This window comes from Jaculus jaculus, chromosome 15 (genome assembly GCF_020740685.1).
Source record: "Jaculus jaculus isolate mJacJac1 chromosome 15, mJacJac1.mat.Y.cur, whole genome shotgun sequence".
Lineage (NCBI taxonomy): Eukaryota > Metazoa > Chordata > Mammalia > Rodentia > Dipodidae > Jaculus > Jaculus jaculus.
Genome location: NC_059116.1, coordinates 64006431 through 64150609, shown reverse-complemented (window position 1 = coordinate 64150609; position 144179 = coordinate 64006431). Strand labels below are relative to the sequence as shown.

Here is a 144179-nt window from a genome sequence, read left to right as displayed (position 1 = left end):
TCCCATGCTGTGGAAGGTAGAGACGTTCTATAGGGAAGGGCAGTACTGTTACTCACTCTGGGTGCGTTTGCAGCCAGGGTATGATGCATGTTTTCAAGAAACTTCTGGGTCTTAGTCTTAGGACATCACAGTTTATTGAAGGAAAATGGGGTTTTAAATATACAAAACTCAGGTATTATCAGCCCATAATAAACTATCAATATTTAGTTATTATTTCTTATATCTTGGGGACCAGGATATCATTAATGGAAAGCTAGAGTGTAAGTTTAAGATGAGAAGCTCTATCTTTGAATTCTCCTTCAGATTCAATATTTTGCTCTTTGACTTTTTCATTATATTTTATTGCACATTCAGGTAAATAAAGTACTCACTATTGGTGAGTTGTTATCTTTTTTATAATATTTTATTTTTATTTTATTTGAGAGAGAAACAGACACAGACACAGAGAGAGAGAGAGAGAGAGAGAGAGAGAGAGAGAGAAAGGGTGCACTATGGCCTCCAACCACTGGAAATGAACTCCAGACACATGTGTCACCTTGTGAGTCTGGCTTACATGGGTCGTGGGAATCAAACCAAGATCCTTTGGCTTTGCAGGCAAGTACCTTAACTGCTAAGCCATCTCTTCAGCCCCCATTGTTATCTTTTCATTTCTATTGTCTTTGTACGTGTGTGTGTGTGTGTGTGTGTGTGTGTGTGTGTGTGCGCGCACATGTATGGAGACCAGAAGACAACCTTGGGTATCATTCCTTAGGAGCCATCCACCTCTTTTGAGACAGAATCTGTATATTAGTGAAGTAGACAAGATTGGCTGGCAGGCAAGATCCACTTCCTCAGCACTGAGATTACAAGCACAAGCCAGCATGCTTGGAATTTTGCTTTATATGAGTTCTGGTTCTGAACTCCAGCCTTCCTCCCCACAAGACAAGCAGTTAATATACTGAGCTATCTCCCTGGCATTTATTTTTTGAGATAGACTCTTGCTATTTAGTGCAGGCTGGCCTTGAACTCAAAATCCTCCTGTCTCAGCCTCCTCAGTGCTAGTATTACAGGTGCATTACCATGCCCAGCTTTATGTATTCTCATATTATTTCTGCCTATTCACTATTCGGAGATACTCATTTTTCCTTTCATCATTACCTTTGGCATTGCTATAATTTCTCCCTGAATTCTCTTTAGTACTGCACCATAATCCTCGCCTCTTCTGGTTGTCAAAGGCTTCCTTAATTCCACCCCTGACTCCCTACCTGGCAAGAAAGAATGGAGAACATGGGCACTGTGAGCACCTTGGGGACATGGTCTGTTGATGTCACAGTGTGCTTGGTGCTAAGGACAAAATACACAGCCTTTGCTCTCAAAGAGTTACAATCTAGGGAGTCTAAGTAGCCTAAGAAGACCTCTCAAGACCTTCCTTCACTCTGCTAGGAAGCAAAGAGGCTGCTGTAAATAATTTCCACATTTACCTGTCATATAGTGTTCTTGGTCATTATATGGGTGCTAAGTAAACGTGCTATGCCTACTCTCCAGTTCCATTCGATAGAGGGATAAGCAGGCATATAGAGATTGTGGCTCTTTTTATTTTATTTAGATTCACTGCAAATATTAATCCAACAGGTTTATTTTCCCACATCTCCCCCACCAACAACCACTACGAGATGAACACATATTTTGAGTAAGATCGCTATGAGCTGTGTTTAACCCAGCAGTTAGTATTCACTGACCACAGGGTGATAAGTGCTGAGTGCTGGAGACCCAACAGAAGCCAGATAAAGACCTTGACCTCAGGAACTTGCAGCTGTGGTACAGGAACAAGCAAGGGCCTGTTATTCTGTCCCCTGTCAGTTTCTCTTAGGTCTGTTCTAATGTTCTTCAAGTCTTGTAAGTCCTCTCAAGAGCTGGTTTATTCTGCTCAGTGGAACCAAATTTGGAACTACTGGCTTGTCAGCCTCCAGGGCATGATGGAGGCCCTTAGTGGGGCTCACTCAGTAGCAGCAACAATGACATGCTTGCTACCAATCCAGCTTCGTTGCCTGTGTGGAATTCATTTCCTACAGAGAAATAACTGAAATCGTAACAATACTGAATTTGGTCACAATTCTATCCTTTTGCCAAAATCTACCACATAACAAAAAACTGTCTCCCATTTTTTTGTCTACATCTGTGAAAGCCATAAGGTTGACGTGATCCATATTATTCTTAAGAGTTTTTCCAGAGACATTGCAACCTGGTTTTTAGAAAAACAAGTGGTAAGCTTTCTCCCTCAAAAGCCTGTGACATGGGCTGGAGAGATGGCTTGGCGGTTAAGCACTTACCTGTGAAGCCTAAGGACCCCGGTTCAAGGATCGGTTCCCCAGGTCCCACGTTAGCCAGATGCACAAGGGGGCGCATGTGTCTGGAGTTCGTTTGCAGTGGCTGGAAGCCCTGGCACATCCATTCTCTCTCTCCCCCTCTATCTGTCTTTCTCTCTGTGTCTGTCACTCTCAAATAAAAAAAATTAAAAAATGGACAAGAAAGCCTGTGACATAATCTTATATCACTTCCAAGTGACTATCCCATCAGACTGGGGTTTTAACTGTCTGACTGCACTCTTCCTGCCACCATGACGAAGCTTAACACTGCTTCAGTGCCCTAACCCTTGACCTATGTATCATCACGCATGGTCTGTGCGAACATACTCGGGAAACAAAGACTTTCTGCACACTGACCTTTCTAGTTTTCCAATACTATAATTCTCAGAATGTACTCATACCATTTTGTCTAGATTGGTGTATGTCTCCGACCATTTTGTGCTATTATAACAGAATAGTGGAGGCTGGCTAATTTATAAAGAACATAGAGTTCCCATCATTATATGGGAATGGGAAGACTCAGTTCAGGACAAGCATGTGGTGAGAGTCTCTGTGCTGCACCCTCCCCCGGGGTAGAAAGTAGAAAGGCAAGAGAGCAAACAGGCTAGAGTAGAGGGAAGGGAACCAATTCATTCTTTTACCAGGAACTCAGTCCTGAGATAATTAGTTCTCATGATAACTGTATAAATCTATTCCAATCACCTCTAAAGGTCCTGTCATTAAATATTTTTTTTCAGTGGCATAAAGCTTCCAACATATGAATTTCAAAAAACACATTGACTCATAGAATGCTTTGGGTCCATTTACATCTAGTTCTTTTAGCCATTCTACTACAACCTAGTTGAGGGAAACACCCCTGTTGCCACTTGAGTTTACTCATTACTCTCTAATGTCTGATGTAGCCCTATAGATTGGCTAGGGTGATTACTCAGCACTGTGACTAATCACTTGGTAAACAGATGTCTGAACTACCAAGAACTTTTTGGGATTCTTTTAGCTCTCAAACATTGTAGCATTGCTCTAGCAAACAGAGGGATAGTTTATGTATAATGACACATTTATTATTATTATTATTATTATTATTATTATTATTATTTTGGATATTTGAGGTTGAGTTTCACTCTAGGCTAGGCTAACCTGAAATTTGTTATGTTGTCTCAGGGTGGCCTTGAACTCATGGCAATCTTCCTAACTCTGACTCCCAAGTGCTGGGATTAAAGGTATGTGCCACCATGTCCAGATTAAAATGACACATTTTTGAAATGAGGCAGCAGTTTTGAAAGGTGGAGAGTGCATATGAGAGGATATGACATGAGGAGATGGTAGCCATGCAGTCTACTAACCCACCAATCGCTGAGCCCCTCCAAAATATTAAATGTGATCTGAAGAGATTTTTGTGGTCTTATCTTCCAGTTATAAGACTATCTAATCAACATACCTGTAGGGTGGTTGACGAGCTATAGGAATTTGGACCATTGGAAACCATTCTTGGCTTGCTGAAACTGAAACATTTAGTGTCAAGGTCTTTAAAATCAAATGTTACCTACTAATTAGAAAGTGTGGTCACAGAAAGAAGGGGTGGCAGCAGTGGTTGATCTACTGTCCATGCTTCTCCCAAGCTCCTAAGGAGGGTATTTTCATGAGCGAGGTGCACATGACTGCCTAAGGACAAAGTTAACAACCCCCTTACCCTGGATTACTTGCTTCTGGTATACCACTTTCCCCTTGCTTTCCATAGGGGATCATGGAGAAGTTGAATCTCTTCCCCTCGGGTTTCCTGCAGAATGGGTTATGCTTTCTCATGGTGAACACCTTCCACTCCCATCACTGTCAGAGTAGAGCTGTGTGCCCTCTGGTTGATCTTGCTCCACAAGTAAATGTTTGACTATTGTTCTATTTATGAAAATCCAATCAAAAGAATAGTGACTTAAATCCCAGTCTTAATTAACTCAGTAAGTAAAGTACAGATGCTCCCAACCTTCTGTTGCAGTTATCTTCTCATTTCTGAAACAAAAATACCCAACCATAAGCAGCTGATGATAGGAAAAAAAATTTGGACTTATAGCCTATGAAAGGAAAAGGATGGTAAAGTAGAGGGTAGACATGACTTCTTGCCACAATAGGTAGAAGAAAGCAGAAAGAGTGAGCTGAGAAACACTGCCAAACAGGGGTTAATAAACCTCAAAATCTGACCCCACCCTGTGTGACACACCTTCTCGAGGAAGGGTCTGCCTCCTGAATTGCTACCAGCTGGGGACCAAGTATTCAAAATACATGAATCTATGGTGAACATCTGACTCAAACCACCACACTTTATAGTGAGGTTAGGTCCCCAATAAACCCTAATAAGTTGAATATAAATTGAAAATGTATTTAATACCCCAAATATACTGCACATCATAGTTTATCTCACCATACCTTACTTAAATGATGTGCTCAGAACATATACATTAATCTATAGTTGGTGAGATTTGTCCTAAACATTGCTTATTTTTATAATGAAGTATTGAATACTTCATCAACACACATAGGGATTTGGTAGACATGATGAGATATGAAAACTGAAAATATAATATCCAAAAAATGTTAACAATACAGCCCACTGGGAGCATGGGTAGCATACCCACCAGGAGATGACTGTGAGCTGAATCTGCCCAGTGCCACAAAGAAGATCCACTACGAAACTAGATAGTTTCTATTGAACATTATCACTTTCACATCATCATAAAATTGAAGAATGGTAGGAAAGCAGTGGTTTTCCCCATAGAAGCAGACAGGAAGCTGAGGAGACAGGAAAAACCCAGAGGTGTAACCTTCTAAAGCCTGCTCCCGGTGACCCACTTCCACAAGCCTTCTAAGTAGCTGCCTCAGCTAGTTGGCAATTGATCATCAAAATATGAGCTTCAGGGGACAATGGACATTGTAGATTCCAACCGTGAGAGCTGTACTTGCATAGCTGTACCTGATCAAACTAGTTCATGTCTTATTAGTTATATATTTTAAAGTGTTTAAAACATTATAAAAATGCAACATACTCACTCTGACTCTCACTTTTCTTCCAAAAGAGATAATTCTTTAGAAAATACTTGAACACAGATTAAGATATGACTTTCTTTTCCTTTGAGCCTCAAAGTGAAATAACCTCAAACACAATTTGAAGTCATTACTTAGTAGCTTCATGATGGAGGTATGTTTATCTCTCACCAGTACCTGTATCAGTAACTGCCTCTTTGTCTCTGGAGACGGCCTTCTGCCTCCACAGTTTTCCTAAATTTAAACAAGACCTACTCTCCAGATGTGTTGTCCCTACAGCATTACTTGCATTACCTGACTCCATAACATGTCTACAGTATACCTAGCCACACAGTGTAGTGTTAGAAACTAGCTTTCATTTTGCATCTCAGAGTTGGAAAGCATTGTTCTAAAGTAGAGGTTCACATCTGTGGCTGTGCCTCTGAATCACTTTCAGAGGTTTACAAATGTCTTTGTGCCAACATTCCAGTCCTGAATATTCAGTAGACCTAGGAGGAGGACTGTTTGGCAGTTTTAACTATGCAGATGTATCTCTTGTCAAACCAAATAGGCTGTTCTCGACCATCCACATCTGGTTCATATGTTCATTGTCCTCTGGATACACACAAGTAGCCATGTGGATTATATCCATTCATACTAAGATGATAACTCCAGAGTGACACCTCATCCTTGAAAAAGGCAAATGCTCTATGTATTCAACAGAATTCACTTGTAGTGACTCACCATCATTCCCAGGCCAGAACACTCCTTTCAGTATTAGCCAATGTTCCAGTCCTGCTGATCCTCTGCCATCCCTGGCATTATGGTTACCCTAACAGCTGGTCAAGATTAAGGAAGTTGTCACCATATACATATAAGGAGTGCAGTGACCAGCGCTGGTCACTAAGAGAGGTGGAGACATGGTGAGGGTAGGATTTGTGAGTCTGGATGTGCCTCCAGACACAGTACACATTTTGCCCACAGCAGCTGCTGGAAGACCACAACTCCTAACTTTCCAAGGTAAAAAAGTAATTCTATCTGTAAGGCCTTCACAGCCCAGCATTCCTTTAATGCTCATTCTAAGGTACAAGACTCCCTTCTTCACCCTGATCCCCAAGTGTGTACTAGAAAAGGTTCCAAGAACCCCACAGCATCAATATCAGCCACAACAAAGTATGGGGGTCAGAAAATGTAAGGGTCTAGCCTGGCTGAACCTGAGAATTGCCAACTGCTCTGTTTCTGGCAGAAAATCATCTGACTTGGTGGAAGGCAGGAGTGTAAGCCCACTGAGCCCCTTTAATAGCTCATCCCACTAAAACTCAAGTGTATTTTTCTATAAAATCTGCTATGACTATTTCTGTGTCTATGTGTGTATGCATGTGTGCAGATATATGTGTCTCATGTGCACACATATGCATGTGGAGGCCAAAGAAGGAGACCAGCTGTTCTCCTCTATTGTTCATCTGCTTTATTTCCTTGAGAACGAGCCTCTGGCTGCAACTTGAACTCTTTTTTTGCACAGACCGGCTGAGTAGTGAGCCTCACTGATCTTCCTGTCTCTAGCTCTCTCCACATGAGTGACCACGTGCAGAGTTTTTTTCCCCATAAGGACTGGCGATCTAACTCATGCTTGTGCAGCAGGAGCTCTTACCACTGAGCCATCTTCACAACCCCCTGCTTCGACAACTATTTTATTTGAGTTGTAAAATGGTCCAAGGTTCTGTCTGACCCCTGTTCAATCTGTTCACTTAGCCCAGCTTCCTCGACTTCTGAAGGTGGGTAAGTTTTTCTTGCATCTATATTCCCTGCCCAGTGTTTACCTTTCTTTCTCCATTCCTAGCCAAGGTTATTGAATGGTTCCTAACTGTTTTGCATAATCTAACTTAAATTCCTCCCAAGGGTGATGCTTCTTGGGTCTTGAGTGGCCATGTGACCTTGTTTTTCACCAGTCTCCTCAGTTTCCTTGGATGAAACATCATAACTCAGATTCAACACCCAAATTCCCATATTTTGTGTAGGTGGATGAGCTAGACCCAAAACATTCATGAAGATTCTGTTAGAAAGATCATTCCATTCTTCATGTATGAGAAAAGAAAGTCAATTCTTTTCTGCATGTATGACAAAAGAAAGATAATTCCATTCTGCATGTATAAGAAAAGAAAGTCAATTTCTCTCTACATGTATGAAACAAAGAAAGATAATTCCATTCTGCATGTATGAGAAAAGAAAGTCAATTTCTGTCTGCATGTATGACGTAAGCTGGAGTTCTCCCTTTAGTTCTCTAAGCTATTGCCATTGGCCCTGATCTACTTCTCAGTTTAATTCATGACTTACTTGGTTTACCTTAGTGCATTGCTAGATCTTGGAGGATGATGCTGTGGTGTATACATTTTGTTTCCCTATAATATATATGTATGTATGTATGTATGTGTGTGTGTGTGTGTATATATATATATACATATATATATACATACATATATATATACATACATATATATACACATATATATAATGTACATAATATATATACATATATATAATGTACATAATATATATATATATGCATATAGTTATTTTTTAGCCTAAAATAAGGAATGAAATAAATACCAGTACATGCGAGCAATAAGAAGCATACAAATATACATCACTAATGTTCTCTCTATATGTAAAAAAATACATGTGGATTGCCATGGTTTGGTATAAAATGCCTTGGCTGAATAGTCAGACTTCTCTAGGGAGAGGAGTGAGAACTCAGCAAAAGGACTTATGGAGAATGGCTGTGTTCATACTCTGAAATGTGAACTCTATGCAGTTTCTTGTAGATTTTTCCGAATTCATCCCTTAGAGCTATGCAGAGTTTATGGTGGGTCATGATCACAATCTTCAGTCTTGCTCATTCATAAACTTTGATAGTTTTAATCAGAGTCGGCAGGAGACTCTTGTCCACAATCTTCGTTTTCCAGGCTCTGGACTTTGTTCTGCTCCAGCTGTGCTGTGACATGTCTTTGAATGTTTTTCCATCTTCTAAGGCTGGATAACTAAGCATAGAAGGTAACCAGTCTTTACTTATGTGACTACCCCCGGTTCACTCTTTAAGTTATGAATGCCTATCAGCTGATTTTAAAAGAAAGGTTGTTTTTCATTCTACCTGTGTCAGTCGGGATTCCCCAGAGGAACAGAACAAATAAAATGCTTGTTAAAGAGGGACTTAATTAGACTAGCATGTAGAATATTGGCTGGACAGTCCAACAATAGCTGTGTGTAGGCTGGAGTGTTAGATAACCCAGTAGTTGCCCAATCCATGAGTCAGCAACAGGGTAGATGCTCCAATGAGTAGCAAGGGCACCCAGGCAAAAGGCCCTGTGTTCTCCTGGAGCTTCTTCCACCGTCAGAAGAGACCCCTCTTCTGGAGGAAGGTATTCCTCATCCCATCAGTCATTCCTGGAAACACCCTGGCAGACTTGCCCACAAAATGTCTCTTCCTTGATTGCATCTGATCAAGTTGACAATAGAACTTAACTATCACATCATGTGTTCTTAAAAAAGCTGATAAGAGAGGTTGGGGGGGTTGCTCAGTGGTTCACTTGCTTGCAAATCCTGCTGGTTCAAGTTCAGTTCCCTAGCACCCAAGTAAAACCAGGCATATAAACTACTACATGCCTCCTGGTACTTGTTAGCAGCAGCACACACACACACACACTCATAAATAAATGTTTATAAAAAGTGATGGCTGCATGCTGTTGATCCATGCTGCCCTCTGGGTGTGCTTCCTGCCTGGGTCAACGGTGCTTCGGCGTGCTGTGTAGGCTCCAGTCCCCATGTGGAGTGAGGCTGTCTGTCCAATTCCATAATTCTCAGCACTTGTTCTAAGTGGCTTTGGTGGAAGCACCCACTTGTTTGTAGTATGAGCAGAATCCAGACCTCCCTCTGTGTGGCTCAGAATGAACCCGTTCAAGGGCACTGCCACCATCTGTCGCTTCTGGTGCAGGGAGAGGCACGAGGGAAGCTCACGGCAGAACAAGCAGAAGACGAGCGCCTATTGGAGCTGAGCTGCATGTGAGGGTTGCTTGATGCTGGGAGAAAAAATGCACAGGAAACACCCCTGTCACTGGAGCTGGGGATGTAGCTCAGGCGGTGGTATACTACCCAGCTAGCATGCATGAGACCGGGGACTTGATCCCAGCACTCGGCAAGTGAAGACAGAGGATCGGGAATTCAAGGTTCTCTTTGGCTGACTGTGAGATCTGGCCAGATTTGGGTGACTGGGACTCATGAAAGCCGATCTCAAAAGATAAAAATAAAAAAAATCCAAATAATGAATAATCAGTTTAATTTGAATGAAACCATAAATGTAGTCCCATCATTGTAGAGTCAGCGATAGATTAAAGGCAGGGTGGAAGGTGTGAGATGACTCAGGAGGGACAGAGGCAGCAAAATGAGAAGAATGCATGATGGGAGGTGGGTAGGTCCCACGGCCACACAACCTAGGGAAAAGGAAATGTCCAGGAATAGCTAACAGACTGGAAGGAGTGAGGGGAGAAAGATGAGGTAGTTGGAAGCCTAAAATAATATTGGTGACATTGTGAACACTGAGGCAATCTGGGCATGTGGAAGTCGGGTGTGAGTTAGCAAGATGTATTGATGGAAAAAAACAAGCAAACAAACAAACAAAATAAAAGGTCAACTGCCCTCATCCTCTGGTGACCCAGTCTTGGGGTTCCTGAGTTCACAAGAGTCCTAACACTTCATTGTGGATGCAGGCTTACAGTCTCGTTTTTCCACTTTGCCTGGCAATTTCCGGTTCAGACTTTTGTCACTAGTTTAGTGACCTCTGCCTCTGCCCGCATTCAGTGAGTGATTCAGTGGCTGATGTGCTGCTACCATGAGGTTGTGAATCATTTGTGATGATTTCCATATGCAACTCATTTAGAGTCTAGAAAAATCCCAATATTCGATATAAAGTAAGTTTATCATGAATTCTTTACAAAACTTCTAAACCTGCTGGCATTCTCTTTCCCTCTGCAGATGGAGAGGAAGGGTTGAGGAATTGGATACAGGAGAAAAAAAAGTAGGGCAACCTGGGACATGCATTTATGACAATAGAAGAGGACTATTCTTGGGAGTGTTCTCAGCTTATGTTTTGTTTTTGAAAGCAATAAAGCCCAAAGCTCAGTTTGTTTTTGATTAGCTGCAATTGCTAAAAAGAGACCTTTTGTCTCTAGCGAAGCCAGAGAGGAGTTTATATGGCAGGAATGCAATCCCTGATATGTGGTTTGGGCTGGCTAATGATGGCCAAAAGCGATAAACACAGCCATCTCTCCTGGGGCAGGTAGGGTGGTAACGTGTAAAAGGCAGAGTGGGGGCTTCGTTGAAAAGACAGTGTTTAAATGCTTCTGGAACTGTGGCGAAATTTGCTCTTGTAGTATAGGTGAGGTGTTTAAATCAGAAAGTCCAATTTCTAGTGATGCTAAACATCTGAGTTCTTTCTCTTTTCTTCACCTCCCCTATCCTGCTCTCCTCGCCCTCTCTCTTCTTTCCCTCTCCCTCTCTCTTTCCCCTGATCTCTCTATCTCTCTTTTTTGTTTTTTTGAGGTAGGGTCACACTCTAGCCCAGGCTGACCTGGAATCCACTCTGTCATCTCAGGGTGGCCTTGAACTCACCACGATCCTCTTACCTCTGCCTCTGGAGTGCTGGGATTAAAGGTGTGCGCCACCAGGCCTGGCTTGATCTCTCTCTTTTGAGCTTAGCTCTAAGAAGCAAGTTAGGACATGGGAAACTGTATTCTTTTGGTGTTCAGATATATGTATATGTCTGAATATATATATATATTGCAACTGAGACATTATGAATTTCATGTGGAAACATTCAAAACCTCAGCACCTGGGAAGGCATCAGTGAGGCCATGGGCAGCTTCCCAGCAGAGGGTCAGGGCATTCATGTGGATCCGGCTGGCACTGAAGAGGCTTTGTGTGCACAGCAGAGCTTCTCCAGTCAGAGGAAAAGGTTGCCTGCAGCCGTTTGTCCTCCTCTACCACATCTGTGCTCCAGGCAACTTGCAGTCCCCATGAGACTCGAGTACTGAAGGAACCACGAAGCATCCTTTTTGTTCTCACCAAAGTTCTTAATCCCCCGACACACACACACACACACACACACACACACACAAACACACACACACATGCACACACAAGCACACCTAGCTTAATGTAGAAGTTTAAAATGGGACCATTTCAAATGTTAAGTGAATTGTATTTTAAAAACATTGCTTTAAGTATAAATTTACCAAATGTATCATCTTGTCAACAGCCTCAGCACACAATCTTGACAGTCAATGAACAGTTTGAACACTGACTGAAATCAAGACTTCACACATGCCATTATTAAGTGAAGCAAATACACAGAATCTTCAGTCTTTCCTGACAGCACTAAAAATACTGCATGCCAGTGCAGCTGTACTACAGCCTTGTATGAAACCACTTGCTTTGTGTTTCCCATTCTAATTGTCAAGTCAAAAAAGAGGCCCAGGCAGCCTTTCTATAGTTACAGCAAATTTATGCCACCAAGTCTGGGATGTCACTATATTTTCAGCTGATATGTAAATTACTAATATTTTTCTCAACCTATATTTTGGAAAGATCTCCACAAATATTAATATCCTACAATTATGTACATATTTAAAGATATAAAACTGAACAAATATACATTTTTTATAAAGCTAATACATTTATATATGGGAAAAGTTAAAATATAGAAATATGTACAAAAAAATGAAGCAACTTATAAAACTCTTCTTTCCATGACTTATATACTATGAAGGACTTATGGCCCAGTTTTCAAGTCCCTCACTACATATGTGTGGGTCAGTGACAAAATATCCCATCTTGCTCAGGTCAGTGGCGCTTCCTAGGACACCAAGCTTTCTGTTGCAGACTGGGTAATGCTGGGTTGGCTGAAAAGTTGCATAGATGCATTCATGTGTACACTCAGCATTACTACTGAGGTTTTCAAATGAAGGAGGAAACCTGTTATAATGCACTGTTCATGTGTGTATATGTGTGTAATATGCATGCTGTGTGTATGGTATATGTGTGTGTGTGTGTGTGTGTGTGTGTGTGTGTGTGTGTGTGCATGTACAGATGTACCACCCATCCATTTGTATGTGGAGGCCAGAGGAGAGCACTGGTGTCCCATAAAGCTCGTCTGCCTGGCTTCCTTGAGATGAAGTCTCTCACTGAGCCCCGGGAGCTGCCATTTCCTTTTGGTCACACTGGCATCCCGTGAAGCTTCTCTGCATGACTTCTTGAGACAGAGGCTCTCACTGAGCCCAGGGAGCTGCCATTTCCTTTGCTTCCACTAGTGGACCAGCAAGCCTCAGTGAGTCTCCAATCTTTGCTTCCCACAGCACTGGGATTATAGGCACCTATGACCATGGCAAGCTTGCATGGGCAAGCGCTAGGCAATCTAACTTGGGGTGACTCAGGCCCTTTCAGGCCCTCATGATTGTACAGCAAGTGCTCGTGACCTCTGAGCCATCTTCCCAGCCTCTGAATGCACTATCTTTGTTCACTTTTTTTTGAAAGGGAGGCCAAGGTTTTATTTTATTAAATGAGCATCTTGTTACATATGAGCCAATTTTTCTGCCCAGATAGTGATATAAAATTTTTGTCAGTCACATATGTGTGTTTTTGTCCCTAGTTTGATATTTGCTTTTAAATTTTATTTATTTATTTATTTATTTTTGTTTTTCAAAGTAGGATTTTACTCTAGTCCAGGCTGACCTGGAAATCACTATGTAGTCTCAACTTGACCTCGAACTCACAATGATCCTCCTTCCTCTGCCTTCTCAGTGCTGGGATTGAAGATGTGCTCCACCACATCCAGTTTATTTATGTTCCTTATTTTTTTGTGTGTTTGACACATGTATAGATATAAGTATGTGTCTGCCTGCATGAGTGCAGGTACGTGTGTGCTCAGTGCACGTGTGGAGATCAGAAGCCAATTTTAGGTGTGGGTCCTCAACTTCCGCATTGTTTGAGTCAGGGTTTCTGTGTCATTCACTGCTGTGCATAGTAGACTAGCCGGCCTGGGAGCTTCCAGGATTCTCTTGTCTCCGCCTCTATCTCACTACAGGAGGGCTAAGATTTTAGACTTGCCCTACTGTTTCTAGCTTTACATGAGTTCTGAAGATATCAACCCAGGTCGTCACACTTGCATAGTAAAGGCTTTTATCAGCTAAGCCATCTTCATAGCCCTCTGATTATTTTATATAATAATTATAAGAATGATAAGATTTTATATGTCAGTCCTATTAATTTCCCCTTTATGTAATGTTTAGAAATTCATTTTCCCTCCTAAAGTAATATAAAACGTAATTTGGAACGTGTGTGTGTGTGGTGTGGTGTGTGTGTGTGGTGTGTGTGTGTGGTGTGGTGTGGTGTAGGCATGTGTACATGCTGATGTGTTGCCTGTGTGCTCAGCTGCAACGGCCAGAGGAGAATATCAGGTGTCCCCTTCTATTACTCACCTGCCTTGTGGTGGACTCGGATTCTACAGCTTGCTGCTCGCTAGCCCTAGAGGATGCACTGGCTTCTGCTCCCTAAGTACTGGGGTTGCAGGCATGCATGGCCATGTCCAACTGTTTACATGGGTTCTAGACAGTCAAACTAGAGCGGTCTGAGGCTCTCCCAGGCATATTTTAGTAAAAGGTGTGAGGTAGGGATGCAACTATTTTTCTATGGATACAATGGAACACAAATCATACTTCTGCCTGTGATTAGAAATTCACACATTAAACACACATGTAAACACAATGCTTAATCATATATTCATGGTCTCATTTCTAGAGCTAGTCTGCTCTCTTGGTCTGTTTCTAGAACTGCATCACAGTAAGCAATCATAGATCTAGGAAGAAGACTGCTAGTTAAACCTTACTTGAGAAAATATGAGAGCAAAGGATGGTCCTATAGATAAAAATACCAAGAATGACTTCCTCCACATGGTTGGTTACATTCAGTGTGTGGGGGATGCAGGTGCAGTGTCTTGGTGTTTTGTAGTTCCCAGAGAAACAAACCAAGAGATTCAACCTAGCAAAGACCTTGATAGCAGCAGCAGAAAGCTTTGAACCTGAACTTTTAAGTGCTGCTTCATGCCAAAGGTTCTGAGCATATCATTACTGTTTTAGGGAAGAAGCTTCTTTCTACTGTTTGGACAAATGCTAAAATATCACAGAATCTGTATTTCTGGTCACATCCTCAAGTGGTTCAAGATTTCCCATAATTCCCTATGATGCTAGCTATAGCTACAGGTAAGAATGAAGGTAGTGGGGTTGCTTATTTGAAGAAATAAGTGTGTTTTTCCTTGTTGTGTGGCACTAGTAAAAGCCTTACATAATTTAGTCTGTTTGCTCAATGTACTTTAAGCTATTTCACATTTTTATTGAAACACTGGGATAAAAGCAAGTGATTTCTCAATTTGCTCATAATGTCTTAGTGTGAGCAAGTTGATGTCTTTTGAAAACATGGGCAGCTTATTAGCAGTTCACTCTGGTGGGATGAAGAGTCTGTCAAGCTGTGATAACCATGGCAACCGTGCTGTAGCCGAGCCTTTGAGGGGGTAGAGACTTGTATGTCTTTCCTTTCAGTCATCATGTTACAGTGAGCAATGAAAGACCTCCTGAAATAACCAACTGAAAGACAAAGAACTTCGACAATCCAGACTGTGCTAGGGTTTATAATTAACTCCATGCCTGCGGAACACTTAATTTAGTTCATAAAGTTTTCATGAAGCAAGTGAACTTAAAAGTCAAATACAAATCAAAGATATAAAACATACATCAGGTTGGTCAAGCAGTGCACAGTAATCAAAAGAGGCAGGAGCTTCCTTATCAATGAGATGAGGATGGAATGTGCCGCTGGTTCTCAAGGTTTGTGGTAGAACTGTGTGAGGAGGCTTGCCAGCTGGCCGGTCTCCGTGCTTACCTCTGTAAGTGTGCCCATCTGTCCTCTCCAGCAGGCAAGCCTCATGAGACAAGAAAGTAACAAATCAGTGTGCTCACAAAATGCTCTTGAGTAAAGAGTGCTATGGAGAGTAACATAAGGGAAAGGACATAGCAAACACTATCCTGGCCATTGTTGGTGTCAGTCAGACATCTGTCACTGTGACACATTCATGGGAAATACAGCTTCAACTATAAAAAGGAGGAGAATTTATTTTGCTCACACTTCCAGAGGTTTAGCATGTGTGGCTGGATCCATTGCTTTTGGCTTGAGGCGAGGCACAACATCACTGCAGTGGCAACTTGTGGCTGAGACTGCTCACCTGCCGGCTGTCAGGAAGACAGTGAGCATGTGTGCCAGTGGACATCCTTCTCCTAGCCCTGTCGTTACACTGGGCCCCAGCCTAGTGGATGGTGCTGCCCACATTCCTCACTGAGCTGTCTCTTGGGAGCTGTGGTGGTTTGATTCAGGTGCCTCCCATAAACTTAGGTGCTCTGGAGGGTAGGTTCCCCAGCTGATGGCAATTGGAAATTGAAGCCTCCTGGAGAAGTGTATTGTTGGGGGCGGGCTTATGGGTGTTGTAGCCAGTTTCCCCATGCCAGTGTTTGGCACACTCTCCTGTTGCTATTGTCCACCTTTTGTTGGCCAGGGGGTGATGTCTACCCTCTGCTCATGTTGCTGTTTTCTCTGCCATCTTGGAGCTTTCCCCTTGAGTCTATAAGCCAAAATAAGACTCTTTTTCCTACAAGCTGCTCTAGGTCAGGTGATTTCTACCAGCAATGTGAATGTGACTGCAACAAGAGCCCTCTCACAGATATGTCCAGAAGTGTGTTATAATAATTGCTCTGGCGTTTTTCAGTTCAATAAAATGGGCAATCAAGATGAACCATCCCATTATTTGTTGGAAAGAGTTTGGGAAAGACTTACAAATACAGCATTTTTGGGTAAAGATCTGGGGAGGGGGAATGAAGGAATGGGTGATATGGGTATATTAGAGAAGAGTGTTCCACACATAAAGAGCTAGAAGCCCAAAGGCCTTCCTCATGAAATTCAGGTGTAAGAGGAGGTGGCAGGGCTAGGATATGAAGCAACACTGACAAAGAGGGACAGGGTGTGTGTGTGTTGTCTTTGGGGTCATGTAAGGATGCTATTTTGCTCTGGATGAGACACGGAACCTTTGTGGGGGATTGAGTGCAGATATGATTTTTAGCAAGACATGACTCAGGTATTAAAGGACTTGCTCAGCTCCTATATTGAGAATAGACCTGTGGGATAAAGGATTCTCCAGAAGCTACTTTTATTATCTGAGACTATGAGGAGGCTGAACCATGATGATGGAGACTGGTAATTAGCTTCTGATACAATAGTACTCATTAATGCATTGGATGAGGGTATGAGAGTGGAGGATTTAGGGTAGCCCTGTGTGGTTTTGGTCTTGGCATCCAGAAGGAGAATAACTAACAGATAGTGACCACCATTTTTCTTTTGTTGACTGCTCCACCTTTGGTCCTACATTTCTTTCCTTTGACCTCAGCCTCATCACTCAACTCTTCCTGTTTTTTTCTTAATTTTAATTTTTTATATTTTAATTTTAATTATTTCATATTTTAATTAAAATAATTTTATTTAATTTTTAATTTCAATTTATCTTTTACAATAGTTTTAGGCTAGTTAAAAATGAAGCCAAGGGCTGGAGAGATGGCTAAGTGGCTAAGGTATTTGCCTATAAAGCCTGACAACCTGGGTTTGATTCTCTAGTACCCATGGAAAGCCAGATGCCCAAAGTGACACAAACATCTGGGGTTTAAATTAGGATGGATGGTATGAATATTGGTGAGTTATTAACTGGAGAATGAGCAACTTATTAGTGGCCATAACACTGAAGAACATGCCCTCCTGCCCAAGCGGCCATTACTGCCAATAGCTCTTCTGGGAGGTGTCAGGCCTCATGGGGTCCTCCCTCATCCATGACGGAATGTTGACTGGCTCAATCCTGTGTGGCAAACCACAGCTGCTGTGAATTCATGAGTGGAACAGTCACGTTGTGTCCAGGAGATAGCATTCTACAGCAGTTCCTCCCCATTTTTCCACTTCTTATATTCTTTCTAATTCCTCTTCCAGGATATCCCCTGAGTCTTGGGGAGGGTGATATAGAAATCTTCTTTACGGCTGAGCAAAAAAGAGAAAAGTCACTTATTCTCAGTACTTTGACTAGATATGTGTCTGTATTAACTGTTGTCCAAGGCAGAAAGAAGCTTCTGTCACCAAGGTTGAAAACAGCACTAATCTAGGGTTACAGACATAAATATTTCAAAGGCAGTTTGACATGGTGTCCATTGTAAGCTAGCTCATTCTTATTGCACATGTCTCAGAGGTTCATTCTCAGATTCTCCAAGCTCATGTGCTGACCTCTGCCATGTTGCTTCTATTTATTTTGCATTCCATGTCTAGTTTCTATCTTCTTATGACATTTATGCTATTGTTAGAAGTTATGTTAGTTGTTGATGTGGGTGCACTTTTCAGAGCATGACATCCTTAAAGGCAGAAAACTGGGTCTCATCACCACTGTTCCTAGAGCTTAGTGCAGTGTTTGACACACAGTGGGAACTTTAAAAACAAATCTTTTGAACAGCTTGTCCTTCCAATAAGTCATTCCTCCAATTTGTTGCCAAATTATTTTCTTTCCTAAGTTACATTTTCTCAACTCCTGCCCCCCACAAATAAGACTTATGCCCCTTAGGGTCCACTTCTAAAATCTGGAGACATATGATGAATCATTACTCCCTACAACTGATGCTAAGAAGCAAAGTGCCTGCAATGACTGGCTGGGGCAATCAATCAACTAGGAGGTGTTCTGTGTACATTGTGTTGCTGGAACCAGCATTCTTGAATTTCGTCCAGCAACTACCAATTTAAATTTAAACTAGCGGAAGATGTGTCCTTGGTAGCTCGGTGGTATTTAATTCTGAAATAATAATTGTATAGGTCTGCATAATTTTTGTATAACCTGTTATATAACTTGCTTGTTATATAACCTTGGCTGCTCTGGTAATGATCATGCAGTCCAGGGTGGCCTTGAAATCTCACTCAGAGATGTGCCTGGCTCCGCCTCTTGAGTGCTGGGATTATAGGTTTGTAGGACCACATCCAGTTCATGTAATCTTTAAGGAGAGATTTAAAGTTCACACTTCGGCTTCTGTGAGACCTGTTCCAGGGTTGTTACACTGACTGAAATGGCCAGTCTGCTGTCCATTTAGTCCTGTGCTAGGCTTGCCACATTGGTGTGAATGGCCAATTGCAGTGAATGTGATGGATACATTTTCTGTCCTGCAGGATCATAGCACCAGAAACCATTGGCTTGCTGTCCTTGTCCTTGTGACAATGCAGACTTTCCCTGCTTCCTGTTTCTTTGCTATTCATTCAACCTACAATTTGTTCCACCCTTGATGACCTGTTACCTTTACATATATGGTACTGAGTTCAGATAAAGGCACAATTCCCAAGCAAAATTAAGAATATGTCATTTTCATTTCAATGAGGTTTTTGTGAAGTTTGTTGGTATGGATGGTCTGAATTAGTTCATACTTGGATAAAGGGCTACATTTCACAATGGAGATGCTGAGTCTAATCTTGGTACAGATGCTTCTTGAGATGGCTGTGGTGACCTGTGACCTCAGCTGTCCCAATGATCTGTTCATCCTGGTGCTCACGTTCTGGTGTAACCACTTTCCTTGGTGACTTTCAGCTTGGCCAACATGTCATACAGTGCACAAAGGTGCTCAGCCAACATGATACAAGTGAAGGCTGCCTGGCTCTTACATTCTAAGACTTGTCTTATTGAGACACTCCTCTCTAGAAAGCGGTTTCTGTGCTGTGGAAAAGCCCAAACACCTTTGGAGAGATCCACAGAGAAAGTAGCTGATGGGACAACCTCAGCTCAACTCCCAACCAGCAGCCTGGTGCCACTGTCAGCTCGCAGGCGAGGTCACCTGGAACTTCCCACCATCCCAGAGACACGACACCAACACAGAGGACTGCATTCTCAAAACACCCTCACTGCTTGTTCCATAATTTCCATTACATGTTCTTTTTGAAATGTACATGTTGTGTCCATACAAGTGCATAATTTATGTTGAGTACATTCCTTCATACCCTCTGCCTTTCCTTTTCTCACTTCTTCCATTCCTGGTTAGGTTCCTTTGTTCTCCTAGAGGTGGACAGTGTCACTTCTACTATCAGGTCATGCAGATATACATGATTTTAAGTATCTGAAAAATGTAGGAACCACAGGTGAGAGCAAACATACAATTTTGTCTGAGACTGGCTTAATTTATTCAGTATAATTATCTCCAGCTGCATTCGTTTTCCTGTAAATGACTTATCTTTCTCTTTTATGGTGAAAAAATTATACATACCGCACCTTCCTTGTCCACCTACTGTTGGACCCCTGGGCTGGTTCCATGGCTTGGCCACTGTGATGAGTACCACGGTGAACATTAATGTGCAAGTATCTGTGCTATGTGGACCTGAAGTCCTGTGGGTAAATGTTCTCTATCATAGAAACAACCATGAACAACATGATAGCCAACTTTTATCCAGTATTTTCTAGGCACCAGGCCCATAATGGATAATTGTTTGACTGGTCAAACTCTGTGGTGTTATATGAAAAGAACTTTTATTGTGTTTATTTTTTGCATGTATATGTGTGTGTTGTTTCTGTGCACGTGTGTATACATATTCATAGGTGGGTGCTGCTGCATGTGCACGAGTGTGCATGTGCCAGAGGTCATGTTGAGTATCTTTCTCCATTGCATTTCACCCTGTTTTTGAGACAGGGTCTTTCTCTGAGACCAGAACATACCTGTTTGGCTACACAGTCACCCTCTCTCAGGGATCTACCTGCTTCCATCTCCTCGAGTTCTGTGACTACAGGTACATTGCCACGCTCAGCATTTACGTGAGTTTTGGAGACCAAAATTAGATACTCATCTCCCCAGCCTCCTTCTCTCCCTGTGTGTAGGTACGTGTGAATATATATGTATGGAAGCCAAAGAACACTCTTGGGTGTTGTCCTCAGGTACATTATCCATCTCTGTGAGGCAGGGTCTTGCATTGTCCTAGAACTCAATAATTAGGCTGGACTACTTGGCTACCAAACCCCAGACATTCACTTGTCTCCCAGCACTGGGACTGCAAGTATATGTCACTACATACAGCACTTTTTGCATGGTACTGGGGCCTGAACGCAGGTCCTATACCTGTGAAGCAAGAACTTGACTGAGCTAAATAGAAAAATGAAGAATAACATGGGGAGAATGAGTGTGAAGGACCTGCAGGGCTGACTAAAATGTGAATAGTATGGTTGGGGTGGACTTACTTGGATGGTAAAGTTTAACAAAAATACAGGCGCCTTCAAAACATGAACCGTAAGAGGATAGACCATATCCGAATTGAATCAGGGGTTGATCCACAGAATATCTCAGGTAAAGGTCAAGAATGGGAGAACTAATGGGGCTTGTTGTGCAAGAATGAGGGCCTGAAAAGGCCCACTAAGCATGAGTTCAATCCCCAGGACTCATGTTAAAAGCTGGTATAAGCATGCATGTTGTAACCCCAGTCTTGTGAGGGGAAGGAGAGGCAGAAGTGCTGGGGCTTGCTGGTCAGCTAGTTTGATGGAAAAACAACAACAATAAAAAAAAACATCGGCTCCAGCTTCACTAAATGATTCCATCTCAAAGAAATAATGCAGAATGATAGAGGAGGTCATTGACTCTTTTCTTGCCTCCACACATGTGCACATGGGGTGTGTGCATTTGCACCCATGCTTATATATATATATACACACACACACTACACACACACATGCATACACCAACTTGCATATGCCGTGTGCAAAAAGTAATAAAAGCATAGCAAAAGCAAGTGCAAAGGTCCTTAGGCATAAGCATACAGGATCTGAAGAACAACAGGGAGACCAGTTGAGCTGAGAAATATGAGTATCTTCAACAAGAAGTGAAGCCTGTGTACAAGACAACCTTGGGAGGATAACAGTGCATTAGTTACTTTTGTCATCACTGGAACAAAATGCCTGATTAAAGCAATTTAAAGGGGAAAGGATTTTCTTTGGCTAACAGTTTGAGGGTACAGTCCATTATGGCAGGGGCATCATGGCAACAGAAACATGGGTATCCTCCTGTATCACACTGTGTCCACAGGCAAAACAAATCAAAACTAAACCCAGAAAGATAAGCTGTGGTGCTCAGCTTTCTTTCTCCTTTTTATTCAGTCCAGGATGCCAGCCCATGAAATGGTGCCATCTGCATTCAGAATGAGTCCTCTTTCCACCTTAGTTAACCTTCTTATGGAAAATCCTCAAAGACAGACACACCCAGATGTGTGTTTCCGAGGTGACTCTAAAGCCAGGCAAGTTGTAATGAAGATTAACCATCACACATGGTCTGACTTGCATTTCAATGGCATCATCTACTTTCTGAGCTACAAATAGATTGGAGTAGGGCAAAGTTGGAAACAGGGAGACAAAGGACAAAGGTGTTGCAATGACCTTAGGGAACTGATGGTGGAAGCTTATACCAAAACAGAAGCAGTGTGGTGGTGAGAAGTGTGGTTGCATTTTGAAGGTAGAACTGACAGATTTTTGTGATACTTTGGTTGTGGGATGGGAGGGGTATTACGGAAAATTTAATATTCCTTAACTTTTAGCTCACTTCTATGAAGGACCACATTAATATCAATCCTATTGAAAGCATCAGTTTGTTTCTTGCTCTCTCTAAGTTGACTTCCATGGAGCTGGGTTTGTGTGTGATGGAACCTCCCACCCCCAGCCTCTCATACTCCACTGCTCAGGAAAGAGGAAGAAGGAGAAGAGAGAGGACTTGTTCATTTTGTGACGAGAAAGTCTCACAGTGCTGTCACGGCTACTCATCACTTATGTCCTAGTAGCACCTCATCTCCACTGATATTTTCTTTGCAATGAATCCCAAATATGTCTTTTTCCAGGGCATACCAGAAGTGACCTCTTTGAAATGGTCTTGCGAGTCTGCCTTCCACGCCATCTCCTTTATGTGAACTCGTGGTGGGCTGCCTACCTAGCTGGGTATAGCAATTACCCTTCATCACTGCAGCAAAACTCCAACCAGAAGGAGCTTATCAGAGTAAAGAGTTGTTTCTGGCTTAACAAATCCACGGCACTCCTTGAGTCCTTCCCCATTAAGTATTATTTGAGCTTTAGGTGCTTTATATGCAGCTTTTATTGTATTGAGATATAAACTATCCTTGTCTATTGTCTCCAGTGCTTTGATCATGAAGTGATGTTGTATTTTGTCAGAGGCCTTCTCTGCATCTATTGAGATGATCATGTGGTTCTTGTGATTAATTTTATTTATGTGGTGCATTATGTTGACCAATGCCTGTATGTCAGACCATTCCTGTATCCCTGGCATGAATCCTACTTGATCAAGATGAATAATACTTTTGATGTATTATTGAATTTGGTTTGAGGGGATTTTGTTTAGGATCTTTGCATGTAAGTTCATTTGGGATATAGGCTTACAGTTTTCTTTTATTGTTGTATCTCTGTCTGGTTTTGATATTAGGGTGATGCTAACTTCATAAAAGGAGTTTTGGAGGATTCCCTGTTCTCTGATTATGTGAAACAGTTTGAGAAAAATTGGTTTCAGTTCTTCAATGAAGGTTGGATAGAATTCAGCTGAGAAGCCCTTCAATTTTGGACTTTTCTTTTGGGGAATGTTTTTTATTACCTTTTCAAGCTCAATGAATATGGTAGGTTTGTTTAGGGGATTAATTTGCCCTGAGTTTCATTTTGGTAGGTGGTATGTATCTTAGAATTCATCCACTTCTTCCAGATTATCCAATTTTGTGAAGTAGAGGCTTTGGAATTGTGTCATGATGATTCTTCCAATTTCATTGATGTCTGTTGTGACCTCTCCCTTTTCATTTCTGATTTTGCTAATTTGAGACTTCTCTATTTTTTTGTTTGATCAAACTGGCCAAGCATTTAAAATTTTTGTTTATTTTTTCAAAGAATCAGCTCTCTTTGTGTTATTATTTTTCTTCATTGTGTTCTTAGTTTTCAGTTCATTAATTTATGTTCTAATCTTGGTTACTTCTTTCCATCTGGAGCTCTTAGAGTTGGATTCTTCTTCTTTTTTTTTTTTTTTTTTTTGCGATGCCTTTAGGTGGATGGATAGGTTATTGATTTCATATCCCTCCATCTTTGTTATGAAGACATTTAGTGCTATGACTTTCCTCTTATGACTGCCTTCATTGTGTCCCATAAGTTATGATAAGTTATGTTTTCATTATCACTCAATTGTACAAATTTTACAATTTCTTCCATGACCCATTCATTGTTTAACATGTGTTGTTCAGACTCCAGGAGCCAGCAGAGTTCCTGATGTGTCTCTTGTTGTTAATTTTCAGCTTTAAGGCACTGTGATCTGATATGATACAAGAAGTTATGTCAATTTTCCTGAGTTTATGAAGGCATGCTTTATGGCCTAATATATGATCTATTTTGGAGAATGTTCCATGAGCTGCTGAGAAGAATGTGTATTCTGTAGAATTGAGGTGGGATGGTCTATAGATGTCTATTAGGTCGAGTTGATATATGATGTGATTGCCCTCTATTATTTCCCTGTTGATTTTCTGCTTGGATGATCTGCATATTGATGACAGTGGAGTATTAAAGACTCAAGAGGTTATCACTGAGACTGGGAACATGAAAGGGGTGCTACCTCTCAATAGTACTCACCAACATAGTACTAGAAGTTCCAGCCAAAGCGATAATAGGAGAAAGAAATAAAAGGGATACAAATTGGAAAGGAAGAAGTCAGATTAACCCTATTTGCAAATGACATATTATAGATAAGTGACTTGAAAATCTCCATATCAGAACTTCTAACAGTGACTAATTCCTTCATCAAAGTGGCAGGATACAAAATTAGCACACAAAACCCACTAGCCTTTCTATATGTAAAGGAAAAATATACAAAAAAAGATATTAGTGAGGCTTTCCCATTTTCAATAGACACACACACAAAACCTAAATATCTTGGAATAACACTAACCAAGGATGTGAAAGGCCTATATAATGAAAACATTAAAACACTCAAAAAATAAATTGAGAAGGTCTTGAGAAGATGGAAAGAACTTCCATGATCCTGGATATTGTGAAAATGGCAATTCTACCAAAAGCAATATAGAGATTTAATGTAATACCAATAAAAGTCCAGAATCGTTCTTCACAGAGATGGGAACAAATGATCTCAAATTCACATGGAATGGAGACAAAACTTGGATATCCAAACATATCCTCAGCAAAACACCTCTAGAAGTATCACACCATATCCAATCTAAAGCTATATTACAAAGCCATAGTAACAAAAACAGCATGGCACTGGCATAAAAACAGAAATATTGATCAATGGAACAGAACTGAAGACCCAGACCTTAGGCCAAGTAGCTACACTACATGATCTTTGACAAAGGTGCCAATAACATGGACTGGAGAAAAGACAGCATCTTCAACAAATAGTGATAAACAAATTGGATAACCACATATAGGAAAATGAAAGTAGACCTACTCATCTCATCATATACAAAAATCAATTCCAGCCAGGCGTGGTGGCGCACGCCTTTAATCCCAGCACTTGGGAGGCAGAGGTAGGAGGATCACCATGAGTTCGAGGCCACCCTGAGACTACAGAGTTAATTCCAGGTCAGCCTGGACCAGAGTGAGACCCTACCTTGAAAAACCAAAAAAAAAAAAAAAAAAAAAAAAATCAATTCCAAATGGATTAAAGACCTCAATATAAGACCTGAAACTCTTCAGTAACTAAAATTAAAAATAAGAGCAGGCTAGAAAAGATGCATTAGTGGTCAAGGCACTTGCCTGAAAAGCCAAAGGACCCTGGTTTGATTCCCTAGGACCCACAGAAGCCAGATTTACAAGGTGGCACATGCATCTGGAGTTTGTAGTGGCAGGAGGCTGGGGCATGCCCATTCTGTCCTTCTCCCTCCCCCTTCCTCCTTCTCTCTCTCTCTCTCTCTCTCTCTCCCTCCCTCCCTCTTTCTCTCTATAATAAATAAATAAATAAATAAATAAATAATTTTTTTTTAAATAGGAGAAATTTACCACAATATAGGAGTGGGAAAGATATCCTGAAAAATACCATGGTAGTCTAGGAAAATAAACAAACTCTCAACCAATGATATCTCATGAAGCTACAAAGGTTTTGCACAAACATACCATAAGCAGATCCAATAGATTGCCCACATAATAGGAGAAATTTTTCACTACCTATACCACTCACAGAGACCTAATATCTAGTATCTACAAAGAACTCAAAAACTATGCAATAGCCTGGCATGGTAGCACACATCTTTAATCCAAGCATTTGGGAGGCAGAGGTAGGATGATCACTGTGAATTCAAGGCCATCCTGTGACTATAAAGTGAATTCCAGATCAGCCTGGGCTATAGTAAGACCCAACCTTGAAAAAACAAAAAAGAAAAAAAAAAAAAAAACCTAAACAATAAAAAAAAAAAATCAAACAATCAAAAATAGGGCAGAGCACTGAATAGGGAGTTCTGAGAGAAAGAAATACAAAGGGCTCTCACACACTTCACAACCCCATAGGGCATACCTGCAACCCCACTGAGGTGGGTCCCCAATGGAATGGGGACAGGGATGAGGGAAAAGAGAGTACCAACACATGATGTATCCATACAAAATATGTTGTTAAAAGTAATAATAATAAAACAAAAGATTTAAAGAAGAAATAGTCAACATCCCTAACCATCAGGGAAATGCAAATTAAAAGAACTATGAGATTCCATCTTATTCCAGTAACAACAGCAATCATTAAAAAATCAAACAGCAACAAATGTTGGTGAGGATGTGGGGAAGAGGAACTCTCGTTCACTGTTGGTGAGAATGCAAACTTGTATAACCACTATGCAAGTCAGTATGGAAATTCCTGAAAAAGATGAATATGGAAGTACCAACAGACCCAGTTACCCCTTTCTGGGCATTTATCCTAAACATTTAGCTCCTTGCTTTACTACAGAGATATTTGCTCAACCATGTTTATAGCTGCTCAATTCATAATAGCTAAAAACTGGAATCATTGTAGTTGTCCATCATTAGATGAATGGACATACATAATGGAATTCTACTCAGCAGTAAGAAAAAAATGAGACAATGAAATTTTTAGGAAAATGGATGGATTTAGAACAGCTCATAGTCAGCTAACACACGCAATCCCAGAGAAAAAAACACCACATATTCTCAGTCATCTCAGTTCCTAACCTGAATCAGCTTGAGTTGCTGGCATACTGGACAGGCGAGGTGAGCCCCAGAAAACAGGGATGGAAGGGTTTTGGGGGAGATGACGGGAAAAGTGGGTGGAAATAATCACAAAACTAAGTCCCAAATAAACTGGTACCAGAGAACCCCTTGTCCTTGAAGGTAGACTAGTAGATATAACCTTCAGCAGGAGTATAAGGGGAAAACCCAAAAAGAAGAGCCCTGGAGAGGGTGGGATAAAGTCTAGCCCTAAAAATCTTTGGCTCTGACCTGTAACTTGCAGTACCAGAAATAGTTTCTACCCACACTGAGCTGTTGATAAAAGAGATCTACAAGGTCCCCAATACACGATAGGCTTCTGTCAAAGCACATGAGGCAACAGGTAAGACCTTATTGCTAAAGACACTGTTATGTTGCTGACACAGACCATGGAGAGACATAGCTGGATTCTGGAGGAGAGCTAGTCCACAGACAGCCTGCTAGTGCTGAAAAGCACTACATGACCTACTGGGGAAAAGTGACCAATAATAGTTGTCTAAGCTACTCAGAAGTAACCTGCCTGACAAGAAGTACGCACCAGTACAATGGTGGCACACAGCCTTGGTGGGTAACCCATGGCTTCATGAGTGGATAAGAGATCTTCTCAGTGAAAAGGAACCCATGTATGGAACTGGGAACCATGTCCAAAACCTATGGAGACAAAGATTATGCTATGTCAAGCTCCCACTAGTCTTTGGCTAAACGAGGGGCCACGTCCATTAAACCCTCCCTAAATTTATAGCACTTATTCAGTTAACCTATGCTGACTTCACTCTCCTTTGCAGAGTCTATTTTTCTTTTTCAGAAAGTAATGAGCCCCAAGGAGATAAACCACCCCTCACGTCTCAGTCAAGGCCCAGTCAAAACCACAGAGGAAGTAGGGATATGAACTAGAGTGCTGCTTCCATCATGATCCTGACAATCAGCACCATGGTGAAAGAGAGAGACCCTCTGAATATTCAAAACATAGCAAAGCAGAAATACAGAGGCTCCTAAAAGCTCATCATTAAAGTAGATTTAAAAAACACCCACCAAGGCTCAGGGAATTTTGTGGAAGAGGGTATGTAAACAGTGTAAAAACCACAGGTTGCCATGTCATGCCCAGAGGCAATGCCTGCCCCCAGTAACGGACTGCTGTTCCCACAGTGTATAACTCAAAACTCCATGGGCAATACCAGCAACCCCACTCAGGAGGGCCCCCTGTAGGATGGGGGCACAGAGGAGGGAAAAGATAGTACCAACACATGATGTATCTGTACAAAGTGTGTTCTTAATAAACATAAAATAATCCTGGGGAAACATAGATGGCAGAAGAAGCTGGTTTGCTTCTATAAATCATAGCAGAGAGATACCACCAACAGCCCACTGACACAAACACCCCGAGCTCAGGACAGACCTCTTAGGTCTGGACTGAAGATCTGTCCCCAGTGACATACCTTCCCAGCCAGGCTCCGCCTGCTGCCTGCTAGAGACTAAGTAGTAACCTTAATCAAAATTTACCTAAGTCTCTGGGGACATACATTTGCATTTAAATCACCACATTCTGCCCCTAACCCCCATAGAGTCATGATCACCTCACAATGCAAACTGCATTTAGCCCAACTTCAAAAGTCATTCAAAGTCCCAAGTCTCATTTGATATTTAAGACTCCCTCTTAACTCTAAGCCCTGTGTAAATCAAAACAAGTTATATATTTCCAACACATAATATTATAATAATTTCAATTACAAAAAGACATCACAAGGTGAGATTGAAACAAGGAAAAACCAATAACCAGAAGGTAAGTATCAAACATCTGGAGTTCAAGTCCAACATTCATAACCACTGAAGAAAGTCTCTGGATTTTCAATTTGCCCCTCCAGCTGGGCTGAGCAATGCAAGGAAAACTCCAGCTCAGAACAAAAGCTTTCCATGGCAGCTTTTTCACAGTCCTGGATTATCCAAATTATCTTCAGGTCTACACTGCAAGCCACAATTCACCTTCATATCTTCATGCAGTGGCCCTACTTGGTCTCCATATAGGGATTTTTGACTCTGTCTACCATTACTGCATTTCAGCAGTGGCTGGAACCAGTTCACCTTCATACAATACCCTTTCTGGACCTCCACATAGGGATTTCCAGAACCCTGGTTCACATGCTACATCACAGAAGATCATGTCACTGGTTCATGTTCATATAATGGCCCCACTGACCTTCTGGATGGGGATTTCTACCCTGCTTCATGTGCTGCACCTCACTGACCTTCTGGATGGGGATTTCTACCCTGCTTCATGCGCTGCACCTCACTGACCTTCTGGATGGGGATTTCTACCCTGCTTCATGTGCTGCACCTCACTGACCTTCTGGATGGGGATTTCTACCCTGCTTCACGTGCTGCACCTCACTGACCTTCTGGATGGGGATTTCTACCCTGCTTCATGTGCTGCACCTCACTGACCTTCTGGATGGGGAGTTCTACCCTGCTTCACGCGCTGCACCTCACTGACCTTCTGGATGGGGATTTCTACCCTGCTTCATGTGCTGCACCTCACTGACCTTCTGGATGGGGATTTCTACCCTGCTTCATGTGCTGCACCTCACTGACCTTCTGGATGGGGATTTCTACCCTGCTTCATGTGCTGCACCTCACTGACCTTCTGGATGGGAGTTCTACCTGCTTCATGCGCTGCACCTCACTGACCTTCTGAACAGGGATTTCTACCCTGCTTCATGCGCTGCATCTCACTGACCTTCTGGATGGGGATTTCTACCCTGCTTCATGCGCTGCATCTCACTGACCTTCTGGATGGGGAGTTCTACCCTGCTTCATGCGCTGCACCTCACTGACCTTCTGGATGGGGATTTCTACCCTGCTTCATGTGCTGCACCTCACTGACCTTCTGGATGGGGAGTTCTACCTGCTTCATGTGCTGCATCTCACTGACCTTCTGGATGGGGATTTCTACCCTGCTTCATGTGCTGCACCTCACTGACCTTCTGGATGGGGATTTCTACCCTGCTTCATGTGCTGCACCTCACTGACCTTCTGGATGGGAGTTCTACCTGCTTCATGCGCTGCACCTCACTGACCTTCTGAACAGGGATTTCTACCCTGCTTCATGCGCTGCATCTCACTGACCTTCTGGATGGGGAGTTCTACCCTGCTTCATGTGCTGCATCTCACTGACCTTCTGGATGGGGAGTTCTACCCTGCTTCATGCGCTGCACCTCACTGACCTTCTGGATGGGGATTTCTACCCTGCTTCATGTGCTGCACCTCACTGACCTTCTGGATGGGGAGTTCTACCTGCTTCATGTGCTGCATCTCACTGACCTTCTGGATGGGGATTTCTACCCTGCTTCATGTGCTGCACCTCACTGACCTTCTGGATGGGAGTTCTACCCTGCTTCATGTGCTGCACCTCACTGACCTTCTGGATGGGGATTTCTACCCTGCTTCATGTGCTGCACCTCACTGACCTTCTGGATGGGAGTTCTACCTGCTTCATGCGCTGCACCTCACTGACCTTCTGGATGGGAGTTCTACCTGCTTCATGCGCTGCACCTCACTGACCTTCTGGATGGGGAGTTCTACCCTGCTTCACGTGCTGCACCTCACTGACCTTCTGGATGGGGATTTCTACCCTGCTTCATGTGCTGCACCTCACTGACCTTCTGGATGGGGAGTTCTACCCTGCTTCACGTGCTGCACCTCACTGACCTTCTGAATAGGGACTTCTACCCTGCTTCATGTGCTGCACCTCACTGACCTTCTGGATGGGAGTTCTACCTGCTTCATGCGCTGCACCTCACTGACCTTCTGGATGGGAGTTCTACCTGCTTCATGCGCTGCACCTCACTGACCTTCTGGATGGGAGTTCTACCTGCTTCATGTGCTGCACCTCACTGACCTTCTGGATGGGGATTTCTACCCTGCTTCATGCGCTGCACCTCACTGACCTTCTGGATGGGGATTTCTACCCTGCTTCATGCGCTGCACCTCACTGACCTTCTGGATGGGGAGTTCTACCTGCTTCATGCGCTGCACCTCACTGACCTTCTGGATGGGGATTTCTACCCTGCTTCATGTGCTGCACCTCACTGACCTTCTGGATGGGGAGTTCTACCTGCTTCATGCGCTGCACCTCACTGACCTTCTGGATGGGAGTTCTACCTGCTTCATGCGCTGCACCTCACTGACCTTCTGGATGGGGATTTCTACCCTGCTTCATGCGCTGCACCTCACTGACCTTCTGGATGGGGATTTCTACCCTGCTTCATGCGCTGCACCTCACTGACCTTCTGGATGGGAGTTCTACCTGCTTCATGCGCTGCACCTCACTGACCTTCTGGATGGGGAGTTCTACCCTGCTTCATGTGCTGCACCTCACTGACCTTCTGGATGGGAGTTCTACCTGCTTCATGTGCTGCACCTCCCTGACCTTCTGGATGGGGATTTCTACCCTGCTTCATGCACTGCACCTCACTGACCTTCTGGATGGGGATTTCTACCCTGCTTCATGTGCTGCACCTCACTGACCTTCTGGATGGGGATTTCTACCCTGCTTCATGCGCTGCACCTCACTGACCTTCTGGATGGGGATTTCTACCCTGCTTCATGTGCTGCACCTCACTGACCTTCTGGATGGGAGTTCTACCTGCTTCACGTGCTGCACCTCACTGACCTTCTGGATGGGGATTTCTACCCTGCTTCACGTGCTGCACCTCACTGACCTTCTGGATGGGAGTTCTACCTGCTTCATGTGCTGCACCTCACTGACCTTCTGGATGGGGATTTCTACCCTGCTTCATGCACTGCACCTCACTGACCTTCTGGATGGGGATTTCTACCCTGCTTCATGTGCTGCACCTCACTGACCTTCTGGATGGGGATTTCTACCCTGCTTCATGTGCTGCACCTCACTGACCTTCTGGATGGGGATTTCTACCCTGCTTCATGCGCTGCACCTCACTGAACTTCTGGATGGGAGTTCTACCTGCTTCATGCGCTGCACCTCACTGACCTTCTGGATGGGGATTTCTACCCTGCTTCATGCGCTGCACCTCACTGACCTTCTGGATGGGGATTTCTACCCTGCTTCACGCGCTGCACCTCACTGACCTTCTGGATGGGGATTTCTACCCTGCTTCATGCGCTGCACCTCACTGACCTTCTGGATGGGGAGTTCTACCTGCTTCATGCGCTGCACCTCACTGACCTTCTGGATGGGAGTTCTACCTGCTTCATGTGCTGCACCTCACTGACCTTCTGGATGGGAGTTCTACCTGCTTCATGCGCTGCACCTCACTGACCTTCTGGATGGGGAGTTCTACCCTGCTTCATGCGCTGCACCTCACTGAACTTCTGGATGGGGAGTTCTACCCTGCTTCATGCGCTGCACCTCACTGAACTTCTGGATGGGGAGTTCTACCCTGCTTCATGCGCTGCACCTCACTGAACTTCTGGATGGGGAGTTCTACCCTGCTTCATGTGCTGCACCTCACTGAACTTCTGCAACTGCACATACTTCAAGACCCACTTCTTTACCAATTTCACACTTCTAAAACCAGTACTGCATAGTCAAGTTTGTGAATCCAAAGGTGAATAAACCTTGTCCTTGAAGAGAAGCATACTCCTTCACCAGTTTTTCTTCAAACCATCTCCTTTTAATGGCTCACCGTAGGGCATCATTTCCATTGTTTCGATGCAAAGCAGTTGGCCCACCCTTAATGGTAGTAATCAAATTAACATTTGCCACTTCAGTAACTTAAAACCAATCTCTATGCCAGTAACTTCAAAGTTGTTTAATTCTTTTCTTTGATAAACTATACATTTTTCATATCTTGCTGTTTTATATCTTCTACCAAGCTTATCAGTCCATTACCTTTAAATTCAACCTTGATAAAACTCTTTGGGACTGAGTAGAAGAATGGAGCTAGCCTTTTTGCCAGTAGCCCAGTTCCAACAAAGTTGTCTTTCCCCTTTAAAAGTTCATAAGCCCAGCCTTCATAGTCCAGAATTCTCTCTGGTTTAACATTTTCAAACTCTCACCAGAATAGTCCCTCAAGCACTGCTTACAGCACTGCTAAGTTTCTCCAGTCCAAAGTGTCAAATCCTTCAACAATCCTCTCACAAACATATTCCAAAAGACCAGAACTCACATGGTCAGATTCACTGCAACAACAACCCCACTTCTTGGTACCAATTTTTCTGTTGCAGTTACTATCATCTCTGAAATAAACATCTGAACAGAAGCAGCTTATAGGAGGAAAGGGTTTATTTGGCTTACAGACTGGGTCACCTGGAGATAGTGCCCTCTGAGAACAGAAATGCAGGCTGCTCCATGGCATGCCACTCACACTCTAACTGTCTTCTTCCAGTTTAGGAGGGCAGGCAGATATATCCCTATCCCTGCTATCTGAGCAGGTCTCTTGTTCTTGCAACTACCATCTCAAAAAATTTGTGTGTGTGTGTGTGTGTGTGTGTGTGTGTGTGTATGTCCCTTTCTCACCTGGGTCATGAAAGGGAAGCTGTGAATCTGCTCCCAAGCCCAGGATACACAGGGTGTGAGTATGAGTATTTCACTTCACAAAGCTTGTATCTCTGGAGACCTGCTCTGCTCTTTCATATTTCACCTCTTACTTCCTGTGTGTGTAGGGTATTAATTTATTTTTTCAGTCTCAGTATATAGCTCAGGCTGGCTTTAAACTTGCAGTGATCCTATTGACTCAGCTCCTGCTTTCTCATTTTTGGATAATCTCTTTCCTTTCTATTTCACTTTTCAGTGCTCACTTACTCCCTCACCCTCCTTCATTTTCTATTTCTTTTTTACTTTTGTTTCCTTCGTGTTTAAAGTCTGTCATCTTGAAGAGGGATTTCAGGGCCGTCTGCCTCTAAAGACAAGTGTTCTACCTATTCTGATCATGCTCCTCTCATTTTCTTACAATGACAAACATAGGGAGCAAATCAGAGCTGAAACAGAAGACACCACTGGACTATTGGAGGTACAGGCAACAGGATCTGTGTGGGTAGGAAGGGTAATAACCTTGTCCCTTGACCCTGAAGATCATGGACTCTCACATCTCAAGGCTCAGGGACAAACAGGTCCAATTAATAGGCTTATACTGAGACCCTGCTGTGTTGTGTATGTGTGAGTGGTGTGTGTGTGTGTGTGTGTGTGTGTGTGTGTGTGTGTGTGTGTGTGACTGCCTGGATTTGTATATATAGTGTGGGTACAGCATGAGCTCTACCAAACTACCCGCCATCCCTCCTGGCCTTCCTGCCTACTGATTTCAAGTCACTCATCTTATTATTTCTCATTGGACCATTGTTTGGCATCCTACTTGCCCCCCACCTTCCACTGTGTTTCTTTCTGCTGAAAATATCCCATGGGGCTGTTGGTATTTGTTCTTCCACCACCCTTCTTGCCAGCACTCACTTACTTCTCTTCCAAAGTAGGCAGGACAAAGGTAGGCATATACTGGTCTCAACTCCATTGTGTGGGGGTCCTTGTGCACTACACACTCCTGCTACAGAACCTATAAAATTCCTGTGCAGCCAGACCAAAGTTGTTACCCCCCTCAGGGTTGGATTCAGGGTTAGGAGTGAGACAGTACCCTTTCAACTAAAGCTCTTTCCCACTTTATTGCCAGGGGACTTTCACCTCATCCTGAAGCCAACTTCCCTCTCTCCCACCTCCTAGCCAAGGTTTTACTCACCCTGTATCCAACTTTCCAATTCCAATTCTTCTGCTCACTCAACACCATCATTTGGAGAGTCTGAGACGACAGTCAGCTTGGTCTTAAGAGGGCACCTCTTTCCAAATTCAGCTCTTCTCCACCTTATACTAGATAGTGTATTTCCTGAAGACAACTAGAGAAACACTCTTATAACCCCAGAATTTAAGAGAAACAACTCAAGTAACACAATTTATCTTGCTTACTGGGGTGAAGCTTAAATGACTGTATGTTGAATAATAATTCAACACAAGTATTGATGGCAAATTTTGTTCTGTCAACTGCTACCAGAGTTATAGATGTGAAGAAGGTTTGGTTGCTGCCTCTGAAAAACTCAAAACTCATCACAGTGATGATTAACATCATCAGTAAGATCACAAACATATTTCTAGGAATTTGCTGCAAACTGTTGTCCTATGGGCTAAAAAAAGCAATGTAGATTATTTCTATTTCTGTATTTGGCTTCAATTCTTTGTATATGATTTCCTATAGAGACTTTTTTGTTTGTTTTTTTTTTACTCCCCACATGTCACAGTTGGGATGAGAGGGGATACTTTTTTTTACTGGCTGATATGAATTATGTGTTGCTATGTGAACTGATAACTGATGATAATGATTAAAATACCACTTACTGAATATTTTGAGCAGGAAAATTCATGCACAGTAAACCACATTTTGTATGTGGGAAACAGAATAGGAGCCAAGTGACTCTTCTAAGGACAGGTAGCTGGTGAGTGGTGAGGCTTCCAAGGGTCTTAATCCCCAAGAGAGACACTATACTAACCTCTTTCTCTAAACCATCACAAGAAATTCTATGCAGTTGTTAGGGATTGGGGACTCTGCCCTATGGGAAGACAGTGCTGGCTTTTTCAGAACCACAAAAAATGAGTAGATAAAAGTGTTATAGTCATTAAATGAGACCATAGGAAATAGAATAAATAAGTAAATAAATAGAAACACTTTTTTCACCCTCAGGGCACTTGGGTTTTGACATGTCATATTTTCCCTATTAAAATTATATGTATTTATAGGCAAAATGTTTTAATTTAATTCTATGAGACAGCTGGAAATTACTCACATCTGCTTTTTCACTCAAAATATTTATTTAGAATTAGTCAATTGATTTAATATGAAACATAAGTTAGTGCAAACAAGAAAAAATGGGCATTTGACAGGGAAGTGATATTATTGCAAATGGAACCACATTGATGAATAAGTCAGGGTTCAGAGGAAATAATTAGTACCAGCTCTGATTTCTGAGCATGGTGATGATGTTTATACTGCCTTATACTCAGAGGTACCTTCTTGACAGAATCCCATTTTCATGGTAAGAAAACTGTTATAAGTTACATAACATGGTATGATAACATACTATGGGGTAGTGGGCCACGCATGTATATACTTTAATTAACTGACACTGTAAATTATACATTGTAGTTGTATCTTATGTAGATATAGTCCAAGACATACCTAAGGGCTAGCAAATCCTTTTCAAATCAAATTCTACATTAAAAATTTTACATGTGGATAAAACGGTAAGAAAAAAATCACTATGGATAAAAATGACAAAAATGTATTACTATTACTAGATAGCTATTACTAGGCTCTGGGCTGGTGTAAACTTGGCATTGGGTGTGTACAAATAGCAACCCTATGTCTCTCCATGAAATCATTTACTTGAGGGAAAGGCAGGCATAGGGAACAGATGTTTGCTTATCATCTAGTGTCTGCAAGAATACATTTTATGTTTGAGCTTTTAGTACATACGGCAATGTTGAATTTTTGTGATTGAAGAGAAATAGTATTTGCAACCATTTTACATAGAAGAGGGAGTTGTATTTAAGTAAATTCCGTGTTGGGAACATGCTGGGAGCACCCTGGGAGCACCTTGGGAGCACCTTGGGAACACCATGGGCCACACTGGGAGGACACTGGGAACACAGCAGCACCGCACTGGGAGCATGCTGGGACCACACTGGGAACACAGCGGACCACAGGGGAAGCACACTGGGAACACAGCGGACCACAGCGGAAGCACACTGGGAACACAGCGGACCACAGGGGAAGCACACTGGGAACACAGTGGGACCACGCTGGGAGCATGCTGGGACCACACTGGGAACACAGCGGACCACAGGGGAAGCACACTGGGAACACAGCGGACCACAGGGGAAGCACACTGGGAACACAGCGGACCACAGGGGAAGCACACTGGGAACACAGTGGGACCACGCTGGGAGCATGCTGGGACCACACTGGGAGCATACAAGCAGTCCGAGGGGAGAGCAATACTTGTCTACGTAGTATGCACTCGCCACATTAGTTTGTCTCTAGTAATACTAATACTAATACCATGGTTATTGTAGCTTTGTAGCAATTCCGAACCTGACACTTTTGTAAGATTTTAACAGAAGCATTCGGGTGCAGGTTTGATTGAGAACTACACAGATTTCTTTTGGGGAAACACAAAGAGGGAGGTGGGTGAGTACACCACAGAAGAGCATGGGGCTTCCAAAGCCAGAGAAAGGTTTGGGTTCCAAAGAACAAAGGGAGTGACTTTTGTAAGTGTTCTGTGGAGGTGGGAAAGTTCCATGCCACGTGACAGCTTATGTGCTAGAAGCTCCAGGTGACTGGCGAGGATCTAGGGAGTCAGGAAATCAATCGTCAGATCTTACACAGGACAGACATACTTGAATTTGTCTTGGGGTTGTCTGGCCTGGGCAGCGGGGCTTGGGGCGCTGCTTTACCGTGCTTCGGGGAGCAGTGGCAGGGGCGATTTTCAGACCCTCTGCTGCGGGTGGGTGTGGCCATCCTTAGAGTGGCCCACCCACATCTGGTTTCTTAAAGCAGTAGCCTCTATGTTCAAACAACATTGAATCCTTCGAATTTACTTTTCTACTTCAGGATTATTTTGACTTTTACCAGTCTGTTTCATTTTTCATAAAAAGTAAGGGATCAGTTCAGAAAAAAATCACAAATTTATAAACAAGTGAGAGAGTTTTAATTAAGATTTAAGGTGATGTCAATTTGGGAAGAAGTGACTTCAGAGCAGTCGTGCAGGCTGTTTTGGTGTATCCTGCTTACTGTTTTGTTTAAATGCCATAAGGTTTCAGTGACGAAGCCACACCCCATTCACTGGAGTTATTCTGAAGTAGTTACCTTTTATTTGTTTTTCTTTTTGGATGTTAATAGAAATGACTTTTCCCCCCTAATTGCATACTTTTTGTCTCAGTATTTTTGTGTTGACTGTTTCTAGCCGTGGATTCACATAAGAACTCTAACTATGTCCTCATTTGCTTTACTCCAGTCGTAGCATTGTGTGGTTTTTCCCCTGTAGTCTTTCCTTTTTTCTTCTGTTTTCCCTTTTCTTTAATCTGATGCATTCTTCAGAGCTTCCCCTGCAGAGCTACTTGAGTGGTCATAAATTCCTGTAGCCTGCTTTTACCATGCAAAGGTTTCCTTTCCATGATGATGGATAGTTTCTCTGGGTAAGGTAGTCTAGGTTGGCAGCTATGGTTTTTCAGTACTTGAAAGACATCATTCCAAGCCTTTCTGGCTGTTAGGTGCAATTCAAAAACAGAATGTTATTCTTTTTTTTTTTTTGGTTTTTCGAGGTAGGGTCTCACTCTGGCTCAGGCTGACCTGGAATTCACTATGTAGTCTCAGGGTGGCCTTGAACTCACAGCAATCCTCCTACCTCTGCCTCCTGAGTGCTGGGATTAAAGGCGTGCGCCACCATGCCCAGCTCAGAATGTTATTCTAACAGTCTGCTCTCATGTGATTGGAACCTTCTCTCTTAAGACTGTCAATATGTATTTTTTTTGTTTTGCATATCTAATCTTTTGACTAAAATATGATGTAGGGAGTTTCTGTTCTGGTCAAACTTGTACCTCTTTATCTGGATGAGCATCTCCCTAGATTTGGAAATTCTCCTCTGTGATTCTGTTATTGTTTGTTCATAGCAGGGTCTCAGTCTCTCCAAACCTGACCTGGAACTCACTCTGCAACCCCAGGATCTCAAACTCATGGCAATCCTCCTATCTCATCCTCAGGTGTATCTAATAACATGCACCATCCACCACATTATTGAAAATATGGACAATGCTGGACTTCTGGGTAAGGTGGTGGCATACGAGCCTCATCAAAGCAGCCTAGGGAGGTAAATAAACAGAAACACACCAAAATAGACCCTCCTACTAGTGAACGTGTATAAGTTATTATCAACCACAACACAGAAGCAGGAGAAACAAGATTTTTGAGAAAGGAGGAAACCGGCCAGGATCCCAGTGGCCCTGATCTGCAAGCCTGCCCGGCCAGTGGTGCAGAGTGGCAGGAGCAGAAACACGGTGAGGGTATTGTCAACTATTATGGGTCTCCTTGCAAAGTCAAGAAGCCTGAAAGGGAAGATACCAGAGACCATCTGAGCAGCTGCTGAAGGAAAATACAAACAGGACCAGCTGAGCAGCTTTGATATAACACCAGGCACACTGAAAAGTCTCCCATCTGATATAGTCCAACAGAGAGAAAGACAAACTAATAGAAAGGCATGGACAGGCTTTTCCAGACATTTGGGACACTACAAAGAGATCAAACATAAGAATTCAGGGCATAGTAGAAAGAGAAGAATTTTACTCGAAAGGCATAACCTATTTTCAGCAAAATCATAGAAGAAAACTTCCCTCAAGTTCAGAAAGTGATGCCAAAACAGATACAGGAAGCCTATAGAACACAAAACTGACAAAATCAGAAAAGAATCTCTCACTGACCTATTATAATTAGACTACAAAACACACAAACCAAAGAAAATATATTGAAAGCAGTTAGAGAGAAAAATTAGTCACATACAAAGGCAAGCCCATCAGGATAACAGCAGATTGCTCAACACAAACATTAAAAGCCAGAAGGGCTTGGAATGATGTATTCCAAGTTCTGAAAGATAATAACTGTCAACTAAGATTACTTTATCCCCAAAGCTATCCATTCAAATGGAGAAATAAGGACATTCCACAACAAAAGCAGGCTAATGGAATATATGGAAACCAATACTTGAAAGGATCCCCCATGCTAAAGAGAAAGAAAAGCACACATATAAGGAACCTACAAAAAATAAGCCATACTCAAATACTAGTTAATACAAGAGAGCAAAGGTAAAACTGGAAGAACCACAAAACAAGAAAAGTGGCAAGAATAAATACATACCCTTCAATAATAACTCAATATTGATAGCCTCAATGCCCTAAGCAAAAGACACAGGTTTGGAGACTAGGTTAAAAAGCAGGATCCTTCAATTTGTTGCCTCCAGAAAACTTAATCTCTCAATAAAAGATAGACACTGCTTCAGGGTGAAAGGATGGAAAACAATATTTCAAGCAAATGGGCCTAGGAAACAAGCAGGGGTTGCTACCCTAATATCTGACAGGATAGACTCCAAACCAACATTAGTGAGGAGAGATAAAGACAGTCACTTATATTGATTAAAGGAACACTCCAACAGGAGGACATTACAACTCTAAACATATATGTACCTAACATGGGGGCTCTCAATTTCATCAAACACTATTAGAACTAAGGTCAAATAACACCAAATACAGTTGTAGTGGGTGACTTCAACACCACACTCTCATCAATTGACAGGTCATTCTGGCAAAAACAAAACAAAACAAACAAACAAAAAACAGGGAAGCATCTGTAATAAATTAGGTCACAGAACAAATGGACCTAATAGGTATCTACAGAATATTTCATTCAAATGTTGCAGAATACACATTCTTCTCAGCAGCACATGGACCATTCTCTAAAATAGACCATATATTAGGACACAAAGCAAACTTAACAAACACAGGAAAATTGAAATAATTCCTTTCACTCTGTCTGATCACAATGGGATTAAACTACAAATCAATAGCAAGAAAAGCTATATAGCATATACACAATCATAGAAACTAAACAATACAGTACTAAATGATGAATGGGTCAATGAAGAAATCAAGAAGGAAATTAAAAAAATCATAGAATCAGGGCTGGAGAGATGGCTTAGCGGTTAAGCGCTTGCCTGTGAAGCCTAAGGACCCTGGTTCGAGGCTCGGTTCCCCAGGTCCCACGTTAGCCAGATGCACAAGGGGGCGCACGTGTCTGGAGTTCGTTTGCAGAGGCTGGAAGCCCTGGCGCGCCCATTCTCTCTCCCTCTATCTGTCTTTCTCTCTCTGTCGCTGTCAAATAAATAAATTAATAAATAAATAAATTTTAAAAAAATCATAGAATCAAATGATAATGAGACCATAAAATACCAAAACCATTGGGACACAATGAAGGTAATTTTAAGAGGAAAATTTATAGCTTTAAGTGCCTATATTAAGAAATTAGAAAGGTCACAAGTAATCAGCTTAATGCCTCACCTTAGGGCCTTGGAAAAAGAACAAGGCAAACCAAAAATCAGTAGATGGAAAGAAATAATAAAGATTAGGGAAGAAAATAATGAAAATAGAAACTAAAAAAAAATACAAAAAAATCAATAAAACAAAGAGGTGGCTCTTTGAATGGAGAAACAAGATTGATAAGCCCCTAGCAAATCTGACCAGAAGAAAGAGAGAAGAGACACAAATTAATAAAATTAGAGAAGAAAAAGGCACCATCACAACTGACACCAGAGAAATTCAAAAAATCATAGGGACATATTATAAGAACACATATTACACTAAGTTTGAAAATCTGAAAGAAATGGATAATTTTTCTTGATTAATATGACCTACGAAGTTAAATCCAAATGAAATTAACCACTTGAATAGACACATAACAAGCATATATATATTTATATTTATATATATTTATATATATATATTTTAAAGTACAAGCTCAGATGGATTCACTGGTGAATTTTACCAGACGTTCATGGAAGAACTACCACCAACACATCTCAAACTTTACCATAAAGTAGAAAAGAAAGGAATTCTACCAAACTCCTTCTATGAAGCCAGCATCACCCTGATACCAAAACCATACAAAGACAGAAGAAAGAAAGCACACTACAGACCAATCTCCCTAATGAACAGATGACTGGCTGGAGGTGCCATTTGGGGCGAGGTGGATCCTGGGCTCCAGCCCTAAGGTGGTGGATCTGAATTCCAGCCTCAGGCATGCAGTGAGTTCTGGGGTCCTTGCTCTTGGGCTGCCAGCTTTTGCTCATGCTCTTGGTGGTGCTGGTGTTGGTTTCTCTCTCTGGATGTGTGAAAGGGGGCCCACTTCTTCCACCATTATGGAATTCCCAGTGGATCTGTAAGCCTGAATGTTCCTCCCATAAACTGTGGCAGGTTTGGAGATTCATCCCAGCAGCGTGGAGCTGATTATGACAAGTGAGTATCTTGGCGTGTTCTCCCTACACTTTTTTTTTTCCTAGCAATTTCCATGTCAGGTCTTATAGTGGATGTTTTTGATTAATTTGGGGTCCGTTTTCCCCCACAGAGGTAGGGTCTCACTGTAGTCCAGACTGACTTGGAATTCACTATGTAGTCTCAAGGGTGGCCTCGAACTCACAGAGATCCTCCTACCTCTGCCTTTTTCTTTTTCTTTCTTTCTTTCTTTCTTTCTTTCTTTCTTTCTTTCTTTCTTTCTTTCTTTCTTTCTTTTTTGCAAGGTGAGAGAAGTGGGTTTAGATTCATTCTACATGTGGCTATAAAGTTTTCCAGTACCATTTGTTGAAAATGTTATCATTCTCTAGTGTGAGTTTTTGGCCTCTTTGTCAAAGGTCAAGTAACTGTACTTCCTATAACTTAAACTTGGATTTGCTATCCTGTTGCTCTATGCATCTGTTTTTGTGCCAGTACCATGTTGTTTTTATTACTGTTGATTTGTAGTACATCTTGAGATCAGATATAGTGATACCATTAGCAGTATTCTTTTTGCTGATAATTTTGAGATTTTTTTTTCTGTTAAGAATAGTGCTGATTTTGACTGGCATTGCATTGAATCTGTATATTGCTTTTGGTAGTTGGCCATTTTCATGATATTAATTCTGATCCATAAGCATGGGAGGTAGTTCCATCTTCCTTGTCTTCCACAGCGTTGTTTCAGTGCTTTAATGTTTTCACTAGAGACCTTTCTTTTCCTTCGTTAGAGATATTTAATTTTTTTGTGGCTATTATAAATGGGACTCTTTATCTGATGTTTTTATCTCAGTATGTCCCTTGTAGGACTGCCCTCCTTGTGTTCCACAGGCTTTGATATGTTATTTTCATTTTCATTCAGTTCTAGGAAATTTTATTTCCTTCTTGATGTCTTCAATGACAGATTCATTGTTCAGTAGTGTATTGTTCAATCACCAGTTGTATTTTCTGTTGTTTCTCTTGTTGATATCTATCTGGTTATATATATAATACAGGAGTTATGTCAATTTATCTAAATATTTGGAGACTTACTTTGTGTCCCAATATATGATATATTTTCGATAAGGTTCCATGAGCTGCTGAGAAAACATATTTTGTAGTTTGGATGAATGTTTGGTAAACATCTACTAACTCTACATGACCTATGGTTCTGTTTATCTCCATTGTCTCTCTTTTCTGTTTAGATGATTTACTGATGATAGTGGGCATTAAAGTCACCTACTATTATTGTGTTGGAATTTATGTTGGATTTAATGTCTGGAATATTGTGTTTATAAAATTTAGTGCACCTGTTTAGTGCATATATGTTTATGATTCCTCTTGTTGACTTGCTTCATTAGTGGGTATAAAGTGGCCTTATTTATCTCTTTTGATTACCTTGGTTTAAGGACTTTTTTTTTTTTTTTTGGATTTTTGATTTTTCGAGGTAGGGTTTCACTCTAGTCTAGTCTAGGCTGACCTGGAATTCATTCTGTATTCCCAGGGTGTCTTCGAACTCATAGTGATCCTCCTACTTCTGCCTCCCGAGTGCTGGGATTACAGGCATGCAGCACCACACCTGGTTTAAGGATTATTAAATCAGATATTAGTATAGCCACATCTGCTTGTTTATTATTTCCATTTGCTTGTAATATCTTTTTATGTCCTTTCACCCTAAGGTAGTGCCTGTTCTTAGTGTTAAGTTGAATTTCTTGAAGACAGCAAATAGATGGATTTAGTTTTCTAATCCAGCATGCTAACCTTTTAAATTGGAGGTTGAGTCCACTGATATCCAGTTATTATCCCTGTTGATGAGTCTGTGGAGTTTAGTTTTCTTTTTTTTTTTTTATTAATTAATTAATTTATTTATTTGAGAGCGACAGACACAGAGAGGACAGATAGAGGGAGAGAGAGAGAATGGGCGCGCCAGGGCTTCCAGCCTCTGCAAACGAACTCCAGACGCGTGCGCCCCCTTGTGCATCTGGCTAACGTGGGACCTGGGGAACCGAGCCTCAAACCGGGGTCCTTAGGCTTCACAGGCAAGCGTTTAACCGCTAAGCCATCTCTCCAGCCCGAGTTTAGTTTTCTTGATCTTTATTTGGTTTAATAATTTCTGATTTTTTTCCACTCTTGCAGCCTCTTGAGCATGTTTATTCTTGTATTCAGTATGAAGTAATACATCTAGTATTCTCTGTAGGGCTGGCTTAGTACTCATATTCATATAACTGGCTTTATCTATTCTGTTAGTAGGGATACTTTTTCTGGGTGTAGTAGATTTTGTTGGTAGGCATGGTCTTTCAATTTTTGAAATACCCATTTCAAGTCTTTCTGGCTTTTAGGTTTCCACTGAAAAAAATGGATGTTATCTGATGGGCTAACCTTTTAAAGTGACAAGTTGTTTCTCTCTTGCAGAGTTTAGTACTCTTTAGTTTTGTGTTTAGTGTTTGAACTATAGCAGGAAAAGGGAATTTATTTTCTAGTATTATTTGGTATTGTATATGCCTCTTGTAGTTGGATGGCCCTCTTGAAAAGTTTGGAAATTGTAATAATTTTTTTTTACAAAGGTCTCTAATTTTTAATAAATGTCACTTAATGCATATATATCTATATATTCAGTTCCAAATACATAATAAAGGGTTCAGAAGCTTATGAATATCATTCATCCATACAGAAAAAGGTAAAATAAGTGTAGATGATTTGTTTCCATATTTTTTTTCACTGTGCTATTTTCTTTTATTTTTTTCTTTCTTTTCACAATTTTTATTAACATTTTCCATGATTATGAAAAGTATCCCATGATAATACCCTCCCTCCCCCCGCACTTTCCGCTTTGAAATTCCATTCTCCATCATATTAACTCCCCATCTCAATCATTGTACTTACATATATACAATACCAACCTATTAAGTACCCTCCTCCCTTTCTTTCTCCTCCAAATATATCTCCGTTTTAACTTACTGGCCTCTGCTACTAAGTATTTTCCTTCTCATGCAGAAGCCCAATCATCTGTAGCTAGGATCCACATATGAGGGAGAACATGTGGCGCTTGGCTTTCTGGGCCTGGGTTACCTCACTTAGTATAATCCTTTCCAGATCCATCCATTTTCTGCAAATTTCATAACTTTATTTATTTTACCGCTGAGTAGAACTCCATTGTATAAACGTGCCACATCTTCATTATCCACTCATCAGTTGAGGGACATCTGGGTTGGTTCCATTTCCCAGCTATTATAAATTGAGCAGCAATAAACATGGCTGAGCATGTACTTCTAAGGAAATGAAATGAGTCCTTAGGATATATGCCTAGGAGTGCTATAGCTGGGTCATATGGTAGATCAATCTTTAGCTGTTTCAGGAACCTCCACACTGATTTCCACAATGGATGGACCAGATTGCATTCCCACCAGCAGTGTAGAAGGGTTCCTCTTTTTCCACCAGCATTTATGATCATTTGTTTTCATGATGGTAGCCAATCTGACAGGAGTGAGATGGAATCTCAATGTAGTTTTAATCTGCATTTCCCTGATGACTAGTGACGTAGAACATTTTTTTAGATGCTTATATGCCATTTGTATTTCTTCCTTTGAGAATGCTCTATTTAGCTCCATAGCCCATTTCTTGATTGGCTTGTTTGATTCCTTTATTATTTAACTTTTTGAGTTCTTTGTATATCCAAGATATTAATCCTCTATCAGATATCTAGCTGGCGAAGATTTTTTCCCATTCTGTAGGTTGCCTCTTTGCTTTTATCACTGTGTCCTTTGCAGTGCAAAATCTTTGTAATTTCATGAGGTCCCAGTGATTAATCTGTGGTTTTATTGCCTGAGCAATTGGGGTTGTATTCAGAAAGTCTTTGCCAAGACCAGTATGTCGAAGGGTTTCCTGTACTTTTTCCTCTAGCAGTTTCAGAGTTTCAGGTCTGATGTTAAGTTCTTTAATCCATTTGGACTTAATTCTTGTGCATGGAGAGAGATAAGAATCCATTTTCATCCTTCTACAGATACATATCCAGTTTTCCAAACACCATTTGCTGAAGAGGCTGTCTTTTCTCCAATGAGTATTTTTGGCATTTTAATTGATATATCAAGCGGCTATCGCTACCTGGACTTACATCTGGGTCCTCTATTCTGTTCCACTGATCTACATGTCTGTTTTTGTGCCAGTACCATGCTGTTTTTGTTACTATGGCTCTGTAGTATAGGTTAAAATCAGGTATGGTGATAGCACCAGACTTATTTTTGTTGCTCAGTATTATTTTAGATTTTTGAGGATTTTTTGTGATTCCAAATAATTTTTGGATTATTTTTTTCTATTTCCATGAAGAATGCCTTTGGAATTTTGATAGGGATTGCATTAAATGTGTAGATTGCTTTTGATAAGATTGCCATTTTCACAATATTGATTCTTCCAATCCAGGGAAAAGGGATGTTTCTCCACTTTCTAGTTAGTGTCTTCTGCAATTTCTTGCTTGACTGTTTTAAAGTTCTCATTGTAGAGATTCTTTACTTCCTTGGTTAGGTTTATTCCAAGGTACTTTATTTTATTTATTTATTTATTTTTGATGCAATTGTGAATGGGAGTGATTCTCTGATTTCATCCTGTGTGTTTGTTGTTAGCATATATGAAAGCTACTGATTTCTGTGTATTTATTTTGTATCCTACTACATGGCTATAGGTTTTGATCAGCTCTAACAGTTTGCTAGTAGTCCTTCGGGTCCTTTATGTATAGAATCATGTCATCTGCAAATAATGATAACTTGATCTCTTCCTTTTCAATTTGTATCCCTTTTATGTGTGTCTCTTGCCTGATTGCTATGGCTAAGACTTCCTAAACTATATTAAATAAAAGTGGGGACAGTGGACACCCTTGTCTTGTACCTGATTATAGTGGAAAAGCTCCCAGTTTTTCCCCATTTAGTAATATGTTTTCTATAGGGTTGTCATAAATAACTTTTACTATAGTGAGATATGTTCCTTCTATTCCCAGTCTGTGTAGGACTTTTATCATGAAGGGATGTTGGATTTTGTCAAATGCTTTATCTGCGTCTAATGAGATGATCATGTGATTTTTGTCCTTCAACCCATTCATGTCATGTATTACATTTATAGATTTGCATACATTGAACCATCCCTACATCTCTGGGATAAAGCCTACTTGGTCAGGATGAATGATCTTTCTGATATATTCTTGTATTCTGTTTGCCAATATTTTTTTAAATATATATTTTTTTAACTTGAGAATGACAGACACAGAGAAAGACAGATAGAGGGAGAGAGAGAGAATGGGCACGCCAGGGCTTCCAGCCTCTGCAAACGAACTCCAGATGCGTGCGCCCCCTTGTGCATCTGGCTAACGTGGGACCTGGGGAACCAAGCCTCGAACCGGGGTCCTTAGGCTTCACAGGCAAGCGCTTAACTGCTAAGCCATCTCTCCAGCCCTGTTTGCCAATATTTTGTTGAGAATTTTTGCATCTATGTTCATGAGGGAGCTTGGTCTGCAATTTTCTTTTTTTGTTCTATCTTTGCCTGGTTTTGGTATCAGGGTGATGCTTGTCTCATAGAAGGAGTTTGGTAGAATTCCTTCGTTTTCTATTTCCTGGAAAAGCTTAAGAAGCAATGGTGTTAGCTCTTCCTTAAAGGTCTGGAAAATTCAGCAGTGAATCCATCTGGGCGTGGGCTTTTTTTAGTTGGGAGATTATTGATAACTGTTTGTATCTCCATGCTTGTTATAGATCTATTTAAGTGATTAATCTCATCTTGATTTAATTTAGGTAGGTCATATAAATCAAGGAAATTATCCATTTCTTTCAGATTTTCATACTTTGTGGAGTATATGTTTTTATAGTATGTCCCTATGATTTTTTGAATTTCTCTGAAATCTGTTGTGATGTTACCTTTTTCATTTCTGATTTTATTAATTTGTGTCTCTTCTCTCTTTTGGTCAGATTTGCTAGGGGTTTGTCAATCTTGTTTATCCTTTCAAAGAACCAACTCTTTGTTTCATTAATTCTTTGGATTTTTTTTTTTGTTTCTATTTCATTAATTTCTGCCCTAATTTTTATTATTTCTTCCTGTCTACTGATTTTTGGTTTGCCTTGTTCTTCTTTTCCAAGGCTTTAATGTGAAGCATTAGGTCGTTTACTTACGACCTTTCTAATTTCTTAATATAGGCATTTAAGGCTATAAATTTACCTCTTAGAACTGCCATCATTGTGCCCCAGAGATTTTCGTATGTTGTGTTCTCATTATCATTTGACTCTAAATTTTTTTTATCTTTCTTGATTTCTTCATTGAGCCATTCAACATTTAGTAGTATATTGTTTAGTTTTCAAGATTTTGTGTATGCTGTATAGCCTTTCTTGCTATTGATTTGTAGTTTAATTCCATTGTGGCCAGATAGAATGCAAGGAATTATTTCAATTTTCCTGAATTTGTTAAGATTTTCTTTGTGTCCTAATATATGGTCTATTTTAGAGAACATTCCATGTGCTGCCAAAAAGAATGCATATTCAGCAGCATTTGGATTAAATGTCCTGTATATATCTGTTAGGTCCATTCTTTGACCTCATTTAATTCAGATGCCTCTCTGTTTATTTTTTTCCTGGGATGACCTGTCAATTGATGAGAGTGGGATGTTAACGTCACCCACCACCACTGTGGTGTTATCTGTGACTGTGTGGTTTAATTCAGGTGTCCCCCATAAACTTAGGTGTTGTGAATGCTAGATCCCCAGCTGATGGATATTTGGGAATTAATGCCTCCTGAAGGGAGTGTATTGTTGGGGGTGGGCTTATGGGCTTTATAGCTAACTTCCCCATGCCAGTGTTTGGCACACCCTCCTGTTGCTGTGGTCCACCTTCTGTTGGCCAGGGGGTTATGTCCACCCTCTGCTCATGCCATTGTTTTCCCCTGCCATTGTGAAGCTTCCCCTCGAGCCTACAAGCCAAAATGAATGAATCTCTTTTTCCCAGAAGCTGCTCTTGGTTAGGTGATTTCTACCAGCAATGCGAACCGGACTGCAACAGTAAAGTGGTACCGAGGAGTGGGATTGCTGCTAGACACCTGACTGTGTGGCTTCGGCCTTCTGGAGCTGGTTTTCAAGAGGAATGTGGAAGGAGTTGAAACCTTGGCCTAAGAGATGCCTTGCAGTGCTGTAAGTACAGCTTGATGGACTATTATGGTCAGAGTTGAAAGGCCTGAATGCAACAAAAACTATGGACTGTGAGGTTTGGCTTATGAGGGTGAGAAAGAGCTTTGCCTGGACTGGGCTAGCAGTTTGTGAGAGAAGCTTGCTCTTGTGCCCATGTCTTGAGAAGTTGTGCAGGGTTGCTTTGCGTAGAAATGAACTGGTGTGTGCAGAGGGATATGGCACAGAAAGAAAAATCTTTGGGTGAACTGTTGCCCATTCAGCTCCAACTGAGAGATTACAAGCTTTGAGACTGGGCTAGCTGACCTGCGCTGGGGCAACAGAAAGAATGTAGACTCTTTTGAAAGGTCCTGAGTGCTCAAGGAGTGTCCTATTCTTCAAAGTCTGATTTATTCCCCCCGGATTAACAAATTGGCACCCTACCTGTTATTGTGGAGTATAAGAAATGCTGGAAAGAGGGTCATTGAGTTTGCAACACCGTCTTGTTTTGGAAATGGCCATGGGCAGTGTGAAGCGGGTTTGCTGGTTACCTGCATAGAGACCCCATGGGGCCATTAGGATGAACCTGGCTTGCAGTGGAGACCCAGTGGAGATGCCGGGACCATGAGATGGCTGCCAAGGAGCTGCCAGCCCCGATGAAGTTTCCCAGGACTGTGAGTAGCCTAGCTGGTGGGGCAGAATTGGAATGCCAGAGACTTGTTGCTGGTTAGAATTATGGGACTTGAAGATTTGCCACTGGTTAGAGTTGCTGTACTTGAAGCTACAAAGTTTGATGTTTGCCCTGGTTGTTTTAAATCTTGTATTGGTTGAATGTTTCTTTGCTATGCCCAATGCCATCTATTGCAGTGTGAATATTTATTCTGTGCCATTATGGGTTTTTTGAGATTGTTTTGGTATTATGGCTCAGTTAAAAGATCTTGGACTATGGGGATGTATGAACATCATTGGGATTGATAAAAACTATGGTGACTTTTAAAATGAGATGAATGCATTGCATTTTACATCATGTATGATTATCAGTTTATGGGGGCCAGGGGCGGAATGTGGTGGTTTGATTCAGGTGTCCCTCATAAACTTAGGTGTTGTGAATGCTAGATCCCCAGCTGATGGATATTTGGGAATTAATGCCTCCTGAAGGGAGTGTATTGTTGGGGGTGGGCTTATGGGCTTTATAGCTATCTTCCCCATGCCAGTGTTTGGCACACCTTCCTGTTGCTGTGGTCCACCTTCTATTGGCCAGGGGGTGATGTCCACCCTCTGCTCATGCCATCGTTTTCCCCTGCCATCGTGAAGTTTCCCCTCGAGCCTGTAAGCCAAAATAAATCTCTTTTTCCCAGAAGCTGCTCTTGGTTAGGTGATTTCTACCAGCAATGCGAACCGGACTGCAACAGTGACCTTAGTTCTAATAGTGTTTGTTTGATGAATTTGGGATCCTCCATGTAGGTGCATATATGTTTAGGATTGTAATGTCCTCCTGTTGGAGTGTGCCCTTAATCAATATAAAGTGACCTACCTTATCTTTCTTGACTAACATTGGACTGAAGTCTTACCTTGTCAGATTACAGGATAGCAATTCCTGCTTGCTTTCTAGGCGCATTTGCTTGAAACACCATTTTCCAACCTTTCACCCTAAGATAACATCTATCCTTTATAGAAAGGTGAGTTTCTTGGAGACAACAAATTGTAGGATCCTGCTTTTTAACCCAGTCTGCAAACCTATGTCTTTTCGTTGGGGCATTGAGGCCATTGATATTAAGAGATATTATTGAAAGGTGTGTATTTATGTTTGCCATTTTTTTTGTGTGTGTGTGTGTTTCTGGTTCTACCTTTGCTCTTATGTTAACTAGTATGTGAGTATTGCTTGTTTTTTCCAGGTTCCTTATATGTGTGCTTTTCCTTTTCTTCAGCATGGAGGATTCTTTCAAGCATTTTCTGTAGAGCTGGTTTTGTCTTCAAATACTCCTTTAACCTGCTTTTGTCATGGAGTGTCCTTATTTCTCCATCTATTTGAATGGATAGCTTTTGCAGGATAAAGTAACCTTGATTGATAGTTGTTATCTTTCAGAACTTGGAATACATCACTCCAAGCCCTTCTGATTTTTAAACTTTATGTTGAATAATCTGCTGTAATCCTGATGGGCTTGCCTTTGTAGGTAACTTGATTTTTCTCTCTAACTGCTTTCAATATTTTTTCTACTTGAATATTCCCATAGCAGGCAAACTCAACCCCTAGGAACACCTTTATAGATTCTCTGAGAGCCTTAAGAGTCACACCTAACATCTTGAGCTCCTATCTTGAAGATATATATCAGATCAATTGATACAGCTAAGAATACCCAGCTAGCTAGAAAATCCAAGCATTAACTTAATCCAAGATGCAAAGATATATACATCATAACACAAGAAACACTAAAAAGCAAGACAATATAAATCCACCTAAAAGTATTAATGCATCAGAAATGACCTCCAGTGAGAACGAGTTAGAGGAAATGCCTGAGAAAGATTTCAAAAGAATGATTGTAAATATGTTCAAAGAAGTCAAAGAACAAATCAAAGGAATCAAAGAAGAAATCAAAGAGGAAATCAAAGGAATCAAAGAGGAAATCAAAGAAGACGCAGGACACCAATTTAATGAAATAAAGAAGGCAACACAAGACATAAATGAGTAAATAGAAATAATAAAGACAAACCAGTCAGAATTACTAGCAGTGAAGAACACAGTTAAAGAAATAAAACTCTATAGAAAATCTCACCAGTAGAATGAAGGAGAGGACAGAATATCTAAGATAGAAGACCAGGTGGCAGATCTACTACCGTCCGACAAAGAGAAAGACAAACTTACAGAAAAGTATGAGTGGGAATTCCAAGATATTCGGGAACTATCAAAGGATCAAATATTAGAATGCAGGACATAGTAGAAGGAGAAGAATTCCACTCCAAAGGCATAGTAGGCGTCTTCAACAAAATCATAGAAGAAAACTTCATCCAAATTGGGAAAGAGGTGCCAATGCAGATACAGGAAGCCTTGAAAACCCCAGCCAGACAAAACCTGGAAAGAACCTCTCCTCGCCATATTATAATCAAACTACCAAACACACAAACCAAAGAAAAAATATTGAAAGCAGTTAGAGAAAAGTCAAGTTACCTACAAAGGCAAGCCCATCAGGATTACAGCAGGTTATTCAACACAAACTTTAAAAGCCAGAAGTGCTTGGAGTGATGTATTCCAAGTTCTGGAAATTGTCATAATTTTATTCAATGTATTTTCTATAACCTTTACCTGTAGTTCTTACCTTTCTTGTGTGCTCATGACTCAGACATTTGGTCTTTTTAAGGTGTCTCACAGTTCTCTCCTGTTCTGGTTGTGCTATTTTTAACTTTTCATTGATTTTGGCCTCCCAATCTAATTCCTCTGTCAGGTCCTCAAGTTCCTATAATCTGTCTTTCACATAATCTAGTTTTTTCAGTATGGCTTTCTTGGAAGATTTAAAATTTAATTTTTAAATTTTCATTTTCTTTGTTTTTCTTCAGCCTGTGCCATTTTCCATACATGGTTTGACTTTCTCATTACATTGATTTTGTGCTGTTAGTCCTCTTTGAATTCATTCAGGTGTCTGGTGGACTTTTACTTATCCAGCCCTTTGCTCATGCCCTCTTTAAGTCAGTTGCATATGCTTATCACAATTGCATTTACCTGGACTTCCTTCTAGATAGTTCTCATTGGAAGCTTCAACTAAGACACTAGGTATTCTTTGGGGGGTGGATATCTTGCCTTGATTTCTTTTGTTACTTCCCATGGTCATGAGAAACATTTGTCTGTAGTCTTTCTTTCTTATGAAGTCCTTCAGTTTTTGGTCATATAACAGGGTCATTCTGGATTCATAAAATGAATGGTTAAGTGATTCTATTATTTCCTGGAAGAACTTGTTTAAGATTGGAACTGTTTTTCCTTTAAGAGTGTTTGCCAATGACAGCATCCAAGGCAGCAGTTTCCTTAAATGGTATGGTGGTTTGATTCAGGTGGTCCCCCATAAACTTAGGTGTTCTGAATGCTAGGTTCCCAGCTGATGGAGATTTGGGAATTAACACTTGCTGGAGGGGTTGTATTGTTTGCGGGTGGGCTTATGGGTGTTATAGCCAGTTTCCTCATGCCAGTGTTTAGTCCACTCCCCTCTTGCTATTGTCCACCTGATGTTGGCCAGAGGGTGATGTCCACCCTCTGCTCATGCCATCATTAACCCCTGCCATTATGGAGCTTCCCCCTTGAGCCTGTAAGCCAACATAAACCTCTTTTTTTCCCACAAGATGCTCTTGGTCGGTTGATTTCTACCAGCAATGTGAACTTGACTACAAGAGATGGCATGTTTTATTAATTGATTAGAGTTCTTCAACTCAGGGATTTGTCTTGTGTTAGTTCTTTAATTTTTTTTTTTTTCAAGTAACTGACCATTTGATATAAACTCTTTTTTTTTTTTTTTTTTTTGGTCACAACATAGCCCATTATTTATTTTCCATCTATAACATTTGTACTACCTCTTCTGTTCTTTTTCTCATCTTTTCTTGAGCATTCTTAAGTTTTAGATTTTTTTTTCCAGCAAACTATTGGCTTTGTTTCCTCTCCTCCCTTATGATTTTGTTTTTAAAAATCAATTCTTATTTATTCACAAGCAGAGAGACAGAAGAGAGAGGCAGGCAGACTGGGCATGCCAGGGCTTCTAGACACTAAAAATACCAGAAGCATGAACCACTTTGTGCATCTTATATGGCTACTGGGGAATTGAACCTGGGTCTTTAGGCTTTGCTGGCAAGTGCCTTAACTGCTAAGCCATCTCTCACAATTTGTACGTCATTATATATATATTTTTTCTTTTAGCATCATGACTTTAATGGCTTTATGGTCAACCAGGATATAATTTTAGGACATTTCACCTGCAAGTAAACACTAAATATTAGCCACTACTTTCCAGTCCTCTAGACTTCCAGCTCTAATCCAGCTTTTGTATTCAGCTGCCCTTTCTGGACACTGCATTTAAGTGAAGCTATAAACGTAGTCTGTTGTGACTAGCAGCACTTAGCACAATGTTCCAAAATCTACCTTTTAGGCATGTAGCAGCAATTCATTTTTGTCAACAAAATTCTATTGTTTATACCTCACTGGCTTATCTGTAAGTCAATTAGACATCTAGGTTGATTCCACTTTTCACTATTATGAATAATGTTGGTATGATCATTGACAACAAAATTTTCTGTGCATGTTTTTATCATTTCTTTTGGGAACATACCCATAGCTATGGGCCATATGCTATACCTACATATTTAATATATATTTTATGATATTTAACTGTTTGGGGAGTTAGGACAATCACCTACTAGCATAGTTTCACTATTTATAGTCCCATCAGCAATGTGTGTTCCAGTTTCTTATCATTATCAATACTATTACCTAAGTTTTTGATTTTAGCTATCTCAATGAGTATGAACTGGTTGGTATAGTGATTTTGATTTGTACCTCTGGACTATTTAGTTTTGCCTGTCTTTTCATGTGTTCACTGGCCATTTGTGTATCATCTTGGAAGAATGACTTTGAAGTCATTTATACATTTGAAAATACTGTTCATATATACTATATGCAAAGCCCCTGTGAGTTATGATTTATACTTTCTCATCTATAAATTTCATTTCTTTCTGGATGGTGCTATCTTCTAATGCAAGTTTTAAATTATGATGACTTTTATCTTTGTCATTTATGGTTTTGTATTTAAAGAACCCATTGCCCAGCCAAAGGTCATGAAAATCTGCTTACATGATTTTCTTCTATTAGTCTTACTGTATTAGCTCTTACAAGTCATCATAATAATTATTTAAAGTTATTTTTTCATAAGGTGTGAGGAGAGGTCATAGATTCATTATTTTTCCAGACAAAGTGGTACACAGCATTAACCTCAGCACCCCTGAGTTCAAAGCCAGCCTGGGCTACAGATGGAGTTCCAGGTCCAGCTTAGGATACAGAGACTTCCAGATAAGCCTGAACTAGAGTGAGACCCTACCTTGAGCGGGGTGGGGGGTGGGGTGGGGGGGGGGGAGACGAGACACACGACAGGCTCTCCAAATACATTACTTTGCCTCTCTTATCTTTTTTATTGAGACATGGAGTCCAGGCTAGACTGAAACTTACTATGTATCCAAGGATAACCTTGAACATCTGATACTCCTGGGTACCATCCTAAGTTTCATGTGGTGCTAGGGTGGAACCCATGGCTTTATGCATGTTAGGCAAGCACTCTACCAACTAAGCTACATCCCTAGCCATTTAACAGTCTGGGTGACAAAATTTGTGAAAATAATGTAAAGGTTTACTCCACGGAGTTTTTTTTTTTTTTTTTTTTTTTTAAATAAAAAAGCATTTATTTCAGCTTACAGTTTTAAGTGGAAATTTCAACATGTCAGTAAAACATAGCAGGGCAGAAGCTGAGCACATCTGTTACATCAATTGGGAAGTAGCAGCAAGAGTGAACTGGCACCAGCAAGGGGCACCTGACTTATCCCAAAGCCACCCCGGCAACACCCTCCGGTGGGGCTCCACATCCCAAAGGCCCAGCAACTTTCCCAAACTGCCACCAACTGGGAACAAATTATTCAAACATCTTAGGCTATGGGGACATCACATTTAAATCACCACAGTTACTGAGCACCTAAATACCTGTACCTCCTTGTTGGCATGCAATGGGGAGGGGTTTCCTACCTTATTAATCCATGAAGTTCTGTATAACAGTAAGAGGACTGTACTAGAGAATCATGAGAAAATCTGTGCTCCTTCATAATTCTTATGGAATTTGGGACTAAAGTTTGAGAAATTCCAGCATAATATATATGATTTACACTTGGAAGCAGTCATGGTCAGGCCAAAAATACAGCTGTAATTCTAATAGTATTTTACTCCTGGAACAGAATATCATGAAATGTTAAACTTTGTGCCACCTTTCTATGTTCAAATCTACTTAACTATTGAAATGCTTCTGTTTATACACACACACACACACACACACACACACAAATACAAGCCCAAAGCAGATACTCACACAGGAAATATAATGAAGGCTAAGTTTAGTTGTAAAATGCTTAAGAGGATAGTAAATAATTGATCCATAAGTGAAGGGAAGCAAGTTGCTGGGTAGAAATGAGCTGGAATAGAGCCAACTATCTCCTTTGAGTAAATAGGGCAAGGCTTCTGTATCTCTGCTCATATAGCTCCTCCAAGGTAAGCCTAGGGTGTAGTCTCTGAATTCACAAGGAATATTTGGTATGCTGTAGTATTAGGGTTTCTAGGCAGAAATGTTTATCTTGAGCCACTAATGTAAAGATCCAAGGATAGAGTTAAAAAAAAGTCTTTATTTAGGCTATCAACTGGAATCATAATAAATAATGAAATATACTAGTATAATAACAGATGTTCTCATGCACTTATCATTTATAAATACACAAGAAAGCTGGCTTACAGGCTATTGGAACAAATGTGGAAGAGTGTATTTGGCAATACAGTGAGAAATAACAGTGTTAAGACTATCAGATTATCATTTTTAAAAATATACCCTATGCACCTGTGAATAAATGGGAGGTTCCCATATAGTTCACTTTTTGTAAACATGCCAGAATTAAGTCAACTGCCAAAGGACCTGGGCTGATAACTAATTGTTTATCAATATTTCTAATGGAAAACAGGTTTGATAGTGATTAATTCTCAATAAAAATCTTCTAGCATAGTATTGTTATAATCTGATAAATAACCAATTATCTGACTGCAGATGTGATGAACTATAATTTAAGCTTAATTTTGCTAGTAAATTTCACAGGAAGGGTTAAAATAGGATAACCTTTAACATAAAGCTTTAGAACAAATAATTTAAACATATCTTAAACACTGAAAAATGTGTTTTAATTGTTATTTACAGTTAATCAACAATACCAGTGTTTAGCTTAATTAGGCCAGTCACATATCCCTCTTTCAACACGATTTTACAATCTTCTTTATAAATACTTAGGCAACTCAATTTAGTGAAGGAGAGCGATCTGTGGTCCAGAGTAACTCGATGTATGGCCATTTGGTTTGTAGACAGCGTTTAATAGGAGTGTCGTCTGTCTGTAGCATGGGATCTTCAAAACCCATAACCACTGCAGTCCCTTCCACATACATTACCTGATGGGGGAGGGGGAAGCAACCCAGGTCAATTAAAACTTTTAGAAAACTCTCATGTGGGATACAGCTTTACAAACAAGCTACTACATACTACTTCATGCATAGCTCCACAACTATTTTTTGTTTTGATAGAAATAACCAAGAATATTTGCAATGTGAAAATAAATTTGTAGTGAGATGTTGATATACATTTTAATTGCTAGCTAAGTAGTAAATTTTAGGATTCCAGATTGTGATTTAAAAAAGGGTGAGTGAACCATAAAATACACACTTTCATATAAAGGAAATACCATTTTTCAAATGATACATACCTTTGTAAACATTTCAAATTATTATATATATGTATTTATGTAACACACACTGCAGACATATCAAAGCATTTGAAGCTCACACTATTTGATGATGTGGAAATTCGTAACAGAAACATACATCCCAAGAGGGCCTTTGCTTCTTTCAATTTACAGACTGAATGTTCAGATCTGAAGATGACTTGTGTGTTTGTTAAAGAAACTTGTCATTAGTATACTAAATATTTCTGAAATCTGGTTCATGGATGTATAGTCTATGTTGCAGGAGAAATCATGGAGGGAAAAAAAGTCACAAAGGATGCTGGGACAGAAACAAAAATCAGAGAAAAGAATGACTGATCACAAAAGCCTGTGGCAATGATCACATGAAGTACAGATTGGCAGAAAGAGATTAGAAAACATTTTCTTTAAAGAAAATATTTAAATTATTTGGCATAATACACCTACAAAAACCCTAACTACCAAGGGATCACTGTGTAGCTTAAAGCACTTAAGTAACTTTTTTTTGCATTAAAGTGATTCCCATTCTTTGATTTAAAGGAGCAGATATAGACTGCCTTTCCCCAAAGTACATGTCACTACTGCATGTGACTGTAATTAGGCTATTCCAATGCAGAAGTCATAAGCTATTTTATTTGATCAAGGAGCCAAAAGAAACAAGTTTATCTGCCTTAAATGGGTGTAACCATAAGAACGTATTAGATGATGAAGAAGAAAAATGTCATACTAGGACACTTAAATTTCACTATTCAGGAAAGTCTAAAGACGTTAAGGTGAAGCACATGTTTTCATCTTACTTCTGGCTAGACATGTTCTCTTGAGTGTGGACACAATAAACTTACAACTCCATTTTTTAACTGCTCAAAGCAAAAATGTCTCTTCCTGAGGTTCCACGTGGAAGCAACTCAAGCTGCTTCCGCTGCTCAGAGCACCAGGGTAGGAGCGCCTGGACGGATGGCTGCTCCCTACCTCTGGTGGCCTCCACTAGCACTGCTGCCTTGCCGGAGACTGAGGCCTAGTACTCCGTTTCTGTTTCCTTGGATCTCTTAAGTAATACCTGATGGAGCACTGTACCACGTTTCTAGCTCCTGTATAACTTTAGGACATTATACTTTTGCAGCTCAATAACACACATGCTCTGCTTTATGGTAGTTACACACCACTGTCATGTTAATACTGCATCTTTCTGGACTTGTGATCTTTGTGTTAGTATGTCAGACGCTTGTCACAAGCATGATTTGGAAACTTACTATATACAGGTAGCGTGGCCAAGCAGACCAAGGACAGGATTGGGAATCAGGAACTCAGTTCCAATCCCTGCTCTGTCAATGACTTGCTGTGTGACTCTGGGTGAGTCACTTAATCTCCCTGTCTCAGAGGCCTCATCTGTAAAATATGGATAATATTTGACTACCTTGCAGGGGTTGTGTAGGTGAATAGTTAGTGACCACAAATGCCTATCAAAAAGCTATCCAAGATTTAAGCATCTAGATGAAGACTCATTAACATATATCAAGAAATTTCATCTTCAAAATATCATCCATGAGATACTATATTATTTACATCAATAAACTGTATTTTTGTGAAAGATGTTGGACATAACACATTCATTTTATATTATGAAACAACAGTAACTTTTAATCTTTTGGTTTAACTGAGGTTGCAAGTTTAATATACATTATGATCTACTTTTAGAAGCCATCTTCCAATTTAGATACTTACAAAACCAACATGAGATCAAATGGAAAGGGGGTAGTAGGCTTCATTTCTTCTAGCATTAGCTGGATCTACTGTGACTGTTACTTAAATAGACTTACCACAAGTGTACACAAAACTTGTATTTCATCCACAAGACTGAAGTGGTCAGACAAAACTTTCACTCTAAACTAGGATGGTACACCTGGAGGTGAGGCAACTCTGTGCCTTTGTCCATGATTTACAAAGGAGAGAAGCAAAGCATACTGGGTAAGAACACAGGCTCAGCGATGGGCTATTTTCACTAATTTCAACCCCACTGCTGCCACTTGCTGCTGGGTGATACTGGACAGATTGCTTGCCTGTGCTCAGTCCCCTCCTCTGTAAAGGGGGCACATACAGACAATAAGTGTGAGACTCAGGGCAGATAATACTATTTCAGGTAAATGCCCAATAAGTGCTAGCCATTGTGGTTATTTTATTTATTATTATTATTATTTTTGGTTTTTCGAGGTAGGGTCTCACTCTAGCCCAGGCTGACCTGGAAGTCACTATGTGCCTTCAGGCTAGCCTCAAATGCACAGTGATGATCCGACTTCAGCCTCCCGAGTGCTGGGATTAAAGGCACCACCACGCCTGGCTTACTTTATAAAAAGCATTATTCTCAACAAAACTCTCATAGTTAACTTATTTTTGCATTAAATGAATCATCTTTCTCCAGATTAACCATAAATGTTAACTTAGAAATACACCCATAGCCCAGAGTAACATTACCTATGTATGGTCACAGATGTAGCTATTTTGTCATAGTAAAATTATTGCTCCAAAGTCCATTGTAGAACTCTAATGGAGAATACTGTATATTAATCAAGTTGAATATTACCAATTGTAACATAAAGTAAGGAGACTCCTGGGATAATCTCAAGTAGCTGTGGGGAAATCAAACATTGTTATGCTCTTATGTATTTCATTTGAAGATAAATTATTATGTGAATTCTCATACCTTTTCATTATAATTTGATTGCTTCAATCCATTGTAGTGGTAGACAGTAAAAGATTCTGGACCACTGGAGCCCTATTATATATAAAGTACTATTAAAACTACATTTTATTGTTATATCAGACAAGTTTATAAATATTAATGAATGCAAAATGCAAGTTTATTAAATCCTCATTCTGTCATTGGGAATTGTCTGATAAAGCCAAGACACCGACAGGATTAGTGGCTTAAACAGCCAGAAGCGGAATGCACTTCTGGACAGAAGGAAAGTATAGTACTGGTTGTCATCTGCACACCTGCACTTGTTTACTGTTTATAACTAGGTGTATTTCATTAAAAAAGAAACAAGCAGGGCCAGAGGAATGGCTTAGCATTTAAGAAGTTTGTCTGCAAAGCCAAAGGACCCAGGTTCGATTCCCCAGAACCCATATTAGCCAGATGCACAAAGGGGCGCATGTGTCTGGAGTTTGTTTGCAGTGGCTGGAGGCCCTGGCATGCCCATTCTCTTTCTCCCCCTCCATCCCTCTTTCTCTGTCAAATAAATGACACACAGAAATTTGAAGAAAAATGGTTGAACCTGGAACAGGTCATTCTCAGTGGACTTAGCCAATCACAGAAAGATAATTGTCGCACAGTCTCACTCATCTACAGCACCTAACCTAAATCTACCCAAGATGCCTTACATAACCAGCAAGCATCTTGAAGACGGGATAATAGGGTGGGTGGGAAGGGAGGGGAGGCAAGGGAGGGAGTGGGGGCCACAAATCTAGACCCAAACAGCAATGGATCATAAAATTCTATACCCTAAAAGGCAGACAAAATGGTTGAACCTTTACCAGGCACTTAGAGGAAAAATCCATGTCACAAGGCACTGGAGAAGGCATGATGAAGACTGACCTTAATCTTCTACAGCTTCTCTGTCTCTCTCTTCAGAATCTTTTATATTACTTATCTTTTTCTTCCTTCTCTTAGTGGGCACTGACCTGTAACTCCCAGTACCAGCAGGTGACTATTACCCACAATGAGTGTTTGATAAGAGAGACCTATAAAGTTTCCTAAAAGAATGACAGATTTCTATCAAGAGTACTTGATGACCCACCAAAGGTTAGTGGTAAGACCTTACTGCTGAAGACACCATATGCGGGTGACAGGTAACATGGAGTGATATGGCTGGAAGCAAGAGAGTCAGTCCCCAGTCAGCGCATCTAGTGCCAGAAGGTGCTATGTGGGTGACTAGGGGAAAACGACCAATATCTGTCCAAGGAGCTCATGGTCTAACCTACTTAACAGCAAATAACCTGTCATGATGCTCACACAAGTGCAATAGTGGTGGGAAACCAACTGCTCTTGATTTGGCTAACTGATCCACTCAGTGGAACAGAACCCATAGCTGGGAAACAAGTCAGAACCATATCCAAAAATGAGCCCACTCTCCATTATCAAGCTACCACCAATCGTAGGCTACAGGAGGGCCTATTAAATTCTCTATAAAAAATAAGGGTTAGCCCATTTGTCTGGTGCTAACTTTACTCTCCGTTGGAGAATCTGCTTCTCTTTTTCAGATAGACACAGATCCTAAGGAAAGAACCACCCCATCATACCTCAAAAGGGCCCCAGCTGAAACTAAGAATAATTGGCGAAACAAGCAAGGGTGCTGTTTTCATGGTGAACCTGGTACCAGCACAAGGGTGAAGGAGATCGACACAGAGAACAATTAACTCCTACCAAATCAGATATCCAGAGACACAGAGGCTCCCAAGACCTCACCACTGAAGCAGACCTAAAATGAACCCAACATGGCCCAGGGAAATTTTGCAGAAGAGGGAGCAGAAAGAATATCAGAGCCACACGTTGGGTCATGATTCACAGAGACATTTCCTCCTACCCATAATTGAGGGCTAACTCTACAATGCATGACCCATACACCTCAACAAGGAGTGGCCAGGGGGAGGGGGGAGGACAGGGAGGAGGCTAACAATGGTACTAACTTGACTGTATTCGCTGAGTACAAAACTAATTGATATAAAAAAAAAAACCAAAAAACAATTTAGCCACAAAGCTACAAATTTCAAAAAAAGAGACAAGCTTCTAAAAACCAGTTCCTAACAAATATTTGCTTTTTTTTCTTTCCAAGCAAATTGTTCCTTAGCATGGAAGAAAGCAGTCACTTATACCCAAACTACAAATATATGCATATACCAATACTTCCAACTTGGTTCACAGTATTATTGAAATAGTCAACTTTTAATTAGTAAAAAAGAGCACTGAGAGAAATCAAACCTATTCATGCTTAAAGAATCATTAATAGCATTTAACAAAGAAAGAACGTCTTGGGAAAGGGAGATGACTCAGTGGTAAGGGGTACTTGATGTGTAAACATATGGATCTGAGTTTGATTTCCAGACCCCATGTGAAGGGCACTGGGCATGGCTGGGCATGCCTATACCCCAGTGCTAAGATGGGGTAGCAGGTAGAAACAGGAGGATTACTGGGGCTCCTTGGTTAGCCAGTCTGACTGGAAGAAAAACAAAAAGTAATTGAGTTCCAGCTTTACTGAAAGATTCTGTTTTAAGGAAGTAAGACAGACAAGTGATAGAAGACACCAAATGTTCTCCTCTGGCGTTTGCATTTGTGAACACATGTACACACACACACACATACAAACACACATCATAAAAATATAAGAGTACATTTACAGGAACTGATTAGTAAGTCTCACTATTTTAAAATTTTCTAATAGCTGGGTTCAAATTCAACTCTTTTAAATAGTGAAGGCCATAGGAAGGCTGGCCTCAGAGTCTTCTGCACCTATCTTCCTTGCTTTCTTAGCCATATCTAAAGCACATAAGGATGGACATGTAACCCAAGTTGGTCCAGAGTCCTATCAATTGACAGGAAGGGAAGAGACAACTGACAACTGTTGCGTCAGCTCCTAGTAAAAGATGTGCTGAGAATGTCTTTACATGAGGAAGCTGGAGAGACTGGGGTGCCCTCAACATCTCTGCTTAGGGCTCCTAGGGTATCTTCCCTCCTTGCTTGGCTATATGCATTTTCAATTTCTGTGAGCTATGCCTTCTCATTTACATATCTTCTCCCACTTAAACCAACCAAGGCTGAGTTCTTTGATTCTCAATCAAGAATCTTAGAATGAAATAGGATTTAATCTGTGTTTTTAGTCTCTGATCTTCAAATGCTCTACTTTTTGAATTTTCTACTGTAGACAAGCATACCACTCATTGCACACTCATCATCTTTTTATTCCTTTACAAAATGTCTTCTTTCTTCCTTTCTCAGTCTACAAGACCTGGTTCAAATCTTCCTTCCTTCTGTAAAGCTTTTCCTAAACACACTAGTTGGGAACTTCACAACTGTGAAAAGCTTTACAAGTAAAAGTTGTCTGAATAATTAATTTGAAAATAAACCACAAACTATTTTATATTACTTTTGCTACTGTCAATCTGGAAGACTTAATTCTATATGAATGATTACATTAACTTAGATAAGTAATTTGGATCTTGATTTTCAGAATTTAACTTCAAAACAAACATTTCTCTCAACTGCAAATAATCTCTGGATGAAGTAACAATGGGTACAACAGACACCAGTAAGAGGAAGAGTAAAATCCAGAAAGTGATTTGAGGTGGGTTCTAGGGTCAACCACATAATAACTGAATGACTAAGCAATTTTCTGAAATTCCCTGATCTTCCTTTTCTTCACTATGAAAGCAAGGTGAATAATTGTAGTTAATTTATAAGGCTCATGCTTCTAACTGGTAGTTGTTGCTTCTGCTATTCTCATTATGAACAAATCATCTTGAGAAGCATGTCACTATTCCATGTTGCCCCCACCTGAGCTTCTACCTCTTAACCAAAGCGCTCTTCTCTGCAACACTTAAAAGCATCTCCAAAGATGTCTGAAGCCAGGGAACTATTTACCTGACTGTCCGATTCCAGATCTGTAACTTGATTTCATTTATTCCTGTCAACTAAACATGTTTACTGAGTTAGTCTTTAATGCTAGGTACAAAGCAGTGTAAGGACCAGACCAAAATGAATAAGCGTGTCATCAGGCACTTTGCATTAGTGGAGATGTAAGGTGTACCGGGCCTGGGCCTGAGTTCTGACACCAGGAAGCAGTCAGGGCTTCCTGCAGCAGCTGCTCCCAGCGTGTGTCTGCAGGGCATGGAGCCCAGACCACTGTGCCCGGTTTCCCAAGACCTAGTCCACTAGTTCTGGGGGAAGCTTGAGCATTTTTAACACACTCTTAAGAGACATACTTGGAGAACCCAGAGCCCCAGAGGGAATGGAGGAAAGGGTAAGAAAAAAACAAGAACTCTACAGGCCAATGAGATAAACACAGCTTAGAGTTTGCTCAGAATAGCAGGAAAATAGGCCAATGGCAAGATAAACTCAGAACAAATAGTACAACCAAAGAGATATGCCTGTTTTATGCAAAACATATGAGGACCAGAACACTTATTTCAAGGAATAGTACTGTTAAGATGTTATTTTAAACCAAAAAAATTCATTATTTCTATCAAATGTTTTGACAGTGGCCTTCTTGAGGAATGCCTAAAAAAAAAATTAAGCATTTATCATGATATTTAAAACATGATAGGATCTAAAAAAGGATTTTCAAAAACCCTCATAGTTGGAATGCTAACTAACAAATTGGACATTATACTTCAGTACTGCCTTTCCAATGTCAGAAAGATAACTGAGTCTATTTTTCATGAATTATTCACCAAACTTTGAAAAAGGTCAGTTTAACTATACTGCAACAATCTAAGTTCTTTTTTAATTTTACCATACTAACATTTCAAAACCAATTTTATTTACTTATTTGCAAACAGAGAGAAGAAAGCGAAAGAGGGTGGGTAGGGAGAGAGACACATGTACCAAGGATGAACTCTAGACACATGCATCACTTTGTCCATCTGGCTTTACATGGGTACTGGGGAATTGAACTCAGGCCATTTGGCTTTGCAAACAAGTACCCTTAACTGCTGAGCTATATCTCCAGCCTGATTTTTTTTTTTTTTTTATTCATAACAACCACAAAAGATACTATGGGTCTAGAAGAGATTAGTTCCCTTTTAACAACTAAGATTAGATGCCACTAATACTAACTACTCTGGGAAAGATAATTTAAATCTGAAACTCAAATTAATAATTATATCTTGCTACTAATTACGTTTGAGTCTTTACAATAGTGGTAAACCAGTAACTAGCATTTTTATTGGAACAATGAATTTAAATTTCAAGTCTGATGAAATGCTATTTCATACTTATCTACCTGACAAGTGGTAAAACACTTCACTTAGATAACAAAGGAGACAGGCGTAGGACACAGAAATGGCTTGTCAGTAAGGGAGATACAACTCAAGTGTTTTTAGGGTTAGCAAAGAACCCTAGGACTTGGTGGGGACAAGTAGAAAACCTTTTTCTTTTTTTAATTCCATGTACTTGTAACAGCATTCTTCATTTAGAAAAAATAAGGTAGATACAAGTATTAGTATGTACATTATCTTCTGCCACCCGGGTATCAGGTCTCCGAGCACTGCATGGCACCACAGTAGCACGTACAGTACCAGCACACATATGCTGCCAAGAATTCAGCACTGCAGGGATCCAGGCACAATTCAGGGTGCTGTGCCACTGAGCAGCACACACATTCTGGAGGCTGTAGCACAGAGCGTACTCTTGCGCTGCACTGGTGGACCAGCACACACGGTGCCTTCGGACTTCTCGGCCTGGGAAGGTCTTCACCTAAGGGAGCTTTCTCAAGCTAGCACCTACATGTTAGGACATTTCAAAGTAAGACAAAAATGCTACAATCCTAATAATTATCTCAACAGAACAACTATATTTCCTCAGCATTTTTACCTGATCAGGAAAAAATTCTTGAAGAAATGGACCCAATAATATGATTCCTAATCCTTCTGGATCTAATTTATTCTTCATGAGATTTATACTATAGGGAGAGAGAGAAACAAAGAAGGATACAGTGGATACCAAAGAAGAAAAAAAGAGATTGTTTTTCTTTCATGATTAAATTACTGGTACTATATCACATTTGACTGCCAAAAATCCTAAAAGCTGTTCCTTTCAGAACCTTAATGACAAATACACAGGAATGACACTTAATCTGCCAAGACTTGGTTATTTTTAAACCAGAGTAATCGGTTACTATTTAAAATTTAAATTATGACGATGAGTTTGGAATATTGTTCCTTATTAGGTAAAGTAATTTAAAAACCAAGGCTTATAAACTCAGTCTTATAATCTCCCAAAGGCAAACCCTTTTTGCATCACAGTTGTGCCTGAACTTAGCAATCAAATGAAGCATCTCACTCTAAAACAAAGTTAATTTCAAGTCCCAGAAGAAAAAGGAACATGTCAGAAGGCACTATATATCAGATAACCAAAAGCATCTCTTAAAATCTTACTTTTAAGAACTAGATGAGATAGAAGCTTGACTGTTTTTTTTTTTTGGCGGGGGGTGGGGGGGAGTTCGAGGTAGGGTCTCACTCTGGCCCAGGCTGACCTGGAATTCACTACATAGCCTCAGGGTGACCTTGAACTCATGGCAATCCTCCTACCTGTGCCTCCCGAGGGCTGGGATTAAAGAAGTGCATCACCACACCCAGCAGAAGCTTAAAATTCTTAAGCAACTTATCATGGAGGCTACGCATAGGACAGGTCACAAGAAGCCTGAGTATAGAGAACCTGATGTAGGCTATTGGCCCAGCAGCAGTCTGAAGTGACTGGAACTCCATAAAGACGTTCCGATTCAGGTTAGCCAATGCTATGGAAAAGTGCTGCATGGGACTAGACCAGGAAGGCAGGAAAAGAGGATTGCTGTGTGAAGTGTTTTGAAAATAAAAAGTGGTCTCTTCAGAAGAATATCTGAATGATCTGTATAAGGGTGTTTATTTATTTTAATGGTTTATGCCAGTTGTCCCTAAGTAGTCCTGTGTTTAGAAATCCACAGCCAGGCCTGATTATAGTATGAGCGTTCTGACTGTGATGTCCCTTCTGGTCCACAAAGAACATGACCTTTAAGGGGTGAAAAACAAGGCCACTGCTTTCCCTGAAGCTACCAAAGGCATGCATACAATCTTTTTTTTAATAAAAATCTTGGTAGAGAAAAATATTTGAAATGCATAGTGCAAGACTTATTTTAAAAACCAAGAAAATCCAAGCAGGGTGGAAAAGAAAGCTCATATTAAGTGTGGTTACTTCTCTAATCTCATACTGGAGTACTATTTTCTCAATTTTTACATGTATATCATTTTTCCCTCATTCAGGTTTAGCATTTTTAAAAGGTAAGCATGTGTATAATATTGAAGCTTCCGGCACTGAGACAGTAAGTGACCCTCCTGTCTCTTACTATTCAGAGAGTGACCCTCCTGTCTCTTACTGTTTAGTGAGTGATCCTCCAATCTCTTACTGCTCAGTGAGTGACCCTCCAATCTCTTACTGCTCAGTGAGTGACCCTACAGTCTCTTACTGCTCAGTGAGTGACCCTACAGTTTCTTACTATTCAGTCAGTGACCCTCCAATCTCTTACTGCTCAGTGAGTGAGCCTCCAGTCTCTTACTATTCAGTGAGTGACCCTCCAGTGTCTTCCTATTCAGTGAGTAACCCTCCAGTCTCTTACTATTTGGTGAGGGACTCTCCAATCTCTTATGCTCAGTGAGTGACCCTCCAGTCTCTAGCTATTCAAGTGAGTGTCCCTCCAATCTCTAACTATTCAGTGAGTGATCCACCAATCTCTTACTATTCAGTGAGTGACCCTCCAGTCTCTTATTATTCAGTGAGCAATCCTCCGATCTCTTACTATCTGGTGAGTGACCCTCCAATCTGTTACTATCCAGTGAGTAACCCTTCAGTCTCTTACTATTTGGTGAGTGACCCTCCAGTCTTTTACTATTCAGTGAGTGACCCATCAGTCTCTTACTGTCCAGTGAGTGACCTTCCAATCCCTTACTGTTCAGTCAGTGAACCTCCAATCTCTTACTATTCGGTGAGTAACCCTCCAGTCTCTTACTATTTGGTGAGTGACCCTCCAGTCTCTAACTATTCGGTGAGTGACCCTGCAGTCTCTTACTATTCAGTGAGTGGCCCTGCAGTATCTTACTGCTCAGTGATTAACCCTCCAGTATCTTACTATTCAGTGAGTGACCCTTCAATCTCTCACTATTCGGTGAGTGACTTTGCAGTCTCTTACTATTCGGAGAGTGACCCTCCCATCTCTTACTGATCAGTGAGTAACCATCCAATCTGTTACTATTCGGTGAGTGAGGTCCAGTCTCTTACTGTTCAGTGAGTGACCCTCCAGTCTCTTACTGTTCAGTGAGTGACCCTCCAGTCTCTTACTGTTCAGTGAGTGACCCTCCATTCTAACTATTCAGTGAGTGACCCTCCAGTCTTACTATTCAGGATCTGAAACGAGGTCCAAAGCTTTCATCACATCTTCGAGAAGTGAATCAGGTATGAATCCATTATCTGAAAAATGTAATTAAATAACTTAAGAGTATATTTCGTATTATTACTGGTCAGATTTCAGTAGGGGAAGATACAGGGGAAATCACATAAAAGGAATACAAAGAGTTAAGTTAGTTTTCTTTGATATTACAAGATATTCTGTTATATTAGATTTATGGGCACATAGGCAGAGATCAAAGGATATTTCAAATACAGAAAAGAACCACATGAGAACACCAATTAAATCTTACACCTAAATTACAACTTCTTGAAGCAGTCTTAGAAATCTGAAACATAAGAATTTTTTCCACTTAGTTATAACATAATGTAGTAGGTAGTTATATCCTCCAATAAAGTGAACCTTTAAATTCTCAAGAAGAAAGCTAGTGAAAAAGATTCTTTCTTACAAATTCCACCTGCCACAACTGTTTACTTTTCTTTAAATTGTGTGTGTGCAAGTGTGCGAGGAGGTCCGAGGGCAGCCTGGATGACCTGAGCTCTTCTCCCGCTGTTTGTGAGACAGGGAACCTTCCCTGCAAACAAACGCCAGTCTAGCTGGCTCATGAGCTTCGTATTCTCCTGGCTCTGCATTCCACTGTCATAGGCTCCTTGAAAGCATAAATATAAGTGCCAATTTACATATGGATTTAGTGGGTGCCAGGGAGTACTGAACTCAGGTCAGCAGGATTTGCAATCAAGTGCCTTGAACCACGGAGCCATTTCTTGAGTCCCACTGGAAAAAAAAAAAGTCTATGGTTGGGATAATTGCTCACACAAGATCAAAAGGACATGCTCTATAACGAGACTGGTGATTCAATTAGGAACCACAGATGTTGACTGAAACAAACCCACAGTTCAAATACAGCGTAAATCAGAAAGCACAGTTGCACAGGCTACCAGGAAGGAAAAGAAGTGGAGGTTGCAGTAATACCTCCAATATACATGTCAAAATAGTTGTTTACCTGTGTGAAGACAGAGTGTCTTTGGCTAAAAGGCTAGAGACCATTTATGATAACTGCAAATGTACAAGTTTTAAAGTGGGGAGCTAGAGTAACTCTGGCTTGTCAAGTTACAAATACTTTGGCTACAGAGAATAAAGTTGTTTGAAAGCACCTGAAAAAAACATTCAAGCTTTATGAGCTTACTTTTATAGAATTTGAAAGGTGAAGGAAAATTTGTTTTGCTTACTTAAGTCACAGCTAAAAGTCCAGTCTCTAAATGTAAAACAGATTTTATTTGACCATCAGGAGGCAGGAACAATTATTTCGATAAGTCCGTACGTTTCTGAGCTATCACATGTATCTATTTGATATTCAGTGTGTGTGTGTGTGTGTGTGTGTGTGTGTGTGTGTGTGTGTGTGTGTGTTTTCTTTCCTTTTCCTTTTCTTTCTTCTTTAATTACAACGTGTTTTTGTTGTCCACCATCTTGGCCACCTACATCAGCCTACCTCTGTTTCTTTATTGGTATTTCAGGAAAGGTAACACCCACTACTTCTCCCAAAAACTGATTCAATGAATGACAAAGCGTGGTCTTGCTTCATATACCTGGTTGAGAGGCTTTGTATGGGCCTATACAGGGCTCACTTTACACCTTTGGGACACACAGTTCTTACCATTATTTCTTAATTTCATATTATTTATTAAACAGAACCAAGTAACTAAAAGAAGGTATTTCAAGGTACTGCTGAAATGAAAATTTTGTTAGCATTCTAAATGAGAAATTACCAGTGCAAAAATACCCTTTCAACCTTGTAAGTATGCTTGACAAAATATTAGCGAGCTTCTAAAATTCTTAAGATCTAAAATTAAGATTAATTGCTTAAGGAAAATGAGTGTAACAAATTTTTATTCCACTAAATTAGGAATGACGGTTCAAAATAAGTTTAGAAAGTACTTCTTTATATTTATTACCTTTAAAAAAAGACACTGGTGGTACAGAGGGGCTACTGCTTGTGTTCATAGTACCACCTCTGGAATATTCCTTTTTTACAAATATATACAGGTTGAGAAATGAAACAAACTCACAAGTTGGTTTTATCAAGTCAAGATGATAATGATCTATATCTTCTAGGTTCACGTAACTGCAATATTCTATATAATTACCAGTCACCAATGTCAACTTCTTGCAGGATCACCTTTATAAATCAAGTTTATGTTCTAAAATGTCACTGCTAAGGCACTTGTTTAGAAGATGGAAGGTGAGGTCTCACAGAGGTAGTGTTCTAGGTGGTTAACCTGCCCACAGATCCACCAATTTAATTCCTAAGTCCTAGAGACACAGTGGGAACAACACTGTCATGGGTATGGTCAGCTGACACATGAGCAGCAGTCACCAATGGCAGCTACATGACACGGGGAGTGAATAAAGACACACACATACCTACTCTCTGGATTTGGAGAAGGGTGACAAAGGACAATTATTTATCCATACACAAGATTTTGCTAAGTGGAAACTGGAACCACTGTGAAGCTTGAAAGAATCAGCATATTACACATCTGTGAAGATTTGACTTGCTTACATTTTGAAAAGAGAAGCATACCATTTGTAAAATGAACGAAAAGATTATAAATTAAAAAAAAAATCATTTCAGTTTTATGGCCTGGAGAGATGGCTCAAAGGTTAAGGTACTTGCCTGTGAAGCCTAAGGACCCAGGCTCGATTCCCCAGTACCTATGTAATCCAGATGCAGAAGGTGGTGTATGTATCTGGAGTTCATTTGCAGAGGCTAGAGGCCTTGGAGTGCCCATTATCTATCTGCCTCTCTTCAAGAATCAAAATATTTTTTTAAAAAAAATCACTTCAGTTTTAATCCTTCACCTTATTATTATCAAACCATGAACAGTGATGAGACAATAAAATCTATCTTCTTTAAAATAAATCATACATAGAGATATCTATTCTGAAGTAGCTAAAGAAATTTTTGTTTGCTTTTTAAATGTTTTTAATTTATTTATTTGACAGAGAGACTGAGAGAAACATACAGAGACAAAATATGGGCATGCTAGGGCCTCCTGCTACTGCAAACAAAGTTCAGATACATGCATAACTGTGTGCATCTGGCTTTACAAGGGTACTGGGGAATCAAACATGGGCCATCAGGCTTTGCAAGCAAGTGCCTTTAGCCACAGAGCAAACTCCCCAGCTCATGCTTGCTTTTAAAAATAATTCAGTATGCAGTCATGCTAAAGTGATCTACATAAAAATATGGGTATCAAAATCATCTTAACTTATAATTTTCTTCCTCTACTAAAAAAACATATTTATTTTCAAAGCACAACCCTTATAACTTAAAAAGCTGCTAGTGACTAAAACTTGTAACTTAGTATTGGTAATAATAAGACAACCCAGTTTTCTTTGAAAAATTGATAAATAAAACCAACAGCACAAACTTTGTACCTCATTAATTATGTGAAAATTTTGCAAAGAGCAAACACACAAATCTGCTCATGACAAACATCTTTGCCTTCAGCGCATGTTTCCGTGTCGGCATTACTGACGAGGTTTCATCTAGCCTTGTAATACAAGCCTCAAGTCTGGGTCTGCTCTGCAGCAACAGGCCACTCCTTGCTCTGAAGGCGTTTATGTGTTTATTCAATAGCAGCTTCTCTATCGTCTTCTGATCCTCTCTTTGCAGTTCTTACATTTAAAGAACTCATTCACTTGGTTTTCGATTTTGGCTCTAAGCCTTTCACTAGTGCAACAAATACATGCCTGAGACAGCAGATGACAAAGGCAGCTTTGTGGTTTTGGAATGTTTTGTGGAATTATATTAGGAAAAATTTGATTAACATCTTTGACAACAAAAGCCTTAGTATAAAACTTGACTAGAACTGAGAGATGGCCACTTTATCTGGTACACTATCCTACATACTTCATGCTATAAGCAAACATCCTGTAGTTTACCTCCTCTTCTACACTGCCAACAAGGAGAGAAACATGTCCTCACACACATCCTAAAGCAGAGCAAGCACTTATATGTGCATATGTACCACTATGAATTTTTACTCTCCATTGGAATGTGAGGTATATAAGGGCTAAAGATGACAGAAAACAAAATATATACCTTAACTAAATTTTTAAGTGGGTATGTGAAAAGTTGTTCAATTCATTCTTTGAAATCTATTTCTTTAAAATAGAAACACAGTCATTTCTTACCACTAACTTCCTTAGTTATTACCAGTAACGCGTCACCTCTAGAAACACTCATGTTAGTCAAGTCTGTCTAGTAACTTTCCCTGGCACCTGTCATTTTACTCAGCCAAACTTTTCACCAGTATCTCTCTGACATGCACTGCTCTCTCCTGCCTGTGTTTCCAGAAATACTTTAGTGTCCATTTGCTCATGTGATCTTTCTTTAAATCTTCATGACTAATTTAAGTTTGTTTTACCCCAATATTTATTTGAATCTCATGTGTTACTTTTTACATCATCTTATGGACAAAGGAAAGATGTTAACTCAAAGTCAACACATCACAAAGAACCACAGTAAACTTGAGGCAGAGCGAAGAGAGCTCACATGTATATAATCCCTACATACCACTGGGAAAAGTGCTGTTTCCAACATTATTATTACTCTACCTAAAGAATCCAAGAAACAGCGCTACTGTGAAAAATTGCATCTAAGAAACACTTAGAGACCGGTCAGTAACTAATCCACAGCTATACTGCTAGTAAGTGCCATAAGGAAAGATTCCAAGAATCTACCTTACTCAAAATTTTAAGGAAAAGTAAAATAATTCTCAAGAGTAAAAAAGTTTTAGAAGACAGCAGATAAACATAACTGAAGCCATTCAAGTTCATAAGGACTTCACTCATCTAACAACTTTCGTGCCAACTAATTTGATGTTCCACATAAAGTTGTATTTGAGATACTAGTGAGGTAGATACAAGAGTTAAGGACCACTGCTATCTCAGGACGTAAACAGGAGACAGTAATATAGCCAGCATTTTAATAATATCTATGTGAACTTTCCAAACCACACTTGACAGAACAGATAAACTCAATGTAAGGAAAGAACAGAGATAATGTTCTTTCACTCCCTTTCCCTGGCACAATCAATTACACAGATGTATCATGGAAGAGGTTTCATGTTTATTTGGATGAAAAAAATGAAGAAAATTACTTAAATTTTGACCTCTGATATTTAGTGACAGAGGGAAAAATCACCTTCTGAGGAAGCTCTTTGCAAATCCCCTGCAACTCAGGACCCCAAGAGAAACAAAAAATTTACACAATGGCAGAAACTGATGAGAACCTCAGCAGATGACTTTTATATTTACTTCTCATTTTCATCATTTCACCTTAAAATTATATTTGACTATATTATCAAAATATATGAAGATATAAGATCAAGTTAATAGACTTTTACCTTCTGGATCATAGGTCTGAAAAACTCTCCTGGCTTGTTCAGAAGGAGCCTCAGGGGCAACTAAGGCCATATCCTGGAAAGAGAAAATGCATGCTGTCAACCAGCTGCAGTATCACACTGAAAATATACAGTAGGGGTGGAAGAGGAATGGTGACACCTGGAATTAGAAGACCTATAGGTGTATGACAGATCAGAGAAATCCCAAACTCTCTAGCCCTTGATTCTGTATCTGAAAGATAGAAATGAGACTCAACCACAGAAAATGGAGATAATCTCATGTGATGCTTTACATGAACACTTGAGATACTAAAATACTTCAGCATCCTACAGGTAAGTATTGAAGAATACAGCAAAGCCTGTGATTTACACATTTATATCACTGTAGATGTAATAAACATATACCTAAATATACTCTCTTTCTCAAGGAATCAAACATAAAATACAGAAAAAATACAACTTAAAAATACTTTCCAGGGAATGAAAACTATGATAGAGATTATCCTAATAAGCAAAGGACAATTGATATAGTAATGTATTTGAAAGTTATCACTTTGGAAAGCATGATTTAAACATACCTAACTAAAGATTCAACAAGTCCAAAGTTTTAATTTTCAAAGAAAACATCCTAGTGTTGAATGACCTTTACCTCAAAGAACAAACTATCCTAATGAATTTCATTACACAGCAAGCACTATTATTATTATCAAAATTTCATAGCACAAAAATTGGTGCCATGTTAATTTCTTCACAAAGCTTTATTGCACAATATCTCAGCCACTGCAAAAATCCCACTACTAACCGACATGAATGGAGAATGAGGCTGCTGTTTTTAGCTCTGGTCATAGGTTTGATCTCAGGTTAACTATGTTAACTCAGACAAATGTCAGCAGAGAAGTTTCCAGGCCTCTCTTCTTACCATCGCCAATCATTTAAAGAAGTTGTAGTGCACACTAATAGGCCAGCCAACATTATACACAGAAAGATCCTATCTCAACAAAAAAGTGGGAGTGTAAATGTTAATATTTAAAAAGTACTGTGGGCAAAATTTTGTAAGAAATGTACTCATTAACCTTGTTCCTCATCCACCTTTACCCTGTTCACAGACGATGAATGAAGTGTTAAGAATCAGTAAGAATGATTCTTAGGGGACCATGAAGACATGGTTTCTCAGTACCTTTGTTGCAAATCCAGTTTTTATGAAAAAGGAAAAAAAAACTAAAAATGAAAATCAAAAAAGGTAAATTATGCAAGTTCTTACATATTTTTATGCATTTCAGTGAAAGATGAAATAATCTAGTATTTTGTAAAATTCATTAATATACAATTGTTTATGGTTTGCCATCCTTCAACACAACTTCTCATTATTGCTTTTCCCTGAATTTTCTTTCTTTCTTTCCTTTTTTTTTTTTGGTTTTTCGAGGTAGGGTCTCACTCTGGTCCCCGCTGACCTGGAATTAACTCTGTAGCCTCAGGGTGGCCTTGAAGATGGTGATCCTCCTACCTCTGCCTCCCGAGTGCTGGGATTAAAGGAATGCACCACCACGCCCAGCATTCCTGAATTTTCAATGGTATTTTGCTGACACTTTCTACATTGAGGGCTGTGCCTGTGTCTTCTTTTGGTCTAACTTTTTATGCTATTCTGAATTTGATTCAATTGTAAATTGGATGAGACAGTAGAGAATATTATTAAAGCATTACTTTAACATTCCCAGTAAGTGAAATTTTTGGGAAATTACCACAGTTAAACTGAGGAACTCAAGAAGATTTCACTTTTTAGCCATACAAGAATGGTCACATCAAATTCCTTACATTAGAGACTTCTGAAAAGTATAAAAATATACAAGAAGAAATTGCTGGGTGTGGTGGAGCATGCCTTTAATTCCAGCACTTGGGAGGCAGAGGCAGGAGGGTTGCCGGAGAGTTCAATGCCACCCTGAGACTACATAGTGAATTCTAGGTCGACCGGAGTTAACAAAAACAAAAACAAAAATGGAAGAAGAATTTAATGAGAACCTGATGCCTTGATCCTAAGTCTTAACAAAAAAATTCATGCTAATTTACAAAGTAATTATACTCTAACCAAAACGAAACAACAAAAATACTATATGTCATATCTGTTGCTTTGCTTGGCTAACAGTACTGTAATGAATGGGTCTACTGGGTGAAGTAATGTTCCTAGTATAGTGATTTGTGACTGAGTGATCCATGCACCGAATTTCAGTGGAAATAAATAATTCAACTCATCCCGACTGGCATACCAGCAGTATTATAACAGATGAAGTAGAACAGAGCCTCCATGTACCATTATGTAAAGCAGTATGAAGAGGATCCCTACACAGCCCTACTTGGTCTTCCTTTCTCTCTCTTCCTTCTTCCCTCCAGCCTATTAAATGGTAAAGAAAAAGTCTGCACGTAAGGCCAGAGTCATTAGACAAAGGAGAAAAATATGCTACTGTATTTTATTACTTGAGAAAATTCACCTTCTAAAATGAAGTCCCAATGAACTTACACTAATTCTGTCTCCCCACTACTGAATTTTAATTAGAGATTCCAATGATGTGATTCTTAGTTACTCAGTCAGCAGAGCTGCTTTTAAGTGTGGTCTTGATTTCTAGTTGTACTGTCTAGGACAAAACTTCTATGGGTACAGCATCTGGAACCCTTTTATGGACTGACAGGAGGAAGAGATCTTAAACATGAGTCAGATATTTTAAATACTGCTTTAGTTACCACCAAAAAAGCTTTTGCACTAAAGCTAATTCTCTCCATTAGCCTGATGTAAGGTGCTTTGTCCACATGAGTGTTAGGGCAAACAATTTATTTCAGGTACTTCACCAGTCAACAGTGACCGCTAAACAATATAGTCTCCATGAGTATCTACCTTCATCCATCTTTACTTAATGGGCAAAGCACTACAGAAGAGAACCAGGGGAAACTAAGCTGTAACGGGATAATCTGGTATCACAACAAAGAATCACGTGTCTCCTTTTCATGAAGCTCTCTGCCTTATCAGTATACTTACTGATTGTTGCAACTTTAAAAAACGTGTTAACATTAGCTCTCCTTCTAAACCTGTACTGAAACATAAGGCCTCTATTTTCTAGATATAAGTAGTATGTTACCTAGGTCTTTACAATTGTTGCACAGTATCATCTGTTATCCTGTGTAATCACAGAATGTCTAAGAACTTTACCTAACTTCAGGAATGATCATGTCATATAAAAAAATGAGATATTAGGTTATAGGCATGTTAGTTTTATTAAGTCTCTCCAAACAAGAAGATAAAATGTTCTGATATTTAATAGACCTTTAAGTTATGTTTTTAAACATTTTTTGTTCATTTTTATTTATTTATTTGAGAGTGACAGAGAGAGAGAGAGAGAGAGAGAGAGAGAGAGAGAGGGGCAGGCAGAGAGAGAGAGAGGCAGAGAGAAAGAGAGAGAGAATGGGCACGCCAGGGCCTCCAGCCACTGCAAATGAACTCCAGACGCATGCACCTCCTTGTGCATCTGGCTAACGTGGGTCCTGGGGAATCGAGCCTCAAACTGGGGTCCTTAGGCTTCACAGACAAGCACTTAACCACTAAGGCATCTCTCCAGCCCACCCTTTAAGTTTTAAGTAAAATTCTACCTAAGATCACTTTATAATGTTTCATATAGGCTACTTACTTGCTTATTACACTAATAAAGATGATTGGGAGCTACTACAAAATTGACTTTAAGTCAATTATCAAGTGTTCTCAAAATAAATAGCATCATTTGAAGCTAGTCAGGTAGTTAGGGTTACATTCCAAATAATAGATAAAACTCCTGGCTAACTCCAGCCTCCTGCTGCCTAAGTGTGTTCTGTCAGCAAGGTCATCAGGACAGCAAACAGCCTACTGAGGTTCTTCCTCCATAAAACCACAGACTCTACATGAACAAGGGGAAATGTAGTGGGCAGTGGGAGAAAGTACCTCTGGTGGGTATGAGCCACTCTACTCACCAATGGTATTAGTATTAACAAGTGGCCTATCTCCATGATCATAACTATACAACTCACTTTCACAACTGTTTAGTCTTTTTCAACTGGTTTCTACAGGATTTCTCTTTAATGCTCAAGGTGTCCACTGTGTGATGATGCTCCTGTTCATTCACAATGCAAATAACTCAGACCAAGACATGGACTTCTGAGCAAGATCTCAGTAAGCACATGTTAATCAGTAGGTAGCAAACAGAAGCACACACCCAAGAAAGACAAACAAAAACTAACAGATTGTCAAGTGTTAAATATGTCAACTTTTCTCAAACCTGCAATCAACTACAATGTCCTCCTATCAATTATAGACATATAGTTAGAGGTGAGAACTGATCACTACTGACTAAAGAAAACTCAGGCTTTATCCTAGACAGACACACTTAACACCCTTCTATTCATGATACTTTCTGTCCCTTCCTCCCCCCCCTTCCTTCCTTTCTTTTATTTTTTTGTTTGTTTATTTTCATAGGATCTCATCTAGACTAGGCTGACCAGGAATTCACCATGTAGTCTCAGAGTGGCCTCAAACTCAGGGTGATCTTCCTACCTCTGCCTCCTGAGTGCTGGGATTAAAGGCATGGACCACCAAGCCCACCTGGCTGCTTTATCTTCTTTATACAATGCTTTGTTTTCTACTATAGCAAACAATAAACAAATTCTAAGGGAGGTAGGGACTTTTAGGAAGCAGAATATTACAGACCGGACTTAGAAGTCACAACAGAAAATTGAGATAAAGCACAAAGGCAAAGCTAGGATGGTATTTAGGTTTGTGCAGAGCACAAAAAGGCAAGGATGACTCTGAGTGAAGAACAGGTACAGTATATTTTGAAAGGTTTCTATTCAAAATAATTAAAAATAGAAAATTTTAGTTTTCAGGTAGTATATTAACCATATTAACATAACCTTAAGTTACTAATGGAGATTATCCTAAGAGTGAGTCAAGCAAATAAAAAAAAGCTTCTGATTCTAATTTTTAGTTTTAGTACCAAAATAAGTGAAATAGCTATTTTGGTAGATTTCTCACCAAACTTTTAGATAAGATGGTTTTAATATCTTTTGTTTTGCTTATCCTTATTCTATAAGTCAGATGTGTATTATACAAATTAGGGTTTAACCTATAAAAAACACTTTATTTCTTAAATCTATTCCTTTTCTATAGTACACATCATGAAATTTAAAAATATGAATACTAACATTACTTAAGATAAATGACAGGAACTATAAAATATAGGAGAAAACTATTACAAAATACTTGTAAATAAAACATTCTTCTCTTCTTGTGAACTTTATCCAATAAATAGATACATAAAGCAAATTTTGTTTATAACCATCAAAGATATACAATACTTAAGCAGAACTGGCCAAGTAACCTGCTCTGCAGAGATAACACAAACACCCGGTATCAAACACCACTGTAAGATCAGTGGCTCATACAGGAATAGGGAAATAGTTTGCTTTTCTTTTACATTAAATTAAGCTTCTTTATATATTTTGTGTTTACACAGCAATGCGTTTTCATTGCTCTTTACCTGTAAGGAAAACTGCTCTGTCCTAGGCAAGGTCAAATGATGCCAAGCACAGAGTCCTTTCATAACCAGAAAAGTAGACAGAAGGGGGACAGAGTAGTAAATCCAGCTTTAAGAGTTTAAGATGGATTATCAAGAATGTAAATACTGATCTTCTGATGACAAAATTAGATGATCTGGGTAGATTTCAGCTACTTTTGTATTATATTGGATAACCAACTTTCATCCACATTGAGATTCAAATGAATTAAAAAGGTCACTTTACATACATAATTCTAGTAATATTCAAAGTATTTTCAAAGGTAAAGTGCTCCTCTTGAAATTATATTGCAAATTAACTCCATAACTGATTCTGTAAGAGGTAACTAAGAGTGGCCAAAATAATTTATTCTTAAAAGCCAAATATATCCGGGTGTGGTGGCACACGCCTTTAATCCCAGCCCTGGGAGGCAGGGGTAAGAGGGTCATAGTGAGTTCAAAGCCACCCTGAGAATACTGAGTGAATTCCAGGTCAGCCTGTGCTAGAGTGAAAGCCTACCTCGAAAAAAAAAAAAGCCAAATATAAAACTGACAGAAGTGAAAATGGTTAGAGAAGAGAAATATATGAGAGGGCAAATGCCCAAACAATCTAGGAATGCTCTAGCCCTTAAAGAATTCAACTACGTATCATAAAAAAAAAGTGACTCTTGACTACTGCACTAGTTATTTTGAGAGAAATTAGCCAACTCAAAGTGTGATATAGTTACTTCCTCAGAGAAAATATTTAGTATATTATAAACACGTTATATGACCTTATTTTTTTAAGAACTAGTTTTATCTTTTGATAAAAAGGGAAATAATTCAAAAGGTTAAATTTGGGTTCAAAACTCTTTAGGGATTTACTTTTCAAACATTCATTTCACTTGTGTAGTGGTAGGTTTGCAAGTTCCTAATACCATCAAAAGTGCCCAGGTAGGATTTCTTCACAGGGCATGTTCCTTCTCAATATGCATATCTAAAGGTTTTGTTCTGCCAAAGCTCAGATAACCTGCATGGAAAACTCCATCCTACTTAAGAGGAATCAAGTTTCTTCTCTGAAGAGGTCCATTTATGTACTGCATTTCACCTTGCCCACATCATAATGAGAAGTTCTCTGGGAAGTTCGCCGCTTGACTACTCTGCAGTTCCCACAAGGCTCCTGCAGTTACATTTCCTGACGTTCCACTGCATGCTGAGAATAAAACTCGAGCCTACACAGGATGGCTTACATGTATTTCTCAGAGGACTCCCCCCTAAAGTACTCTGTCACTGAGAACAGTGAGAACTTTCTTATTTAAAACCGGAGATGTTTAGGTAATTATTTAAAAAAAGCCCACATTTATAACAAATAAGAAAGATAATTCACAAAACATGATAGACAAATTAAAATTTGAAAAAACTTTAGAATTTTCTTCATAAAAATATATGTGATCAGCTTTTATATATGCATAAAATTATTATTCATTTTACTATTTATTTTCAAGTAAACTGACAAAACTTTACTTCCCATCTCATAAAATGTGTTTTATGACTTTTTTCTAATAGGTCAGGAAGAGATGCTAGTAAAACTGAAAAGCTAAGCTCTGGGTCACTGATAATTACTAGGTTCTGTACCCACAATGTAAATCAGGAACTTAAACTTCAGTCTTCTTACAAAATTATAATTAGATTCAAAAAGTAAACTGTTCACCCTCAAAGGCAAAACAACACAAAACACAAAATAAAACAGATACCTGAGGGGTTATTTCTCTGCAGGGAAGCAATTATGTAACCTTTCCTCAAATTAGGAAAGTATATCTTAGTTATAAAGTATATTTTGATGATGCTTATTTATAATACCCTCAAACCTGATTTATTCATTAATAGGAGTTTAATTATCTGAATAAGTAAATACAAAAAATATACTTTTGTTAATAATCTATTTAAAAGCTATCACAATAAATTTACAAAAATGAGGCAAACAGCATCCGTAAAGCTAAATATGTGTAGTTCCAATGACTGCCGCAAAGTTTTAGAGACTGTGTGTGCCTCTAGTCTTCTGTGATGAAGGATGTATGAATGGCATCTGGCTTCAGTAGAAATGTCTTGCCAGGATGAGGATTCTCAAATTGCTTCAATTTACAATATTCAAATTGTTTCTCTACTTCCCTCACCTCAGTTTCTTCAAAACCGTAGTTTTCTTACTATGCAAAACAAAATATTCTATCAAACTAAAAACTATTTTTTAACTCTTAAATAAATACTCCTTCAAATAATTGTAATTTGACTAATTAATAGGTTTCCTACAAATATAAAATAAACTTAAGGGAAATTAGTATTAAGAAACTGAGGCCACATTCTAAATTAGAAGACATAAAAAGTTATATAAATACACCATAATACAGGAAACTTAACTGAATAGCTTTGGGAAAGCTGCATAAGAGCACTTTGGGAGATTAGTATATTCAGATGATGCAGCTGCACTCAGAAAATAAGGTAACCCACACTCTTGTAAAAATAAAATACCAAACCACTTATTTTTCACACTGAGCCAATTATTTGATAATGCTAATAAGCATGGATCATTGGCTTCAACTTTTAAAGGAAGGTTGGTTAAAAATAAGAAGGCTAGAAAAGAAAGAAAATTGTAAGTAAATAGGATTTGCAATTAAACCTGAAGAGGAATTGTGTAAGATGTTTTTTCTAAAAGAGAAAATGCTAGGAAAGTTAGACAGTATATGACTTTTATCATAACTGAGGAGAGAGAACTTTGTTTATATTGTATATAAATATGTTTAGTTGGAAAATTTGCAAATTTACTTGCAAACATTCAAAAATTAAGTTAAATTTATCAAAGACTAAAAGAAATAATGGATGGTTCTTTTAGAATTCCAAAGCAGAAAAATTTCTAGAACTTTCTATATACTGAAGAATATACAAGCACTATATTATATTTAAACATATCTAAAATTGGGCCCAATAAGTATTATCAGTCTCATTTATCATTCATGTAATTTTCTACATTTGTCTTATTTTATTTTGAAAGGAAGAAATAATTATTTAAAAAATATTTTCATTGATTTATTTGCAAGGAGAGATAATGAATAAATGAGAATGGACATTCTAGTGCCTCTTGCCACTGCAAACTAATTCCAGAAGCATGTGTCACTTTGTGCATCCGACTTTGCATGGGTATTGGGAAATGCGACCTGGGTCAGCTGTCTTAGCAAGCATATTCCTTTAACTGCTGAGCCATCTCCCTAAACTGGGAAAAAAGATCTGCATGTGTAAGTCTAGCATGTAAAATACTCAAATGGAATGTTTCTAAAATACATTGCAAAGAGTCCCTACACTTCTAATGCGTCAGAGGAAAAGCTGTGCCAAAGTTTTACTCACTCAACTACTGTGTCTGCGCCTGAGGGATGGGCCAGACCAAACCCTAGATTATGTGATTACGAAGTAAGTTTCAAAAGAATCAGTATAAAACTCAAGATTTCTACATGAGATTAGTTTGAGACAAAAGATTTTTAATATTTATAATTAATCTAAAATTTTACTCTAAAATTTCCTATAATCACCTTATGCATATGTGCAGTTTGCTATTGTTGACTAAACTTCAAGGATGTGAAAAAATGAAGCCTTTTTTATATTTTAGTATGACTTGGCTTGAAATATTTTATGCATTTATTTGTCACAGAAAGAGAGAGAATGACTATCATGGGTGCACTAGGGCCTCCTGCTCCTGCATACAAAGCTCAAGATGCACGCACCACTTTGTATGCTGACTTTACGTGGGTGCTAGGGGATGGGCCCACATCAGCAGGCTTTGCAAGCAAGCGCCTTTAAAGACTTCACCACCTCTCCAACCCTACACTTACATCTCGTCAGACCTATATCTATGCTTCTTCCACGAACTCCTTATCTCTAATGAAACCTTCCACCATGGCTGAGGTCTATGAAAAGATGAATGAGAGAGAGCCCCTGTTCTAGCAAGGCTTACTCCAGGGCCACAGGACGTACAAAAAAAAGAGTTGGAATTTCAAACTGTGTGTGCCAATTTCACAACTGATCAAGTCTTGTTGGGAGCAATAGAAAATATGCAGAACAGGTACATTAAGAACTAAACAAGCCACTAAAAAGAGGGCATAACTTATTCTGAAAACTCTGTCAGTACTCACTTTTTCAACTATGATTGAAAACAAGAGTCTATTCCTTACACTAACTTCCTATGAAATGCACCCTAGTATTTTGGAAGTACTTGGATTGAACCAGGGACCGAGCATGCTATATAAGTACATGTGTCTTAACATTGTGACAACAAATCATTCGTTAAATATTCACCACAAAATTTAATCAAAGTACTGTCATTTATTATCCATTTCATTTAAAACTTAGTGTTAAAGCTGGGCATATGCCTGTTATCTTAGCATGTGGGAGGCTTAGGCAGAAGGATTGCAAGTTTTAGGCAGGTCAGGGCTATATAAGACCCTATCTCAAAAACAAACAAACAAAAAACCCACCACTCTCAAAACCTACTTATGTAGTTCCATATAGTTTATTAGTTTTCCTAATGTGAAGAACAGAATTTGAGATAAACAAAGTAATTGTTCTGAAAATAGATTTTATATATAAATTAAAACTGATTTTCTCAGGGCTAGAGAGATGGCTTAATGGTTAAGGAACTTGCCTGTGAAGCCTAAAAACTCAGGTTCAATTCCTTAGAACCCACGAAAGCCAGATGCACATGGTAGCACATGCATCCAGAGTTCATTTGCAATGGCTAGAGGCCCTGTCATGTCCATTCTCTCTCTCTCTCGTAATAAAACAGATAAAAGTATTTTAAAAACTGATTTTCTTTAGAAATATATTAGACGTTGGTCTGTTTTGTAGTTCACATTCTGTTTTTAACTTTTTTCTCCCCTCTTTGAGAGCAAAATAAACAGCAAGCGTTCAGACTAAAACTGGCACTAAGTAAAGCCCGTTGGTTTAAGGAGCTGCATGCTATAGCATGCTCTGTTCAACAAAGTAACACGCATCTTGTTTGAAATCTACTAGCTGGACTTTTGCCAGCATAATGAAAGCAAGAAGATAGTAAGCAAGAAACTGCATGTACAAAACTACACACAACCAATTCATTGCAATTTAAAACTTTCTTGTAGGAACAAACTGAAAAATGCATGCTAAGGTATCTCATGGAATAATCAGAAGTACATTTATATTTCCCCTTTAGTTCAACATCAATTCAGGCTCATTATATTAAGAGATGACTGAAGTTTATAGAATAATGAACATGACATGATAATAACAGCAAAGATCTACTGAGAATTTAAATCGTCCTAGCCACTGCTAAATACTTTGCAATGCAGAAAATAATTCTAAAACTGAAGTACGATTACTAAACCTTATTTTAGGCCACAAGAGGTATAGGAAGTGGCAAGGCTAGGATTTAAATGAAGGCTGTCTGATGCCATAACTCTTACCACTTAACTGTAGAGAAACATTATGTATAGTTAACAGTTAAGATTTAGAAATAGTTTTACATAAAAATTCTGAAATAAGCCGGGTGTGGTGGCTCATGTCTTTAATCCCAGCACTTAGAAGGCAGAGGTAGGAGGATCGACATAAGTATGAGGCCACCCTGAGACTACATAGTGAATTCCAGGCCAGTGTGGGCTAGTGCAGTACCCTACCTCAAAATTAAAAAAAAAAAAAAAAAAAATCTAAAGTAAGCAGATTTAAATGCACGTAATTTTAATATAACCAAGTATATCAAAACTAGGAGAAATATTCTATCCTAAAAGTATATTTAACTTTAACATAGTAGAAATATTAAGAGATTTTAAAAATGAACTTTTCAATTATTAAAATTAAAATGTTCTTAGGAATTTATTTATTTGAGACAGAGAGAGGGAGAGAGAGACAGAAAAAGAGAGAGAATGCCAGTGCCTTTAGCCACTGCAAATGAACTCCAGACCATGAACCACCATGTGCTTACGTGGGACCTGGAAAATCAAACCTGGGTCCTTAGGCTTTGCAGGCATACGCCTTAACAGTTAAGCCATCTCTCCAGCCCAAAATTAAAATTTTTGATGCCACATAAAAGAACCTTTTATCCTCCCAACAAAAAAGCAAGCTAAAACCAGGTGTGGTAGCTCATGCCTTTAATCCCAGCACTTAGGAGGCAGAGGTAGGAGGATTGCTGTGAGTTCAAGGCCACCCTGAGGCTACATAGTGAATTCCAGGTCAGCCTGAACTACAGTGAGACTCTACCTCGAAAAACCAATAACAAAAAAAAGAAAACAAAAAAAAAGGAATAAAAACTAAAACTTAAATTAACTATTTCTTGCATATCACAAATGATTTTGGTGGGGGTGGGGAGGCGTCAGAAGCCAAAGCCCTAAGGTCAGAAAAGACCAATATACTAGAATCCAACATCAGAGTAATGGAACAATGTTCTCTAGTCTGAACTGCTAATGTTGTTTTAACAACCCATATCTTAGTAGGACTAGACTATCACTTGCATAAATACAAAGGTTAAGCATGGACTTATAGTGTTTGTTTGCCTAATGTTATACTAGAAAAAAATCCTATACAAGCATACCTTGGCAAAAAATACGGTGAGGTGAGTTTCACTGCCAACAATCCAAATAGGGAATTTTGGAGATTTCAAATAAGAACCAACCTAGAACAAATTTAGCAAAATAAAACAGATGCATGAAAAATTAATACTGCGTGTTTAAAATATTTGAAACATCACTAAAGTGCCCAATTCAGATTTAATATAACCATGTGTCATGACAGAGGGTCTTGCCCAGGGAGGTTATATGCTGAATGCATGAGAAATATTTCTAATCTATATTTCAGCTTTACATGAGAATATAACATTATTTATGTAGATCACAGCAAGAAATAACTAGTTTAGCCCTAGGAATAATTCTCAGATTTTGCTACAGTTCCCAGATAATAACTTCTGGAAATTCAACTTGGCATCCCCAACCCAAAAGCATTATGTTTATGCTTATGTTATATGGAAAATAATTAAAAATTAGCAAGTGAGATGAATAAAAATGACAAGACATCCTTTTCCTTTAAACAGTCTAGGATAATATAATAATCTTTCTTTCAAAAAAAGGTAGAACATGAAAGCCACTTAAAAAAAAATTTAGAAACCTGCTATTGAACTTTTCATGACAAGATAAATTCAAGGTTTTAAAATATGAATAATCTCTTCGAAAAGAAAGTTGAATTTTAAACAAAATAATTTACAAAATTCATCATTTTCCCACCAATCTCATACTTTTAGGAAAACAGAAACCTTAACTTAAAAATAACTCAAGACACTAATCAAGTTGGTTGAATTTTCTTTTTCACGAAGATTCCCTACAATGGGAATTCCCAAGTGTCTACCTAATAGCAGTCAGGGCAGCTACACCACCACAACGGCCCTGCAAAATCTAGTCTTACCGCCAGAAGGAAGTAGAAAAGATATCAGAATGTCCTATGATAGGAGGGATGGGTTAGGAGTGCTAACAAGGTAATATGGAGCGAGTGGAGTTTGAAAGATCACTCAAGAACAGTAGAGAATGCAAAGAGAATAAAAAGAGACAATGCTCTCTCTGATCAGCATTAGCAGGGCACTGGATCCTAGTGTAAGGAGCTCAAGTCTTAACTTATGCATAAGGAACCTGAAAATGCACAGAGGCAGTGCCTGCTCTGAATAGGAGCTGTGATGCCTCCTGCAGGGGATAACAGATCCTGCTTCATTTCTCTTGGAAAATCTGTGTGTGTGTGTGTGTGTGTGTGTGTGTGTGTGTGTATTTAAAGTCAAGTAGTAGGAAAAAAGATTTTATATAGTTGGAATGAAAGGTAAATGAATGCTGAACTCATGAAGTATTTTACAATAAAATAACAGAGTACACAAATACTGTCGATACTTTTGAAAACCAGTTTGTCAAGTGATCAAAAGTGAAATGTAAGCCAGATGTACTAGGTGGTACACACGTCTGGAGTTCTTTTTCAATGGCTGGAGGTCCTAGCATATCCATTCTCTCTCTATTCTCCTCCTCTCTTTCTCAAATAAATAACAAACATTTTTAAAAAGTTAAGTAAAGAATGATCATGTACCAAGCAGGTTTACTCCTTAGTATACAAGATAGAAGTAAAAACATGTTTATAAAATGTATACATAAATGTTTACTGTAGTATTAGTCATCATAGCTGATAGTAAAAAAAAAAAAAAAAATCATCTTTAGCCATCAGGGACATACAAGCTGAAATTACTTTGAGACTATCTCACTGTGGCCAGAACAGCAAGCGTCAAGAAGTAAAATGACACGAAGTTCTGGCAGACGTGCTGCCGAAGAGGGTTCCTGACTCGCCACTGGGGGAAGTGTAAACTGGTGCAGCAATTATGGAAGTCAGTGGGGAGGGTTTTCAAAAAGGTAAAACTTGAGCCACCTTATGACCCAATTATACTACTCGCAGGCATATATCCTAATGATTTAACACTTTACCATACATATCATTTCTCAGCCATGTTTACTGCTGCTCTATTCACAAAAGCTACAAAATGGTATCAGCCTAGATGCCCATCAACTGATGAATAGATAATGAGTGTGTTACATATATATATAAAATGTAGTTTTATTCAGCTGTAAAGAAAAATAAACTTATGAATGAAATTTGAAGGAAAATGTATAGATCTGGAAAAGAATATACCAAATTAGGTAACTGAAGCTCAGAGAATGTCATTATGGATCCTAACTTAAAATTTTCAGGTGTTTATATAAGTTACAGACAGCAGAGGCCAGGACCAGAAAGGAGCTATGAGTGAGAAGCGCTCAGGGCTTAAGAGGAGGTGACCGTAGGTAGGTAGGTAGGTAGAGGACAACTCAGTAGAAGGCTAGAATACGGGGGGGGGGGGTTGTAATAAAAAAGAAATTACTTGGAAAGAAGAAGGGTTCAACAGAAGGGGGAAGGAGAAGGGAAACAAAAGAAGGTAATGGGAAAGGATAATGACCAAATTATATTATGCTAATGAATAAAAACTGCCAACAAAAAGTTTATTTTTTAAAAAAGAGAAAGAACAGGAGAAGGAAGTGTGGGAAGGAGAAAGGAAGGAAGAAACCAGATACTGTCAATGTTACTAAAAATAATCAGCACTTGCAGAACCACTATGATGGAATGAATGTTGTGAAAGGAAAAAAATAATAGGTCTACTTTCTTTCTTCAAGATGATGATGTCTCACTAAAGAGAAATATTGATTTAAATCTATTTCAAATATTTAATGGTTATTTCAGGGAAAACTCTTTAATATCAAAGGTTTCATGGCAGTTCTAAACGATAAATAGGTGTCTGAACAATATAATGCTGTGAAATACTTGAGATTTTTTTTTTTAGTGTGATATCACTTTTTCAGATAGAAAAGATAAACGTTAGAATCTCAGGCATTTAGCAAACTTCTTTTTGTTCATATGATGAAGTATCAGCAGTTGTTTTATGCATCCTACTCCTGGTTAATGAGGAACAATGTGTTCTTTTTCCTCAGCTTACAAAATAATATGTTCACATTCAACCATGTGTATCTCCCCTTGAATACGGTGTCTTCTTCCATCTTCTGTCCAGTATTACCCTCATAGGAAAGTAAAATATCTCCCAACTCAACCCCCTTTGCCAGTATAGGCTGAGATATCAAAAAAGGAAGTGGAGACTGGTATGTAGTAACAGCAGTAAAGTTAAAATGTGTCATTAAAGAACAAAAATAGTACCAACTATTCAAAACTCCTTAAATATCAATTTACCTTACAATATCGTAAAGCTTCCATTAATGTTAAGAATCCTACAGCTGCTTGTTCATGGATACCAAGAAGTTCTGCAAAAAATAAGACAAAGGAACAAAACCCCCCCACCAAATTTAACATCACATTAGTATGTGAAAATACTTGCATGTATATGTGAAATATATATATATATGTATATTTAAACTACCCACAACATTTACCTTTACCCAAAATTATACAATATGTGTGTGTGTGTATATGTATTTTATATATATAAAATATATATATATTATATATATATATATGCCAAACTAAGAGTCTTAGCTCCATGAAAGGACCCTGATTTTGAAATAAATGAGGCCAATCATCATAGTAAACCATACCAGTGGGGATCAGGGAATATAATTGTACAATGTGCATTTTGTGCTATTTCTACTGAAAATGAACATAGGCAAAATGTTTAAGTCTGCAGAAATAAGATGATTGGAAATGGACTCTGGGTTATAAAGGCTAAGAGTTTACAAAAAAGGACAAATGAAACCAGTGTGTGTCCTCTGAGCAGTCACAGTGGTGTGACAACCTGCATACAATGCTTGGAACATCTCAGAGAAGTGGCACTGTTTGAACTTGATCCTGAAGCATATGGAGTTTTCCAGGCCAAAGAGGATCAGAAGGCAATTTGAAGGAGAGGACAAATCACTGCATTTAAGAAGCATAATGTTCACAAGCTTCCGAAATATTTTCATGTGGTAGTCTTACGATATTGTCCACACGAGCATTGAACTTGGGGCTTACAAGATCCTCTCACTTCAATCCCCTCAGTGCTTGGAACTATGGGTGAGTGCATGTTCTGTCATTCTCAGTTCCTGAAAGCCTACTTAAACTAATAAGGAGACGATGACAGCCATTAACCAAAAGAAAAAAAACTAAGACATATGTTTCTGCATTTTGGTGAGGAGAGAACACGACACAGCTAGACTCAGGCATCTCTGGGACTTCTAAATTGGGATAAGCAACTAGCAGAAAGACTCACCAACGTAAGACATACAAAGCCAGGGTTCAGTACAGAAGGATCATTAGCTTAGAGACGAAATAAAGTCATAAAGTCACTGCAGGAGAGAAGATCTAGCAGAGCAAGCCAAGGGGTGAAGGCACAGATATTATTCCACATGCAGGTATAACTGTGATAGTAATAAAGTCTTTTCACAGGTTGAAGAACTATAATAATATACCTGCATTCATATACATATCTAAAAACTATAATCTTCCCGTTTTATTTACTGTAAACACAATAGACTTATTAATTACATTCCTTTCTCCATCTGATCATGTTTTGCCCATTTTTTAATTACAATATTCTCTTCTGTATTAATGTAGTAGAGTGTCAGCTCACTCATTTGTTGTAGATATTTTGCCATGTTTTAATTACTCTACCTACATGATATAAGCCAAGAATTGTCATTTAAAGTTTTGGGTTTGCAAATTCAAAACCAATAGTGGGTATGCACACTACAAATATAGGTTGCATTTTGTCACCTGCTTCTAGGCACAAAACAGACAAAGCAATGGCCCTTACATTCTTAAACTGTGGTTTAGGATTCTGGGTCCACATAACACTTTTAGACACTACTTAAGATTAAAATAATACTCAGAATAAAATGTCATCTGCTTAGTCTTAACTTAGTGTGCCCCCCCCTTCATGTGTTTTTGTTTTTGAGGTAGATTAAAATAATACTCAGCCCTAGGCTGGCCCTGAATGGCATGAGCTACTATGCCTGTCTTAATCTTACTCAAAGGTTAGTATACATTTAAGTTGTACAGAGGCAAAACAATGTGTTGTTCTGTCACAGAAGTTTGAAATCATTCATTAACAGATGCAGCATGCAGCTGACTCATAATTAGATACAGATTAAAGAAATAGAGAGAAAAAAATTTTAAATGCCCTTCACATTTTGTTTTAGAAGATTATTTAAAATGTTACTTACAGTGACAAAATGGATATCATTATTGTTTTAAAATGAACTAACTGGGCTGGAGAGATGGTTTAGCAGTTAAGTGATTGCCTATGAAGCCTAAGGACCCCAGTTTGACGCTCGATTCCTCAGGACCCACATTAGCCAGATACACAAGGGGACACACGCGTCTGGAGTTCGTTTGCAGTGAGTGGCTGGAGGCCCTGGCGCGCCCATTCCCAACCCCCCCTGCCTCTTTCTCTCTCTGTCTGTAGCTCTCAAATAAATAAATTAAATAAACAAAAAAATTTTAAAAAATAAAGTAAAATGAACTAACTAACACATTTATAAATTTTTCAGGCACAATTTCTAATAAGAAAAATATAGATCATTATTGGCTTAAATTAAATCTCATTGGGGTCCACAATTATTTTTAAGAATACAAAGGTATAACACAAAATCTTTGGGTTGTAGTGATTAATGGGGTGAGGAGGAAGAGTATGGAGAAACAATAGAAATAGCTAGAAACACATACTTTGTAGCTTTGAAAGCTTTTCTCTACCATTTCCTCTGGAATGTAAGCTGTACTAAATGTCCTCATGTTCAAAGACTACACATGTCAAGAAACATTTTCACAATGTGCTTCCAAAATCAATGCCCACCACCTAGTGTTACAATTAGATACCACATCTATTTCCCTGGATTTAAACTAATATCTGCAAGGGTACATTTATATCATGCTACTAACTATACAAAATTAAGTTTTCATAACTTGTGTGATAAATTTTTCATATTAGGTCAGTAATCACGTACTTAGAATCCAGTTTGAATGAGTTTCTCCCTCCCTCCTGTTCTGTTCTTTTTTATTTTTGGCGGGGGGTGGGGCAGTGTCATGTAGCCCAGGGTTGCCTCTAATTCGCATTGTAGCTGAGGTTGACCTTTAAGACCTGCTTCTCCTGCCTCGCTCTCCCAAGTGGTGGGACCACATGTGCACAACCATGTCTAGCCACGGATGACAATATTCCAAGTATGCTCTATCCCTGTCATTTTAAACACAGCATGTATTTAAATGATCTTTTTGCTGCATCATTATGAAGATAAATTTATTTTTATGTACCATGCAATACAGTGAATATATAATTTCTTCATATACTTTAGCTTATCTAGTGTATTTGTATCAGAATTTCTTAGTCTCATCAATTTACCCTTCACTTGCAGAAAATTCTGGTATTTTTGTGAATGCATATTTTAAATTTGGCACTATTTATTTGTTATCCCATAAAAGAGAGTTAAAGAGGCATCTAATTCCTGATTGAAATTTCAGAACTGCTACATAATTAGAGGGTGCCAAAGAACTCAGACAATTTAGTCAAAACATAATATCTACTTTTATGTGTAATTTGCTAATCAAAGTTGCATACTGTATTTCAGAATTCTCTTTCTAGTTTGGTATTACAGTTTAGCATTTTAAATTAAGGATGACCAGTCCCAACAAACTTATTATGTCTGTAGAAGTCAATGAGTTTGACTTCTCCTCCACTTCCTACTACTGCCAGATGGCACAGCACGGTCTTGGGCATTTCCAATTTGAGGCTGTTTTGGAAACATGTAATTGACAATTTAACAAGCATACCCTGAGAAGCAAGGGTTGTAAAAAAAAAAAAAGCAAAGCAAACACCGCAAAACTGTGATGGTTACTGGATTATCTCAAGGGCGATGCAGTAGTGAGCAGTACGGGAATGCTAGGACAGTGAAATGATCAGCGGTCGGATCACTTTCAGCGGGGAGAGAATCAGACGCTCTTGGAGAGTCAGCACAGGAAGCTGGCACAGAGCGACTGGACAGGCACAGATGGGTGGGAGACCATGTGGATCTTGAAGCAGAGGCCAGTGTGAACAGAGGTAAAGCAAGTGGGAGTGCTTTATTCAAGCATTAATTTACAATGGGGAAAAACAGGCTGGCATGAGCATACTTAGGGCTGTCAGTATGTAAGGAAAGGTATCTGGAGTTAAAATTTTTGTTTTTTGTTTTGTTTTGTTTTGTTTGAAAAAAGAAGATTAGACCACTAAAAATAAATAGCACTAAGAGCCTATAAAGTCCTTAATCATCTTATTTATAAGAAAGGTTGCCTATAATGTGAGTTATATAGCATCTCCTAGTGTTTTACAGAGATCTAAATGGTGGATCTTTAACCCAAATTTACTTAGCTATAAAATATGGTGCTTATAATGACACAGTTGAAAATATCTACACATATATACTTGATTAAAATTATGTAAGTGGAAAAAGTAAGCCACTTTTAAAATCCACTTATTGGCCTTCTGCCACTAGAGTTCCACAGTAGACATTGCTAGTTTTAACACAATCAAAAAAAAGAGGACACTTATTTAAACTCCAATTTCAGATAAAGTATTATAGTATAAATATATTATAAATACACTGATACAGACAGTACTATTTACATTAAAACATATATATACCTGTACTAAAAGTCAGTCATTATGACAAATTTAAATGTAACTAGGAGACTTAGTTTATTTATCCAGCAATTTGGCACTAGATAATTAACCATGTTGTTGAAAGTCATGAAATTTGAGGAAAATAGCACTTCTAATTTATCTGATAAATAACATACATCTAAAATTTGTACTGCACTTAACCATTTAATTGCAAATCATATTACTTAATAAGTAATAGCTTCACAATAATTTTACTCTTTTTCTCCCCCCCCCCCCCACCCCGGTAGTTTCAATCTAGTCCAGGCTGACTTGGAATTCACTATGTAATCAATCTCAGGGTGGCCTTGAACTCACAGCGATCCTCCTACCTCTGCCTCCTGAGTGCTGGGATTAAAGGCGTGCACCACCTCGCCTGGGTGATCCTACTCTTTATTAGAGGCTTCCCGATCTTGTATGTATTACTAGCACATGAACCTCAATTAACTATGCCTTCATGGACTGCAATATTGATTTCTACTTAAGCCATACCTCTGGATTTCTCATTTATAGTTGACAGCCTTCCTAGGTATAATAATTGAACTTAACTAACAAATGACACACAAAAATGACAAATGTACAATACATACAAAAGTATAAAAATAATGAGGGATTCCTTTAAGATAGAAAAGCCACCATGGCAGGGATGGAGAGATGGCTCAGTGGTTAAGGCCTGCAAAGCCTAACGATCTAAGTTGGATTCCCCAGTACCCATGTAAATCCAGCTGTACAAAGTGGTGCATGTATCTGGAATTTGTCTGCAGAAGCTAAAGACCCTGGAAAACCATTCTTTCTGTATCTCTTTTTTTTTTCTCTCTCTCTGCTTGCAAATAACAATAGTTAAAAAAAAAAAGGCACAATGGGAAAAAAATCTATAGGGAAAAAAAGTCAACAAAAACTTCAGCTCTATATTCATGAAGAAAAATAAAATGAAAATAGAACAAACCTCTCTCATATCATCAGTGGATAAATAATACAAATGGACTAAAAGGCTAAACAGTTTTTAAAGTCCATAAAAACACTGGAACAAAATGCCAGGATGTAGTATAATTTTAGAGTGTGAAATACAAAAACTATATGGGGGAAATAGCAACCAAAACAGAAAAGCACAAATGATTTAACTTGATAAAAATAAAATTCATGGACATGAAAGACATTATTCATCAGCAATGTGAAAGAGCAAAAAGGATGGAGATGGGCTGGAGAGATGGCTTAGTGGTTAAGCGCTTGCCTGTGAAGCCTAAGGACCCCAGTTCGAGGCTCGGTTCCCCAGGTCCCACATTAGCCAGATGCACATTGGGCCGCACGCGTCTGGAGTTTGTTTGCAGAGGCTGGAAGCCCTGGCGCGCCCATTCTCTCTCTCTCCCTCTATCTGTCTTTCTCTCTGTGTCTGTCACTCTCAAATAAATAAAACAAATAAAAAATTTAAAAAGGATGGAGATGTTTGCAACACAGAGTGAACACATGAAGAATGAAAGGGAACATAAAGAGTCTCAGAAAATGTTTGTTAACAACTGCCTCTTGATTTACCCAACATATACACAGTGGGACAACTGGCCCAAGTTCCAGACTAACCTGCCTCAAGACAACAAAAATACCTGCTTTCTATACTTCAGATATGGTCTATGCAATCAGAGCATAACTAAACATAAAGATTAAAAAATACTTGAAACATTTGTATCATTCTTTAACTGGATATGTTTTATTAATCAAAAGTGCTATACCCTTCAAGATTTCCCTTCTAAGTGTTCTAATAACCTATGTAAAAGCCAAAGCGGATTAGATTCCCTAAAGTTTAAAAAGGCCAGTATTGGGCTGGAGAGATGGCTTAGCGGTTAAACGCTTGCCTGTGAAGCCTAAGGACCCGGGTTCGAGGCTCGGTTCCCCAGGTCCCACGTTAGCCAGATGCACAAGGGGGCGCATGCGTCTAGAGTTCATTTGCAGAGGCTGGAAGCCCTGGCGCGCCCATTCTCTCTCTCTCCCTCTATCTGTCCTTCTCTCTGTGTCTGTCAGTCTCAAAAAAATAAAATAATAAAAAAATAAAAGGCCAGTATTTTGGCCCCTGCTCCCAGGTCATGAGGCCACTAGAGATGATGGCACAGTTCTACACTGGGCCCCTGGCAAGTGACCTGTCTTCCAGATCAAGGAGGATATGGAGACCCAGAAACAAAAAATTGGTGTACAGCTTGAAACAGGAGAGTCACAACTGAGGAGCAATCAGTCCTCCTGGCTTCCTAAAGGAGGGAAAAGCCACTTGGCCAGCCTGGCCCTGAGTCACCCTAACAGACAATGCCAGTAAGGGAAAAGGTCCCTAAAGTCTCCTCTGGAGAGCCATTAGTGACCTCCTAAATTAATCCACAATTAAATTTAACACTCAGAAAAAAAACGTATAACCAAAGATGAAGGGAAGCCTCAAATATTACACAAATGACCTGTAATACAAAAGGTTTCCAAAACAGGAAGCAAGGCCTTACACATATTGGCTCTCTCTGGAATAGTGCTAACTCTACAATAAGAAATAACCATGGATGTCAAGATGGTTATTTTAAAATCTTTTTGTTTTGTGTTTTTGTTTGTTTTTTGAGGGAGGGTCTCACTCTACCTCAGGCTGTCCTAGAATTCACTATGTAGTCTTAGAGTAGCCTCGAACTCTCAAAGATCCTCATACCTCTGCCTCCCAAGTGCTGGGATTAAAGGCATGTGCCACCACATCTAGCTGTTAATTTTCAAATCTTAAACACATATGGATGATCCTGACCAAGGGTCACTAGGTTCAAAAGATTTCCTTATACTGAGAATAACTTTTAACTTGTGGCAGGACATCATTAAATAAGTCCTAGGCCCTAATAACACCCAATGGCTCTATGGTATCAACCTTTGGCCCTGGTTACCCCCAGGACAAATTTAAAAGGGTACAGTCTGAGGGGGCTATTATAAAAAATATGGTATATTCACCATTATCAAGGTTAAACGTTGTGTATATATTCCTGATAACTCTGCTAATCTCTCACCTGTTTTACAAGCCACAGAGGAACAGATTCAGACCATGTCAGGCACTACTGTACTGTATTGTATACTGGGGAAAAAAAAAAAAAAATCTTAGGCAGCTCACACTCAGCTGGTCCTGGGACAATCAACTCCGTCTACCTGGGTTCCCTCAAATGCTCCCCAAGGCCTACAAGTCCACAAGAAGGAAAACCCTGAAGGCAAACAGTTTGCTGTGTGACCACTTCTCATTAACTCCTTACTTTTATTTTTTCTTCCCAATATTTTCTTCTAGAACTATCTTCCTACACTCTATCAATATACTTTTGGGGTCCTTCAGAATAGTTCCCTCCTGTAGGAGAAACTCTAACTGCCATATGTCTACATCCGGAACCAGTTAAAGACTGACCAATCATTGTCCTCTTTCCTTTAAGAGCAGACAAAGTGCCTTCTCAAGAGAGTGGGGAATGACAGGGAGGAGGCAATTAGGGTGACTGGGCCCCTGAAAGTAAGAAAGTCAGGAAAGTGCTTGCTAGAAATTGAGGATGATCTGATTTACTTCTTGCCTAGTTCCCTAGATGTGTTTTTCCATAACCAGGACCCCTCCTGGGAGGGAGGTCTTTTTATAAGATTTAAACACTGTGGTTGGTCAATTTCAGTCCCTGGAAGTTGGTGTCAGGGCTAGCCTCTTCTTGAGATAGCCCCTAGCTCTAACCAACCAGCTGTTCCTCTGGTTTACCTAAGCCAGAAGACAAGGCCCACCACTAAAAAGGTTATAAATACCTTTACCAAGGAAGGGCATGCTCTCTGGGCTGCCTGACCACTTGGGAACTTCCATTTGCTGGTGAATTTTCCCTTGGCTGGGGCTGAGCCAAGGAGAGAGCCCCCCAGCCCTTACGAGCTACATGGGCTCTTATCCCTTCCAGCTCCCCACATAGCAGGAGCCTTTTGAACTTTCTTTTCTTTTTTTTCTTTCTATAGTTTGCCCAGGCTTTTAGCCAAAGGGGTATCTTTTCCAGGCTATGTATTTTCCTCAATAAATATAATAATTTAAAATGCAGACAACAGTGTCAGGCACATGTTTGTTAAACAGAAAAGGCTTCCAAGAAAGGTCTTCAAAAAAGTTTAATTGTGGCTGGAGATATGGCTCAGAGCTTAGAAGCACTTGCTTGAAAAGCCTGATGTCCAGGTTCAATTCTCCAATACCTACATAAAGGCAGAAGCAGAGTGCAGCACATGCATCTGGAGTTTGTTTGCAAAGGTAGGAGGCCCTGGTGTGCCCATACTCATGCTCTCTACTTTTTTCTAAATATATATATATATATACATGAGGAAAAAAAAAACCCTTGAAAGGCAGTATTTCAAGAAATTGAAAAAGCCAAATTTGGAATACTAAGAAACAAAACTTAAACAATTGATTAATAAATTCTGAGCAATGGTAAGACTATTATAGCAAGAAGAGCCTATACCACCCAAGGAAGGCTAGAGAAGAGAAGTTGGGGCAGATGCAAACTGTGGATTTTGAGTGGGTCAGCTGGGGAGAAACTGCAGAATGCACAGTGAAGTGGACCATGGTACTTAGTAAAGAATGAAGGACTAAGCACCATGACCACAGCACAGAACAGGAAGCAGCAAAAGGGGCCAGGTGGGATGAGCTACTTCATCATAGCCCCTTTTGTGGTCATCTGCGATAGTAGATACCTCAGGGCCAAGAAGGCATTCTGAGGAAAGGAATGGCAAGAAGGGACCAAAGGCGCATGTTACCCAACAGAGACTAAGGCACCCTTAGCTAGCAGAGTCAAGTGCTTTCAAGTCTACATCAGGTTGAGGCTTCAAAATTAGGATGGGCTTGAGTATAGAGATAGAACAAAACAGGTGACCACTGATTTCACTTATTAAATTTTGATCTTTACCAGAAACGAACACTACTGGGTTTTCATTCTAAATTTACCAATGAGAGAATAACTTCACACACATTACTTAATATAGGCAGTAACAGACAAGTGAAAGGTTGCATTGTTTCTTTCAAATTCTTAACTTCTGTAATTTTTACTGATTTTTTTTCTTAATGCATTCTTTCTGTTAATTAGCTATACAGCTAATTAACAAAAAGTGTAAGGAAAATTCAAAGTTAAGATCAAGAATCATTAATATAGGAACAAACTATTAACTTATTTTTCTCAAACATTAAAATAGTTTCAGTTGTCTGGTTACAGTTTCACTGAAATATAAATTACACAATCAAATCTGCCTATGAACAAAAGGAATAAAGTGTTTCAGTTCAATAAAATTCACATTTCAGTAAGACATATATGGTAGCTCTTCAATAAAAGTTTAATAAGTAAATGGCCTTAGAATGACAGTAATAAAATGAAGGAAACTTAATTCCTAGCTATATATAAGCTCCCTTTACTTGACTAGATCAGCCACAGTGTGCTTTACTTGTTTCTGTGTCAACATAAGAAACTACAGGAAAGATATAACTAAAAATCAGAAATGGAAAATGGGAGTAGTAATGGAAGGGTTAGTTTAAAAGCCTCAGTTAAAATTATACCTGTCCAGCATTTTAAAGAAAACTAGGAGTATTAAAGCAATGTAGGATAACCTAGTAGACTCTCAAACCATTCAAGTAACAATACACTGTAATTTTCTGTAATGTTTAGCAGTGAATGCAATACTGATCCAGGATAAGTGCTATGTTTACATACACTGAAAGATTTACTGCTTTTTCTAAAGAAGTTAACCAACACCCCAACATCACACTAGAAAGAAAATGAAAGGTTTGAGAATTCACCAGAATAAATCACACACTTGGGATTGGAATACAAGATTGCTTGGATGTAAAATCCATACTCTTACTGTTATGGTGTATTGGAAACTAGAAAAGATTTTTCCATTAAAAAACACTTACCTTAGCCTCTGGGTATTGTAGAACCACTGAACAGATGATCAAGAATAATTCTATGTGACTGAAATATGAATCACACGAGACGAGCATAGCAAGGAGCATACTTACGCATCCCTGAGCACTCTCTGTCACCATCCCACACGTTCGAAACGGCGTGTCCCGTTAGGAGCAGGTTGATTAAGCTCTGGCTATCAATAAAAATAAGCATCAATTAATATTATGAGTAAAGACAGTCAAATCAGGTAGTTCCTAAAGTAAAGGATGATGTGGTGAATTTTTACATTAAATTATGCTAAAGTTAGGGAAAACCCAAATTTTCTTTGTTACACCTAGCCTTGGTCAGTGCATTACTAATATGTCACCACAATGGCACTAACTCAACATAACCATACATATTTAACAGCTTAAATGTCATATTTAAATGGACGAAAAAAATCCTCAGTCTAATAGCTTATTTTATATTTATAATCAATTTTAAATGCACATGTTTATTAATAATATATAGTCTTTGATGGAAGTGAATTTTAACCACAGAGCCAGAAGTATCTAAAAGAGAAGGATTTGTATAGATTAATTTTTATTATTCTATTTATTTGGTAAAAATAAACTAAAAAAGCTTATGGGAGGATCACCTCAGACAAAATGGGGATCTACTTACCCAAATTATTAGAAAATGTTAAGATCAGATTCATTTTTAAGTCAAAGTGAGTAAATTTCATCTTTAAAAAATTCATAAATAAGGGCTAGAGAGACAGCTCAGTGGTTTAGGTGCTTGCTTGCAAAGCCTAAAGGCCCCAGCACCCATGTAAAGCCATATGCACAGAGTGGCCCATGCATGTGGAGTTTGCAGCAAAAGGAGGCCCTGGTGTACCCCTGTTTTCTCTGCTCATAAATAAATTTTAAAACAATCATAGATGAAATACCATGCAGAATTTGCTAAAATAGCTGGCCCTTATCTTAGATCCGATACTTGTCACAATAAATGCGATGCACAGATACAACCAAGCTGGAAGCCAACACTGTACTGGACAAAGCAAAGTAATGCATAAAGCACCAGACTATGAGGCCATAGGCATTTTGTGGTCAGCACTGCCAGTAAGTACGGCCACCCAACTCAGCTGTGTTTCATCTTAGGTCGGTTCCTACACCGTAAAGTCGACATAAGGAAGTAACAGATTTCAGTACATTACCTGCCATGTCCATACACGGGATCTATCAAGGGTTCAGTTGAATCTTCAATTTCATTTTTTATGTTTTCAATGCCCTAGAAAACCAAGAGTCCATTAACTTAATAAAACTAAAGTACATGTTATGGTATGTTAAAAAATTAACTAGCTTGGGCTGCAGAGACAGCTTAGTGTTTAAGTGCTTGCCTCTGAAGCCTAAGAACCCCGGATGAAGGCTTGATTCCCCAGGACCCACATTAGCCAGATGCACAAGGGGGCATACGCGTCTGCAGTTTGTTTGCAGTGGCTAGAAGCCCTGGCACACCCACTCTCCTCTCTCTCTCTCTCTCTCTTTCTCTGCTTTTCTCGCTCTGTCTGTCACTCTCAAATACATAAATAAAAATAAACAACAAAAATTAACTAGCTTGTGCTATAAATTAATAAAATATAATTTTCATACAAAATTTTTCCTCCCAAAGAACCAATCACAGAAACTTGAAGTGTGGTACGTTTGAGATGGCAACTATAAAAGGTATGATTAAGGGACTAAACAGATGGCTTAGCAATTAAGGCACTTGCCTGCAAAGCTCAAGGATCCAGTTTCAATTGCCCAGCAATGACATAAGCCAGATCCACAAAGTGGAACATGTCTCTGGAATTTTTTTGCAGTTGCTGGAAGCCTTAGCATGCCCATTCTTTCTCTATCTGCCTGTTCCTCTCTCTCTCCCCACTCTCTCAAATAAATATTTTAAAAAAAATTTTAAAATACATGATCCAAACATTGGAGAGACTAGGCATGGAGGGATTACAAGTCAACATAATAAAGGCTATATACAGAAGGCCTAAATCTCAAATCCTACTTAATGGAAAAAGACTCGAGGTGTTTCCATTAAGATCAGGAACAAGACAGGGGTGCCCACTCTCACCACTGCTCTAAAAAAAATAGCATTAGAAGTCATGGCCCAAGCATTAAGATGGGAGAAAGATATAAAAGGGATACAAGCTGGAAAGGAAGAAGTCAAACTTGCCCTATTGGCAGATAACAGGATCCTATACAGAAGCGACCTAAAAGTCTCTACCAAAAAACTTCTAAAGGTGAAAAAAATTCCTTCAGCAAAGTGACCAGATATAAAATTAACACACAAACATCAGTAGCCTTCCTATATGCAAAAGTCAAATACAAAGAAAAAGTCAGCAAGGCTGTTCCATTTTCAATGGCCACATACAAACAAAATTAAATCCCGTAGGATAACACTAACCAAAGACATGAAAGACGTATATAATGAAAAGATAAAGACACTCAAGAATAAAATCAAGGAAGACTTGAGAAGATGGAAAGATCTCCCATGCTCCTGGATAGGTAGTTAATACTGTGAAAATGGCAATTCTACCAAAAGCAATACGCAGATTCAATGAAATACCAGTGAAAAATCCTAGCATCATTATTCATAAAGATAGAAAAAATAATCTCAAAATTAATATGGAATGGCAGAAAACCCCAAATACCCAAAAATATCCTCAGCAAAAGAATCACCACTAGAGGTATCACTATACCCAACCTAAAGCTATACTATGAAGCCACAGTAACAAAAAGAGCGTGGTACTGGCATAAAAGCAGACATGTAGAGCAATGGGGCAAAACTGAGCAGCCAGCCCTTAATTCAAACAAGCACAGCTACTCTGACAAAGGGGCCAACAATGTACATGGGAGTAAGACAGCATCTTCAACAAACGGTGCTGGTGAAATTGAACAACCACATGTAGAAAAATGAAACTAGACCCACTCCTTTTACCATGCATAAATATCAATACCAAATAGATTAAAGACCTCAACATAAGACCTGAAAGTCTTTTGTAAAAAAATTTTTTTTTAATGTATCTATTAGAAAGAGGAAGAGAGAATGGCCACGTGAGGGCCTCTAGCCACTACAAATGAACAAATGAACTCCAGACACATGGGTCACCAGGTGCATCTGGCTTAACATAGATTTTGGGGAGTTGAACCTAGGTCCTTTGGTTTCGCAGGAAGCACTTTTAACCACTATGCCATTTCTCCACTCCAGGACCCAAGACTCTTAATTGTTTGGAAGGAAAACTAGGGGGAACTCTCCATGACATTAAAGTGGGGAAAGACTTCCTGAACAATACCCAGTAACCCAGGAAATTAAACAATCACTCAACCAGTGCTATCTCATGTTGCTAAAAAACTTCTGGACAGGGCTGGAGAGATGGCTTAGCGGTTAAGTGCTTGCCTGTGAAGCCTAAGGACCCCGGTTCGAGGCTCGATTCCCCAGGACCCATGTTAGCCAGATGCACAAGGGGGTGCACACGTCTGGAGTTCGTTTGCAGAGGCTGGAAGCCTTGGCGCGCCCATTCTCTCTCTCTCTCTCTATCTGCCTCTTTCTCTCTGTCACTCTCAAATAAATAAATAAAAATATTAAAAAAAAAACTTTTGGAGAGACAAACACACCATAAACAGATTACCCACAGAATGGGAGAAAATCTTTATCAGCTACCCCACCAACAGAGGCTTAATGCCTACAATCTACAAAGAACTCAAAAACTAAGCAATAAAAAAACCAACAATCCACTCAAAAAACGGGGCAGGGAAATGAATAAAGAATTCCAGGGAAAGGTAAATTTAAAAACTCAAATGACAATAAATATTGGCTAAGAGGAACCCTTATTCACTGCTGGTGGGTGTGCAAACCATATAACCACTATGGAAATCAATATGGAGACTCCTGAAATAGATGAAAATAGAGCTACCAACTGACCCAGCCATTCCTCAACTGGGCATCTACCCTAAAGGCTCCACTGTTCACTGCAGAGTTACTTGCTCAACCATGTTTTCAGGTGCTCTCAATTCACAGTAGCTGGGATCTGGAGTCAACCCAGAAGCCCATCATTTGAAGACTAGATAATGAACATGTGGTACACATACTCAACGGAATGCTACTCAGTAGTAAAGAAAGTGACACAATGAAATGGGTAGGAAAATGGACAGACTTGAAACAGTTCATACTAAGGGAACTCACACAAACACATGTTCTCCCTCATCTATGGTTCCTAAAATGGAAGAGCTAAAGTTGCAGGCATACCTGACACGCGACTTAAGGGAAAGATGAGAGGGACAGAAGGGTTTGGGTGGAGCTGAACAGGAGGGCAGGGGGAGATATACACAAAACCAAATTAAAAATGAATTGTTACCAGAGAAACCTTCCGCCTGGACAGCAAACTAAAAGATACAACCCTCAATAAGAGCATGGAAGGACTGTCTATTAAGAAGGTCTGTGGAGAGGGTGGAATAAAGCCTAACCTTAACATATTTGGCCCTGGCTTGTAACCCCCAGTACCAGAAACTGGCTGCCAATCACGTTGAGCCATTGATTGGAGAGCCCCAAAACAAGACAGGCTTCTGTCAAAGCACATGCTTATCTACCTGAGGTAAGAGATATGAACCTATCACTGAAGAAACTAAATGTTGCTGACACAGAACACTGAAAGATCTGGCTGAGTTTGGAAGGAAGCCAGCATCCAGATGGTTAGTCCGCATAGTGCTGAAAACTGCTAAATGAGCTGCTGGGGGAAAATGGCCAACAGCACTGTGAACAAGCAGGGGACCCTGCTATTTGAAAGCAACCAGCCTGCCAAAATAGTGGCACCCAGACAGGGTGGGTAACCTATGGCTTTCTGATTGGCTTAGAGATCCACTCAGTGGAAAGGAACACGTTTCTGGAAGGGGGAACCAAGTCAGAATCCTATGGAGACTAAGACTATGGACTCCAATGAGAAGCTTCCATTACTCTTTGGCCAAAAGCAAGTCTACAGCCATTAACACCTCTAAATCAACAACGCTTATCTTCTTTAACCTATCCTGATCTCACTCTCCATTGAAGAATCTGTTTTTCTGAAAGCAGAGAGAACCAAGGACAACCAAAATTCTATCAACAAAAAAAGGAGAGCTGACTCCCAGTCAGCAGAGGAACCACCTTGGGCCCAGGGGAAAACACAGAGGAACTGGCGAGATGAGCCAGCGCGCTGCTTCCATGAGGAGCGTGACAACTAGCAGCAGCGTGAAGGAAACAGACAGGCAGAGGACACTCAAAGTGCAGCAAAGCAGAAATCCAGAACCTCTGAGAGCTCAACACTAAAGCAGACTTAACACCCACCCACCAGGGCTCAGGGAATTCTGTGGAAGAAGGAGTAGAAAGAATGTAAGGGCCACAGGGTAGGAAGGACTATCCAGAGACACTGGCCCCACCCCCTCCACAATGACTGACTGCTGGACTCACTACTGATAACCCACAACTCTATGGTGAATACCACAATCCCACAGAGGAGGGCCCTCAGTGGAGTGGGGACAGAGAGGAGGGAAATGGTGATAACAACACATTATGCATTCATACAAAGTTTCTACTTAATAAAAATAAAAAAATAAAAAATTTAAAAAACCAGGCCCAAGGAATACTTGTTTGCTCTTATGGGCTCTAAGAAAAGACACCACAGGTCTTACTGGTAGTCAGTCTAACCTTGGTTACAGGGGCAGGAAAGTATTAAATTTTCAAGATGAAGAAAAAAATTCTTTAAGACAAAAGTTAATACTTATTTGGCTAAATTATAATAAAATCTAATATGCCTGCTAAGAATAATAAATTTACTTTAGGTCATTTAAAAAAACTTAGTAAATACAGACTTGTGAGTTTAAAAGGGATAGCAATCTAAATGCACCAAAGGTATAACTGGTACATAAGCAAATGGAAAGTTACTTCGGATTGGACTTCCTCCCAAAGAGTGGTAAATCAAATGCAGACTGACAAAACATGATGTACATTATGAGGCTACAAAGCTTCATGTTTTAGTGAAATCCAAACTCCTGATACGTTTTTAATTTCACAAAATGAATAAGGGAGAAGTCCAGAATCTATGTACTTTAATCTCATTAGCTGCACAAAGACATAAAATGAAATTCAATGTGCTATTTACCAAGTCTAAGCATCAGCCATATCTAAGGATTCAAGAGATGATTAATCCATACTCAAAATACTAAGTGACTGCCTCAACATTTCAAGGGCAAACTAGACGGCCCATTGAGATCTTGCACTTGCATCCTTGTCACCCCAAAACACACTATGATGACATCAAAATGTAGAACAGGAGCAGGTGGCACTATCACTGGGATGGATGGATGGAAGGATGGATGGATGGATGGATGGGGGTATCCTTTCAAAGAGCATCTCAGGGAACAGCAACTAACATGATGACTTACTGGGTTAAAGGGACAAGTGATACAGGAGGTATCAAAAGTTTGAAGCGGGGCTGAGGAGATGAGTCAGTGATTAACAAGAGTTAGGATGTGAGTTTAATTCACAGTACCCATGTAAAAAGCTATGCATGCTGCACATGCCTATAACACAGCACTGAGGCAGAAAGGACAAGGAGGACAGCAAAATCTGCAGGTCAGCCAGTCTAACTGACAACAGTGTTCTGAAATGGAGTGCCTCAAAACAAAGTGCAAGTGCCACAGAGGACACTCAATGTCCTTCTCTGACCTGGCCTCCAGATGCATGTGCACAGGGTATATGAATCTGCACATAACCACAGGATATATCTCTCTCTCTCACACACAGGAAGAAAAACCTTGAAGCATAAAAACTGGAAAAATAAACAACAGTCAAGAAAAGTATCAGGTGTGGTGGTGCATGCCTTTAATCCCAGCACTTAGGAGGCAGAGGTAGGATTGCCTTGAGTTCAAGGCCACCCTGAGACTGGCATTGATTCCTTATTCTGAGATTTAACAATAGCAGCCATAGTAAGATTACTAATAGTACAAAAAATAACACTAAGCTAATAAAAGGCAGAAGAATATTCTTAAACAAACCTTCGTCAGTAACACAGAATAGAGAAAAAGCAATACTCCAAATTTGTTTCCCCACATTGAATACTGGTCTGAGACAGCACCTCTTAATTCTGATGCAGTTCTGAGTGATCTTTTTCTGGGGAAAGAAGAACTAAGTATTAGCACCCTGATGAGATTTGCTACATTCATAAATAGGAAAACTTAAAAATAATTTATACATTAAAATATACATGGGTGATATTATCTTCAATTTTCAAACATAAACTTAGCCATTAAAAGCTAAAAGCTACTGCTGACAACTACTACCCCTTGACAGGGAGTATCTGCCTCTCTCAGGTACAATGTCCAGTATCCACAGTCTTAAATAAACAGTATTATTTAGGAAAGAGGCTCTACTCAAAAAGAGGTAGAATAACCAAGGAAACTATCTCTTCACTTATGAAAGCTACTTAGCACATACTTGTGTACTCGTTATAGTATACACTAGTGGCTTCTTTTCAAAATAAAATCGATGCTAAATTTCAAAATAAATGTCACCTATAATTCTAGCAACATAGGCTCACTTTTTTGATTTTGTAATACTTTTAAGTGCACTAATGAAATATGGGAACTTTTAATGAAAATTACAGAAAAGCATAATATTGTGGCAAATAAGAAGCACTTATCCCACTACAAATCTTTATATTCAAGCAGGACCGAAAAACACTATGATAAAATGATTTTTCATTAATTATGATGAGAGGCATTTGATTTATAAATGTATTCGGCTAGTTAATTTAGAACATTGAATAATATACACATACAAGTTTTAAATTTGAAAGCAAGAGTTTTTTTTTTTTTTTTAACTCAAGTTTCAGTAGAAAAGTACTATGTACAATTAAGGACCTTCCCAAAGAATGAACAGACTAAAAATGGTAATGTGTCCACAAGGTAAGTATTTTAAATGTTCCAATGTTACTTACTGAATTAATGCATGAAATCGCTCAAAGCCAAGCTCTTCGACAGCCAAGGCAGCTATACACAAAAGACACTTTTCAGCACTACACATGGCAAATAAATGACACAAGATACACATAGCAGGCTGTAAATACTTTCAAGCAATCAAAATTTCCCTATTTCTTACTCCCTTAAATTTTTAGTTGCTTTTTAACATTACTGTAACATGAATTTATACTTGAATTTCAATTTATATTTCTATTACCATGGTCACAACTAAAATGCATACTGAGAATATGGAAGGGCTATTAAATAATAATTCTTTTCAATTCAAGTATGCCAAGATAGTTTGCAAAATCAGAGATATCATAGTGCTTCACACATATCGTGTCTTGCACTTTAAAATAATCCTTCAGTTTATAGATCCAAGTATGTCATCATAGCTAATCTTCCTCAATATAAAATATTTAGGTTTAATGCATAATTACTAAGGAAATATATATACAAATGCAGAGCACTGAAACCACAGGTTCAACAACAGCTTTAAGTTTGTTTCCTCATCCATTCATGTACTTGTTATAAGTTTTCAATAATTTTTAAGGTTATGTTATTAGTACAAATTTAAATTAGAAACATTAAGGAAATTGATAAAAGCATTTACATCAATGGTGACATTTAGTGAGACTATACTAAGTACCAGAGCCTTTTGTAATTATAGGTCTGACAATATCAATGTTACAACCCTCTTATTTTCATTTCACAGAAGAGGGACTAGAACCCTCCAAGAGAACAGATCAGTAAACAACAGTACTGAAATTTAAACACAAGTCTTGGCTCTGAGAAGACAAAATCTTGCCTACTTTATTGCACTGGACAATTTCACTATATTTTATGAAGCAAATCTTAATAGTTTCAAAAGTAAATTCTCACTAGTGAGTTAAAGGACAATGATTATGAATTAAAAGTAAAACCATAATTTAACATGTCACATTATAGTAGATTACAAAGCCCATTTTTAATTTTTAAATTATTTTTTAAATCTTTACAAATCCAAATGAATTCACCTAAAGTCTTTTATATGGGAAACAAACTGAAATTGAACCCAAGTAATCACTACTGCAAACAAGTATGCGTTACCAACAAGCCAACAATGTACACATCACATAAGCCAATGGAATTAATGGCTGTACACAATGTAATAATAATGGAGGAAAAACACTTCACATTTAAAATTTCATGAGAAAATAAAAATTCTATCTAACCCTTTTCCAAATCCTACTCTTTTCCAATGCTTGATTAGCCCAACAAGTTTACTTGGTAGGCTCTATGAAAAACTGAGAGAAAACAGCCAGCAGAAAAAAAAAAAAAAAAAAAGCTTAGCAGGCAGAGGTGGTGGAAAATGAAACATGAGAAAAAGAACACAACTGGGAATAAAGAACAGGTAAAATAGGTTGCTATACGGAATAAAAAATTTAATATAAGTTAAATTCAACTGTCAGTAAGACAATTTCTCAAATTTTCAGTTAACAAAATGTTTCAAATGTATATGAAATTTAAAACAGATTTCAAATATGATTTCATGTCATGTCTACTTTTAAGATGAAGGACAAAGTTAACCAGACTATTATCTGAACATGTTTTCTGAAGGGAATTCAATAGAATATGCCCATCTAAATGAATTACCAAAGTGACAAACTTAATGCCATACGAGGTCATTTATTTTAGAGCATTTTAACCTATTAGTATAGAAATGTATAGCATAATCCATAGTAAGCTCACTCTATATTACTAAGATCCTACTGAAAATGATGAAAGATCTTCAAAAGATCTATTTTCTCATCTCACATATTAATATATGTTCTGATTTTAGCTCATATTCTTTAAAACACCTTTTAACTACTTCCAGCATTCCTCTTTCAAATTCTCTACATCCTACATGGAACTACTAAGCATGCTTCCGTGCATCTGGATAATGTGTCACAATGTCTTAACTGACAGGTTTTACTATTATTATTGTGAATATTTTCCATTTGTCTTGAAATGTCATCATCAACTCTAAAAATGTTTAATTCTTCTTGAAAGGCAGTATTTTTCTAAAGGCCTACAAAAAGCCAAACAGCTTAAGTTTTAAGAAGTATTCTCCACGAGTGTACCACTATTGTTTGCCAAGCTCAATGCACCTCAGTGCGCAGGCGGACGATGACAACACAGGGAAAATACAGCGGGAGAGGCCACAGCAGGGTGCACATCACAAGCAATCCAAGTTTACTTTCTAGAACGGGGTATTTAATTTTTACAAAATAATTTCTATGCAATGATTCTTAACGGAATGTATTATAGATGCAATAAATAACTTATTCAATATAAGCAACTGGGACTACCAAATTATCAAAAGTTACCTACTAGAAAGATTATCCCTCTGAAGCAAATCAGAAAAGAAACTCTATTTATTTCAGCAGTTTTAGCTTTAGATGTAAGAATCTTCAAAGACTCGGTATCATAGAATGATATGAAAAAGAACTGTTACTAAAATATCATCTTCACTCGAGAATGTAACTGAAAAGTTTTTAAACATTTAAAGGTGTAAGAAGTTTCTTTGGGGCTGGAGAGATTGCTTGGTGGCTAAGGCACTTGCCTGCAGAGCTAAAGGACCCAGATTTGATTCCCCAGAACCCATGTAAGCCAAATGCACAAGGTGGCGCATATGTCTGGAGTTTGTTTGCAGTGGCTGGAGGTCCTGGGGTGCCCAATCTCTATCTGTTTCTCCCCCTCACTCTCATAAGTAAATAAAAATAAAACATATTTTTTACAAAGTTTCTTTCATGTTCATTATTCAGGAAATCATTAAGTACCTAAAACTATGGTACGCAGATGTGTGTTCTTTAAGCTATGAAGGTAAAGTAGTAATGCTCAAGAGAGATTGTTTTCAAGCAGAAGTTAGCTAGAACATTTTTAAGTTTATGAGACAAATGTATTTCCTTCTGAAAAAAATGCAATTATATAATTTAAAGGGAATATACTATAGTAAAGTTTATTAATTAAGTTAATACTATATAAAAGATGTTATAAAACCATTTTCTCTTCAAAATTTAATAGCTTCATTAAAAGTACAAGAAGTTACTTTAGGAAATAAAAACGTGTCTTACAAGGATGCTCCACTTGGCAACTAGATTGTGCATGACTCCCAGAGATACTAGCAGTTTCTTCATTTGTCCTTCCTCTTAACCAGGAGACCAAGCAGAACTGTCCGGACTTGTCACAAGCACTTTCTAAAATATCACATAAGGTATGACAAAGGAGTTCCTTCTGCTCTTCCTCTAAAAATAACCAAAGTCCAAGTTATAATGCTTTCCCTGAAAAAAGAATCCAATTACGAACAACATTAAGAATGTCATGACTTAATAACGAAAATCAAGCATTTCAAGAATGAGGAAAATCCCTCCATAGCCAAGAGATTGTAAGCTGTTTAGAAAAACAATGTGCTTAAGGATTAAAATATTACCACCAAAAATATAGGTATCAGTCAGAAAAAGAATCATGACAAATACAGAATTAAGTATTATGAGAAAGAATATGTAACTTAAAAACATTGATGCTAATTATCCTTTAAGCTGTGCACAGAATATCTAAGGCACATTTCTTCACATGCAGATGCCAGGGCTCACTGGCTTCCACTTCTCTCCTCTTTTAAGTTCTGTCTAACCATCCAAACCCACAGACACAGGAAGAGTGAGATAACATGTCATCTGCACTACAAGCTCACAATCCACTCTGCTGCAGAAGCACCATGGTTCTCTGGTGTAACACAGAGCCGCTGACGTGACAGCAGTGACGAAGCTGTGAGTTCAAGGCCAGCCTGAGACTACATAATGAATTCCAGGTCAGCTTGGGCTAGAACAAGATTCTATCTCAAAATAACACCACCAACAAATATTATATATGTGGCACTGTAATACATCTTACCTTCTTCCAAAAGTCACTGTGAGGCTCACAAGAAATTGTGTAAATGAAATAAGTAACTTTATAAACTGTTGGATACACACAATTGTTATTACTCAGTGGCAGCATGTATCAATGTACCAACACTGCACGTACTACAATATCTTCACCTGCAATTTACTTGCAGTATTTGTATTGTAATAAAAGCACCATAATAAAAGATTTGGAATATAGCCAGGCCTGGTGGCGCATGCCTTTAATACCAGCACTCAGGAGACGGAGGTAGGAGAATTGCCGTGAGTTTGAGGCCACCCTGAGACTCTATAGTGAATTCCAGGTCCGCCTGGGCTAGAGTGAGACCCTACCTTGGGGGAAAAAAAAGTGGAATATCAAGGTAATGCTATGTTCTTGATTAGAGCTAAATGACAAAAATGAAATAAATATAAATAATAAAAATAAAATAATAGGTATAAGTGGCACAGAGCTGTAATCCTAGCACTCAGGAGAGGCTGAGGCAAGAGGATTTTGTGAGACTAATCTGGGCTACACAAGAAGTTGCTCTCAATTAAAAAAAAAAGAGGGCCTACACCTATTAAATTCTCTATTAAAAAATAATGGTTATCCCATTTATCTGATGCTAACTTTACTCTCTGTCACACAATCTGCTTCTCCTTTTCAGATAGATGCAGATCCTAAGGACAGAACCACCCCATCATACCTCTAAAGGGCCTCAGCTGAAACTAATAATAATTGTGGAAACAAGTAAGAGTGTTGTTTTCTTAGTGAACCTGGTACCAGCACAAGGGTGAAGGAGATAAGACACAGAGAACAATCAACTCCTACCAAACCAGATATCCAGAGACACAGAGGCTCCCAAGACCACATCACTGAAGCAGACCTAATATGAACCTAACATGGCTCAGGGAAATTTGTGGAAGAGGGGGCTCAGGGAAATTTGTGGAAGAGGGGGCAGAAAGAATATCAGAGCCACATGTTGGGTCATGATACACAGAGATATTCCTCCTATCCAAAACTGATGGCCAACCTCACAATGCATGACCCATATGCCCCAACACGGAGGGTTCCTGTGGAGGGAGGAAGACAGGGAGGAGGTTAACAATGGCACCAAAAACTAATAAAAAATTAGTACAAAACTAATAAAAAATATGTAAAATGAAGGAAAAAAATTGGAAATACAACATTTCTTTTTTATTTTTTCCCTTGGTTTTTCGAGGTCGGGTCTTATTCTGGCCCAGGCTGACCTGGAATTCACTACATAGTCTCAGGGTGGCCTCGAACTCACAGCGATCCTCCTACCTCTGCCTCCCGAGTGCTGGGATTAAAGGCATGCACTACCACGCCCGGCTGGAAATACATAATTCTTAGCAAATAAAATTAGTCTATGAACATTCTTTATGGTTTGCTAGCATCTAAAAGGTTGGGGAAATTGTTTTAGTAAGAGGTTGAGGGTTTTCTCTAGCTTACATTCCCTGCCTTGTATGCCTTAGCTATTCAGGAAAATGAAGTTTGGAGGTGAATACTATAAAACTTATAGTCACTATTCATAAACTTTCTGAAGATCTTAAAAATCATGTCTCATTGATAGCTTCTCTTTTAAGACAGATGGTTTTAATTAAATTACTGACAATCAATACTGCATATGTCACCATAAAAATAGAGGATAAAGTAAAACTTTTAAGACAGCTACCTACCTGAGCAATCCCGCCATGATGACTTCTCAGAAGAAAACAGAAGCTTCTTCAAAAGGAATGCCTTCACACAATTAAAGCAATACTTAGAATGTATTATAAACACCTCAGACCATTCTTTATTTTTAAATGAGAAAACTGCTTTATACCTGCTTCCTGGTTTTTTTAATGGTTTTATTAAAAATCCGACAGCACTATTACTGGCCAAGACGTCATATTTATAAAATCTAACTTATACTTGGATACAACAAAGAGGTTTCAATTTTAGACAAATTTCCTTTGGGGTCAGAATTTGCCTCCATTACTCATTATAATAGCTAAAATTACTATTTATTAATTTATAGTATATTGGCATACTTTAAATAATTGAATAAAATAAATATAATGACTATGGTATACTATAATTTCCATTCTACATACTTAGTAATTCTAGCAACATTTGGAGATTAAATATTTTTAAATTTAATAAATTCATAGCTGGGCATAGTGGCACACATCTCTAACCCCAGCACTCAGGAGGTAGAAGTAAGGATCGCCATGAGTTCTAGGCCACCCTGCACCACACAGTGAATTCCAGGTCAGCCTGAGCTAGAGTGAGATCCTACTTCAAAAACCAAAAACAAGCCAGCCATGGTGGCGCACGCCTTTAATCCCAACACTCGGGAGGCAGAGGTAGGAGGATTGCCATGAGTTCAAGGTCACCCTGAGATGACAGAGTTAAATCCAGGTCAGCCTGGACCAGAGTGAGACCCTACCTTGAAAAACAAAACAAAACAAAACAAAACAAAACCCAAAACCAAAACAAAACAAAATAATATAAATAATTTCACCAATGTAAAAATAAGTCAGCTTTTTTTTTTTTTTTTAAGAAATAAAATAATGAGGGCTGGAGATGATGGCTCAGTGGTTAAGTTGTTTGCTTTTTGCAAAGCCAAAGGACCCTGGTTCAATTACCCAAGACCCATGTAAGCCAGATGCACAAGGTGATGCATGCATCTGGAGTTCATTTATAGTGGCTGGAGGCCCTGGTGCACCCATTCTCTCTTTTTCTCTCTCAAATAAATAAATAAATAAAATATATTGTTTAAAAAATAAATAAAATAATGAGCTATACAGTACATTTATTGGATTCAACCATGAGAGCGTTTTCCTTTTAAAAAATACATTTTGCCGGGTGTGGTTGCGCACACCTTTAATCCCAGCACTCAGGAGGCAGAGGTAGGAGGATCACTGTGAGTTCAAGGCCACCCTGAGACTACATAGTGAATCCAGGTCAGCCTGGGCTAGAGTGAAACGCTACCTCAAAAAAAAAAAAAAATTAATAATATTAGCACATGAGGGACGTTTGTTCAGCAAATGTTCTATGTCTGTGTAGCTAACAATTCAGAAAAGTATTCATTATGTTCACTGAATACCACTTATTGAATAGATATTCAAACATGGTGACTAAAATGTAAATAAATTGCAGCTTCTTCTACAACATTTCTAGTTATACTGTTTACAAACCTAAGATTGGTAAACTGGAAATTCTTGATTTTCAACAATTTCATTGTCTATAGCAAATCAATCTCTGAAATTTAAAACTATGAAGATTAAAAATCAAATAAAGACACTCAGATAAAAGCTACCTTTTGTGAAAGAAAACTGTTTGAAATTAGTTGCAACATTTTTAAAAAGGCCAAGCAATAGCCTATTGCTTATAAAGCCAATTTCTATTAAACATTTAAAAAGTATTTGCTATGAAAATTTTGTGCCACCATTGTTTCAGGAATATCATCTTTATAGAAAGAATTAATGAAATTGATATAATTTCTATGATTGTACCTATCTAGCTTGTTTAGTGCTATTCCTCCATAGTATCTGTCATTAGACAAGGTTATCTAGAGTGCTGATCCTTAATCTTCTGAAAGTCAAGGAACAGCATTTATTTTTCCTTGACAACACAGCCAAAATGCGACTGCTGTAAAATTTACCCACAGTCTAAATTCATTTTGATTCTGTATGGCTGTTCTGTATAGTTACATGTAGAATAGTTAGCTGACCACATCTCATTATTACACAGAATATAGATATTAGAAAACCCAAAAGCAAGTGTGGAACATGTGAATATATCCCTCTGAAGAGTTGGTAAGGAAATCTGTATTACCTGGACAGGGGCAATAACAGCACAGGGGCCACCTTCCAACTGTTCTAATGCAGATCCCTCTGATTCACTAAACACAAACCCTAAAAATAAAGCAACAAATGTTAGAAGTCCTTCAAGCAGCAGCTACGAAAGAACTTTTTGTATCTTAACTTCGAGACCACTTATCACAACAATCACAGCACCCAGGTATCGACAGTTCTCATGGACAGTGGTTCTTCAGTTTGGAGAGTTCAAACTATTCTTTAGAAAAGTTGTACAACCAATGTCCCTTCCAAGAGACTACTCTAGGAAAGCAAAGTAAACTTGAGTAAAAGGACACTAAATCTGACCTTATGTTTTGGTGTGGTCATTAACAGAGGGCTCAAGCTTGCTAAGCACACATTCAGCCAACAAGCTACATCTCTACCGCCTTGAAAACTTTTACTTTACTCTTAGGAAGGACAGTCCTGAGTTCAAATGGTGTCTTTTTTCATGTCACTGTTTTTAGCAGAATAGTTTAGTGAGTGAATAGTTTAGGAGGGAGAGGGCTGAGCAACTACAATAATGTTAAAAATTAAATGGCACTGTAGACAGTAAGTGTTCATACGCTGGTTCTAACTTACTTTACATATTACCTAACCTGCATTAACTGATAGCAGAAGTGGGAGTTCTGGGCAGGATGAAGCTAGGAGAGTCCAGTTATTATCTGAACACTCTGGGAATATCACGTCACCTCCCTGGACCTCAATGTTCTTATTCGTAATGCTTACTTTCAATTTCAATATTCTAGGAAGCTACTGAATTCATGGTTAAAATTCAGTACCTCAGCTAGATATTTCACAAACACCAGATATTATACCAGTGATCTAGGATCCACATGTCAATGTCACAACTCCTGTTCTGGAGGGGCTGATGGTCCAGATGAACAAAGACTAATTACTAAAGTAAAGGAGTACGTTAATGTGAGAGAAGAATGAAGATAGTCTGTCAAAATCAAATCATATCAGATGACCTCAAGACTGATCCTGGACAGGAATTTGAGAAGCAAGGGTAGGCAAATGAAATTCAGGCAAAGTAAATATTCTTCCTAAGGGAAGAGGGTTGTAGGATCAGGAAAAGCTGCTGAGTCTAAAGGAAATGTAATGTAGCTGAAGGGCAGAGGGAAATGACAAACAGACGGAAAGGAAGATGACAAGAGACTTCCACTACAAAGGGCCAAGCTAAGAACCAACCTAGCAAAGCTCTAGTTGTCACATATGGAAAGAAGAAAAAATGGGAAGATTATTAGTTCAACAGCACAACAAAGATGGCAGTAATCCAATCAAAGCTACTTTGTATGCAAAGGAAAAACTATTTTCAAATTGTATTGTAGGGTATTGTGTAGAGGCTGAGGAGATGAAGCAGTGGGTAAGAGCACTTGCGGCTCACACAGGCAGACCTGAGAGGACCTGATTTGCCCTGAGTTCAATCCCCAGCACCAACAGAAAAACTGGGCATGGCCATTCACACCTGTAATCTCGGTCCTGTGGGGAGCAAAGACAGGGAGAATAGAATTGCTAGGGTTCACTGGTCAGCCAGTGGGAAGGAAAAGAACAGCAGCTCCAGCTTGAGAGAGCAGCTGAAGAAAACCAAGTGGAAGAATGACAGCTGCTCTTCTAGGACCTCTGCATGTGTGCATGTGGGATGCACACAAATGTGCACCCTGTACATACGGCCATCTCTCTCTCTCATACAATGCACACACACTCACAGCAAAAATGATTTAATTAGTATGTGTAGTGAAGCATGTTTGGTGTAGAATAGCTGCTGCAGAAATACTTAGCGTGGGACTAAGTGATAAAGAAATACTGCAGAGCCCATTCTACCCCACCTTGCTCTTCTTCAACCTCTTTCACGCAGCACTTAAACATGTATTTCACACTTTAAAAACTGTTCTTTAGATGGCACCAAAAATTTCAGCCAACACCTTCTCTTCTCATTCTTGTCCTCCCTCCTAACCCCAGTTATTTACATGCAATATTTTGATTTTCTTACTTTATAATTTGCTGAATTTATAAAATCTGGTTTTCAACCTGTAACTACATCAAACTCATTCATGTTCATCAGTAATACAGAAATACAGTCTACCTTTAAATTCTTATTTCCAGAGTATCCTAAAATATGACCACCAATTCTGTAAGAACTTTAACCAGTGGATTTTATTTCCTCTTCTGTTGCATCTTTTTCCTTCTCAGTATCCTTTTATCTCCTTTTAAATGCTGATATTCCCTAGGTCTTGGAATTGGCATCTATGAGTTTTCCTTCCTGTGCTCCCTAGGTAATACACAGTCTTATCCAGGAGTGGTCTCATCTACTCCCTAAGTTTCCATTTCCAGTTTTAATCAGGCGATCCCAATATACGAAACCCAGACACACAGCATCAAACGCTGGTAACATGGCCCTGTACAGTTTTGGCTTCAGCCTTCCTCTTTCATTTCAAACCTCTGCCATTTTCCCCCTTCAGGTTTCAGGCATGCTGAGACTTTTTAAGAACGTTAAATATTCCTGCCTTCACCTCTTAACTGTAATTACAGGAGTGTGCTACCATGCCTGGCCTATTTCTTAACTTTTGTATATAATATTTATTCTGCTTGAAATGCCTGCTAACCCTTTCTGTGGTGGTGGGGGAACACCTTTCACTTATCATTTAGGCTTTACCTTAAATAAGATAAGGCCCTTGACGTGCTACAAAACATAAAATAAATACAAAAAATAAATAAATAAATAAATAAATAAATAAATACAATTCTATCCAGTATCAATCAAACCCTTTTATCGTTCCAAAACCCACCATCTCTCACCATATTTCACCATGTTTCTGCAGTCTATAGTTGCAATCAGAATGAAATTTGTACTCATTTCATGGTATAAAATCAGAGTTAGATCTAGAAAATGAATTATTCTTACTTTATAATTTGCTGAATTTATAAAATCAAGATATTCAGGACACTATGAAAAGATCAAACATAAGAATTCAGGGCATAGTAGGAGAATTTCACTCCAAAGGCACAGTAGGCATTTTCAACAAAATCATAGAAGAAAACTTCCCTCAAATTAGGAAAGAAGTGCCAATGCAGATACAGGAATACTTTAGAACACCAACCATACAAAACCTGGAAAGAACCTCTCCTTGCCATATTATAATTTAACTACCAAACACACAAACCAAAATATATATATATATATATATATACTGAAAGCAGTTAGAGAGAAAAATCAAGTTACATACAAAGGCAAGCCTATCAGGATCACAGCAGAATCCTCAACACGAACTTTAAAAGCCAGAAGAGCTTGGAGTGATGTATTCCAAGTTCTGAAAGATAACAACTGTCAATCAAGGTTACTTTATCCTGCAAAGCTATCCATTCAAATAGAGAAATAAGGACATTCCACAACAAAAGTAGGCTAAAGGAATTCCTGAAGACAAAACCAGCTCTACAGAAAATGCTTGATAGAATCCTCCATGCTGAAGAGAAAGAAAATATAAGAAAACATATAAGGAACCTGGAAAAAACAAATATTCAAATACTAGTTAATACAAAAAAGCAAAGGTAAAACTGGAAGAACTACAAAGAAAATGGCAAAAATAATACACACCTTTCAATGATATCTCTTAATATCAATGGCCTCAATGGCCCAACCAAAAGACATAGGTTTGCAGACTGGATTAAAAGGCAGGATCCTTCATTTGTTGCCTCCAAGAAACTCACCTTTCTACAAAGGATGGACACTATCTTAGGGTGAAAGGATGGAAAACGTGCTTCAAGCAAGTGGGCCTAGAAAACTAGCAGGGGTTGCTATCCCAATATCTGACAAGGCAGACTTTAGTCCAACATTAGTTAGGAAACATAAGGAAGGTCACTTTATATTGACTAAGGAAACACTCCAACAGGAGGACACTACAATTCTAAACATATATGCACCTAACATGGGGGCTCGCAACTTCATCAAACAAACGCTATTAGAAATAAGGTCGCAGCCGGGCGTGGTGGCGCACGCCTTTAATCCCAGCACTTGGGAGGCAGAGGTAGGAGGATTGCCGAGAGTTTGAGGCCACCCTAAGACTAGTGAATTCCAGGTCAGCCTGAGCCAGAGTGAGACCCTACCTTGACAAAACCAAAATAAATAAATAAAATAAAATAAATAGAATTAAGGTCGCAGATAACACCAAACACAGTGGTAGTAGGCGACTTCAACATTCCACTCTCATCAAGTGAGAGGTCATCCAGCAAAAAATAAACAGAAAAGCATCTGAATTAAGTGAGGTGATAGAAGAAATGAAACTAACAGATATATACAGGACATTTCATCTAAATGATGCAGAATACACATTCTTTTAAGCAGCACATGGAACATTCTCTAAAACAGACAACATATCAGGACACAAAGCAAATCTTAACAAATATAGGAAAACTGAAATAATTCCTTGCATTCTATCTGACCACAAGGGAATCAAACTACAAACCAATAGCAAGAAAAGCTATGCAGCATATATGAAAAGCCTACAGCCAACATATTACTAAATGGAGAAAAACTGGAAGCTTTCCCACTAAAATCAGGAACAAGACAAGGGTGTCCATTGCCCCCACTTTTATTTAATATACTACTGGAAGTCTTAGCCATAATAAGGCAAGAGACACACATAAAAGGGATACAAATTAGAAAGGAAGAGATCAAATTATCATTATTTGCAGATGACATGATTCTATACATAAAGGATCCTAAAGACTCTACCAGCAAACTGTTAGAGCTGATAAACACCTTTAGCCATGTAGCAGAATACAAAATAAATACACAAAAATCAGTAGCCTTCTTATATGCTAACAACAAACACAAAGAGGATAAAGTCAGAGAATCACTCCCATTCACAACTGCATCAAAAAAAAAAAAATAAAGTACCTTGGAATAAAACTAACTTTGCAAATAAAGGATCTCTACAACGAAAACTTTAAAACTTTAAAGTGAGAAGCTGCAGAAGACACTAGGAAATGGAAAAACATCCCTTGTTCCTGGATCGGAAGAATCAATATTGTGAAAATGGCAATCTTACCAAAAGCAATCTACACATTTAATGCAATCACCATCAAAATTCTAATGGCATTCTTCACAGAAATTGGAAAAAACAATCCAAAAATTCATTTGGAATCACAAAAAAATCTCAAATATCTACAACAATACTAAGCAACAAAAATAAAGCTGGCGGTATCAGCATACCTGATTATAACCTATACTACACAGCCATAGTAACAACTTACAGAATGGGAAAAAAATCTTTGCCAGCTATACATCTGATAGAGGATTAATAACTAGGATATACAAAGAACTCAAAAAATTAAATAATAAGAAATCAAATAAGCCAATTAAAACATGGGCTATGGAACTAAACAGAGAGTTCTCAAAAGGAGAAATACGGATGGCATATATGCATCTAAAAAAATGTTCTTCATCCTTAGTCATCAGGGAAATGCAGATTAAAACTATGTTGAGATCCCATCTCACTCCTGCCAGACTGGCTACCATCATGAAATCAAATGACCATAAATGCTGACAAGGATGTGGAAAAAGAGGAACCCTTCTATGCTGTTGGTGGGAATGCAATCTGGTCCAGCCATTGTGGAAATCAGTGTGGAGGTTCCTAAGACACCTCTCAAATATAAATAATAAAAACCATAAAATGCTGTTAAACATGCCACTGGAAATACTACCAAAGAAAGTTCAGAACATTGGAGAGAATAGCCACATTTTTAAAGGCCTAAACAGTAATTCAGATTAAAAAGAAATAGAAAAGTAAACTATCAGTTGAACAAATTTGGCAGAGGGGAAAAGTATAGTAACTTGAAGAGTAGTTGAACACATTATTTTTACAGTTGATTTTAACCAAAATGTGAGAAGCGATGAGAATTATTAGTCTGATAGATTGACGGGTATGAGCTACCTCTGAAAAGGAAGAGAACTAGAAACTCCTCCAGGTAAAAGGAGCTTTAAGGTACCCAAATCTTACAGGCCAGCTCATGTGGCAGTAGTGGCTACTGACAGAAATTCTCAAATGTGACCCACGGACTTCTTCGCTACCCCTTCAAGGACAGTATCTGCTCTTTTCACTCTGTTGGCATTCACAATGACGGTAAAGAGGCAATCGTGGGTGAAACTGCTAGGTTTTTAGTATGCACTGAGGCAGTGACATTAAACTACACCCTAGATGGAAAGACTGACAAATACCGCCATACAAGAGCACCCAGCCAACTTGACTTAAAAATGTTCTTACTAACACAGTAAAAACTACTGAGTTTTATTATTAAATCTAGCTCTTGAATGCATGTGTATTTTGTGTGACAAGATGAAAAATGTATGGTTATTTATGGCTATCCTAAATAAAAGCATAGGTGTAAGTATTTTTATTTATTTCCAAACAGAAGGGGAGGAGAGGAGAAGGGGAAAGGGAAGGAAAATGAGTGTACCAGGTCACTGCATATGAACTCCAGACACATTCAACACTTTGTACATCTGGCTTTGTGTGGGTATAGAGGAATAAAACCAGGCCAATAGGCTTTGCAAGCCTTTAACTGCTGAGCCATCTCCCCAGCCCATATGTGTATTTTGCAGTGCAAGTTCAACTAGCTCCTTTTTAAATTGGTTTGATGACTTTTACTTTGAAGAACTACCAGTACTTGATGTATTCCTGAATTACTCACATTTAAGTATATATTTTCTCAGAAACAGATCAAATGAACATGGCATATCAAGTAAAAAACATAGAAACAAGAAACAAAAAACTGACAGTATTTCTGACTATGATAAAATTTCTTGTTTTCAAGTAATAGCTTAGAATACCCTTATCCAAAACTATGTCTTGGCAGCTTCTCAAATTATTCCCTTCCCATTTTTTTGATGAGATTAATAGTGATTGCTACAAATACAGCTTCTGATTGAATACATAAAATTCACTAGATTATCACAAGACTACCAAATCATTTTCACATGCCTAAATACACAGTGTTACAAATTAGTGAATATGTAAGAGATCCATTAAGAGTACAAGACAGAGTAAGGGACTGCAGTTTAACCAAGTGGGAAATATTCAGTGATTTGGCTCAGAATTCATAATGCAAACAATTTAAAAAACACTACACTTGCCAAATTCTGGTGTGGTAACAAAAAGAATATCCAGTTATTTGAAAAGTTATTACGTCCTTTTCAACTGCAGGTTTGTGAACATACTTCAACCAAAGCAGGAGTGTGCTGAGGCAAATAGAAGAATCCAGCTATCTAATGAGTTATACACTAGGGGTTTGCAAAAATGTAAATGAATACCACAGGTCTTGTTAATGTTGCATATTTCCATATTGACATCCTTAATTTTTAAGTATGTAAAATGGGATTTTAAATTACAAACAAAACAGGAAAGGCACTAGCCTACAGATGCTTCTGAGGCAGAAACGAAGAGGAAGTGAAGGTACTACTTGAGAGCAAAAGGAAGGGAGGGCAGAAAACCCTGGAAGTGTCTGTATGTGAATTCCGAAAAGCACTGACTAGGGTAAGGAACAGCAGCACCTGGGGCTCGACTGAGGTCTCTATTTGTGCTGATGCTGGATAGTTTTCTCCAGCAGCACACAATAGACTGGGAGTTAGATGACAGGCCAAATGGAGAACTGGCAAGAACCAAGAGGAAAGGAAATAAAAACAATGACTAAGAGTGCCGGTTACAACATTAAGTCAAATTTAAGATCCAACCTAGGAATGAGAGTGGAAGCCCAGAGCTCTTCACTGTCAATAGGGAGTAAGGACAGGGCCCTGGTGCTATACCTAAGTGCAAAGGATAAATTAGGCTCTGGCAAGCTTCCCATTTATGTAATAAATAATGAATTCATAATGGCTTCCAGTCTTCCTTAAAAATTCTAATGAAGTGATGCAACTCTCTCCACATCTGAGTAGGTTTCACTAAGACTACATTACAGTAAGCTGTTCTTACTCTTTTTGTTTGTTGGTTTGTTTGTGTCAGAGTAGCATGGAGAGAATTCTAGGCAGACACATGCTCTATGCTAAATTCAGTTTAGTTCCAGATTATATGTTTGAGTGAATTAACTGATAGTATCAAAAGCTATTAGGGTCTAAAATGAAATAAAGACAGCCAAATGGAAAGGATATTTTCTATGCTAAAATGAGACTATTCTAAGTAAATTTCTCCTATAAGGTTCTACTTGAGTATGACTTTATTAGGAGACAATTACTTTTCTTGGAAAACATTTTCACAGTCATATGACTTCTTTGCTTTAAAAGGAATTTGCTTACCACAGAAAGGCTGACTTTTTATGAGATCTAGAATTATTTATCTAATAATTGATCCTTCATATATAATTTTGTACATTTCATAGGAAAGTCACAGAGATGTCTTACTCGGTTTCAGGCTTTACAGTTCGTGAGCAATATGAGCAACAAACTTCTTGGTAATTTTCCAGTTCCTTATTTTCATGTCTAACTGTGTATGTGTATTATTGACAAGGTTGACTTCTAACATTTTAGTATTACAGGTCACAGAAAAACTCAGGTTTGACTACTTAATATAAGTTAGGTGATCTTGGTTAAACTAAACATCTGAACATCTAACAACTTTTCCTTTGCTACTTTTAGGATTGTAGGAATTAAGTAACATTTTCAAGGCCTATTTTGCACAACATACTATATGATAAGACACATTTTTGAATGAAACTAACTTATAATGTACTAACCATACTAAGAAGTTGACTTTGTCATATGATTACAAATTGTGAATTTAAAAAATATAGTAATTATAATTTATCAATGTTGGAGAAAGAAACTCAACTTGAGAAGCAAAAGGTTTTCCACAACAATGAAATCTCTGAAATAATGACTCACAATATCATCCTTCGGGGGGAGGGGGGCACTAGTGGGCTTGATGTGGTGGCACATGCCTTTAATGCCAGCACTCAGGAGGCAAAGGTAGGAGAATCACTGTGATTTCAAGGCCACCCTGAGACTATATAGTGAATTCTAGGTTACCCAGGGTTAGAGTGAGACATTATCTTAGGGGAAAAAAAAGAAAAGAAATTAATTATATTTATATTTTATTTTATGATTTTGGTATACTATTAAATCACATTGTAACAAATGCTCAAACTTTAGAAGTTTGATCCACATGAATTACAACATACCTTATGTTTATGTTTTTAACTTATTTTTCATTTATTCACAAATTATACATTAAATTTCATTTTTCATATTATATTGTCCACTATCTCTGGAAACTCAAAACCCTAATTTCAACCAAATACAGCCCTGCCTTCCCACCCCTCATTTCCCCTGCAAAAAAAAAAATAAATAAATAAATAAATAAAAAAATCCACTGATCTGGTTCAAATAACAAAACTGAATTTCCTTCCATCTAGTCTTTAAGTGAAACAATGAGATAACTTGAAGCTTGGGAAAAAGGAAAAAAATGGCTTTTGCATGCTCATGCATGAAGGATAAGGAACCACAGTCCTCATACACTTTCCTAAGTGAAAGTCTGGAAGAGTTACCTCTGAACTGTGGTTGCTTTTGCTGCAACAGCACAGGAAAATATTAGGAAAGAAAAATCAGGCCACTGGCCCTCTGAAAAGTTGGCCAAACACTGCACTCATGACACAATGAACATTGAAAAGAAATTACATTCAGAGTAAGTCAAATGTCTTCATCCATAAGATTACTATTACTTCTGTAAGATCTACATGATATTTGCTTTGGTTCTGCTAATACGTGCTCAATCTGAACACATTCTACCACCTCCACTGCTACTATCATGACCTATCGACACTTTTTTCCTCGGTTCCTACAGCAACCATCTGATTGTAATTATTGTCTCTCTGCAGTCATCCTTAGAGACTCTACATCAAGCCTCCAATGACCCTCATTCACTCAGAATAAGGACCAAAGTCCTTACAATGGACTTACATGATTGGGGGGATGGGGAGGGCATACTATTTCTTATACTTTTATTATTCTCCCCTTCCCTCAGCCCCTCTGCACACATATAACCTCCTTCTTGTTCCTTGATCAACAAATCAGGCATCATAATCATCAAGACTTTTACAATGGTGACGCCCTTTATGTGCCTGGGACACTTTCTTCAGATGTTGGGATGATGAGCTTGGTGATTCTCAGTGTCTGCATAAATCTCATCCTAAAACTAGGTCCATCCTGTTCCTTCACCTTCTAATTAATATATATGCTTAATATATGTGACATTATCTCTTCTTTGCTACCCTACCAAGTCTCAATTTCAAGGGCCTGAAATGTATTTTTGTAGGAAGGATAAAAGAAAAAGCGGGACCAATGTACTCAAAGAAGTGAAAAATGTGAGGAGGAGGCAAACAGGGGATAGAACATAAATTTTCAAGTTTTCCTTTTTAAAAAGCCAGTTTCAAGCTTTTAAATTAGGAAGTGCATTGCCTTTAAGTAAAAACTGGCCAATAAATAAATAAATAAACATACCAAAAGCTTATTGACACTTTGTTTTAAATGAGAGGGATTTGCAAAGTGCCTCAAATGTCAAGTCAAACTCCATGTGCAACTGCTGTGGCTTATACTTAAACAGCCATATCAAAACAATTTAACGTGACTACTACATATAATTTCACAAATGGATTATCTGTAGACAGCACTTTGTTTTACACTTGTACCTTAGTTTCAAGTGACTAGTGCTGCAGTCACCAATTCAAAGTACAGTAGTTATCAACCATGAATAAACCCAGGGTTGATGTTCCTTTTACTAATACACAAAGCTCTCTTGTGTGACTGCCACAGTGGTTTCAGCAGGGACCTCTAGAAATGGAGGAATGAATACAGCAGTAGCAGACCCAAACCAGTAATAGCAACTGACACCTTTACTTTACCTCAGAGGTAATGAAAAAAGTTCTGTTGCCTTAAAAATCTTGACCAATAATCAGACCTTGAAGAATAGATCTATAACCATGTGCACTCTCTAAAGGGAAGGGAGAATACTTTAGTTTAAAATGGTATTTACTGACTTATCTATAAGCTTAATGAACTTTCACATGACTTAAAAGATGGCAAGCATAGGATTCTAGTATGTCCTTATAAAGTTCTATTCAGGGGCTGGAGAGATGGCTTAGTGGTTAAGCGCTTGCCTGTGAAGCCCAAGGACCCCGGTTCCAGGCTCGATCCCCCAGAACCCACATTAGCCAGATGCACAAGGGGGCGCAAGCATCTGGAGTTCTGCAGTGGCTGGAGGCCTGATGCGCCCATTCTCTCTCCCTCTTTCTCTCTCCCTCCCTCTCCCCAAAAAATAAATAAATAAATAAAAATAAAAAAAAGAAAAAAGAAAATACACATGGGCTGGAGAGATGGCTTAGCGGTTAAGCGCTTGCCTGTGAAGCCTAAGGACCCCGGTTCCAGGCTCGGTTCCCCAGGTCCCACGTTAGCCAGATGCACAAGGGGGCGCACGTGTCTGGAGTTCGTTTGCAGTGGCTGGAAGCCCTGGTGCGCCAATTCTCTCCCTCTCCCTCTATCTGTCTTTCTCTCTGTGTCTGTCACTCTCAAATAAATAAATAAAAAATGAACAAAAAAATATTTAAAAATAAGTTCTATTCAGAATAGTGATTATCCATCAAATAATTTCTTGTAATTACAAGAGCAGAGTCACATCATGCATGGCTTAGTGAATAATAAACGATTTGCAAATTAATATTGCAATATTTAATTAAAATAATTAAGATAGCATTTACTGAGTACTAACTGTATAAAGAGACGAGCTAAATATATGGGAGGTTTATAAGCTCCAAGTAAAATAATGAAACAGCCATATCAGAGTTACGAGACATGGAATTTAGTCCTTTTGAGTAAAAGTGTTCTCTATAAGAGCGTTTATACACATATATTATTGATTTCACCATACTTTTTCTTAGTCACATTAAATGAAGTCTAAATTGTGTTACAGTATCAAAATTTAAGAACTAGTGACAAGTATCAGTAAAAAAGTGCTCAGCGCAGAGCCTGGTACAGTGTAGGAATTCAATAAAGGGTCCATTCATAATTGTTTTGCATTATTTTTTTGAAAAATATTTTATTTATTTATTTGAAAGAGAGAGAGAGAGAGAGAGAGATGGAGAGAAGGGGCGCACCAGGGCCTCCAGCAACTGCTAACAAACTCCAGACACATGTGCTATCTTGTGCATCTGAATTACGTGGGTACTGGGGAATCGAACCTGGGTCCTTAAGTTTCCCAGGCAAGTGACTTAACTGCTAAGCCATCTGTCCAGCCCTATTTTGCATTATTAATAGAGTTTTCTATATAAGCAAAAAATTCTGAGCACCATTAGACTGGCACAGGAAATGCTGTGATCCACAGTTCTTTTAAATGCAACAAACCGGATCAAATACCATCTCAAAACGGGGTGCTGGGGGCCAATGGCACACTCTGATACTGAGAAACCTCGTGTTTGAATGCAGAGTACCACGCCTAGCCCCATCATTAGAACACTAACACTGCTCTCTGGCATTAGTCACCGTGACTCCCCTCCCACCAAAACCAGGCCAGCCACCCCGAACGTGAAAGCTCGGTCCAGGGCGCGGAGAGCCCTCGCTGAGAAGTTGGCAACGGCGCAGGGACACGTTTGGGGTCAGCAGTGCAGCCTGGGCAGCCCTGGCCACAGCTGCGAGGCATCCCCGCGAGGGACAGCGCCGCTCGGGCTCGGCGTGGGCAGCGGTGCCCACCGTGCCCGCAGGGCGGCCAGGGCGTTGGGAGGAAATCGAGTCCCGGCGCACGCGAGGCTGGGGCCGGGGCCGGGTACCTTGCGTCCAGCGGCAGAAGATGGTATCCGAGAGCCCGGGGCTGCTCTTGGTGCCCCACACCAGCTCCATCAGCTCTTTAGTCACTTCGGACATGATGGGGAACCGGCAGGCGGGTCTCGGCTTTCAGGACTCGTGCCCCGGAACATAGGGAAGGGGCGTCTGCGGAGCGGGCGGCGGGCGGCGGCGGCGTGGGGGCCCGGCGAGGAGGGCGCGGGGCCGGCTGGCGGGCGGGCGGGCGGGCGGGCGGGCGAGCGCGCGCAGGCTGCGGGCACGGGCCGCCGGTCAGCGCCGCACAGCCGCAGCCCAGAGTAGCCCGAACCGGAAGTGGCCCCGCTTCCGGCTCCTCTTTGGCTCTGCCCCCTCCCCCATGGAGCGCCGGGAAGTCTCCTCCCCGGAAGCGGAAGTGGGAAGCGCGCGGAGGCTCCACCAGCCTGTAGTCCGGTTGGTGGCTTATGCACCTCTCAAAAGGGGCCGGCTTGTCTACTCCTCGCAACCGCTCGCTTCTAGGGTTCTGCTGAAGACCCACCTCCACTGCCTAGACTATGTGCCCAACCCGTGAAAGTTGTAATTTTATGTTTATTTATTTATTACAAAGAGAGGGAGGAAGAGAAAGAGGGAGGGAGACAGAATGGGCGCGCCAGGATATCTAGTCCCTGCACACGAACTACAGATGCATGCTCCACCTTGTGCATCTGCCTTAAGTAGGTGCTGGAGAATCGAACCTGGGTTCAAGGCCCTTAACCACTAAGTCATTTCTCCACCCCCAAATTTATAATTTTAAATATTAAAAACCAGAGCTACAAAACAATGATTGCTTCACTGGATGCTTCACTCACTTGCTTGTGGAAGAGTTGCACATGAGTTGGAAGCTATCCAACTTGTGCCCATTGTTAAGTCACACAAAACAAAATGAGTCAGGTGTGGTGGCGCACGACTCTAAGCCCAGCACTCGGGAGGCAGAGGTAGGAGGATAGCCACGAGTTCAAGGCCACTCTGAGACTGTAGAGTGAATTCCATGTCAATCTGAGCTAGAGTGAGACCCTACTGCGAAACCCCCCCCCCCAAAAAAAAAGAAAAAGAAAAATTAATTCCCTTGTAACTAATATTAGAAATAGCTACCAGGTATAACATAATTTACAAAGCTTTTTGTAGTAAAACAGGATCAGAGCAACCTGCAGGTAAATGGACTTTCATCCCTATCTTTTTAACATGTTATTTTATTTATTAGAGAGAGAGAGAGAGAGAGAGAGAGAGAAAAGAAAAAGGCAGAGAGAGAGAATGGGCACCCAGGACCTTCAGCCCCTGCAGATGACTTCCAGACAAGTGAGCCACCTTGTGCATGTGGTTTATGTGTGTTCGGGGGAAGTGAACCTGGGTCTTTAGGCTTCTCAGGCAAGCACCTTAACTGCTAAGCCATCCCTCCTGCAGCCCTCATCCCCTAGAAACACTTGAAAGTAAAGGCAGGCTTAGTTTGTTGATTTGGGTTCACTTGAGCTTAGTTTGAGTGAACACTGTTTCCATGCCATTTTTTAAAAAAATAAAATTTAAATTAGTTGGCCTTTGAATTTAAAACACAAAGGCAAAATCTGCACCCACCCCCTTTTGTTAAGTGTGTGGATTTTAATTCTTGAAAAAGGGAATGCTTATGTAGTCCTTGACAACTGTTACCTAGGGATGCAATATTTCATATCTGTTAAGCCATATTAGGGGTCATACAAATGCGTACCCTTCTGACCTTCTTAGCAATTATCTTGGCTTTTTTCCTTCCTAAAATGGGGATTTCATACATAGGACATATAGGGATTTTGTAAGGATTTGAGACAATACTAAAATTTTCTGACATTTTAAGTCAAAGATTTAGGCAATTTGCATTTCAATATTATAATGCTAAAGTCAAAACATATAATTTACTGATTTCAAAACTATGTAGTTTGGCTACATGTAGACATGGCTCAGGTGTTTAGTACTTGCCTGCAAAGCCTAAGGATCTGAGTTCAGTTCCCTAGTACAAAGCCAGTTGCACAAGGTGGCACACACACCAGTGTCTAGAGGCCCTGGCTACTCAATCTTTCTATCTGCATCCTTCTTTCCCTCTCTCTCTACTAAATAAATAAATAATTTTTAAAAGTATGCAGTATTGTATAGAAGATTGCCCTTGGATTGACTGTTTAAATAAATCATTATTTAAATCAGCTAGGTTACAAGTAAGGTTTTCCTAATTTATGCTTTATTTTCAACTTTGGCACTCTTTCCTATAGTTCAAGGGAGTTGTTCAAAATGCTTGTACTATATCAGTGGCCTTCCTCATGATTTGTTATAGTCTTTAAAATTTCATTTGCCCAGATTTATGTATAAAATGTGATCTATTCTTGAAGATACATTGTGCATGATGCTATACAACAAAGCTGTTTCCAGGTTTTACAATATAAGTTGTGAAATTTCATAGAACTTTATCTGTAACATTCTATGACAATGATTTTATGATTCTGTTTGCAGAGAATTATTTTCCTTTATCCTGAAATATAAATCATGGATGGCAAAGAGTTTTGTTATTCATAGGTCTAGCATGTAGTCTTGAACTTCACTGGAACTCACTGATTAATAATCAGTGGAAAAAATGTGTCTTCTAGAAGTTAAGAACACAGTGACTTTCAGCAAGTGAAAGATCAGATGATATTGTATTGACTGGCTCAGTTCAACATACTTAATGATGGAAATTTATATAAATTTTCTGAGAGACATAGAAGAGGCTCTATTCATGAGACTGATCAGTGGCAGATTGCTAAGTATAAAGATGTTTGTCACATTTGGATTCTTATTAATGTATGGAAATTTTATTAGTATATGTATTTTATATCACATTTTTATTAACTCAAATATAGTAGTAATAGATATGTTTGCCTGTGCATAAATATATGTAGAATGCTATAATTTGAAAATGAATTTTTAATATTGGAAATTTTCCTAACCTACAATTTTTCTTAATTTTCAGCTACACTGAAGGAGGCAAATCTTAAGTAGATATTGACATGGATGGTCTTTTCACCTCTGTATTATATTCCCTACTTTTCAATGTTTTACATTTTTAGTTATCAGGGCATATTTTAATAAGTAATGTTTAATTAACATTAAATTAGTCATTGATTGATTCTTTCAGTATAATATTTAAATTGTAAACTTTCTGTTAACTTGAAATGCAAATTAATATCCACTCAAAAATTTTATTCAATAATCTTGCAATAATAATTCCATTATACACAGTAACAAAATCAATTTTCAAGATTAAACAATGTTCAATTATTTTCCTTAACTTTATGCAATTTTCTTTTTAAATGAAAGTACATTAGTTTCATTGTCTGTTTGCTAGAAACTGATATGGAAAGGACAATTCTCTAATTGGGAGCCTTCAACTACTAATTTAGTTTATTTTCATTACCTTTTATGTAAAGGAAATGTAATTTTCAATAATCAATCCTGCAGTAAGTTTAGTAAGTCTTAGGCTTGTCAATAAATAAATCTCATGCTAACTTTATTGAAAAATAACACCTCATTTGCCTCCTGCCTTCCAATAAAAGTATAAATCTTACTGAGCTTACTGAGTCATAAAAGTATAAATCTTACCAAGCTGACTGAGACATTTTTTGCAACACTCATCAGAGAAATTTTCCTAGTGAACACATCAGTTCACTTTGTAGTCTACCATGATCTTGTGCAAGTATGACATCATTACCCAAAGCATTCCCTACTGACATCCATTCACAGTAGAAAAGGAATTCTTCAATTCATTGCTAAGCTAAGTAAATGTAAACAGGTGGGTCAATGCAATTCTCCAAAAATGGAGTTGTCTTCAGTTTAAAATAAAACACATTTGAATCATTCAATGAGCTTCTGTAGCTTATTTTATAACAAGTAATAAAGTAGCAAGAAATGCAAACCTGACTGAAACAGTAGAGTTGGTACCAAGCATGGGGTCATTGCTGCTTGAAACCTGACTGTGTGGCTTTGGCCTTTTGGAGCTGATTTTCAAGAGGAATGTGGACGGATTTGAAATGTTGGCTCAAGAGATGCCTTGCAGTGCTGTAAGTACAGCTTGGTGGACTATTCTGGTCAGAATTGAAAGACCTGAGTGCAGTAACAACTATAGGCTGTGAGGTTTGGCTGATGAGGGTGAGAAAGAACTTTGCTTGGACTAGGCTAGAAGCAGTATCTATGAGAGACTTGTATGCCCATGTCCTGAGATTTTGTGCAGGGTTACATTACAAAGAAATGGACTGGTATAAACAGAGGGATATAGCACAGAAAAAAATCTTTGGACTGAAACTTATGCCTATTCAGCTGCAATTGTATGAGAGTTTACAACCTTTGAGATTGGGCCAGCAAACCTGCATTGGGACAACAGGAAGAATGTAGACTTCTGAAGGGGCCTGAATGCTCAAGAAGTGTCTTCAAAGTCTACTTTATTGCCCCCTGGGTTAACAAATTGGCACCCTACCTGGTATTATGGAGTATAAGAAATGCAGGAAAGAGAGAGTCATTGAATTTGCAACATGGGCTTGTATTTTAAAAATGGCCATGGGCAGTGTGAAGCATTTTTGCTGGATGCCTCCATGGAGATCTGATGGAACCATGAGGATGAACCATGGGTTGCAGTGGAGATGCCTGGAGCACGAAATGGCTGCTATGGAGAGCTTCCAGCCTGTGATGAAGTTTTCCAGGACTGGGTGTAGCCTAGCTGGAGTTTATGATTTTGTGTTGGACCACATGCATAGTTGTGCTGGGCCAGAAGTGGCCCTTGGCCCCTGTATTGGACCTATTTGGACTAGATAAACTCTTTGACCCAATGTAGTGATTTGGGAGGTAGTAGACCTTGAAGTGTGGTGTTAGAGGAAAATCCTCAGCTCACTGGGGCAATATGTGTACAGGGTGCTATAGGAAACCTGTCATCCTCCTTGCATTTATTTGAATTTCCTGGCCATGGCTTTGTTCTGGGCTTCTACTATGATATCTGCCTTGTGTCGGGTTGTAAAGCAAAATAGTCAATAATGAACTGTAATCTCTAAAGTTGTAAGGCAAAATAAACATTTTCTTCTATATAAGTTGATTTATCATAACAAAATATAAAAGTAATGAAAAGCTAAACAGAACTCTCCAGGCTTGCTGGGCTCAAAGTTGATATTTGAATGTTATTTAAAAAAGGTAGAGGAGGAAGAGGAATGTGATCATGAACTGATTCAGTTGGTGTCATGGTCCCTAGCATGGTTAGTATCCAAAGAATGTCATACTTACTGAAGGATGGATGAGCTCTGTGCCTGGACCCTGTGCACCACCCATTCCAAAATCACCTTAGATGGGTGTGATGGTTTGATTCCGGTGTCCCCCATAAACTTAGAAGTTATGAATGCTAGGTTCCCAGCTTGAGGAGATTTGGGAAATAGAGCCTTTTGGGGAAGTGTATTGTTGGGGGCAGACTTATGGGTATTGTAAACAGTGTTCCCTTGCCAGTATTTGGCACACTCTCCTGTTCTGATTGTCCACCTGATGTTGGTCAGGAAGGGATGTCCTCCCTCTGCTCATGCCATCACTTTCCCCTGCTATTGTGGAGCTTTCCCTTGAGACTTTAAGCCAAAATAAGCCTTTTTATCACACAAGCTGCCTTTGGTTGGGTGATATCTGCCAGCAATGAGAATCTGAATGCAACAGTAAAATTGAATGGTGTCATTTGCTGCCATACACCTGTCTATATGGCTTTGGCCTTTTGAAGGTGATTTTCAAGAGGAATGTAGCAGGATTTTAAACCTTGGCCTAAGAGACACCTTGTAGTGCTGTACATACAGCTTGATGGACTACTCTGATTAGAGTTGAAAAACATGAATGCAGTAAGAACTATGGACTGTGAGGCTTGGTTTATGAGGGTGAGAAAAAGCTTTTCCTGGACTGGGCTAGAAGCAGTTTGTATGAGAGGCTTGCTGTTATGCCTGGGTCCTGAGAATTTGTACAGGGTTGCTTTGCATAGAAATAGACTGGTGTGAGCAGAGGGATGTGGCACAGAAAAGAAATCTTTGGGCTGAAACTTCTGCCCGTTCAGCTGAAATTATATAAGAGATTTCAACTTTTAAAACTGGGCCAGCTGACCAGCACTGGAGCAACAGGAAGAATATAGACTTTTTAAAAAAAAATTAATGTTTTTATTGACAACTTCTATACTTACAAACAATAAACCATGGTATTTCCCTCCCCTCTGCCATTTTCCCCTTCATAACTCTACTCTCCATCATATCCCTTACCTCTCTCCATGAGCCTCTCTTTTATTTTGATGTCATCGTCTTTTTCTCCTACAATGAGGGTCTTGTGAAGGTATTGCTAGACACTGTGAGGTTTTGGATATTGAGGCCAATTTCTGTCTGGACCCTTCCTTTAGCTCTTACATTCTTCCTGCCACCTCTTCCATAACAGACCCTGAGCTTTGGAGGGTGTGATAGAGATGTTTTAGTGCTGGACACTCCTCTGTCACTTCTTCTCAGCACTATTTTGCTTTTGAGTCATTCCAGTGGTCATGAATATCTGAAAAGAAAAGCTTTTCTAACCAAAAGTGAGAGTAGAATTAATATATGAATTTGAATATTAAGTGGAGTGCTTTCAGGGAAGTTTGGTGAGAATAATACATGCATTTAGCCAGAAAAGAGCAGGCTTTATACCTCTAAGGCACATGACCTCCCTTGTCATAGGGTTTTGATTAGGTTTTCTATACAAGGCATGTATATTTAGTCCCATATAGTGGGCCTCCAGTCCAATTAGAAAACAGTTGGTTTCCTCCAGAGCAGACATGCCAGTATTGCATCCATGTGATCATTTGGCCTGTCTGGCCAAACTTGAGGTTTTCACTGTCTCCTCTTTTCACCACTGATGCACTCAGTCTCTCATAGGGCTGCATGCAGTACAATTTTTTCTAGGTTTCAGTTGGCTGGTCTACAGGGAGAAGGTTTTATGCTTAGCACCAGCTTGATTTTTCAGTGAACATGACACCCAGGCATGTGAAGTCTTCAGCAATAGGGTCTTACCATCTGTTATCATGGGAAACCAAGTTTTGGAGGGAACAGGGACCTCCCTGGCCAACAACTCATTGGTAGGTATCCCATTCCTAGCACTGAAAATTTTCTAGTATTCATATATGACTTCTAGATGTACCGTTATCCAAAGAAGTAGGCTTTCTTATGTCTTATTCAGAATATCTTGAATTTTGCTTGACCCTCCCCCACCCTTCTCTTACTCAATCTCTTTCCTTGGCCTCACTTAGGCCATTCCACTCCCTGTAATCTGGTCTTTTACATATATATATATATATATATATATATATATATATATGATACCATTCCCTAAAATTCTTCCTTTTCCTCTCTTCCTTATAGCCTTTGCCCAGCTTACTGGCTTCTGCTATTGATTTTTTTGGTTCCAGCTCACACACAATTCTAGACATTTATAGCTAGGATCCACACATACGAGAGAACATGTGATGTTTGGCTTTCTGATCCTGAGTTACCTCACTTAGTATAATGCTTTCCAGATCCATCCATTTCCTAGCAAATTTCATGACTTCATTTTTCTTTACTGCTGAATAGAAATCCATTGTGTAATTGTGCCACACCTTTCTTATCCATTCATCTATTGAGGGACATCTAGGCTGGTTCCATTTCCTAGCTATTGTGACTAGAGCAGCAATAAACATGTCAAATATATAGCTGGCAAAGAATTTCTCCCATTCTATAAGTTCTCTTTGTTCTATCCCAGTGCCCATTGCTGTATCAAGGCTTTGTAATTTCATGAGATTCCAGTAGTTGATTAGTGGTTTTATTTCGTGAGCAATTGAGGTTATATTCAGAAAGGCATTGCCTATGCCAATATGATTAAGGGTTTCCTCTAACTTTTCCTGTAGAAATTTTAGGTTTCAGGTCTAATAAGGTCCTTGATCCACGTGGACTCGATTCTTGTGCATGGAGGAAGACAAGGATCTATTTTCATCTTTCTACATTTAGATATCCAGTTTTCCCAGCACTACTTGTTGAAGAGGTTGTCTTTTCTCCAGTGAATATTTTTGACATTTTTGTCAAAAATCAGGTGGATGTAGCTGCCTGGATTAACATCTGGACCCTCTATTCTGTTCCATTTATCTACATGTCTGTATAACCCTATGAATTTTTAATTTAAGTTTTAGTTTTTTTAATGAACCATTCAAAACTCAATAGGGTACTTTCTAGTCTCTATTAATTGGTGTATGCTCTGCACTTTTTCTTGTTGCTTCTTTGTAGTTCAATCCCGTTGTGGTCATATACAGTACAAGGAATATTTTAATTTTCCTATATTGTTAAGATTTGCTTTCTGCCATAATACATGGTCTATTTTAGAAAATGTTTCATGTGTTGCTGAGAAAAATGTATATTCTCCAGCATTTGTATGCAGTGTTCTGTAGATACCTGTTAGGTCCCTTTGTTCCATGACATCATTTAATCCAGATATCTCTGTTTATTTTTTGCCAGGATGACCTGTCAATTGATGAGAGTGAAGTCACCCACTACAATTGTGTTTGCTGTTTTCTGTGACCTTAAGTTTAATAGTGTTTGTTTGATGAAATTTGGAACCCCTTGTTAGGTGCATATATGTTTGGGATTATAATGTCCTTCTATTGGAGTGTTCTTTTTTAAATTATTTATTTATTTATTTGAGAGCGACAGACAGAGAAAGAGGGGAAGAGAGAAAGAGAGAGAGAATGGGCGCGCCAGGGCCTCCGGCCACTACAAATGAACTCCAGATGTGTGCTCCCCATTGTGCATCTGGCTAACGTGGGTCCTGGGGAATCAAGCCTCGAACTGGAGTCCTTAGGCTTCACAGGCAAGTGCTTAACCACTAAGCCATCTCTCCAACCCAAGCATTCTTTAATTAGTATAAAATGACCTTCTTTATCTTTCTTCACTAATGTTGGTTTGAATTCTATCCTGTCAGACATTAGAATAGCAACCCCTGCTTGTTTCCTAGGCCTATTTACTTGAAATTCCATCCTTTCACCCTAATACAGTGTCTATCTTTTATTGAGAGATGAATTTCCTGGAGGGGACAAATGGCAGGATCCTGACGTTTAATCCAGTCTGCAAGCCTGTGTCTTTTGGTTGGGGCCTTAAGGCCATTCATAATAAGAGTTATTGCTGACAGGTATGTATTTATTCTCTCCATTCTTCTTGTTTGTAGTGCTTCCTGTTTTTCCTTTACTCTCTTTTTTAAGTGTTATTTGAGTATGGTTTTGTTTTTCCTGTTTCCTCATGTGTGTGCTTTTCTTTCTCTTCAGCATGAAGGATTCCTTCATGTATTTTTTGTAGCGCTGGCTTAGTTGTCATAAATTCCTTTAGACTGTTTTTGTTGTGGAATGTCCTTAATTATCCTTCAACTTGTATATATAGTTTTGCAGGATATTCTTGTTTGACAGTTGTTATCTTTCAGAACTTGGAATATATCACTCCAAGTTTTTCTGGCTTTTAAAGTTTGTGTTGAGTAATCTGCTGTGATCCTGATGGGCTTGCCTTTGAAGGTGACTTGTTTTTTTCTCTCTAACTGCTTTCAATATATTTTCTTTGGTTTTCATGTTTAGTGGATTAATTATAACATGGTGAGGAGAGGTTGTTTTTGGGTTTTGTCCGTTTGGTGTTCTACAAACTTCCTGTATCTGCATTGGCATTTCTTTCTCAACTTGGGGAAAAAATTACTTTGATGATTTTGTTGAAAATGCCTACCAAGTCTCTAGATTGAATTTCTTCTTCTACTATACCCTGCATGTTTGATCTTTTAATAGTGTCCCAGATATCTTGAAATTCTCATTCATACCTTTCTATTAGTTTGTCTTTCTCTTTGATGGACTGTATTAGATCTGCCACCTGGCCTTCTAGTTTATATATTCTGTTCTCTCCTTCATCTATTCTACTGGTGAGACTTTCCACAGTTTTTTTTTTTTTTTAATTTGGGTGGTTTCCTGTGATCTACTTGAATTCCTTCAGTAGTTTGTTTCCTTCTTCTTCTCTATTATTATTTATTTATTTACTTATTTATTTTTGATTTTTCAAGGTAGAGCCTTGCTCTAGACCTGTAATTCACTATGGAGTCTCAGGGTGGCCTCGAACTCACCACGATCCTCCTACCTCTGCCTCCCAAGTGCTGGGATTAAAGGTGGGTGCCACCATGCCCAGCTTGTTTTCTTCTTTAATTCATTTATTCTCTTCTTTGATTCCTTTCTGTATAGATAAAATCATTTGTTTGAAATCTTTGTCAGATATTTCATCCAAAACTGTCCATTTGGGGCCATTTTGGATGGATTTATAATTTTTGGTGGGATTGCATTGTCTTGATTCTTTGTGTGTATTGTATTATAATGTTCTGATTTTTGCATCCTGAATTGATTTGATGTTTGGGTTTTCTCATAATCTGTGGTGCTTTTAAATTTGGAAATCCAACTTTATGTACACTCAATAGGAGTTAAGGTGCCAAGTATAGCTTTTGTACTACAATCCAACCACAAAAGTAATCCTAGGTGTTGAGTTTGCCTGCTGTTAAAAGTATTCTGGTGTGCTGGATTGAGCAATTCACTGGAAAATTCTAAAATTCAACTGAGCAATACACACATTCAATAAAAACCAGCACAGAGTATGCAAGTGTGGGGACTGAAACAAACAGATAACGTTATAAAGCCCAAATCCCTAAGGGTGTATGTTGCTCTATACCCTTAATCCTGTCAATGGGAGGTTGAGATTTCTTTTCTTAATTGGGTTCCAGGTTATCCTGGATCTGAATTAGACCCTGTCCCCAATAATGACAGAAGCAAAAGGCAAAGACCTTATAAATCCGAAAGTGTCAAAGGCAACAGTAGTCAAACCCCAAATATAGCTTAATTGAGAATGGTAAAGCCAAACAAAAATATGTAACCCATAACCTTCCCTGACATGGAAATAGAGATTAGTACTTCCAGTGCAGGCCAATGCTCCTGCTTTTTGGTTAGTCAGCCTCATTACCTTTTGGGGTGGCTGCCAATCTGACCAATGCTGAGTGCCCATCTCGATCCTCCCTTGTGGTGTGGAGTTGGTGTTCTTATCAGCTGTGCTTGATGTCCTACTGCTGGGGGCTGAATGCATTCTCTGGAGGTTCACGTTTCTGATGACTGGGGGATGCAAGAGTGCAGGAAGCCTAGAGTTGTACTGGAATTGCTCATTTGGTCCCACCTGTATCTCTTTCAGCAGCTATTTAGCTGATATCTGCTATCTCCCCTTCATGTTTCTTGTCTTTGCAAGGAGGCTAATAAGGTTGGGAAATCCTGTGATCTCTGCTCCTGCAGCTTGGCACGGGGAGGGGGCGGGTGGGGAGGGAAAGTGGTGGGTACGGGGATTGTATGGATTGGGGCCACAAGTGCCTCAGTGAGATTCTGGTCATTTTCCTCCTTTCTGGTGGATCTTGGTCTTTCCTGCTTCTCTACTGTGGCAAAACAAAAACAACAACAACAACAAAAAAAAAAACTGTACACCTTCACTTTTTCAGAAGAAGAGTGTAATTTGCTATAGTTTTGCTTAAATCCCTTGCTAGGTTGGTTTGGCACGGCTCTTATGCTGCCATTTTACCCAGAAGTCTCCCCAAGAATGTAGACTCTTTTGAAAGGGCCTGGATGCTCAAACAGTGTTCTGTTCTTCAAAGTCTGCTTTATCCCCTCCCTCCCATTAACAAACTGGAACCCTACCTAGTATTATGGAGTTTAAGAAATTCAGGAAAGATAGGCTCTCACTGAATTTGCAATAGTCTTTGTTTTGGAAAGAGCCATGGGCAGTGTGTAGCAGGTTTGCTGGATGCCTACATGGAGACCTGATGGAGCCATAAGGGTGGACTGTGGGTTCCATTAGAAACCCAGTGAAGATTCTGGGAACATGAGATGGCCCCCAAGTAGAGCAACTAGCCCCAGATGAAGTTTTCGAGGACGGTGAGTAGCATAGCTGGTGGGGCAGAATTGGAACTTCAGAGCTTTTCAGTGGTTAAAATGATTGGACTTGGAGATTTGACACTGACTAGAGTTGTTTTACTTGTAGCTACAGAGTTTGATGTTTGCCCTGTTTAAATTTTTTATTGTATGAATATTTCTTTCCTATGTCTGATGCCATCTTTTGTAATATGAATGTTTATTTTCTGTCATTATGGTTTTTAGGGGGATTTTTTGGTATTATGGTTCAACTAAAAGACCTTGTATTATGGGGATGTTTGAATATCATTGGGATTGATAAAAAAATATTGGGAATTTTAAAGTTGGACTGAATGCTTTGCATTTTTATATCATGTACAGATAGATATAAGATTATGGGGGGCATGGATGGAATGTACTGGTTTGATTCAGGTGTCCCCCATAAACTTAGGTGTTCTGAATGCTAGGTTCCCAGCTGATGAAGATTTGAGAATTAATGCCTCTTGGAGGCAGTATGTTGTTGGGGTGGGCTTATGGGTGTTATAGCCAGTTTCCCCTTGCCAGTGTTTGGCATAGTCTCCTGTTGCAGTTGTCCACCTGATTTTGGCTACAAAGTGATGTTCACCCTCTGTTTATGCCATTGTTTTCCCCTGCCATCATGAAGCTTCCCCTCGAGTCTGTAAGCCAAAATAAACCCTTTTCCCCACAAGCTGCTCTTGTTCGGGTGATTTCTTCCAGCAATGTGAACATGACTGTGACAATAGTACTGAAGGAGAGAGTGACAGCTAGGGGCCTGGCTTGCATTAGTACACTCACAAGCAAAGCAACAAGGCTGCCCTCTCTGTCTGTCTGTCTGTCTGTCTTTCTCTTTCTTTCTTTCTTTCTTTCTTTCTTTCTTTCTTTCTTTCTTTCTTTCTCTCTCTCTCTCTCTCTCTCTCTCTCTCTCTCTCTCCTTCCTTCCTTTTGGAATTTGTTATTTTTTGTTAGCTTTCTGCTACCATAACAAACACCTGAGACAAGTTAAAATAAGGTAATATTTAATTAGCTTCATGGCTTCAGAGATTTAGGTCTATTCTGGGGCCCTTGTAGCAAGGCAGACATCATTGTATGGAGAACATGGTGGAAAAAAATTTCATCTCTTGACAGCTTGAAAGCAGAAACAGAAAGAAGGAGGAAGGACCCAGGAACAAAAATGGCCCTAGGGTTGGAAAAATAGCATGCTTTTCAGAACCCATGTTCAACTCCCAAAGTCCCACATAAGCCATGATGCACAAGACACAAGAGCAAGGTCACACATGTACAAAAGGTTGCTCATGGAGTTCTAATATAGTGGCTGGAGGCCCTGGTGCACCAATTCTCTCTCTCTCATAAAAAAAAGTTAACAAAGAATGCCTCTCAATGTCAGGTATCCAATGTCCTATTTCCTCCTCCTAGGCTAAACTACCCAAGTTTCCACTGTCTGCCAATGTCCTATGGGTTTGTGAATTTGTAAAGGAATCAATCCATTCATCAGGCCAGAGCCCTCATGATGCCAATAACCTTCCCAAAGCTTCACCATCATACATAGCTGCATTCAGGATAAAACCTTCACACAACAAACCTTGGGGGACATTTATTATCCAAAGAAGGCATTACTATAAAACTTCTAACACATGAAAATATGAAGATGATGGTGTAATAAACTTGTCACTTAGATTTAGTAATTAAATTATTTTTGGTAAATCTCATCTCACAAAAATTTACCTACAATTATCCCAGTATGTATTTCTAAAACTTAAAATGCATTTCTACATAACCACAATACTAATTCCCTAAAATAAATAAGCTTATGGACATGTCTCCTTAGGTCTCAAGATGTCTTTTAAAGTTAGTTTCTTCAGACCATGATTCAATCAGTAACTGCAGATTGCATTGTTCTGAAGACTACTTTCATGTCAAACATTCTTTTCCCCTCTTTTTTAAAAAAATAAATTACTCTGTTGAAAAAATAGATCAATTTTTTTAGAATATACAATTTTGAAAATATATATGATTGTTTCTTTATGTGGTTAATTTATCCATACTGTATGTTTTATATATCTATTTTATAGAATGCAAATTTAGGGCTGGAGAGATGGCTTAGCGGTTAAGCGCTTGCCTGTGAAGCCTAAGGACCCCGGTTCGAGGCTCGGTTCCCCAGGTCCCACGTTAGCCAGATGCACAAGGGGGCGCACGCGTCTGGAGTTCGTTTGCAGTGGCTGGAAGCCCTGGCGCGTCCATTCTCTCTCTCTCCCTCTATCTGTCTTTCTCTCTGTGTCTGTCGCTCTCAAATAAATAAATAAAAAATTAAAAAAAAAAGAATGCAAATTTAAATGCTTTGATTCTATTTAATTTTAAAAAATTAACTAGATAACAAAACACTCCATTGCAAGAACACATTAAAATAATTCTATTCGGGCTGGAGAGATGGCTTAGCGGTTAAGCGCTTGCCTGTGAAGCCTAAGGACCCCGGTTCGAGGTTCGGTTCCCCAGGTCCCACGTTAGCCAGATGCACAAGGGGGCGCACGCGTCTGGAGTTCATTTGCAGAGGCTGGATGCCCTGGCACGCCCATTCTCTCTCTCTCCCTCTATCTGTCTTTCTCTCTGTGTCTGTTGCTCTCAAAATAAATAAATAAATAAAAAATTTAAAAAAAAAATAATTCTATTCATTTTACATTCTGTCAAGGTGAGCCCTGATTATTCATATTACTAACATTGATCCTCAGTATAAAGTATCACCAGCAAGGTATCACCAGCAAGCAATTGATAGACTCTGTGTTAGCTCTGCATACATATAAGTCCCAGGTAACTTTTTCCTACTAGTTGGCATCAATTTGAAAATTCTTGCCTCAATGTATCATCTCATCAGGAGTTGCAAAGAAATCATATTGTCTGTTGATTGTTCTTTTTTCCTAAATGCTTGAGTTCATTGGTTTAATTTTCCTTTTGATTTTTGTGTGTATATGTGTTTACCTATGTTTGTGGTCATGTAGGTGCACATGTGTAGGTGTGTGTATGCATGTGGAGGTCAAAGGCCAGTAGCCAGGGTGTCATACATCTCAAGTGCCACCCACCATTATTTATTTACATTTTGTGTGTGACAGGGTCTCATCATCCTGAAGCTCTTCACGTAAGCTAGACGTGGGCCCTGGATCTGCCTGTCTGTACTTTTGGAGTGCTGGGATTACAAGCACACATCACCATGCCTGGCTCTTTTTCTGTGTGTTGCTCTTTTTTTCCTTTGTGTTTTATTCTGTGTGTCCGTGGGCTTGCCTTGCCCTACGCCAGCTCCCAGTCACCTACTTGTCAAATGTTTTTAACACTTTCTGGTGTGGTATTTAGTTCTATAAAATATCCATGTAAGATTCATACAAGTTTTGGTATATAACATCTTCATCATAATCATTCATTTAAAGTATTCAATTAGTCCCATTTTCTACCCTTAACAAATTTGTCATTTGTAAGTAGAGTTTAAATTTTTAGTCATATTTAGTGTTATTTATTGTTTTTTACTATTTTTAGGTGTCACAGATTCATTATTGTGATGAGTTTGGTGTTAGATTTAGTTCATAGTAAATTTTGGTAACTTTCATGACTAAGAAAAACATTTTTATTTGGATTAGATGTTACTAACAAATTGAGAGGATAATTTATTATTTTATTCATGTATAGCCTTAATTATTTTATAAAAACATATACTTGATAAATCATTTAGAGCAGACTATTCAGTTTTCTATTTTAAGGTGATTTATGAATTTTTTTCATGTGCTTTACATAGTCCTACTATATAATATATATATTTGCACTTTTAAATTTAAATTATTATTTTTTTTTGTAATTTTTATTTATTTTTATTTTTTATGTTCAACAACTTCCATGACTGTAAACAATATCCCATGGTAATTCCCTCCCTCCCTCCACTTTCCC

General features: G+C 39.0%; 1 protein-coding gene across 4 annotated transcripts; it reads right to left on the bottom strand.

The window, feature by feature from the left end:
• Window positions 1-56331: 56331 nt before the first annotated feature.
• Mindy3 (MINDY lysine 48 deubiquitinase 3) lies at window positions 56332-128448 on the bottom strand. Of its 4 annotated transcripts, XR_006633680.1 has the most exons (16): window positions 128260-128448; window positions 115436-115515; window positions 113293-113353; window positions 110788-110958; window positions 107668-107719; window positions 106727-106841; window positions 100870-100943; window positions 99788-99867; window positions 89361-89431; window positions 86161-86241; window positions 74020-74092; window positions 68598-68670; window positions 66046-66133; window positions 60163-60234; window positions 58715-58850; window positions 57022-57156 (listed from the first exon to the last, which is right to left on the bottom strand). XR_006633680.1 is itself a non-coding variant. In XM_004662360.2 (15 exons), exons 1-15 carry the CDS (start codon window positions 128351-128353, stop codon window positions 57007-57009), a joined length of 1335 nt encoding a protein of 444 aa, XP_004662417.1. In that variant the 5' UTR covers window positions 128354-128448; the 3' UTR covers window positions 56332-57006. The 4 variants fall into 4 exon arrangements, 3 of the variants coding, with proteins under 3 accessions (XP_004662417.1, XP_044991179.1, XP_044991180.1); XM_004662360.2 differs by lacking the exon at window positions 58715-58850 and having other exon boundaries at window positions 56332-57156; XM_045135244.1 differs by lacking the exon at window positions 58715-58850 and having other exon boundaries at window positions 56332-57156; window positions 110788-110910.
• Window positions 128449-144179: the final 15731 nt, after the last annotated feature.

Excerpts from the sequence above, each read along its gene's own strand:
- Mindy3 (XM_004662360.2), bottom strand. The coding sequence starts at position 128,353 with ATGTCCGAAGTGACTAAAGAGCTGATGGAGCTGGTGTGGGGCACCAAG. Across the intron at positions 86,242-89,360 it reads AAGCTTTACGATATTGTAAG|GTTGGTTCTTATTTGAAATC; the intron begins GTAAATTGATAT and ends AATTTGTTCTAG. Across the intron at positions 68,671-74,019 it reads TCAGACCTATGATCCAGAAG|ATAATGGATTCATACCTGAT; the intron begins GTAAAAGTCTAT and ends TACATTTTTCAG.